Genomic DNA, 144179 nt, shown 5'->3' with positions numbered 1-144179 from the left:
TTACGTTTGTTTATTTATTTTGATGGTGGGAGGGGGAGAGAATGGTGGGCGGGGGGGAGGGCAGAGGGAGGAGAGAGAGAATCCCAAGCAGGCTCTGCACGGTAAGCACAGAGCCGGATGCGGGGCTCAAACTCACGAACCATGGTATCATGACCCGAGTCAAAGTCAAGACTTGGATGTTTAGTTGACACAGCCACCCAAGTGCCCCAATATACTGAGATTTTTATATTTAATTCTTTCTTTCCCTTTCTGGTCTTACAAGATACTGTGCACAAAGCATCTAAATAGTGTCCTATATGTACTCACTGAGCAACAAACGTTAGCGATTATGGCATTCTGCATTGCCGTTTAGACAGCAAAGCAGGGACGCAAAGTGGAGGAATGGCCCCTTTCTCGTGTTCGCTTTGTTCCTAGAAGAAACTAAACGTGTGCCCAAGACACCTTAGCAGGCATGAGTAAATATGATACGTTGTTGGTTGTTTTATTTGGGGGGATCGTTATGCTCGGGAAGCAACGTGGAGAGGGGTCCCCTCCCCTGGGTTAGCCATGCACCCTGTCTGCCATGAAAGGACACACAATTCAGCTCTATGACCCTCCATGGCCAATGACGAGGAACTTGGGACAAAGGCCAGAAATTCTAATACCAGGGCTTAAAGAGCGCTTCCCGTCGATGTCCATCTTGTGAACTCCTGGCCAGTGGCCATCTAACCGTCAAAGAGGACCCACCCGCACGCCGTGAATCCCATTTTGGGGGGTCTGACCCTGCCAGCCCTTTTGAAGGTGAGAAAGTGACTCACTGCAGAATTCAGGCAAGATACTGTTACTTCTCTTCAGTGAGATTATTTGCACCCATATTTTGCAGAGGATCTGGTCACAGGGCTGCATTTCTTCACTTAGAAGCCTGTCATCCCCACTGCCCCGTCTTTTCCTTACCCTTAGTGAGTGAAAAGAGAAGCATTTGGGCATGTATCCCACAAGCAAGTGAGTCCTGCTTAGCAAACAGAGACCATTTGGAAGCACTGGGCCAGACATTGGAATTTGCCTGGTTAGAAAAAAAAACATAATAAATCCGTGGTAGACGTTTAAGATCATACCAGTGTCCATTTTCTTCTGTTTTTGTGGTTATAAAGATGGACTAGAGGTGGGGGGCGTGGGGGTAGATTTCCCTTCTCTGCTCTGGTGCAGAATTGCTGTGTATAGTCTGACTCCCTGGGTACCTACTGGTTTCCTCCCTGGGCAGACCTGTCATCCCAGACTACGGTGCGTGTGCCTCCCTAAAGACGGAAACTTCCCGTAAGTCTAGAGTGTTCCAGGAGATGCTACAGGAAGCAGGCAGGAGTTTCTTCTCCCCTTCACCCCTAAGACGTGCCCAGGAAGAGGGCTCGAGCAGCCCACATTCTCTGAAGTTCTAATGCCAGCAAATTAAACATCATCGGGGAGAAAGGATCGCCAGTCACCTCAGCTCTGGCCCAGCTATTTTGGTACTTTGCCACTGTCAAGGTCTGAAATGCTGCATTTCCAGCCCTGGCCCAGAGTGATTTTAGCTCAGTTTCACAATCTCTGTTAGAGGAAGAAGAAGAAGAAGAAGAAGAAGAAGAAGAAGAAGAAGAAGAAGAAGAAGAAAGGAAGAGAAAGAGAAAGAGAGAGAGAAAGAGAGAGATGGAAAGAAAGAAAGAAAGAAAGAAAGAAAGAAAGAAAGAAAGAAAGAAAGAAAAGGGGAAAACCCTACTATTATGCCCCCACCCCTTCTTCCTTTTGGACTCAAGACTTCCCCCTCCTTTGGCTGCTGCTGCACCGAGATAAGATTGTGGTATTTCCCCGCGTCATCCACCAATCATACATTATCATAAGAAAGTGCCAGGCAGCCATCAGCCACAGCCCCTGATTTATGCTCAAAGTTCGGATTATCTATTCTGCTCCAAATCCCTTCAAACGGCCAACCTGATCAAAGAGAATCACATCCACCAGATAAAATTCGACTCTAGCTCCGTGCAATAGAATGACAGGCAGGATTTTTTTTTTTTTTAATCTCCAAACTGCTTCAGCCCCCTCATTTTATCAAGAATCGTTCTTTATCCACAGCCAGCGCAGGACCCACTGAGCAACCTTATTGTCATTCTTGCATATTTCCTGCTGGGTTCCGCGTGGGGGGCCGTTTAAGGGAGTTTGCTCCTGGGAAGAAGTCTTTGTCCATCCGCAGTTGCCTGCGTGGGGCAGGTGGTGATGTAGCCTCCTACCGTATGTGTGCTCCGGGGCCAGGTAGATGAGAAACATTACAGGACTTGGATTTAGTCTCACTGAACAACCAGTTGCTAACTTGGACAGTGTGTAACCGAGAGAAAGCCAAGAGTGAAAAGTAGGGTCTTGCATCCGGGGGGCCATCGCGGTGACGAAGTTAAAGTGAATCCCCTTTTAATGCAGCCATTCACTTCGTTCGCTCGGCAAATATTTATTGAATGTCTTACGGGCCAGGCTCCGGTGAGCCAAAGAAGTGTGTCAGGGAGGAGCTTCGTATCTAAGAAGGAACGATGTAACTGGGGAATTGAACAAAAACAGAGATGTCTGGTCCCACAGTGGAATCTGAGCCCAGCGAATGCAAGGACCCCCAAACTCCTGGGGAGTAGACCAAACAATGTAGCATAGATCTTAGGGCAAAATGCCCATTGCTCCCGGAAACTAAGGAAGAATTGTATCCGGTGCCAGAGACTTTGTGGGATTCCTGGAAAATATAGAGCAGGCAAAGGTAGGTGGAGGTAAGGGGTTACTAACATGCAAGTCGCCGCTCTTGGAGGGAAAATGTACTGAGAGAGGAAGGAGAGGAAACCTCACTATTTTGAATCAGTGGGGACCGCGGGCAAAAATAAACCACAGAGAAATTGCCTGCTGGCGGACGGGAATGCGGGACCCTCTGGAGGCCTCCGACAGCACACTGAGATCAGATACATGCGGGGGGCTGGGATCCCACCTGAGGAATGTTGGCTATTCTGGGCACGGTGGCATAGTCACTGAAGACAATGTGGTTGGTGAGTCCGGCTCCCTCCCTTTCGGGAAACGTGCAGGATTTCAAAAACCCAGTAGGGCGCTGAAGGCACAGAAGCCAGTGTTTCACTCGCGCTGGATTTCCTGAAAGCCCCAAAGTAAAGCTTTACGATATAAAAAACAAAAAGCCTCCTTCCAACGGCATCGTAGGAGACATTGTACGTCGGAGACAGAACTAAGCATAGAGCTTGTCTTGTCTCATGTCCTCTAATTACATATCTCATCAGAAGAGAGATCACAGAGCGTTACTTTATTCTCTACCCTGGCACAGAAATGTAAGTTCAGGGGTTGTTGGGTTGAGTTGAGTTGGGTTCAGTTCTTTGCTTTGAACGGCTCCCAGTGCCAGGATAAAAGCATGCGCTAACGATCTGGTGTCTTAAGGTTGTTCAATTCTAAGATGCCGCATTCTGAATCGCCAGCTTTGGTTAGAAGGGCAAAGTCGACCTACTTGACCCCCGGCTCCTCCCTCACGATTTCCACCGATGCTGAGCAAGCCCACGGCGTGAGGAAAACTATATCTCACCGCGACAGCCTAAGAAATGGCTCTCCCGTTAGCTGGAATTTCACGGGGGTTCCGCAGGGGAAAAAAAAGCAAAGGCGAGAGATCACGGAATGGAAAAGCCAAACCCCTCTCCGAGAAAAGTGGAAGGAAGGGGAAGCCGGAGGGAGAAAGTGAGGATCTATTTCTCACCAGTAACATCCACTGATTCCAAATCTAGGACTGACGAGCAGTGTTTGCAGCTCCAGCCCGTGAGATCACAGGGGTGCTGAGGTACCAAAGCTCGGGTCGCTAAGAGACAGCGATGGGGCCAGACCGAAGGTCGATCACTGGGTCACATGGGTTCCCCTGGAGGTGGGGGCCCAGGCCCTGCCAGAGCGGACTTTGTCCCAGCCCACTTGGGGCTCCCGATGGGACAGGTGGCTCCCAAAGAGTTGTGTAGAGTCTGTGAGGGAACCTATCTCTGCCCCCCCCCAGAGCGAAGAAAACCTCCCAGGCTACAAATGTCACTCAAGAATTTGTCAAATAGAAGCTGTTTCCTTAAAGCTGTCATTCAAATGTCACCACATCAGATAGTCCTTCCCTGATTACCACATCTAAAATGGCACCCCCCTCCCCCGTAGCACTTTTGAGCCCCTTGCCCTGTTTTATTACTTTTCTGCATACCAAATAGACACAAAAATCCACTCCTGTTTTCTCGATTATATAGCCCAACAACACTATTCTACCACCATTTCAAAACACATCAGAGGCTAAGCTTTACAAGGATAGTAAATGAGCCCTGACACAAGCCAGAGGTGAGAAGGAAAGGTAATTGGAATGTTTCCCTGAACTTTTGGAGCAAATATCTCCTACCTTCCCTCCCTGTCCCTGATGAGATCGTTCTGTAAGAAACAAACGAAAGACACTCTCATAACTCTTTTAATTGGGAATAATTTTAAAGTCAATTTATTTATTTTAAGAGAGAGAGAGAGCACGGGTGTGCCCGTGCGTGCACGCACACACACACACACACACACACACACGCACACACACGCTCGCGGACGAGGGGCAGAGAGTGAGGGAGAGAGAGAATCCCAAGCAGGCTCCACACTGTCAGGGCAGAGCCTGACACGGGGCTCGATCTCACGCACTGGGAGATCATGACCTAAGCTGAAATCAAGAGGGGGACGCTTAACCGACTGAGCCACCGAGGCACCCGTACTGACGCATAATTTCAAGTTTACAGAAAAGTTGTGAAGATAATGCAGTGTTCCTGCACACTACTCCTTTGGTTTCCCTTAATGTTAGCACCTGACGTAATCATGGCACGTTTATCAAAATTAAGAACGTGAGTAAGTTATTAGTAACCAAACCCCATGCGTTATTTGGTCGTCACCAGTTTTTTGACTAAAGACCCTTTTTTGCTCCAAGCCCATTCATTGTTCAGTCACTGTGTCTCCTTAGTTTCCTCTGGTCAGTGACAGTTTCTCAGTCTTCTAAAACCTTGATGTGTTCGTACTTGGTATTTTATGGAATGACTCTCAATTCGAGCTTGTCTGTTTTTCTTATGATTAAACTGGGCGTGTGGGTTGGGGGAGAAAATACCACATAGGTAGAGCGCCCTTCTCGTCAGACCCTCTCAGGGGCACATGTTATCAACACGGCTTCCCACTGGTGATGTTAACCTTGACCCTCTTGTTAAAGTAGTGGTCACCAGGTTTCTTCACTATAAAGCGACTAGTGTTTGTCTTCCATATTCTGTCCGTTGGAAATGAGTCTCGAAGTCCAACGTATACTCAAGAAGTGGGGGTAAATAAGTTCCACTCCTGCCGTTGGTGTATCTACATACATTACCTGGGATTTTTCTTTTCTTTTTTTAAGTTTATTTATTTTTCACAGAGAGAGACAGAGACAGAGCATGGGTAGGGGAGGGGCAGAGAAAGGGAGACACAGAATCGGAAGCAGGCTCCAGGCTCGGAGCTGTCAGCACAGAGCCCGATACGGGGCTTGAACTCATGGAGCCCAAGATCATGACCTGAGCCAAAGTCGGACGCCCAACCGACTGAGCCACCCAGGCGCCCCACCTGAGATTTTTCTTTAAAGAAGATTTGTCTTTCCTCCCATTTCTTTATTTGTTCCCTTATTTATATCATGTATATGTATACTTTGGGTTATAATTCAATACTATTTTCTCTATTTGTTGCTTAAGTTACTTCAGCTCTAACCATTTGGGGTTCTTTCAAAGGGCCGAATTCTGCGTCCCATGCCTCCATCCTTCGTTCCCCCCTCAACACTTCTTCTTTCTATCGCTAGAAGATACTCCAGCCCTACCTTGTATTTTCCTGTCTAAGCCCAAGAAAAATCTACTTCTTGAGGGCTCTCTCGTCCCTCTTATTAGAGAATGGTTTTTAGAAACCAAGATCCATCCTGAAGAGTTCAATGACTCTAAAACCCCCTAACGATTGCCTTTGCAGTTCCCTAGTCCCTGGCCACCGATGATCTGTTTTCCATTGTTATAGTCTTGCCTTTTCTAAAAAATTATGTGAGTGGGATCATATACTATATAGACTTTGAGGTCTGGATTCTTTCACTTAGCAAGATGCATTTATGATTTCGCATGCTGCTGTGTGAATCGATCGCTAGTCCTTTTTATTGCTGGCTAGTATTCTGTTGTGTGGATGTACCACAGTTTATTGACTGATCTTTAGAAGATTATATTGATCGCTTCCAGTTTTTGTTGATTATGGATTATGGGTTGTGTCGATGCTGGTGGCTAGAAATACTTGTATGCAAGTCTTTGTGTGAACATAAGCTTTTCATTCACTTAGGTAAATATTGAAGAGTGGTCTTACTGGGTTGTAGGGTAACTTTATAAAGAGCTGTCAAACTCTCTCCCAGAGTGGCTGTATCATTTTGCAGGAGAGTCTTTTCTTTTTACTTTCTGCTCTCAGCAAAATTCCATGTTGATCAAGCAGAATCAGGCCAACGTGAATAAATGAACAATCGGAAAGTAGAACAAAGTATAAAAACTCAAATTAGTGAGCTAGGCTATCAATGCATGAAGTCTCTCCAGAGTATAGATGAAGACTATAAAAGATAAATATTATGAGAGAAAATTTATCAGCTTCATGAAGAGATCAAGTTAATCTGATAAATACTCCTCCATAAAATATTCTTTCCCAAAGGTAAGGGCAGACACATGCTACACAAATAGTCACAAAGTTTCTTAACCGAATTAGAGAACAGAAGACCTGGAGAATTCATTAATTGAATCAAGAACTGTTTCCAAAAGCAATTAAACGGTAGAAGTAGTCATTTTATCCTAATCAAGAATAAAGAAGATACAAATACATGAAGTTCAGAAGTGGATACAGAGGAAATTCAATAAAATAGTAAATAGTTTATACAACTGTATCTGATATATTTTAAAAAATGGATGAGGGGCGCCTGGGTGGCTCAGTCGGTTGAGCGTCCGACTTCAGCTCAGGTCACGATCTCGCGGTCCGTGAGTTCGAGCCCCACGTCGGGCTCTGGGCTGATGGCTCAGGGCCTGGAGCCTGCTTCCGATTCTGTGTCTCCCTCTCTCTCTGCCCCTCCCCTGTTCATGCTCTGTCTCTCTCTGTCCCAAAAATAAATAAACGTTAAAAAAAAATTTTTTTAAATGGATGAAATAGGTAGTTTTAGCACAAAATAGAATTTTTTTAAATGTTCTCAAAAATGAAATTAGAGCTCTGAATGTGGCCATAGCCATGAAAGAAAATGGAAAATGCAAGAAAGTGCTGCCTTTCAGAACAACACCAACTCGAAAGGACGCATGAGTCATTTTTTTTCCCCAAAGCTTTAAGCACCACGTACGACATACGCTATTTAAACTGTGCCGGGACGTACGAGAAAAGGAGCTTTTTGATTCTTTTGTGGATCTCAGAGAGCTCTGATTCAACACTTTGTCAAAGCAAAGAAAGGAGCTTTTCATCACTCTTGCTTGTGAGTGTAAATATACACATTCTAAGTTACACAAACAGACTCCGGGAGTGTACTAACAGAAATACACATCACCATCAAGCAGAACCAACTCTAGGATCATAAGGACCCTCGGAATTGGGATCATGGAATCACCTCACCATTAGATAAAGAAAGGCATGTTTTATCTTGCGGAGGCTCGAGCGCATGTGATAAAATGCAACACCTTTTTGCAGTAGGACAAGACAAAACTCTTAGTAAACTTGATATAATTGAGAAGATACGAAACTATACACCAGGATCCATCTGAAAGCCATCTGAAAGAAGATGTGAGCCATCTGAAATAAGATGGTCACATCTTGAAGGAAATAGCAAGTGAAAGTCCCCGAGGAGGGCCAACACCCTCAGTGATTGAGAAACAGCCTAGGGAGCGGTGTTGCCTAGAGTAGAGCCAGGGAGAGATGTGTGGGACATGAGGTTCCAGACGTAGCCAGCAGCAAATGTATGTAGGACCTTGTAACCCGTGGTGAGAAACCTAGATCGTAATCTAACTAAGATGGGAAGCTTCCCCCCACCCCCACCCCAAGCACAGAAGGGATAGCTAGCGAGTGTTAACTCTCTGTCTTCTCTGCAAAGAATAGGCTATAAAGAGAAGAGATGTTTAGAAAATTATTGAAATAGTTCAGGGTGAGACCCTTGTGGTATCGGTGGAGGTGGTGAGAGGTGGCCAAACTTCCGATATACTCTCAAAACAGAGCTGATAGAATTTGCCGATGGGTTGGATTCTGAGTATCAAAAAGAAAGATGTCAAGGATGACTGAGGTTTTGTGCTCGAGCTACTGAAAGAATCCTATTGACGTTGCTGAGATCCTAAAGACGAGGAGAGGAGCGCCTTGGGTGTATTCATTTGCTTTTGGTTTCATTTGAGGAGAGGTAGGCAGAAATCAAGGGTGCAGTTGTGGGCATGTTGAGTTTGAGATGTCTATGATACATACATATGGAGATATACAAGAAACCACTGGGTACCCCAAGTTCAAGTTGAAGGAAGATGTTAGGATTGAGATATAAATGTAGGAGTTATCAGTCCATTAATATAAAGCCGTGGGAATGGGGGCGCTTTGGTGGCTCAGTTGGTTAAGCGTTCGACTTCAGCGCAGGTCATGACCTCGGGGTCATGACCGCGAGCCCCGCATCGGGCTCTGCGCTGACAGCTCAGAGCCTGGAGCCTGCTTCGGATTCTGTGTCTCCCTCTCGCTGCCCCTCCCAGCTCACCCTATGTCTCTGCCTCTCTCCCCCTGTCTCTCAAAAGTAAATAAACATTAAAACAAAATTAAAACAAAAAGCCATGGGAATGGATAAAGTCGCCCAGGCACGAGTGAGACTGGAGAAGAGGTCCAAGGACAAAGCCTGGAGAACTGCCCCACTTAGATGGGGAAGAGGAGGGGACATCATCAAAAAAAAAAAAAAAAAAAAAAAAAAGACTGAAAAGGAGGGAATCCAGGAGCCCTTGGTGCCCTAGAAGCCAAGTGAAGGAAGTGTCTCGGAAGAGGGAGCCATTAACTGCATCGATTGCTGCCGTTACATCTCGTAAGATGAAGACAGAAAAATGACCACCGAATTCTTGCAACATAAAGGTGACCTGAAAAAAGAACTTTCCGCGGAGTGGTCTGATTGGAGTGGATTGGAGGAGGACAAAGGAGTAGCTATGGATGCAGCAAGTATAGAAAACATCCCGGAGCAGCTCCACAGTAGGGGCTCGTAGAGAAACAGGACGGGGACCGGAGAAGTCGATGTGGTCCAGGGAGGCTTTTATGAGATGGGAGATGTAGCATTTTTATATGCTGAGTGGAATGAGCCGGGAGATGGGGGAAACGGATGACAAAGGAAAAGGAGACCAGTTACACGAGCCACACTCTTAACGAGGCAAGAGAATCGGAGGCTCAGTAGACAAATGGAGGGAAAGACCTTTGATCAGAAAACGGTTCCTCCTTAACATCAGGAAGGAAGGTGGCGCATATGGGTAGAGGTGCAGGTAGGTGGGTCCTCTCCTTTGGTCGCATCTCTTCTCTGACATAAAGGAGGAGACGTTGGAGGTGTGGTAGTCGTGTTGGAAACTGGGGGCCGGCATTGACTACAGAAATGTAGGGTCATCTATGCATTTGACGTTATGGTCCTACATTACGCTCACATGAAATGAAATGAGTCAGCATTGTTCTTGCATCTAACCTTGTGAGTTTGCATAGGGACAGCCTCTGTATTGTGCCATCGTCAAGAGGAATTGAATTGGTTTGCCCAAGTCCCATGTGTATGTGGTGGTAGAAACTGGGTTTTCTAATTCCTGTTTAGGCTCTGCTCTATATAAACATTCAAAACCATAGGAATGCTGTTCAGATATTCCTTTCATTTTGGTTTTCTTTCTTTTACTGTTTTTACACTACCCCATTTTCTCATCCAGGGAATAGAGAATAGTCTGACCGCTCAGAATAATGACACTCTCTGTATTATCACCATGATTTTCAACTTTCTTTGGGGTTACTTTCTGCAGGGCAACTATAATATACAGCACAAGCAGAAAGAGCCTAAGAACTATTTATAACATTACTCTAAATTCCAAGTTCCAAATCACTGGCTTTGAAATAACCTGTTGGCATTAAATCCGTGGATAAGAGATCTCTATATATGGAAATCCAGTGAAACCCAAGTGCCCACTACATCATGATTCTGGCTCCTTCCCAGCATATCATCTTTATCCATTCCAGCTAGAATGTCTCTTTCCACATCTCCAAATAGTCCAGACTAGTCTGGGACCCGTATACCTGAGGCTGTACCTTAGGCTGTGTAAGATTCCTCGGCACGGATCCTTCATGGTCAGAAAAAAAAAATTCCACTTACTAACTGGTGTTGAACAGTCAGTATTCATCAAAAAAATCATTGGGCATATTTGCGTGAAACTTCATTCTTTTACTTCGAAAGAATCTCTCATATACGTCGTATTTTTTCTATGGCTTAAATGCAAAACAAGGGGGCTCCTGGGTGGCTCAGTTGGTTGAGCACCCAGTCTCGGTTTTGGCTCAGGTCACCGTCTCACGGTTTTGTGAGTTCGAGCCCCGTGTCGGGCTCTGCTCTGGCAGCGTGGAGCCTGCTTGAGATTCTCTCTCTCTCCCTCTTTCTCTGGCCTTCTTCCACTCATGCTGTCTCTGTCTCTCTCACAATAAATAAATAAGCTTCAAAAACACATGCAAAATAAGATACCTGCACTTCTGACTAGGTACTGTTTGCATTATTGAACGATGGTGGGTTCAGTTATGGTTTATGATGAAGATAATGATGATGTTCCTAAGCACTAGAATTGATTTTTTAAGATTATGTGAAAAGCATGGACATCAGGATAAATCTCAGGCTTCTCAGTAAAAACAGGCAGGGTAACGCGTAGGCTTTAGGATAAAATGTACAGGGTAACGGAACATTTACGGGCGACAGTGTGCACGCCTTACCTCCGTGGCTTTGCCAGAAAGTTCTGCCAACTAACCAATGCACTGTCAGAAATGCCCTTTTCATAACTGTTCGCTGTGGCGTGTCTCACGGAGCCTCAACAGAAGCAGAGTCAGAGGCCAGAGACTTCAGGAGGAGAGCTAGGGTGATTGAAAGTGAGATCAGCTGAAGGTCATGGCTACCTGGACTTTGACTCTGGATGGTGCTTCTCATCTCACGAAAAGGATTTCGCTTTACATACCCTGGCTTGTCTCTGCAGGGGTGCCCCATGAGCGAGCTTCAGAATTTTTTTTTTTTAGCAGCCAGAGCTCTTTAAAATTAAATTTTGCACAGATCTTCAATATCTAAAGGAGAAACAGGTCGTACTTAACTACTGTTGAATGCTAAAAATACCATTAACTGTTTATAAGATCAAATTCGTACCACTAATGAAAGAATGAGACTATATTCATAAAAGGAAATATCTCAGGGGCGTCTGGGTAGCTCAGTCAGTTGGGCGTCTGACTCTTGGTTTTGACTTGGGTCATGATTCCAGGGTTGGGGGATCGAGTCCCATGCTGGGCTCTGCACTGAGTGTGGATCCTGCTTAAGCTTCTCTCTCTCCCTCTGCCCCTCTCCCGTGCTCACGTGTGCTGACTCTCTCTCTAAAAAAAAAAAAAAAAAAAAAAAAAAAAAGAAAAGGAAATATTTCAAATCTGAAAGTCAAAAGCTGCAATCGTACATCAGCTTTAGCAACCACTTTGTCTCCATATTTTGGTTGGTTGTACAGGAGAATCCAAACTTACGTGATTAAGTCATCGCAAGTGATCAGTTTGATTGTTTATTTTGGAAATCTTGGGACAAAAGAAATCTCAAGGCCATTTTCAATGAGACTGTCCCAAAGGCTGAATGTGGAGCAGCAGGAAGTTGAATCACTAACAACACCTACAAGGTATCGCCCATATTCTTTATTTAAAAAAAAAAACAAAAAAAAGTCAGAGAGTTAGATGACAGGCACCCAATGCCTACACAAAGACATCAATGGTATGGTATTGTCATGACAAGACCTGTTATCAGGCAGCTAATTATAATGGAAGGATTTTCACATACACATGGCACAGGAATGTAGTACCTCTCGAGATCTTACCCAAGCGGGCATTCTGGGCTTGATGCTTTTTTTTTTTTAATTTTTTAAAAAATGTTTATTCATTTTCCAGAGACAGAGAGAGACAGAGACACAGGATCCGAAGCAGGCTCCAGGCTCCGAGTGGTCAGCACAGAGCCCGACCCGGGGCTCAGACTCACGAACTGCGAGATCACGACCTGAGCCGAAGTTGGACGCTCTGCCGACCGAGCCACCCGGGCGCCCCTTGATTCTCTCTTTATAGTTTAATTCCAAGACATGAGGTGCCTTATGAAAGGTACGTCTGCAAGTATGTTCCCGTATGAACAGAGAGATGGCAGGAACTACGTCATGCAGAATAACGAGGACACACAGGAGCACAAATTCACGCGCCGCTCTCCATTTTGCCGGATTTGGCACAGAGTCATTTTGAGCTTGCGAAGGGCTTTTTAAATCATTGGAAGTGATTCCAAATCATTAAACAATGTAAACCCACCTCACACGCTTGCAAAAGAGCCTCCGTAAAACACAAGTTGGAAGAGCGTCTGGCCAGAAGCCGTTGGTAATTGAGTGAAAAATCTTGAGGCCAGAATCATCTCGCGGGTTGCCTTGTCGGGGGCTGAAGGAGCTGTCTTCAGCTCTCACCATTTTGCGCAACTCACAGGAAAAGGTCTCAGGCAAGACCCACAGAGAAAAATGCATCAAGAAGTGAGGTGACTTTTTTTTTTTTAAAGGAGGGACTTCAAGGAGGTGGCCTTAAGTGCATTTGATTGACTGTCCCTCACCAGGAGTCCAAAGCACTGGCCCAACCAGTATGAGGAGCTCTGCTCTGACTCCCAATCTACCACTGTCATTTTGGATAAGCTGGCTTTCTTTCTCTCTTTTTTTCTAAAGTTATCCGAGCAGCCTCCACACTGTCAGCCTAGTGTCGGTTGCCGGGCTTGAACTCACGAACCGAGAGATCATGAATTGCGCCGAAATCAAGAGTTGGATGCGTAACCGACTGAGCCGGCCAGGCGCCCCAAGAGTGCTTTCTGAACTCATCATCGGGGTCATTCAAACACCTTACTGCTTCGGTTGGGGTCCCCACAAGCAAAGCCTGGGTTGAGGTAGTTTGTGGGGGAGGGGATTTCAGGAAGCACGAATGAGAAAGCAGGACGGGTCACATGAAGACCAATATGGGACAGGTAAGGGGAGAGACTAAGTCCACCAGGACCTTCCGGGACGCATACAAACATACAGGCAGGGACTGGAAACTTTACCCACCAGCTTCTACCCCCTCAGCACAGGAAGATTGTCTCCAAGATGTTTGCGTAGGTGTGATGTGGCCGCACCTGCCGATAATAATAAATAAATATAACGCACCAGAGAAGGATCCAGAGAAAGCCCTCCCTTAGTGCACTGGGGAGTGATGAAACTGAGTTTGGTCAGAAATCTGTGCATCAGAGCGTGGCTGGAATCAGTTGGGGGGGGGGGGGAAGGAGTTGTTCTGGGGGCAGGAGACAACTGCTGTCTGTTACATCACCCCATTCTACATGGGTTCTAGAGAATCCCATGAGCCGATCAGCTGGGAACACCCATTACAGTCACTCATCAGTCACCGAGCCTGTTTAGTTTTTGGTAGTTCCCGACAGAGGAACCCACTCACTCACGCAACCATTCATTCATTCCGTAGCTACGTTTTGTATGTCTGCGGCGAGCCTGGCACTGTTCTAGGCGCTAAGGATACGGCAGTTCATAAAACAGAAAAAAACCCTGCGTTGAGGACGAAGACCGGCAAAGAAACGAACGCATGAAATACATAGTTTGGCATAAGTCTGAGGGAGAAAAATAAAGCAGAGAGGAGTTCAGAGGATGCCAAAAGAGTGCTCCAGGAAAGCCGGAAGATGAACAGAAGAGACCCAGTAAATTCATCAAGCTCAAATCTGCCTCGCGTGGCACATTACCCTCCTCTGGCCGCCTCTCGGAAAACCAGGGAACAAGTGTATGGAAAGGTGTAACTCTTTCTGCGTTGTCTTATATAAGGACATTAGCTTATATTCAGGCAGATTCCGCCCACAGGAGTGGACGCGATCTTCCGTGCGAATCCAAGGTGCGGATTCTCCAGGGGGAAATGAGTCGAGAGATTCAACACATGCTTACTTGCAACTTCAGCCACCTGAATCGTTCCTGCTTTCTTCAAATAGCGGATTTCAGCTTCGTGGATGATATGCCCGCATCCTGCAGAAATAAAGATCTCATACATTAATCAATTATCAGTAAACACAGAGCTCTCGCTCTGTGCTCGGGTCAAGCCTGGCGCCCGGTCTCCCGGAAGTCACGGTTCCACTGTGGCTTTGGCTACGGCCAACGCTCGCAAAATAACAGCACACCGATGAGAGCACGGGGTTCGGCGCCGATTAAAAGTGCTAAAAGGTTTGAAGAAAGGCAGGTGCTATAACAAAGACTTCTCAAAGCAGCCGGATTGCGAAAAGGATCTTAAAGACAGGGCAATTTGGGGGCGCCTGGGTGGCTCAGTCTGTTAAGCATCCAACTTCGGCTCAGGTCATGATCTCATGATTCACGAGTTTGAGCCCCACGTTGGGGTCTGTGCTGACAGCTCGGAGCCCGGAGCCTGCTTCAAATGCTGCATCTCCCTCTCTCTCTGCCCCTCTCCGGCTTGCACGCTCTCTCTCTTCTCTAAAAAATAATGAATAAACATTGAAAGAAAATTTTTTAAGTGGGTTATTTTCTGATTATAAAAGCCATTTCGTTTAGCCAGTAATTGTGAACTGTTAAGTATTTGCAATTTACTTGCCTCTTACAACAGTCACACATGTCACTGGCAACAATATTCAAATATCAAAGATGTAAAAGACTCCAATAACTTCAAATCTCCCCCCACAAAGGCAGTGTATGGTATTTTTATATATTATTATAGGTTGAATTCTCTATTAAATCTGGTATTTATTTCGTTAGTTATTTTTATTTTTATTTTATTTTATTTTTTTAGTTTTTAGAGAGAGAGGGCGAGCGGGGTAGGGGCAGAGAAAGTGGGGGACAGAGGATCCGAAGCGGGCTCCGTGCTGACATCAGCGAGCCCGACGCGGGGCTAGAACTCATGAACCGTGAGATCGTGACCCGCGCTGAAGTCAGGTTGAGCCACCCAGGCCGCCCTTAATTCTGGTTTTTAAGTAAGTCTTATTATCTTGCCGTTGCACCTTGTTTCTTTTCCTTTTTTTCTTTTTTGCGATTTTTATTTAAATTCTAGTTAGTTGACACACAGTGCGATATTGGTAGTGGAAACATACCAGCCTCTATCCCCAGACTTCCAACCTTAGAGAAAGTGATTCGGGTTTAAATGACCACGCGGGAGGAACGCGTTGACATTCGTAAAAGGAACGTCAGTAGGGAGAATACAGGGTTGTTTTCTCAGACGGAAACACGCTATGATGAAGGACAAAACATGGGTCGGGCGAAAGAGATTCGTAGGCTTTACTGACACCTCCTTTGTGCCACTCACCTCCCTGAGCACTGTGGCTGCAGAAGCGAACACAATAGACAATCCCATGAAGGTGAAGTTTAATTTCTATGGGGAGACAAGTAAACCGATGAACAAGCATGAGAACGACAGGTTGTGATCACATAATGAAGGAAACAATCAGCAGAGGAAACAGAGGGTGTGAAGGCGGCCTCTTGAGAACACGCGCTCAGAAATAGTTCCTTGGAGCTGAGCCCCGAAGGATAGGAACCAGTCTGGAACCCCTAAAAGGGTGCTCTTTCACACAAACGAGTCAAAATCCCAGCAGATAATAGGGTCCAACGCAGATGGCTCCAAGGACTTCAGTAAAACGACCTCTCCCAGAAGTGGGGGCAGATTTAAGAAAAGCCCTGAAGGGTGCCCTTAATATCCTCACTCAGAGATGAGCGAAAGCGGGGAGCTGTTACCTCCTAAAGTGTGAAGGGACAAGAGGAGAGGGGAGCGATATTACCAAATCGTGGAGGGGGCCGGAGCCACAGAGAAGAGGCCGTGTGGCAGGAGCGCTGATTTTGGAGGGGGCAGGGGGAACACAGGTAGAGGTTCTTCTCTCCTGACGTCAATCTCCTGCCCCTGCCTTCCACTGGCAGATCCAACCAGGAGCCAGCTGGCAGGAATGTTAAGAGGACAGAGTCAGGGGAGGGCAGGCTCCCAGGCTGCAGAGCAGAGCATACAGAATAAGGAATATACCCCTCTCCCAGATGCCGAGGTCATGCTTTCCCCCTTTACCTCAAAAGCCCCTTATCTGGGGTACAGTTGCTTTGGAAATGAGCTCAGCCGTTTCCTACAAATTTAAACACACGTTTACCACATGACCCGTTGATCCTATGCCCAAGTAGTTACCCAAGAAAGGTGAAAAGTCACGCAAAACCCGTGCACGAAGGTTTAGAGTGCCTTTCCTCGGAATTCTCCCAAACTGGAAGTGACCCAAATCCATACAATGGCATTCTACTCAGTAATTAAAAAAAAAAAAAAAAAAAAAAGAATGAGTCGCTGATACATGTAAAACATAGAAAACGTAGATGAATTTTAGATGTGTTCTGTTAAATGCGAAAAGCCAGACTTAAAAGGCTGGCTACATTATTTTTGTTTATGGCTGAATAATATTCTATCATATATATATGATATATTCTATCACATAGAATATATATAGATAGATATAGATAGATAATATAGATATACAGATAGATAAGATAGATAGATAGATAGATAGATAGATAGATAGATAGATAGATAGATAGATGTGTGTGTTTTTGATTTTAGCCATTCTGACGGGTGTGAAGTGATCTCTCATTGTGGTTCGGATTCGCTCGTCCCTGATGATGAGGGCTATTGAGCGTCTTTTCATGTGTCTGTTGGCCGTCTGGCTGTCTTCTTTGCAGAAATGGAATAGTATTCAGCCATAAAAAAGAATGGAATCTTGCCATTTGCAGCAGCTTGGACGGAGCGAGAGAGTGTAAGCCTCAGGGAAATACGTCGATCAGAGAGAAATAAACACCATATGATTTCACTCGTGTGTGGAATTTAAGAAACAAAACAAAGGAGAAAGGAAAAGAAAGAGACAAGCCCAAACACAGACTCTTAACCGTAGGCTCTTAACGCACAGATGGTTACCAGAAGGAAGGAGGGTGGCCAGATGGGTGAAATATGTGAAGGGGATTAGAGTACACTTGTCTTGATGAGCACTGAGTACTGCACACAATTCTTGAATCAACCTGAAGCTCATATAACGTTGTATGTTATATCGTATGCTAGTATAATACAGTGGCAATATACTAGTAATATACTAATATAGTAGTATATAGTAATACACTATACCATAATATAGTATGCTATACTAGAATTAAAATTGAAAACACCACTAAACCACATGCTCTATAAAACAATACGACATTCTGGAAAAGGCAAAACTGTATGTACAGAAATCACATCAGTGGCTGGCAGGGCCTGGGGCGGGGAGAAGGGTTGGCTATAAAGGATGCAACAGAATTGGGGCGGGGGGAATGACAAAGCTTCTTATATATCAGTTGTAGCGGTGACAATTGGCTACGTGCTCGTCAAAATGCATGGAACTCTATGCTGAAAGGGGCGACTCTTACCATTATATAAATAATCAGTCCCTCAAGGAACCTGATTTAGCAACAGAAACAGCCGTCCCCACATCCCCGGTTTCGATGCAGAGACCACTACTAAAATAGAATACATCTTGGGAGAAGTGCTTTATATTTTCACCAGGAGGTTCTCGAAACCCACCTGTGTCCATAATTTCACCTCTGTCGTCCCTCCTGGTGTTCAAAGGGAAGAAATAACTTCCGGCTGCTTTGACAGAGAAATGTTTCCTCGGGGGTTCAACATTCTTCCCGTCTCCACTCCCCCCATTAGCCCTTCTTGTCCTCCTCAGCTCAGTATTCCTTTCACCAGCTGATTTCCTTCCACATGCGGAAATCCGGGCTCTCCCTTCATGCCACAACCCGCTCCAATTTCCGCCCCGCCCCTCTGCCCCTTCACGACAAAATACCCTAAGAGGTGACCTACACAAGCCTTCTCCACGGCCTCGCTTCGAATTCACTCTTTAAAATGATTCTGAAGGTTTTCACACGTGAAGAAAATGCCAAACAATAACCCAACAAGCCCCATGGTTTCCAAACCCAAACTCAACAGATGTTAGCACTTTGCTATATCTGCTCAAGAGGATCTTTAAAAACCACCACCACCCCCAAAAACAACAACAGAAAACACACCGCCTGCAGAATGGAACTTCCCAGTTCTGTTACTCTCCTGCCGCCGAGGAAACCTCTACTCTAAGTATGGTAAGTATCATTTCCTCGATGGTTTTATATTTTACGGCATCTACATGTGTCCATAAATGATATGTAGCGTTGTACAGTGTATATTTCAACTTTACACAACTGATATCATACTGTACACCCCCTTGTTATTTACATCTTTAATGGCTTCTGCCTCGCTTCCTCCCTTGCGTTTTGTTTTGTTTTTACCTTTTATTGTCGGACGACGTTCTTTCCTAATTCTTTCAAAATAATCTGTGGCCAAAAACTTTATAATTTCTGGCATGTCAGAAACATTCCATATTGTCTACGCACTTAAATTATAGTGTTCCTGGACACCGAATTATGTTAGGAAGCTATTTATCCCACACGATTGAATGTATGGCCCAACTCCCTCTCTGCCTCCGGGCGGCCAAATCTCCTCAGCATCCGGTTCTGGTTTTGTTACAACAGCGCCCCATCGGGCCTTTCTCGGGATTAGAGATTTTCCTCTCTGCCCTTGCCATTCTGAAGTTCCACTTGCCCAGGTGATAGCCTTTTCCCACGTTATCCTGCTCTTTACATCTGAAGACGTGCCCTTCTTTAATTTGGGAAAAGGTACCCCCTCTCGTTGCCTGAGGATTTCTTCCCCCCGCATTCTCACTGTTCACTTCTTCTGAAACTCCTATTAGGTCCACCCTGGACCTTCTCCATCTGTCCTCCATGTTCTACTGTTCTACCGGAGGTTTGATCCTCTCCACGTTGTGTGTTGTGAGACTTGTTTGATGCCAGTGTCTGTTTTCGCTGATTTTGCTTTCCAGCCCATCTATTATGCTGAGGGTCTATGTTTTGTGGTGTTGTGGGTTTTGGGGTTTTTTTTTTAAGTTTTTATTTAAATTCCGGTTAGTTAACATGCGGTGTGATATTAGTCTCAGGTGTATAATTTTAGTGATTCAACACTTCCATACCTGGTGCTTTTGGTTTTGCTTTTTCGTTTTGACAATCAGGCTCGATTCCGAGATCTTCATGAGCAGAATGTTCTCCTGCACTTCGCTGGGGACTGTTGTTCTCTTCCTTTTGGGTTAACCCTGTTTTCTCCGCACTAGGTAGCTGGCTCTCCCTCTCGGGATATGAGCGTTCCGTAAGTGTGTGATTGTCCCCAGGTTTCTATGCAAATGCCCAAGCTCAGCCTTCTTTGTGAGGGGAAATGATGGGACCCACTGCCCCCTGGAAGGTTCCAGGGATGGTTCTTCCCCATGCAGATGCTCTCTGTCGGTTCTGGGTGTTACCACCATCTAGGCACCGGGCACTCTCTCTCCTTGGCACTCCGGGACATATCTTCCTGTCCTCACTCCCTCACCCGAAGTTCTGTGTGTTGGCGGAGGTGGTGATGCCCGATGCGGAAGGGATACCCCCTTGGCTCTTTCATTCTATCCCCCACAGTCCTGGTACTCTTGATGTCCAAACCTCCGGATTGCCCCTTCCGCGTATCACTGTTCTACCATGTTTAGAAATGTGACTCTCCAGGGGCACCTGGGTGGCTCGGTCAGTTACACGTCCGGCTTCAGCTCAGGTCACGATCTTGAATTTCAAGAGTTCGAGCCCCGGCATCGGGCTCTGCGCTGACAGCTCGGAGCTTGGAGCCTGCTTTGGGTTCTGTGCCTCCCTCTCTCTCTCTGCCTCTCCCCCACTCATGCCCTCTTTCTCTCTCTCTCTCTGTCTCTCTCGAAAATAAATAAACATTTTTTAAAAATATGGCTCTCCTGTCCGAACTGAACTCACCTGCTTTTTTTTTTTTTTTTTCACCTTTCAGGGATTCAACATAACTTATGCCAAAAAGCTCACCGCTTTTGTTTCACTTTCCAAACTATTAGGGATTGGGCATCCTTTTGCTCTAATGCCTAGAGACTGGGACAAGAGGGAAAGGCCTGAAGCATGTGCTCATTCTATCATCTTGAATCATAATTCTGTATATTAATTTTATAAGTGACACCTCCACAACTTGCTCTATTAAAGTTAAAGGATTTTTTTTTTCTCTTGAATCATTTTAGCATACCCTCGTGAGGAATGTGTGTGTGTGTGCATGTGTGTGTATGCCTATGTGTGCATGTGTGTGTGTATCTTGTCTTATCTTTCACATTTCTTGGTTAGCACTTCCAGAACTATTTAGCATTGCAGTGCTCACAGTGGGTGGCCTGCCCAACCCCCTCATGTTACTAGCAACTCTGTTCCCCCTCCTCATTCTCCAAAATGGAAACCCCAGGCGTCTTCACCCCTGAACACAGTTGGTCAGACTACTGAAGGACCCGAACAAGTGGCATGAATCAGAGCCTCTGTTCCAGAAATTTGAAAAAACAATCACACAGACACACAATCAAAGCTCCCATAAGTGAAATGAAGATCAATGTCAAGGAGCTGGAAGAGGCTGAGTTCTGAAGGATGATACCTTGCTGAAAAATGGAGTCGTGGTCTAGGTTGGAAGGAGACACGTGAGGGCCTTGAGAAGGAGACAACCTACCACAGTGGAGGGGCTGGCTGAGGGTCAGAGGTCTGGAGGGTAGAGCCCCAGGGAGAATGCTTTCCTTCTCCTCCTTTTCCTTTCCCTCCTCATCTCCATTGCTATGTCTGTACCCTACGTGACTCCAAGTAACTTACAGATGCCAACCCACTGAGGTGAGGAAGAAAACGGCAGAGAATAGGAAGAAGTTCAGTGGGAGAACATGTTTACGGTAAGTCAGGAATGTGAATGAATCCTACAAGAATGTCTTTTGGGACCTAACTGAGATGATTTTTTTGTCCCCTTTGGTTAGTAACATATTAAAAATACATACATATTTCGGAAATCTAGAGGAACACCTACTTGGTCATGTGGCATATTTTATTTACTGAAAGAACCTCCTTCTCCAGTTTCACACTGAAGGTTAACCTAACTTTTGAAGCAGATTAGGTTAGCTTTCCTTCTTTACCTCTGCCCAGAAGCAGTTTAGCAGAAATTTCATAAAGTCTTGCAAAGAGTTTATCCATGAAACTGCCTAGGACTAGATATTTTGGGGAAAATAGTTCTTGGAAAACCTTGCTAATTTTTCTCTTCATTATCTTGTTTTCTCCCCCATGGACAAGTGTACATTCTTTGTAAATGGCTCATTTAATCCGGATTATAAGCACAGAGCAAAATATACATTTCTCCCATTTCTTAATCTCCCCCTCTCTATGTACATGAATGTCTTCTCTCATCTTTAATTTGCATGCATTCTTTTTTCCCCCTTCACTAATCTTCCCCTGTTTATCTTGTTAATGTTTTCAAAGAAACCGGCTCTTAGAATTGTTTATTAACTATGCAGATTTTTTCCTGTCTTCAGTGTAGTAATTTCTGCTTACCTTCCTCTTCCTTCCTTATTTTAAGTTATATTTCACCACCTTGAGTTGAATACATATTCACATCCGTTTCCCTTATCTAATTAACTGATTTAAAGCTATGCATTTTCCTGGGGTTACAGCCTTGACCGTGACTCATATTTTGAAATGCACTGCACTTAAGTGCCTTTTAAAATACAAAAGTGCCTGCTGCTTGTTTTGTTCTGTTTGTAATGTGGTGGGCCACCTCAATTTTATTACTCTGCTTTAGTTCTTGATTTTGTTAGTCCCCACATTTTGTTCCAGGCTTAAAAATGTCCTAAATTATGAAGCCCTTAGCTCTTCTGCCGTAGGAGTAAAGCAGAAATCTGAGTTCTTGTCTTCGTTTTCTACTTTTCCTCGTCTTCATCACATTATGCAGATCATGTCTTGGTGTCCACTTAATAAGACATCACTTGGGAGTCATTGTGCCCCCATCCTCCTAGCTCAGAGGTAAAACATCCTCTGCAGAGTAATATCCAGAAACACACCTTTTTCTCATCAGTTGCTCTTAAAGTGTGCTGAAACTCATGATTAAAATAGGTACCTTTTTTTTTTTTTTTTTTTAGGTTTCAATACTCAATATTCTAAGAATGAAGTGACATCAGAGAAGTAATTGCTAGAGTGCAAGATGTTGAAAAGGTGAATAATAAAAATCAGATGGAGTTCTTGGACGGGAAATCAGTTTACAGTTCAAACACAGGGCCTGGGTGGAGACACAGAACCAGGGAGAGAAATTGAAACATGTGAGAGTCAAGGGTAATGGTCCGAACAGCTTCAGAAAATGAGACTGAGGAAACAAGCAAGGATGAGGGTCCAGCAAGAAAGAAAGGCCAGAAGGACAGAGTCCTACTTTGTGGTTGGCCCACTGAAAGTCTTTGGCCCACCTGAAGCTTTTAAAGAATTGGGATTGCGTGATGCATCCAGTTGAGCCTGTTTGTTTCTGATGTGTCTTCTCATATTGGAACCTATACACCATGTTGTAAGAAGCCTGTGCCATATGGAAAAGCCACATGGAGGTGTGCCTGTTGTCAACCTCAGCAGCACGCCCAGCCAGCCTTTGAAGGTGTCTTCTTGGCCATTCAGTGCAACTGGACCTTTAGTTGACCTCAGCCTCGTCGGATATCTGTCTGCACCTACATAAATCTCCCCAAATGAGAAACCGGCTGAGTTCGGTCAAGCCAACGAACGAGGAGAAATAATAATAAATTGCTCAACACCACTATGTTTTGGGGTAGTTTTTACGTAGCGATGGATAACCGGAATGATCGTCGATATTTCAATGACCCAAATAAATACCCTACTGAGGGATAAGTGTGTTCCCTACTTCTTTAGACTTATAATACCTTCTTTCAAGCTGTAAGTATACCTTGAATATTTCTGCTTCGATCCACGTTATGCTATTTATTGGTCAAGCAGCAATATCATTTCTACGTTCTTACTGAAGATAGAGACACCTCATTTTTATCCCCTTGGATCACCTAATGGTAATTTGGGTAAATTTCCAGACTCTGATTTTAGTAAACTGCTGAGTTTACTATTCAGGTGAGTTACCATTGATATTTATCAGCCGCATTTTACATACTGTGATAGAGACTGTGGGGTCACAAAATAAGTGGGTTTCCTGCCCTCACAGACCCTTTAGCTTAAGAGTTTAGTTACAATATAAAGACGTTATAATTCAAGGAAGCACGTGATGGGTACCCAACGCAAGAGGCACAAACAAAGTTACATTAAGGCTCAAAAGAGGGAGAAGGCTAGTATCATTCAGAAGACAGTAGAGAACAGGATTAAGCAGAGGCAGACCTGTTTCGGCTCCTAGATCTGCCACTAACCCGGACAAGTTACGTAACCTTCTGCATTTATAATAGAGGGATAAACACGCTTTATTAACCAATATTCTTTTAATAACTATTTTAGCAACTAGATTTATAGGATTATGAGAATAAGATAAAAATGAGGAAAAGAAACTCATGCTTCTCTCATAGAAGATGCTCTATCGGTGGTAGCTGGTGTTTTAATGATCATCACCCTCTAATTAGTGAACTCATAAATGACTTAAGGCAAACAGCGTATTTGAGTTGGGGCTTTTAAAAATGATGCTCTCGGGGCTTCTGGGTGGCTCAGTTGGTTGAGCCTCCAACTCTTGATTTCGGCTCTGGTCAAGATCTCACGATTCATGAGACGGAGCCCCATGCTGGGCTCCGTGCTGGGCATTGAGCCTGTTTAAGATTCTTCCTCTCCCTCTCCCTCTGCCCCTCCTCTGCTCTCATGCATGCATTCTCTTTACCTAAAACAATTAAGAAATAAAGATAAAATAAAAAAATAAAAATGATGTTCTTACCTCACATCATGTGCAAAAATTAACTCATCACCCATCAAAGTGGATCCAAGCTCTAAATGTAAGAGCCAAAACTGTAAAGTTCCAAGAAAAAAATGCGGGTGTAAATCGATTGATTGATTGATTGATTTGGCAATCAATGGATTCTTCAATGTGAAGGCAAAAAAGCACAAGCAACAAAAGAAAAAAACTTCTAGGTTGAACTTCATCCAAATGAAAGACTTTTGCGCTTCAAAACTAAAGAACACTATCAAGAAACGGAAAACCACAACCCAAAGAATGGGAGAAAATATTAGCAAACTATATACAGGATAAGGGGCTTGTATTTGAATATATACAAAAACAATCATAAAAAGAAAAAGAAATCAATTAAAATGGACAGAGCATATGAGTAGACATTCCTCCGAAGAAGATATAAAAATAACCGAGAAGCGTAAGAAAAGATGCTTGACATCATTAGCCCTCAAGGAAATGCAAATCGGTGAGATAACACTTCACACACACTAGGATGATTATAATCAAGGAGTCAGATGATAACAGGTATTGGTGGGAATGTGAAGAAATTAGGACCCTTACACGCTGCCAGAAGAGACGTAAAATGGTGCAGACATTTCCGAAAACAGAGTGTCAGGTTCTCAAACGGTTAACACCTGCTGGAATATTATGCAGCCCTGAAAAACAACGACGTACCGAGACATGCTACACTATGAATGAATGACCCATGCATTACGTGAGTTATATCTCAGCAAAGATTTAGCCAAAAAAATGATGTTCAATGTTCCAGCATATGGCGGTGAAGATGGGTGGGAGAAAGGGGGGAACGCAGAGAACCCGGGCAGAGAACAGGGTGTGTGACGATGCAGAGGGTGCGACATTATCAAAGCATGACGTGACATCGATTGTAGGCCAGATCATTGGAAATTAGCTTCAGGCCAGGCAATACGATGGAGGGTTAGAAGGGCCAAAACAGTCACTGAAGATTGTGCCCACAAATGATCCAGCAACAACGGGTCGGGGAAGGAACCAGTGTAGTGGCAATGGAGAGGATCGGACACACCCAAGAAACGTTGTGGTTGAGTTAATAGGCCATGAGCTTTGTCTGCTGAACGGGATTTTCAGTGTATGAGGGACTCAAATCTGACTGTGTAGCTTTGAGTCTATGAGTAGAAACACTGACATTGAGCTGGTAAGAATCAAAAGTCAGGAAAAGAAGCTGCTTTGGTAGAGCATGTGGCAATTGAGGTTTGGACACACAGACTCCAGAGGAGGAAGTACAGAGAGGTGGGCGGAGACAGAACCCCGGAAGACACTTTTCGTGCTCTAGCTGTGAAATGGGCCAGTGATGCTCACCTAATTCTAGTCGGGTTTTGGTATTTGGTTTTGCTATGGTTATGTGGTTTTGTGGGTGGTTTGGGGGGCAGGGGATGGGAGATGGGGGAGACTGCCATTTATCATTTACTATGCATCAGACACTCTAAGTTTTTCTTTTTAATGTCAGTTTATTTAAGAGAGAGACAGAGAGCGAGTGGAGAGAGAGGGAGACAGAGAATCACGAGCAGGCTCCCCGCTGCCCGCACGGAGCCCAATGCAGGACTCGAACTCACCACGAGATCATGACCTGAACCAAAACTAAGAGTCAGAGGCTTAACCAACTGAACATCCCAGGGACCCCTAAGTTTTTTTTGTTTGTTTGTTTTTCTTTTTTGTTTTAGTATGCATCGTCTTCTTTGCTTACCGCAACCCCTCGGAGTGCATACAACTTTTATTATTGTCAGAATTCGAAACCAGATCAATGTGGCTAATGATCAGGTCTACTTCCCTTGGCTGTAAGGCCCAAAGAGGCGATGTAGCTGGGATTCTAGCCCAGGGTCTGGCATGCACAGGTGCTCAGCAAACCCCAGATGCGCAGCAACCTGCCGTCCACGGTTACTGACCTTGCCTCAAAGCCAGGATTTGAATTTATCAACTAGCCTCCCTTCTGCTCTTACCCGGCTTCTTTGGTATTGGCTGCATTAGCAGCTGGTACCTTAAAGCCTCATTTCTCTGCCGTGGGTAACTGCCATATCCGATGACTCCATTCCTTATACATCTGCACTGCCCTTTGTTTTTTTCTCCTTCCCTCCAACCCCACCAATATCCCTTTAGGCCTTTGCTGAACCAGTGGGGTTGAATAATGATAAATGTGCGTCGGATTTGAGGCTACGGTTAAATGCTTGTTGGGAATTTGGTGGAGGCCCACACACCCATCTCATTTATAACTTACGTCACTGGAGTCAAGACTGCTAAAAACAGAACGATTACGATTCCCCGCCGTCCTTTCCAGCTAATCTCAAACACAGGAGGGGAACACTAAAGAAGGCTCATCTCTGCGAGCTTTTACAACAGTAAATTGTAGCTCATCAGAGCCAATTCTTCAAGCCATTTGCTTTAATCTAAACCAGGATTTCTCATCTCCCCTTTTATGATCCCATTCTGGGGCTCTGGAAAGAGATATAGCCGCACGCCCATCTGCTATCACTCTAATGAAAACAATCAGAGCCTGGTGATTATTAATCACCTAGCCTTATCATCCATTAAAGGAAAATCGTATTAACCAAAAGGCACATGTTTTGTTCCTGAATTCCAGAGATAAAAACCGAAAGGAGACGAAGGAAGCGAACTGAAACTCCAGTTGTGCTGGAATTCTGGAAACGAATTCTATCTCGGCAGTAGCTTCTTTAATTAAGTGCTCATAAGGAGTTGGGAATAAAATAGCCCCAGATGCGGTTGCCGGGGTATGGTTCTCTTTTTGCTGGGGTAATTCTCATAGTTGAACATGAGTTTTGGAATTCCAAGAAAACCAGAGTAGCTCTAACCGGCTTTTAAACTGGTGTTCTGAAATCATTAGGCCCCCTACGTGGTACTCAGTTTGAACGGGACTCTATGAGGACATCATGGCATAGCACCATTAAAATGCCTAGTTGGACCGAGTTTGAAGCTGTCCACGAAAGGAAAACACTGTATAAACCATTTAAGGATCATGGTTGGATGAGAAGGTGGGGAGATGAGTTACAGAGTCATTTTAGCAGGGTCTTTGACCATGACCTCAGGAATGTGGGCACTCGACTTTCAGGTTCAACGTGCATTGTGGAAGTAGCGGTTTCTGTGGGACAGGCATTGTCTCAAGGTGGTTCTAACATTACAAGAGTCACCGACCCCAGACAGGAAACCCATGGTTGTTTGTGGCCAGCTGCCATGCTTTCTTCACCCCATGATTTGCGCAAACCAAGCCCCTGCTTAAAACCTGAGAATGTTTAAAATCCCTTCCACGCAGATTTCATTCAGGAAAGCTGGCAATGAGACCCAGTGAGACCCAATGGGACTCCATTTTTAGAAGGGCTTCCCTAGGGAATACAGTACACCTCCAGGCACAGAGATGTAGGTCCACACCCTATGCTCAGCTCTGCGTGAATTCCAGAAGGATTGTCTCTAGCCTGACACCAGCTTACCACTTGACATTATCATCCGTGTCTCACCCTTCAGTGAAAGGTTTTGACCTTAGGTATGGGAGAATTTAATATATTCTGGAAGAGCCAAAGATTTTTTGTTTTGTTTTGTTTTTTTCATTTCTTTGGCTCTAAATAACTCCCCTAAGTAAGATATCCAAATATTGCCTCTTCCTGTGGCTCACCCTTTACGTTTTAATTCACAACCTCTCTCGGCAGCCCTTGTTTAATATTTGGGTGACAAGACGTTCCTCAACACTTAGAAATAAGTCCTCCAATGGCCATGACGATGACAAAGTATGGCTGCCAATACTGTGCAGGGTAGGATTTTCAGGCCCTCAAAAGACATCACAATTTTCCATTTCCAGAAACTGTGGGTAGAAAGTAGTGTGAAAGAGAGCCTCCTGATCCAACGTGTGAGCTGAGGACCGGTTCGTGGCTTGGATTTATGAACTGTGAGCTGCCGTCCTTGAATGTCTGCATGGCCAGGGGTGAGGTCATCAGGAAGCAGGTGTGTGGCTCACTAACAGGTGTTTCCAAAGGAGTCTTTCAGCCCTGGCTCCAGCACTACCCAGAGTCAAGGGGCAAGGGATGTCGGACAGAGGAATCCTCAGTTCTGGTGTTAGATCAACACAAACGTTCCCCTAAAGGAAACGGCTAAGACCAAAAATCACCATCACGTGACTGGAAAAGTGATGTCAGAAAACTGACGTGGCTTTCAGGGTCGCAGGGTCTGAAGTCTGAGGATTGTATGGAAATTGGGAGACTTTAAACTCCAAAGAATGAATTCCTAAAAATGGGTAATTGCGTGGCTCTTCCTTCTGGGGGGGGGGGGGTTGGATGGGAATGTAGGAGAGAAGATAAAAGCTAAGAAGTAATGGGTGGGCCACCCAAGAAGAGAGCTGCAAGGCACATATGGTTCTGTCTGCGAGCCTGTCTCTCTCCCATCCTCCGGTCCGTGGGGATGAAAGGGGCAGAGCCCACACCCCAGCTCCAGGCTTGGGCAGGTGACCTGTTGTCCAACCAGAATCCCCCCTGTCTTTTGCAGACTTAATGGAAAAGCGGTCCTCTTTCTGCCCGGTTGGTGGGCCACTTGGAAGTAAAACTCTATATACCTGGGTCCATTTTGGGCCACGTGAGGCCCTACCACGTGAGGAAGGCCAACTTGATGGCAAAGGCAAAGAACTTAGAGCTGACAGAGAAAGGTCCTGAAGGCGTGGTTTGAGTTCATGGTCCCAGCCATGCCTATAGTCACCCTGGTTTAATTTCCATGAGCCCACAGAGGCCCTTCTTTGCATAATTCAATGTTTGTGAATAGAAGATGAAGACTTCGCCATGTCTCCAACAGGAGAAAATGTCTTGGTAACTCATTAAAAATAACACATCCGGGGGTTATAGAAAGAAGGCAGGGGATCTGGGAATGGAACCCTGGCTATTTGGCCCCCCGTGGCATACTGGGTGAATATTATCGCTTTTCTTTTGAATGTATCAGATTTTCTCACTTATAAACTCATAGGGTGGACCAAGGTCAACTCTTCAATGCCGTTATCTTATTATGAAACTTGACGATCTTACAACCTACCACGTTAACTCGATCTAGGTGTAAGCTCTTCTCTACATTTATTGCCTGATTATATCGCCCACTTTAAATGTGCTCATCTGTAGAAGAAGGAGTAAAAAAAAAAAAGAAATGACCTTGTAAGGTTAGCAGGGCATCACCTTTTATCCGTGACTGATTCCGCCTTGTGATGGTCAACAGGAGAAAAACAAGTCGGGGCCAGAATTCTCTGCAGACAAATACGGTCATTCCAGGGAGCTTTCCTGGCTGTCTCTCACTGGGCTTCTGTGTTCAGAGGAAAAAGACACGTTGTCTGTCTGAAGCTTACAGAGAATTAATGTCTGCGTGTCTCCCCAACTGCTGCCTCAAACCCTAGAATCCTGGAAATACTTCCTTATTGGATTAGTGGCAACTAAATGCCTCAAAATGAATAAAGTGACCCTAATAGGAAGTGTTCAAATGTAATTTGTGAAATGAAGATGCCCTGACTTCCTATCCCTCATAATTAGACATCTAGGGAGACAGAGCCTGGCTTTTGTTTTAATAACAAATAAAGCTCTGCTCAATTCCTCTTAACACCCTCGCGGGAGGAACCAAGTGAGCCTGTAGACCGGCAATCAGTGTGGACTCTCCTCCCCAAATATGTCTTTTCCCACCCCTAAATCAGAGATAACGAAATTTGCCATGTCTCTGCTTTAAGCTCGGAATGGGAGTAGAATTGCCGGTCAAAGACTGCTGTTAAACGCCTCGATTCGTGAGCCCTTCAGATTTGGTTTGGAGGGGGGGAGGGGGGGAAGGTTAATTCAATTTTCTGCTAAGTGTTTTCTTTCTCCTCCGGGTTGGGCCTTGGAAATTCTGGCAGTCGGCTGTTGGTTGTTTTCAAGAATCCACCGGAACTTAAGGTAAGGAATCACTGAATCCAACATGGAGCTATGTCTGACAACCGGATGCGACGAGAACACTTGAGCTCAAGAGCATTTATTTCCCCCGATCCCCGCTGCCAGGCCGTGGTTTGGCAAGGGCTGCCTGCCTCTACCTATGGCCATAAATCCTAAGGAGTGTCCCCTTCCCATGGATGCCACCGTCTAGGGGTGTGAGTGGCTTTGTCTTGCGAATAGTTACTGGTGGTTGGTTCACCATGCTCACACGGGCCCTTCATAAACTCTTACTGGACGTTTGGACCTCCACGTCAACACCCGTTAGTGACGCAGAAAGCGGTTGTGATAGAAACTGAGGTGTGAGAAGTCCAGAGAGCAATCAATAGTATTTTCCCCGCCGCCAAAGCAAATCATACACGTAGCCCTTCCCTTTTGGTCTCCTGTATCTGTACTCGGCATCATCAAAGATAGTTTTTCCTGATCCCGTGTGGTTTCATTCCCAACACACCTGTGAACACACATGTGCACACCTGATTGAAAGCTGATTCCCCGCACCAGGATTTTCCACGACTCTGCCCACCTCTCCTGTTCCCCATAACACCACTGACGTCAAAGGTCAAAGCCCTGTCTATCCTTGCTCTTCCCAAACTTAACTTCAGGTATTCTTCCTGTGGACGCACCCAAGTTGCTCCAAGATCCTGCCTTTGCCTAGAAAGCAAGCCTGCAGGTCTCAGGACCCGAAGGCCACAGGCAACCGACACAGTGGACTGTGGAACGGTGATGTGGCTGTACCAGGGAGCACGAATAGCACAGTGCCAGGGCAAGGAGGGAAGTAAGTGAGGCAGGAGCCATAGAGACATGTCAGATCAGTGGCCCAAGGAAGGGGTTCTATGAGAAGTGCCTCTGGGACTCTTGAATGCCATCTAGAAGCCATCCTGAGCAAAAGGGCAAAGACAGTGTCTTATTATGAAAAGGGATGTCCAAATAGGCTTACTTTGGGGGGCCAGGAAATCAGATGCCCCCCAGAAGTTGTGGTCTGCAAAAAAATAAAATGAGAAGGGGGGAGGAAAGGCACCTGAAGAGATGCTCCAAGAACATGGTTTAGGATTGGGAATGGAGATGAGCCCTATTCTCCATCCCCTGAAATTGTTAGCCATGGAATCTTACTCTTAAAAAGCTTGCCTGCATTTACAACGATGGTCCTCTGTTGGATTCCCTTGGCCTCATCAGCACGTTCCTTTTAGAGCCAACTCGGGCTGCACATTGGAATCATCCCAGTGGGCAGGTTTAGAAATAGTGATACCCAGTCCTTATCCCTCCTACTTCCAGATTTTAATTTAATTGGTCTAGCTTATAGCCTCAGGCATCTGGATTGTTAAAAGCTTCTCCCGAGATGATTCTAACATGCAGCCAAAGTTGAGAATCACTGCTTTAGAAAATGTCCACCAGACTTCACCTGGGCCGTTAAGGAAAAGGGTTTCTTAGCCATCTTCGGGTCGGTGAGAATGAGAACAGGCGCTACCATAACCCTGGAGCTGGACATAGTGGCAAAAGGATCAAAATGAGCTGCACCACAGAGGAAATACAGAGAACGATAATATCTGAAGGACGTTTGGTGATGCTCTTTCCCATCTGGCCAGCCTGTGTTCCTTCTGAGCAGTGGTCCTCAAACCTTAACAGCCTCAGAATCATCTGGAGGGGTTAGAGCTTGTTAAAACACAGACTGCTGGGGCCCTCCCCAGGAGTTTCCAATTTGGTAGTTTGGCTGGGTCCCTGGAACTTGCATTTTTGACACACTCCCAGATGGTACTGATGTTGTCAGTCCAGCGACTCCACTTTGAGAAGGGTTGCCCTAGAGAGAGTTCTTCTCCATTCATCCCTTAGTCATTCTAGTTTTCATGTGAAGAAGACAGCAGTGCCTTTAGAGCCCCCACGACAGCCTTCCCATTCTGCGACCACACGCAGGGAAACATCAATCATCCTGGGTCAGAAAGGGCAGTACAATGTTATCTATTCCCCACCAGGTGCTTGCCCGAGGCCAGGGCAAACACTCATGGGGAACTTGAGTTTTAGCTGCTGTCATTAAAAAGTTTGGAACCTACACAGCAAGGAACGCCCATGTGTCAGCAAGAGCATTTCCCCCTATGATCACAAATGGTTTCCAGTTGTGAAGAAAGCTCGGGGGACATATGGAAACAAAAATTGCCAAGTCCATGGCTACAGTCTCAGTCCATTCCAAAATCGAACTGAAAAGAAAACTAGAGAAACACTTTGGCCTCTCTCTACCCACTCTTGCGCTCCTCTTTGGAATAAGTGGACTTTTCCTGTCTTTCCTATTGCCAACATTTGCAAAGAAACCGTCCCTTGAGACGTAAGTGCAATATCTAGAGAGGTTTCAGGCACTTTTACTAATATATGACGAATCAATTTCTTCTTTCTTTTCTCACAAACACAAGCATCGCACCATTTGTTTTCTTAATTACTGCCTTTTCATTGTCTTGCATCGAAACACATTTTGGAAATGGAAAACCGGGCATTGCCCCAGCCTCTGCAGAAGAAAATGTTAACAGTGGAGCCAAAGACCTGACTTCTGTTGGGTTCTTCTACAGTCACCTCATTACAAAGGCTCAGCTTGGCCAAACAGATCCCTCAGTCCAGGTAAGGACCATGAGCTTTGGTTTGTTTCCACCCCCCACCCATGCCAAAGCTTTGGGACCATGGCGGACTGACTCTACGGCCATGACTTGCAAATGGCAGGTTACATCTCTGGTTCCCTGGGGCATACAGTTCCCTGGTGCATGTGCAAACATACTCTGACCTCCTAGATCAGAGATAATGGACATAGGACCATAGAGGACAGGGATCTTTTCTCTCACAGCCCGGACTGACACCAGTAGGCATGATGGACTAACCCAGTGTATCCTGAAATCTACTACACGAGACACTAATTCCACAAATGCTAGCTATTGCTGGATATCACGGACACATAACTTTGGGAAACACTGAGTTTAAAGAAAGGTAGTCATATGGGTCTGTTTATTTCAGGACCCTTCGGTACTCTTAATACTCTAATGTGCACGGTGAATTTTCAAGAAGGGGGTTTATTGGACCATAGGAGACATATTTGATCTTAGGGAAAAAGTAAAGGAGCTTCTCTTGAGACACTTCTGAGGAATTGTTCTGGGAAACAATAGTTAGACAATGTCTAGTCTCTTCTCACATAAATTCCACATTCCAAGTCTCAAGTCTCCACTACGTGGGAATGAGTCTTAACTACCCAACAAGACTCCGAGGTGGGGTTTGAGCCAACCATAACCATGTACCTATGACCTAAGGAGCAAAGCATTGGGAAGCCATTCAAATGTCCCTCCCACTCTGTCTCTGCCACCTTGCTGGGGTAAGAAAGTGATTCTGGTGAAGAAGAAAAACCAAGAGAGGACTTTAAAACACTGTTTCAACTTTTACAGGCATATTTTAAATATTTTCTTTCACTACCTTACATATAAAATATTTGAATCAGAGTATTCTTGCCAAGAGAGCTCTGTGTTGGCTAGAGACCCCCTTGTAAAGGGGCCAATGCATCTTGGTAGAAATCACTTTTTCTGAAAGAACACCAGCCATTAATTGTGTACGTGGATATTCAACAAGTAAGCCCAGAATCAGAGACTGTGTTATCTCTCCTACTAACTTCCCTCACTTGCTTCTTGTGCTATAATACGTCATCTAGTTTGACATCAGAGCAAATCCATCAGTGTGGTATGTTTTTGTTATTAGTGACATTGTTCTCTAACATTTTACATGCTTGAGTGTTCCAAAACTTTACTGTGTAATCATACTGTTACATTAATTATAGATCACCATGCATTATATGATTTAATTATATATTCTATAACTTACAATTAGAAAGTAAACGTTGTCAATGTTTGCCTATTATAGGGGAGAAACCAAGTCTGCATAAAGTTAAGTGATTATTGTAGGTCTCACGATTACTTATCAGCGGGAGCCAGGATTTGAACAAAAATCTATCTGAAGCAAAAATCTACAAGCAAAAAAAGAGGGTCAAAGAAAAAGGGTGAAACCTGGAGTTGCCCTCCATAATTAATGGAATAAGATTGAGGAAGAGAAAAAAATCAAATGCGTAAGATAACTTCTTAAGCGGTGCCTGGATGGCTCAGTTGGTTAAATGTCCGACTCTTGACTTCGGCTCAGGTCACGATCTCACGATTCACGGGTTCGAGCCCTGCATTGGGCTCTGCATTGTCAGTGCGCAGCCTGCTTGGGGTTCTCTCTCTCTCTCTCTCTCTCTCTCTCTCTCTCACAAAATAAATAAACAAACTTTTTAAAAGAAGATCACTTCTTAAACGGTACCTCAAAATGCTTTTAACTTAACCCATCCTCAAAACCTGGAAAGAAATGGATTCTTGTAACCCCAAACACACAGTTAACGCACAAGAGGGGATGGAAAAAATCCACAGTGTTCATGACTTGCAAATAATCACATCTGAAGGATAACAGCTTTTACAGCAAATAAATAAACAGCCCTGTAGATAAAAATCTCACGCCACGGGGCTGGAACTCCTCAAATGTACACTTTTAAAAGATACACTCTAAACTCTTAGAATCAGGGGATTTGTTAAAACACACACACACACACACACACACACACACACACGCAGGATCTTTTGCAATGTTTATTTCTGGGCAGCCAACTTACTGAAAAAGAGAGAACTTTCCAGTTAGCGGAATGTAGTTCATCTTCAGGTATGGTTTGCAAAGCACCCTCATTTGTACCAATTAACTTCATTATTCTATTTGGAAGATTTCGCTCCCTCTCTGCACTCCAACCTTCTCTTAAGTTTTAAGTCTGAGTGATCTTTACTGCCTTCTTTCTACTTAAGATTGCAATAATTTGTCATTGGTGTGCAGACACTTTCTTAACTATTCCTGTGTTACAAATAAAAGGGCCAGTATTGCTCGGAGGTTATCTCTGGGGTCCCGCAAAGCCAAGCACTATAAAATGGTTAGACATTAAAGATACGAAGAAACCCCCATAAAACAACACATAAAAATGTGTCTTGCCTCACCATTTATATGGAAAGATGGTATACTTCAATCTTTCAAGCCAAAGACTATTTTAGAATTAAAGTTTCAATCAGAACAGGAATGGGGTGGGTGGGGGGAGTTTCACCCTTTCTCTTTGACCCTCTTTTTCTTTTTGCTTGTAAGCTCCTGACGTAAAAATCGTGTGCTGCGTCGGCTTTCCCATTGGCCTTTTGATATCTCTCCTCTCTCTCTCTCTCTCTCTCTCTCTCTCTCTCTGTCACACACACACACACACACACACACACACACACACACACACTACCAGCCAAATCTGCTTTTTCTAGCTCATGTTCTTTTACTAAAAATAAAATAAAATAAAAACTTCGTCAGACATCTCTCTCTCGGAGAAACCACCTTTATTTGTTCGTTTAGGCAGACTTATAACTAGAAAAAACCCGAGCCAGGCAGCTCTGTTCACACTCAGTAAAAGAGCTGTTGACTTAACCATCCAAGGGAGAGGATCCTTTTCTAAAAGACCGCATTTCACTCCAGGCATAAAAGGTGGTCATGCAATCATTCCGGCCAAGGGCATGAGTTGAGCTCTGCCGAGCAGCACCTGGGGTGACCACCAAAAGAACAGTGAAGAATGACATCCCCAGCTACGTAAGAAACCAAAGTCCAGGTGTCACGGTTTTGCTTTTTCTAAAAAAAAATTCTTTTTAAAGTTTTATTTTAGCCGAGGGAGACGAATGCTGATGGTTCTTGGGATCACCACCCAGATAAACTTCTCGCATTTGAATCCTTGTATCCCCAGAAACCCAGACAAAGACAGGTGCCCACACTGACATAAAAAAAAAAAAGGCAGACATCAGAAATTCTAGATTCATCACAAAGATCCTAAAAGTGCTCCATTGCCAATGATCCCATTTTGGGGGGCCCAAACTTGTCAGGACAGGTGCCACGAAACACGAAACTCTGCAGGAGCTAGATGCTACTCTGCGGATTCCCAAGACCAATCTTCTGAGCCATGCTTCATCCAGACAGTCAGACGGGAAGAGCGCGTCTCTCCGTCCGTTAGGAAAAACCTAAATGACACTGATCCGTGAAAGCCAGCTCGGTCTTCGCAAGTGATCGAGATCCTGGCCAGGATGACCTCATTTGTGCCAGGTAAATGTTCTGACAGTGGGGCTCTGTGAAGGGTTTTATGTGGGGATGTGTAGAGTGCATTCAGGTATGAAAACTGTCAGGTATTCAGAAGGGGGTGACTGGTAGAGCTCTGCGAAATGTTCTCCGGGAGCCCTTGGAGAGTCAGGAACCAGAACTTCTCCGCCTACCTCTGGTTTGCCTTTCAGTCTGAGCAAAACCAGTCATAAGCAGCTGGACAAGGTAAGTGCCCTAAGAGACCCAGGAGACTCAGAATCCAGGACGCGAATGGAGGTAAATGGTGTCAGAGGAGACCCTGTAGAATGCTTCGAGAAGGAAAAATGTGGTCTGACAGGAATGAACTGGTGGAGGCTGGGGTAGATTCAACCAGCTCCCAAAACGACAGGTGATGGAGGAAGGCAGATTAAGACTCTGTGTGACAGTCTTGGGACATTCGCGTGGCTTCAGAAATCCTTTGGATATTTGCAGAGTGGAAAGAAAGTCAACGTGGCAGGGAAAGGGGAAAGGGAGGGAAACTGATAGCAAATGAGGTGACAAAGTAAGACAAGAGCCAGACCGTTTAAGGACTTGTAAGCCACGGGCAAGGAGTTTTAACCCCTTTCTAATCACAATGGAAGGGCATGGAATGGTTTTAGATAGAAGAGGAATATGCTGAGATTCGAATTTCGGGACACCATTGTGGCAACTGGAAGGAGCGTGGGATCATTTCTCGAATATACTAGAAACTATGCTGAATGCTCTCCATGCATTATTTCATATCATCGCCATGAGACCCTTCTTTGATTACCCCTGTGGTGCAGAGAGGGTGTGTCTAGACCCGGGTCAGTTACTGGTAAGTAACGGAGGTAGGATGTGAATCTAGATATAGCTAATCTCCAAGTCTGAGCTCTAACTCAGGATATACTTGAGAAGCTCTACATAAATTCTCTCTCCCGACTCATCACCCCATGCTTGTCAATGTCTTCGTGGGCCCAGTAAGTTATATCATAGGACACCCCATCTGCTCCATGGTTGCCCAGTGTAAATTTGGGGTACTTCTGACATGGAGCTTTGTTTTGGGGCCCCAGCTGCCTAGAGCTGAGATGTGCCTTCTACCCGTGACTCTATTATACCTGTTTATAAGTTGTACTATATTCTTACAGTGCTTTGGGGGCAGGTTGGACAGACAACAGAACATAGCCTAAAGCCAATGTAACCTGGGGTCCTCGAGCTTCTGGAATCTCTTTTCACAGACGCAGGCTGCTGCTAGGCTTTTGACTGAGACCTTAGCAATGTCCTTGCAAAATTCTCTCAGGGTCTTAAGTGGTTCCTTAAATGGACATTGGCCTGCACAAAACTTCCTTTGGGGAAAAAAAAAAAAATGAAGGATTGAAGTGCATCTTGGGACGTCTATCCCTGCTTCCTACCACCTTGATTTTTCTCGTCTGTTACCGTCAAGGATGAATCTGTCCTCGCATCTCTGGAAGTGATTCAGGACTTTTGTGTTATAGGGCAGGATCTTCTTCTTCTTTTATGTTTATTCTTGAGAGAGAGATAGCGACAGAGCGTGAGCAGGGAGGGGGAGGCAGAGAGAGAGAGGGAGACCCAGAATCCGAAGCAGGCTCCAGGCTCTGAGCTGTCGGCACAGAGCCCGATCCGGGGCTCAAACTCACAAAACACGAGATCACCACCCGAGCCAAAGTCAGACGTTTAACCGACTGAGCCACCCACGCGCCCTATATTTTCATTTTGTATTTACAGAAACACTCCTCTTACCCAGGGCCACCGGAAATAAGCAAGCCCCAGCTCCAAGCTCTAAGACCCTGCGCATAGCCCACCACATCCCGGATGCCCTCATTTACTGTCTTGTTGATTTTTCCTCATAGCCCTCACAAGTTTCATTACCTGCAAGAATCTACACAAACGGAGACAGCTTCCTGGCTCACGAAAGTTCCCCCAGTGGTGAACCATTACATTGTTCCTACCGAGTTCTCCCTTCATCCCGTAAAAGGGTCTGCCCCCTGCTCACAAGTGATAAACCTGTGACCGGAACAGAGCCATTCAGTGTCCCACCCCCCACCCCTTGCTACAGTTGAAGGCATGAATGGCTGATTCAAGCTTGGCCAATCCAAGTTCCTTCTGGGATTTTTTTCTTTTTCTTTTTCTTTTTTTTTTCCAGGGAAACCAGAAGAAAGAAGTCTGTTCCTTCTCCAGACATGGAGGTGTTAAAATATACACTGGGATCTGCTGGACGCCCTATAACCCGCCATGCAGTTTTGTGGCATTTTGACCAGCGTAGCCGCGGGCAGAAGGAAGCAGAGAGGTAGAACAGACAGGCTTGTGAGTGGTGGTTACTACCCCTTCTCTGGGTTTGTTCACGGGAGATCCTAGACTTCTCTCGCTTCTTTTAACTACTTTAATGCTGGGGACAAAATAAATACGTCCATAAATAAAGAGAGAGTAGGAAGAAACATCTCTCTATGATGAGGCACCATGGCCCATAGAAGTGACCATTTATAATCTGACCCCAGGGGAGACCCAGGAAGGGAACAGGAGAGCTGAGGTAATTCTATAGTCCAGTCCTGGATGTTTATAACACCCACCCTGAATCTCGGCCGAAAGTTTTCTGTTCAACGGATTCTGTCGAAGTAAGGGGCGGAATAATACGTTTTAGAAATATTGCAATTCAAATGGTGACGTGTTTTTTGTTTTTTGTTTTTTTTTTTGGCTCAGGTTATGAAGAACCACGTGGTGAATTCTCGATAAATAGAGTGTTTGTTAAAAGGGCCAACCGTATCAAATTTGCAATTTCTGCCGACATTCTAAAGTTATTTTCTGCGGCGGATACAGGTTTCAATTCTAAATGCAGATACTTGAGTCAACAGAGACTTCCATTTTTTGCTTTCTCTTTCCCATTTTTCTCCGGCTGCCGCCTCATTTCGCCTTCGTTCTCTTGTTTGAATTAGTTGTCCCCCACTTGCCATATCTTCAGGACTGGTCATTCATATCCCCAATCCTCAGAAAGGAGGGCTCCAGCCCTCAAGCTTGCATGCCAGGAACTGGAAAGGCAGATCTGTGAGTTAATGGGCTCCCTCCTGACCCATGAGTCTACCCAAAGCTTGGTCCTCCCGGAATGGGGGCTCTGCCCCGCCCTTGTCAATCTCCCCACAGGAAAGGAGTCGCTTTGGTAAATTGCAGTCCGGCAGCCGGACCCTTGCTACCGGCCTCCCCTCGCTACCTCCAGAGCTCTCCAATATTGCCTTCTCTGGATGGGCTCCCTCCCACCGGACAGATCACGTGAGCACACCTTGCTGGAACCCACTCGCCGCCTGTCTTCTCCCACTGTGCTGTGCAATCCTTGCTTGCTCGTGTCGGACGTCTTCTCCCCTGTCCACCCTCAGCTGACCCCTCTCTGTCTCATCCAGGCCCATACTGTGGCCCCTCTTCCTGTAGCTAATATTTCCCTGACTTTATGTATGGTAAAACCTTGGTCTGTGAGCATAATTCATCCCAGAAACATGCCTGTCATCCAAGGCACTCGCATATCGAAGCGAATTTCCCCCCAAGAAATCATGGAAAGTCAGATGATTCGTTCCACAACCCCCCCCAATATTCATGTAAAATGATTACATGATTTTTGTAAATGTTTACAATACTGTAGTATGATGCAAAGTCATAAAATATGAACTATACAGAAAAATAGACAAATTCACCTGCACTCACCTTCGAAAGCCTTCGTGGCTGCTGTGTGGGAGACAAGAGAGAGGAGGGTTACTGTGTAGGATGACATTCACTATCACTAATGTAATCACTGCTATCCGTTGACTAAATGGAACCTTTTTCTGCATGGGGGTCCATTGTATATACTCGCAGAGATGTTGACTACAGTATTGTATTAATAAATTCTTGTCGTATACTGTATTTAATGTAACTGGCATTAAGGCAGCAGAGGGAAGGGTCTATCTCTGTAGGCAGCCTGACCTAGAATGGAGCAAAGCACTCCTAAGCTCACTCTTGGATGGAAAAGCAAAGGACTGTCCAGAGGTGCTTGGAAGTGACAAAAAAGTATACCAGTGCCAGTGTGGGCACCTTCCAACGTTCCGAAAAATCACTGATTTCTGCCAAACACCATGCCCTGAGACCAAGCATCCAAGCCTGGGAGACAATCACCCACAATCTCACAGCAAAAGAGAGAAAAAGAGAGAGAGAGAAAGAGAAGAACCATTGGCTCAGTTGTGATCATGTGACGTTCAACATCACGTACTACTCAGATTATAAGACATCGCTCATATATCAAGTTCAAATTTATTAGAAATGTTTGCTCCTCTTGTGGAACATTCGGAGAACAAGTTATTCACAATCCAAGGTTTTACTGTATTTTGTTCTCTCAATCCCATCGCCCAAGTTTTTTGGACCTGTGTACATTTCTACCATCCCCCTGATCCCAAAATAGCAACATCCCTCGGGTATTTCTAATCTAGTATCCAGCTCCTTGTCTCCATATAGAACGGATGTTTTACGCTCCTTTTTTTATTAGTATAATTTCCTGAGTATATGATTCCCATATACTTTGGCATGTCAATATCCAAGGTTTTTTTTCTTCTAATTCTTCTAAACTTTATATTGAACTTTGCCAAGAACTTGTAATTCATATTGTAGGATATATATCAACCCTATGTCACCCCTTTAAGACCTTTTTATAGCTTCTGTGCTATACTTGTGTTTTTCACGTAATCTCTCCGTACATAACTTTATTTTCCCCCTCTTTAAGGGTTTTCATTTTTCAGTATTCTTCCATTCTTGCCAAATTTTCCATTTCATAAATTCCACCTCCTTTTGCAAAGGACTCCTATGCATCAGCGTTTCATTTTAGATCAATAGAATTTAAATTTTCTTGGAATTTTAAAATTCACAGAGAAGGGGCGCCTGGGTGGCTCAGTCAGTTAAGCGTCCGACTTCGGCTCAGGTCACGATCTCGCGGTCCGTGAGTTCGAGCCCCACGTCGGGCTCTGGGCTGATGGCTCAGAGCCTGGAGCCTGCTTCCGATTCTGTGTCTCCCTCTCTCTCTGCCCCTCCCCCGTTCATGCTCTGTCTCTCTCTGTCTCAAAAATAAATAAACGTTAAAAAAATTTTTTTAAATAAATAAAATTCACAGAGAATCGTGTCCTTTCCTTTCTTTCTTTTTAAAAAAATGTTTATTCATTTTGAGAGAGAGAGAGAGAGTGAGTGGAGAGGGGCAGAGAGAGAAGGAGAAAGAGAATCTCAAGCAGGCTCTGCACTGTCAGCATGGAGCCCGATTTGGGGCTTGAACTCACAAACCGTGAGATCATGACCTGAGCCTAAATTAAGAGTTGGATGCTGAACCAACTGAGCCACCCAGGCACCCCTCCCTCAGGCCATGATCTCACAATCTGTGGGTTTGAGCCCCACATCGATCTCTGCTGACAGCTCAGAGCCTGGAGCCTGCTTCAGATTCTGTTTCTCCCTCTCTCTCTGCCCCTCCCCCACTCACACACACACACACACACACACACACACACACACTCTCTCTCTCTCTCTCTCTCAAAAATAAATGAACATTAAAATTTTTTTTAAAAAAATAGCCTTCATTGGGGCATCTGGCTGGCTCAGCCAGTAGAACATACAACTCTAGATCTCAGGGTCTGAGTTCGAGCCCCATGTTAGGCATAGAGTTTATTTAATATTACATATATATATATAATATATATTATATATAATATAATATAGAATATAGAATATATAGAATAGAATATATAATATATAGTATATATAATATATAATATATTATACATAATATATAATATATTTAAATATTTTTACATTTAACTTAATATTTTAATTAAATAATTTTTATTATATGTATATATTTTAAATAGCCTTCATTAAGGAGACTATCTAACTGGCCCGCAGAAAGTCAGCAGAATTGCTTGATTCCGTTCGTCTGAGTCTTTCAAAACCTTGTACATTTATTCTCCCTCTTTCTCTTTTCATTTCCCAATTGTTTTCCACACTTATAACGATTCAACTCTTATGCCCCATCCAGCCTCCAGGAAACGTGCCTGATTCCTCTCTGTCCAGCTCACCTGCTCTCCCCCTCGCCATTTAGTCCAACAGTGGCTGGGGTGAACAGTGTCGAAGCTGCTTCTACTCACTGCCCAGTAGCATTTTCTCATCGGCAGCACACCCTATTATAAACTTCAAGGTTGCTAACAGACTAGATCTTGGTTACTCCCATCACAAAAAAGAAATAGATAAACATTAAAAAAATTTTTTAAATAAAATTAAAAAATAAAATAAAGCATACCGTGCAAATTTTTTTACATTCTAAATACATGGTTATATGGTATGAATACAAAGGAAAAATGGTTTTCCTTAACGAAAACAGAAAAAAAACAAAACAAAGCAAAAAGAAATTGAAAGATGAACAGCAAGGAGCAGTGATGGCCAAAGACTGTGAAAGAAATTGGCAACAGAAATTCAAATTGACCACAAACATAAGAAAAGTGTTCACTATCAGGTTCAAAAAATGAAAGTCGAAATCCCCAAATGCCCCTTTTCATCTCTCAGCTTGGCAACATTAAATACATTCTCAACATTTAGGGAAATTTCTAGGAAATTGCATTCTCTTTGCTAGAAAAAGGTGAATCAGAACATTCACTCTAGGGCTCCTGAGTGGCTCAGTTGGCTAAGCGTCTGACTTTGGCTCAAGTCATGCTCTGCTTTCTACTCAGGTAATGATCTCATGTTTCGAGCCCTGCATCGGGCTCCCTGCTGTCAGCGCGGAGCCTGCCTGGGATCCTTTATCCCCCTCTCTCTCTGCCCCTCTCCCGCTCGCACGCACTTCCTCTCTCTCCCTCTCTCTCTCTCACTCTGTCTCTCTCAAAAATCAATAAACATTTAAAAAATTTAAGAAAAGAACATTCTGTCTAGAGTCAGTTCAGCAAAATGTGTCATAAGCCTTCAAATATGAGTAGTAGAATCTGTACAGAAGTTTCTCGAAATTTCGTCTCTTGATTAAAGAAAATAAACAGCAGCATCCATCTGTGTAATTGTCACAACGTTATTTAGAACAGTGGGAAACAGACGAAATGCTCCCCAACTGTCAGCTTTAGTATTCTCATGTGACGAGAGCACAATGCCGTGAGAAATCACATAGTCTAAGAATACAAGAGAAATTTGCATAGTATGTTGCTAAGTGAATAAACCTGATATGAAAATAATACGGATGGTTTAATTATAGTTATTTTTTGATTTTTGACACTTGTGTACATGCACGGGACAGAATAGCGCTGGCGACAAAAGTTAGTAGCGGCCTTTTCTGGGTGGCCAGATTTGGAGAGATTTTCATGTTCCCTCTTTGTGCTTTTCTATTTTCCAAACTATACTAAGTAAGCCTAACTTTTTTTTTAAGCCAGTCGTTAGACTCATTGAAAATCTCCCGGCATTCAACCTCAGTGTATATCTATTTCCTTTTTGCCTCTAACGTACCTTATTTTACCCACACAGTAATAATCATGGGGGAATGGAGGGAGGGCACATCCCATCTGCTTTTTTTTCCGGTGTGTTTTGTTATTAATATTCCACTAATGTTACTTTTTTGTTCGGCGAAATACGAATCCGCGATTGAAGACCAACCAGCATCCCACCAGTTGCTAGAACCAAGAATAAGGACAGCAAATGACCCGTGGTGTTTCCAGAGTTCAAGGAACTGTTGTAAGGTGTGTGTGTGTGTGTGTGTGCGTGTGTGTGTGCGTAACTCGCCCAATAGCTCTAACGCCATGAAATAAATCTTAATAGCATCTGCCTTTTATGGATGAGGACCCTGAGAAGACAGGTTAAGTGACCTGCCCAAAGTCAACACAGCTAGTATATATCCTAGTATATGTCCAAGTCTGGGTTCAAGTACAGTCAGCCAGCCTGGGTACCATTGTCCATCATCACCATGAGATTCTATTTCTACAGGGATATCCTAGAGATAAGCAAAGAACACTGTGCGGTCCTTGTTTTCTGCTATTCCTTCTTGCATAATTCGGGTAAGGTATGGGTTAAATAAGAATTTGGGGGCTAGCCTGGGTCCTTCACTACCACTTACAATATTATTTATATGAAAAAAAATCACTGTGCATTCCAAACGACTGACCTACAAATGAAATTTCTGAATAGTCTATTTGCAAGTTGGGGGTTGCCTGTATATCTCACAAGGAAATTATTACCAAGGGAAAGACATGTGTTTCCATCCAAAATAAATGTCTGGAAATTATTTGGCCTTTGAATAAACTCAGGCCATCCGTTAGGCTCAGGCTCCTCTTTAGCCAGGAGTTTATCATGAGGACTCTTCATCAAGTGCTTACCACGTGAATAAAGAGTTTTCAGAACGCGAACGTCAAGTCCCAGACGTGGTTCTGGAAGCCTTAGAGTTCTCACATGGGCACAGACACGCTGCCGGCTGAAAGTCCTTCGGGACTGCCTGGCCTTCTAGAAGGGGAGGCAGAAAAGCATGAATATGGTGCATTTCCCGATCCTTTCAGAAGTGGAGGAGTGTTGTGCTGGGTACTTCAGTCAAGTGAGATATCTAGGAGGGAGAAGAGGCTGAAGGAGTCAGGAGCGCTTTAAATCTGCATAACATTTATGGTTTTCAAACGAATTCTAATATATGCTTGGATTAGCCCCCTGGGAGCGGACCTCATGTTCAACAGGTGTAACAATGGCGTATTGAGCTATCCCAATCCAGCTTCTAATTGCAGTAGACAGATTCTGATTTTGCGTAATGTCACTTTTTCTTAGGTCGGTTTATTTTGAGAGAGACAGAGACAGTTTGAGCAGGGGAGGGGCAGAGAGAGAGAGAGAGAGAGAGAATCCCAAGCAGGCTCCACACTGTCAGCGCAGAGCCCAATGTGGGGCTCAAGCTCACGGAGCCTTGAGATCATGACCACCATGAGATCATGACCAAAACCGAGAGCCAAACCCTTAACCGACTGAGCCACCCAGGCACCCCTGCTTAATTTCCCTTTCCAAAAGGTAAAAGCTGTCATGGAGTTTTATAATTGTGTAAAAGCAATAAAACAATGGTATACCGTATCCTTAGATATCTATTCTGTCAGCACAGAGCCCGACGTGGGGCTCGAACTCACGAACCCTGAGATCGTGACCTGAGCCGAAGTCAGACGCTCAACCGACTGAGCCACCCAGGCGCTCCTGGTCACATATTTTTTTAACGACCTCCCCTAGCAACACCCGAAATCCCAGAACATGGGTTTGGGCCTCTTGAAGACTCTGATGGCATATCCTCATACAATTATTTTACACGAAGGTATAATGTATTGAATTAATGATTTTTTTTTTTGGTTTCAGTTTTTAAGTCCAGTGATACTGACAACAGGTAGAACTACACTCTCCAGTGGGACAGCCACTGGCCCCAGATGGCTAAAGAACCCAGGATATGTGGCTGGTTGGAATTGGAATGCACTAGAGATGTAAAAACACATACTGGACTTGAAGGCTGAGCACCCAAGAATGGAAAATATCGTAACAGTAACACTTACATTGCTCACATGTTGAAATGACACTGTTTGGGGTATAGGGCACTACATAAAATACACTTCTAAAAATGTTTGTTTATTTTCAGACAGAGCACGCGTACACAAGTTAGGGAGAGGCAGAGAGAGAAGCAGAAAGAGAACCCCAAGCAGGCTCCGTGCTGTCAGCACAGAGCCCAGCGTGGGACTCGATTTCACGAACCACGAGATCGTGACCTGGGCCAAAATCGAGAGCGAGACCCTTACCGACTGAGCCACTCAGGTGCTCCTAAAATACACTTTTAAACTGAGTTGCATCCATTCTCTGCCCCGCCAGGTGCTCCAGAAGGATGATCTCTGAGCGCCGAGTCAGCCAGGTTTCCATGCTGGTGGGTTTCTGGTCCAAGAATGATCTGAGGTTAAGGGGAAGGAGAGGTTGGGACAGTCTCTCCTCTTCTCCTCTCCCCACTTGAGGGCCATGTTTCCTGAAGACGCTGGGTGCCTCCATGACCTCAGCTCCCATCTGGTGGCTCCTCCCCCAAGGCTTGACCTTTCCCCGGGATCCGGCAATGCATTTTCCTCCCTTTGTCACTTTGGTCCTAAGGAGGTACTCGTCCTTGGGGACTTCACCATCCCACGTTGGTCCCCTTACCCCTGCCCTCTCACTAAGTCAGCCCTTCATTAGTGCCTACTCACTTGAAGAACCTGGGGTGAGTTCTGTTTCCTGCCAAGACCTACTCGTACAATAATCCATTCTTCCCCCACCCCCCCCCACATACCAACAGGAAAAAGCCCAAATCCAGGGCCAACTGACAAGATGTCTTCCCTTAGGTTAAGATAGGCTTGATGCGCCGAACCAGCTTACTCTTCTTGGCAATCCGAGTGCCACAGAGTTGCAAGTATAGTGTTTGAGAGTCCGGAGGAGGAAGAGACGTGTGAGTGTGGCCCGGGTTTCTTACACAGACTTGTAATCATTTCTCTGGCAAACAGAGAGAGATGTAACAACAGCCTGGAATATAAAACCTGGATAGAAGAGTGGGAACCGATCAAAACAAGCATGGCTGGTGCTTCTCGAGTATTCTGTGTGTGCCTAACCTTCTGTAACTACTCTACGTAATAATTACAGCTATCACCATCGTGTAGTGCTTGCAGGGTTTCAGGTAATTTCCCAGCACTTTATGTACATTGACTCATTTAATGGTCACAAAAGACCTCATGGGGTGGGTGGTATTTAAAGATCAACTGAGGCATATTAAAAACGTTAAGAGTTTATCTGTGCAAAAATTTATTCAGGACACAAAAGGAAAGCAAGGAAATACTTTGGCCACAGCTTAAGCATTTGCCCTATTGCGGAAGGCTTGCTGACTGTTGGTGACTGTCTTTAGGTTTGGATTTCTTAACCTTCAGGGTTTTACAAGCACAGGTTTGTAGGCTGCCAAAGCATTAGAACCACGTGTATCCAATGGCCGCCTTGTTTAACGAATTTAAAATAAGACTGGCCCTCCCACTTCTCAGATTCGAAAACTGGGACGCAGATTGGTTTCATCAACTTGCCCGGGGTCCCGTGGCTAATGACAGAACTGAGACGCAAGCGAAGCATCCCAGCTTTGGAAACTGTGTTCATAGCCACGGTGCCCCACGCCCTCCTGGGATGAATCTCTGAAAACCAGTTAAATCTCTGAGCTGATTCTCAGAATTAAAATTCTCATCCTGTGAGGTTCTGAGGAAGATAGAGACTCAGAATAGCTACCATAACTTGCCAAGATGTTGACCATTCACCACTATACTGTAGTGCCTCCCAGAAAGTTCTGGAAAATAAAGTGGGACCAGCCTGTAGAGAGCTTTCAGTACAAGGATAAATATTTCAGTAGATCTGTAATGATTCCCCCATTTAACTCCTCTGCATTTTCCCCCACGTCTCCTGTTCATACCACCCATTCATGATCCTGGACTCCTTTTCTACACCCAGCCCCATATTTGTCTTCTTTTCTCCACTTACCTTGTTTTCCTCATGTTCTTCCTGCATGAATTTCAATAGTACTAGATATTCAATAGCTGTCCTATCCCTATCCATTTTCCCACTCCTACTTTACACGTGGATGGATGGAATGACCCCAGCAGCTTCACAGACCACCATTATGGATTATCAACTTACAATGAATGGTTCAGGTTTAGACATAGTAGGGTGCTGGAACCAGCCTTCATGGGCTTCAGAGAGTCAATAGTGTGGACCTCTTCCCAACTTCGGGTTCAGCGAGATCACCTGGTAGTTTGGAATCAACCAGGGTGACAGTATTTGTGCCATGGAATTCAAACATAATCGGGGCTTTCTCTCTCTGTGTGTCTCGCTCTGTCTCTCTGTCTCTCTCTCTCTCTTTTTTGAGAGAAAGTGCATACTCCAGTTGTAAAGCAGTCAGCTACACACTACTGGATATGCATAGCCTAATTTTTGCAGGTGAGACCTGAAGAGATATTTAATCAGGGCTCTGGGGAAATCATGAAGAAAATGCTGTTCCTCACACAGAGGGTAGTAAAGAAACGAGATCTTGGACCACCGAAACAATTTTGTTCACCATGAGAGGACCTGACCAGGGGATAAAGTTGACACACGTGAAAAGATTGAAGAAATCCAGAGTCAGAGCCTTGACTGTGTGGACTTCTGAATCCATTTCCCTGAAGCTCATTTACCTCTTTGCTCTTCAGTTCAATGAGCCAGTAGAGTGCCTATTTTTAAAACCAGCTCAAATTGGGATTTATTTTTGTCATCATCAATGGAGAGATCTTGAGTTGATGCACAGCTGTGACTTATGAGCAAGGCTCCCCATATTGCACAACCCCGAGGGGATCATTCACACTGAAGTCACGGTAAAGAACAGTCCTTGGAGTCGGGAGGAGCCTGGCTTGTGCAGCCATGTGTGGGGTATGTGATGGGTGTGCCTAAAAACAAGTTTACCTATTCCCTATCATTCAGCAAGAGTCACCACCCCCCGCTAGTCCCCACTGGTTTATTCCGTCATTCCATTTTCATCAATCTCTTCTTATGACCCTGCCATAAGTAAGACACCCACTGCCCCATTTTTAATCCCCACTTCCTCCAACAGTCAGCCTTTACTGCCATCTATCCTTATTTCATGTTTTCTGAGGCCACTGGGAATTCCTAAAAAGAAGGAATAGACTCTTTGATGCTGGCCAGCTCCTTTGACTAGTCAAAGTTTTTCCGCCAGTCTCCCAAACGTTCATCCTGTGATTTTGCTTTCCATTTCCTCCATATTGGCCAAACTGGACCATTCATCATCCTTCAAAAATGTCCAACGAATATGTGTTTCAGCACCTCTGTGTGCAAATTCCCCATGGTGCCTTCATCTTCCCCTATTGAAATCTTAATGTTTCCTACAACTCCCAATTCAAATCCCTTCCCTTATCATGGTCTTAGTCCAATATTATTACAAGAAACAGACCCTGGTAGTTAAAAGAGCTCATCTGTTGGATAAAAATACGGGGCTAACTCACAGTACCTAGGGCACCAAAGGCAGCCAGGTATTGCATAAAAGTGGAGTCAGAGAAAATCAGGAACGCAAGTTGTTCTCTCCCTCTCTGGGGCCTCCAGTCTCCATTTGTCTGCCTCTCTTCGTGTCTTCTTCATTTTTTCTCATTCTTATTATACCAGCTGTCCGTATGGTTGATATCTGATAGCTTTCTTGTCCCATCAATTCCAGAGACCAGTGGGAACTGAGTACATTCTCACCGTATCCCAATTTCCCAATCCCTTGGAGAGAGAAGCTCATAGATCCAGCTGAGCCAATAGGTTGACTGTCCCGGGTCTGATGTCCACCCTTTAACCAGTCACCTGTGGAGGCAAGTAGAAGGTAGATAATGACAGGATGACTTTGGTTATTCCTTCCAGGGGTGTGGGAAGATCTAACTCTCTAAAGAGGACGGTGAAGTGTTCAGGCAAGGAAGAAGGGATTGGTAACTCTAGTAACTAATCATCCCCCCCTAGAGGGGTCTGAATTCTCACACCCCCTACTTCTCATTACATTTCTCTTATACTGTGCTAATTTTATTTACGTCTCACCTCCCCCCACTAGGGACACAAGGGACACGCTTCACATTATATTACATGCATCTTGTGTGAGAACCCACCCTCGCAGCTGGGTTCTCCAGAAAGCAGATTCTGAAATACAGTTTACGTGAAGGATGTTTATTCAGGGATGCGTTTGGTTTTGAGACTTGTGGAAAGGAGGAAGGAGGCATGATTGGGCAGAGGGAGACAATGAGCTGCAATGAAGGCCAAGTGACAGCCTTGACCTCTTCTACAGGGAGCCCTACAGCTAGAATGCGACCTCAGCATTGTCCTAGTTCGGCTGAGATAACCAGGCCTCTGCACGCTGCCTGCGTCAGCCATTGGAGGCCCAGGGAGGCATCTGTATTTGTGCAAGGAGGGTCTCTACAGCTGAAATAATCAGCAACAAGTCCTCTCCTGAAGGGGGATCTGGATGGCACCACACAACGACCACGTGGCAGCTGAAGTCCCCATGATGCATTACACGGTGCATGTGTATTCACATCTGTAAGCTACTTCAGAGCAGAGAGACAGAGGGGATGGGAGGGGAGGAAGGAAGAGGGGAGAGAATGAGAATACGTGTCGAATAAGAGAATAGATGAATGGAAAAATACAAATAAGTCATTGTTTTCTACAGATCCTATTGGGAAAAAAAATAACAGGAGGGGGGAAAAAATCCCAAGGTTTAAAGTTAAAGATGTATGTATGCAAATTCCAGATCTCTACCTATTAGGACTTTCGGCAAGTTACTACACCTCTCTGTTACTTCCCCTCTCTCCCCTCTGATTATAGCACTCCACGCAGGTCTGTCTCTATATTTGTGTGACCCAGAGAAGGTATGCAAGTGGAGGTCCCCATCCCAGGTGTACGAGTCAACACCTCAACCCACAACCAAGTCCCGCCCACACTCCTTGTCCAACACTGTTGTTAGCAAATCCTCGGACACCCACGGACCCAGACGTGTATACCGTGGTGGTGTGGTCCACCCTCAGATGCCATGACCCAGAAAAGAGAGTCTCGATGCTCTGCGTGGTTCTCCCTGAGCCCCGCCATCTCCTTGCTTCCTGGGGAGGAGACTGGAATGACCAAAGGAGTGCAAGACCCTCTACATTATTAACTGGTTTCATTCTTGTAGATAGTCATTCATCAGCAGCTTTGCCTGATGCCCACAATTCTGCGTTGGCTTCACAAAGTCCTTGATATTTTGCAAGATTGGCAACTTTGCTTTCTAATACGTCTGTAGTCCATATGACTACCTTCTAATTGCCTTAAAGTCAAATGGGGAGGGATGTTGAGATAGGGATTAATTTTATCCTTGGTTAGTAATGGTGAATATTCTCGTATTGTGATGCATTTCACTTCCATCTGAGCCATTTACCTGTGGGAACTTAAATGCTATATCCCCAGACAATGAGCGCCTTTTATATTAGAGGCCATCTTAATATGGATGGACTGGCTGCTGGAAATACGTCTTGCTGTCTCTCAAGGCAAGTTTCTCTTTGTAAATTCTCCTTAAAAGATAACTTACTCTTTGCCATTTTTAGAAGATTTTTGGTTTTGATTTTGATAGAATTTGCCTACTAATTCAATACTTTACAGATTATAGATATATTCAGTCTTTCTAAAATTTTCTTGGGAAAATAACAATTCTATGTAGTTTTGTAGTACGTGTTAAATATGTACGACTATATAATTATATGTAATTATATATTTATATGTCATATATGTCATTAACTAATGCTATGTTATCACTTATATACAATTAATGTGTTACATATTAATATTATTAGAAAGTACTTTGTATATCATTTCCATATTATATTCTCTACATATTATAATTATGTTATATTTATAATCACATATAACTATTATATGTAGTATATGTTTTTATTAAATATAACATATAAATATATTTATAATATGCAAATGATATAATACTAATAATACATTAATTATTAACAATATTGATAAATAATACATTAGTATATTGATTGCACATGATGTAATTTTAAATAATATACAGGTATATAAATATTTTATGAAATATATAAATTTTATATATGTAATATGTAAAATTTATATAAGATATAAATATACTATATACAATATAATTATATAGAATTACATGTTATATAATTGTATGTAATTTTATATAATATATATTTTACATAATATATAAATTTACCATATATTTTATATAATGTATACATGTACCATATGCAATATAAATATGTAGAACTTTATATGTTATATAATATAAAAGTATATGTATATAAAGTTATTTTATCTAGAATGTGGTCAAGTTTGTCTACATTTTCATATTATTAACACCATTCATTTTTGCTTTTATCTATCCTACTGCTTTTCTTTCACTTTGAAAGGGTTTTGCTATTATTGTTTTTTCAAGTTCTTGAGCTAAATGCTTAATTCATTAATTCTTAGTCTCTTGTTTTCCTCAATACATGCATTGAGGGTATCAGGGTTACCAATGTCCCTACGAGTGTCACTTTAACTGTGTACCACAGTTATGATGGAAATGCTTTCAATTACTATTTTTATTAATATTTCATGATTATAATTTGGTTTCCTTTTTGGTCCATTAATTATTTGCAAGTGTTTTGGATTTCTCAAGGAATAGAATTCTTAAAATTCCATTTTGGTCACTTACCTATAGCCTTACTTCATATTTATTAGAGGGTATGGAGTGTGGCATATTGTTTAGACTTCTGTTTAGACTTCTGTGACCGAGGATATAGACCATGTTTATAATTGTCCTAAACACACTCGAAAATATGTGCATTCTTTCTTTTTCGGTGCATGCTTCTAAATATGTTCATTTTACTACACTTTGTAAATACACTGTGTAAAATATCTACATGCTTGGGAAATTTCAGTCTCTACCTGTCAATAACTCCTAGAAATGCATGAAAACTTCCACTATTATAATGGTGACTTCTCCTTCTATTCAGGCCATTTTTGTGTTATTATTTCTGGGGCTTTGTAATTCAAATCACTTAGATTCCCCCAAGTGATTCATGCTTAGCTCTAAGACCCTTTATCCCTAATAAAGTTGATTTTGTCTGATATTAAGGTAGCTACACCAGCTTTCTTCTCATGAATGTTTGCTGACTGTATCTTTTCCCGTCCTTTTCCCTTCCCATCCCATCAATATCAACATCAACATCAACATCAACTTTCAACCTTTTGACGTCATGAGTTTTTAGACTATCTCTTGGAAATAGCTTATAATGAACCTTATATATTTGGTTGTTTATTCTAATCAGTGAATGTCTGTCTTTTAACGAGGAAGTTTAGTACATCTGCCTTTATTGGAGTTACTAGTATTTCTGAACTGTCTTCTGCCTTTAGCTTTTTAATTATCGTTCTCTATTTTTCTCCTTTATTGTCTTCTATTGAATGATTTCGGCTTTTTCTTGCTTTTCCTCAATTTGCTTCAAAGTTTTACATTTTCCCCCCTTATTTTGTAGCCAAGAAACTCAGTATAATTCACTAAACTCTCTACCTTTGCCCAACCAATTCAAGGATCTTAGATCTTACTCGATAATCTCTTTCGGCCGGTTTTGTTTCTGTGTTTCTATTCTTGGGGTGCTAGTTCTCCTGTATACTATCTTTATAATTCTCCTTCATGGTTCTTTTTTTTTTTCTTGTCTGAGTTGTAATTATTTCTTTCATTGTGAGTTCTTCCTCAGTGGGGCGGTCTTTGCTGAGGGTGTTTTAGTCTGGGTGGTCCTAGAGAACAGTGTTTTATTCTTCTCCCAAGAGCACAATGAATCCTGGACCACTCTGTATTAATTTCTCAGCTTGGGGTTATCACACTGTGCATATAACTTGAGAACCTACCCCCGTGTTTGGTGTAGATGCAGTGTTTAGGTTTCTCAGATATATTCTTCTGATTTTTAAAACTCCCCTTCGAGCCTGAGACAGACCCTGTGTTTTCTTGCCTCTGAGCCAGGAGGCGGCCTTTTTCCTTTTCATGAACTCAGAAACCCTTGGGAGGATTCCAAAGGGTCCCCAATTTCAGTTAGGGCTCTCCACCTCCAGCCGGGCCAAAGACACATCTCCTTCCCTCCATCCCCATTGGGGCAGTAGAACCTTAGCCCCAGCACAACCTCAGCCCCGTGCCTAGGCTTGACGGCCTCAGTGGCCAGCAAAGCTGTCACAACATCTGATAAGGCTGGGGGCAGGTGGCACTGACCGGCCTGCTCCTGCTTCGTCCTGCCATCAGGGGATTCCCACTTATTTCTCTTATGAAGCTTTATTTGTAGATTTCATCATGCGACTCCACACGCCTAACAAGGGCGGAGGAGAAGCCACCTCGGCCCGACTGCCACCTGCCGAGATCCAGATTCCAAGCGCACTTCTCCACATTCCCTGTGTCCTCCTCATCTTCTGTCCTGCCCCCACCCCCACTCCGACCTCCCCTTACACTGCTGTATTCTCTCAATTCCGGGTTTCCTCTTACAGGCTAGGGGGAGCAGCCGCTCTGTGAAGGTTCACTTTACCAACTCCATCTGGCTGAGCCGTGTAGCTCTGAGTCGGGAGGTGGGGTGAGGGAAAGACGCAGGAGAAAAAGAGGATGACGGACGGCAATGTTTCAGGGAAACTTGGTGCTATCACACTGGAGCGACACTTCTCGGCTACGCGTCTCGGTAACCTTCCAGAAATGAAGAAAGGGTCATCCTTGATGGATCCCGTGAGAGTGGTGAGGAACTCAGCTTTGCTTGCTTTGGGGTAGAGGAAAAATAACACACGAAGCTTGAGGCCACCCCACAGCAAGAGAAAAGAAGCGGAAAGCCTTACTGGTGACGCACAGAATTCCCCCACATCTTCCTAAGGTTCCTAGCCAGGTGCTTCTTTTAATGTTTTCCCGGACTTCCCAGGTAAGCATTGTTGGATATTTCCCCCTGCGGAGACAGTTTCCTTTCCCTTACGCTCACACAGGAATTTTCAGAAGCAGTTTCCAGAAGGCTTACCCGGCCAGGGGCTTTGCTTCCTGGGATGTTGCATCGTCGGCCAACGGCATCCCAAATGCCACCAGGGATCCGCTGGTCGGGCCCCGGGCCCCCTAGACGAAACACTCAAAACTCTGCCCTGGGGGCAGGTTTTCGTTCATTTTTGAGTTTGAAGTCCCTTGACCCAGCTCTGTGACTCTGGACCGTCAAGTCAAGGTGAGACTGACAGATGCTGATGATTTGTTACAACGGCTCCCCGCTGAGCCCTGGTTCCTTTAGAAACGGAGAGAAAACAAACAGGAATTTCAAGGAGCTATGTGGGGGCACCCCTCACCGCTAGGCTTCTGGAAACCAGGAAAAGCGTAGGCATCTGAAGCCCTGCCCGCATCTATCAGGCTGACAGTGGGGCTGCATAGGCAAGAAGACAAGAAGAGTAAGGGAGACAGTAGCTGGAGGGGGTGGGGGGGAAGGGGGGGAAAGGGGAGGGGAGGAGGGACAAAAGTTGGTTGTTACCCACAGTTCCCAGGCAGAGAGCTCTGTGCTTCTTGTAAGCAGTTTGATTTATAGCTTGCGATGTTCTGGGCAAGAGCACCCACAGCCTAAAGTGTTTTGTGTCTTGACCTGTAAAAATAAGTCTATTGACCCTAATCAATCTCCCATTACGCAGAGATGCCTGACACGTGGCCAGCAAAGGGGTGCCGGAGGTCTTGGAGCTCAGGAGCTAACTAACCATCGTCTTGGGCAATCAGCCTGATCTCTGCAGCAGTGAAATTATTCCCGCATCCCCGGTGGGGGAGGGGATTTCCATCTTTTAATGAGAAAACGGAGGGTTGTTTTCATTTTTTAATGGCTGGGGCTAATTAAGGCCTGGGGCTCCTGTGCGGACCTGGGCCCTTGTGGGTGCGGGTTCCCAGACACCTCTGCAAGAGCCTCGCCCCAGCTGTGGGTAACCCGCCTGTCCCGACTTCCCGCTGTAGTTAGCAAGGGCTTCTGTTCTGATTAAGTACTTTATTACTGCAGCTAATTATGAAGTGCGTAGCCGGTGCCCTGTGCCTTAGGAAGGATTTCCTTCTGCTTTGTGAGGGGCATTCTAAGGGCAGGTGTTGTTTCAACCCTTGCAAGACAAAATCAGAACTGGCAAATCGCCCGGATGGTCAAATGGTAACATATCCCTGGAAAATAGAAATAGTTTAAAGCCACACCAGGAACACCAAATAGACAAAGCTTCGTTTTAAGCTGAGATTTGGAGAGGGTGTCGAACAGGAAAGAGACACCATGGTCTACCAGCACCTACAAACCCTCGTAACAAAGACCCAGCTCGGAGGCCCACCCAAGCCCCGCGGAGGGGAAGGGTGCTTTGTCTAACACATTAATCGGGGACAAAATAACACAGTGAAAGGGTCTCAGCAGCGACTGCCTATTTCTCCCCACGGTACTCTGTTCATTAAACACTTCCGGAGAATTCACTGGAGTATTTGGAGAAGACACATCCTTTGGGTGAAAGGATGAAACTGGGAACGATTAGGAATGCTTAATGGTCTTTAGGTACTATTTCGTCGCAATCGGAAAGCTTTTTTTCTACGAAGAATTAAGAAAAGAAGACACGTTCTTTCTTCGTGATATATGTCTTTATAATTCTATATGGATTATTTATAGATCTATATAGATGTAGATAGAGAGAAGTATCTATGTAGACCTTTATAGAGGTAGAGCCATAGATCAACAGAGAGATGATAGATAGATAGGTAGATAGATAGATAGATAGATATTAAAGTTTTTGCCTGTTGAGGTTTTGTGAGGTGTGTGTGTGTATGTGTGTGTGTTTTAATGGGCGTTGAGTTTTTCCAGCTCCAAAAAAAATTGCATAGGAGTATGTTTGGGGTGTTGAGGTGGGGAGAGTGAATGACCGACATAACCCTTCCTGTCCTGACTTGAAGCCAGAGTGAAAGGGAGACTGGTAGACCATCCCTCCCTATTCTTTCCACCTCCATCTTGCCCAGCAGCCACTCCTTGGCCACCTCTTGGACTTAAGGATGGGCACAGCTATGGCACAATATACCTTCATGAGGAGCATCCAGGGAACAGGTGGATGTAGGTCTTAAAGCAAGTTCAAGACTGTTTGGGCATCTCATTTCCCAGTCTCAGTTTCCTAGAACTGGGGGTGGGGAGGTAGAGACACTGCTCTGGATGGACACGAGCCTTTGAGGCTGGGGATACCTCAATCCATGAGGAGGATTTAAAGGAGAGGGGATACAGACTAAGCCCTCTAAATCTCAGGTTCAAGGCAAGGCCCTGGATGCCCAGGTCTAAGGGTGGCACTAGATGTTAAAAATTCTGTGATGGGGCACCTGGGTGGCTCAGTCGGTTAAGCGCCCAACTTCTGCTCAGGTCATGATCTCGCGGTCCGTGAGTTCAAGCCCCACGTCAGGCTCTGTGCTGACGGCTCAGAGCCTGGAGCCCGTTTCGGATTCTGCGTCTCCCTCTCTCTGTGCCCCTCCCCCACTCTCTCTCTCTCTCTCTCTCTCTCTCAAAAATAAATAAACATTAATTTAAAAAAGTTCCGTGACATATTTTTGTTCATTTATACAAAAGCATATTTCTGCAATGTCTCACGAACTATGCCGTGTATCAAGGCCACGCTCGTGGCCGATCAAGCAAGATGAAGTGATTGCTTCTCATTTTATTTTTTTTTTAATTGTCTTCAGTGGGCCTGATTTCACGAAGCACCTTTGGTTGAATCATGACCCCTTTCCCATCCAAACGTAGAGTGGTCTGCAAAGTGAAGAAGAAGAGACCCCGGCGAAACTTTGCTCACACTCCCTACCCCGGAGCGGGAAGGTCAGACAGTGGGGCCAGGGGCCTCAGCGTGTGAAGTGCACTCGATCGCTCCCACCCCACCTTGGCCTGATTCATCATGGCTGTGTACATTAGCTTCAGCCAACGCAAACACAGAGGGACCCTTTTCAGCAATGGGGAATTTCCCGCCTGGGGGCGTCTACACTGCATCGCCCAACCCCCACTCCCACCCCATGCTGCTGAACTCTGAATCAAGATGCTCACTAAGGCATACATTTCCTGTTTTCTCCACCTATAGAACTGCAGCCTTGAGGTAGGAACCCCAACCCGTTTTGGACAGAATGTTGCCATTCTCATGGTTGAAACCAGCGAGAAGTCTCTCTACAAGAATAGACCTAAAATAGAAACTTCTCAGGATCTGGAAAAGATACTGCAATGCAAAAAAAAAGAAAAAAAAGGGGAGGGGAACCCCACTGAAAATTAGGGAAAGCATCGCCCTATTCAATAAATTTGCTACAAGAAATAACATATTTTTAGAAAGCAGGATATCTATGAAATCAATCACTATGAAATTAATCTACAAAATTAACAACTTCCAAGGGGGCATTGAATTGATTAATTCTCAGTAAGCCCTTCTGAGGAGAAAGTCATCTAAGAAAGAGAGGTGGGCATTTAAAAAAAAGAAAGAAAGAAACATGGTTACTGAATTAAAAATCACTGTGGTCACTACAAACAGAAGATTGGATTCCGGGGAAAATTAAATTAAGTACATGACTGTAGCCTAAAAACGTATCTAAGTTGTATGAGGGAAAAACTGGAGAGACCAAAGGGAAAAAGGAGGAGGTAAGAGAGATGGAGAGAGGTCTGTAAGATCCTACTGGCAGTCTTTTCTGTCCAGAACAGACTGAGAAAAATGGATGTAGATAGGATACTTGGAGATGCCTGGATGCAAACTCCAAGTTTTACTGAACCCCTCCCTTCCCACCCTTTCTGCTACCGTCCTCATACTTTTTTATGTGTTTCCTTTGTCTGTTGGCTCAAGTCTTCCTCTAGTAATATGTGGATATGTCAAAACATATTCCCATTTCAGCAGAAACTACTGTAACCTGAATTCACCTTTCGGCCAATGCAACATGTCAGGTACAGGCATCTGGAACTAAAAGCCAAACAGTTGGCCATTCCTGGGCATCCGTTTCAAAACGTGACTTCGAATCCCTGGTTTTAACTCCCTCCTCTCCTCCATCCTGAACACCCACTGATATCTCAAAAGAAAAATGCAGGCAAATAAGAAAATACGGACGTGAGCGAGAGTGTGTTGGAATAAATAGAAGATGCACGTCATGAAGAAGTCAGGAAATGTAGGAAACATTGGTCCATTGTCGGTGATGACGGAATCAGACTCAGGCAGGTGCCTAACTGGTCCTCACCCCAGCGATGCCCAAAACAAATAAAGGAGGGACTTCAGTAGCTGAGAGTGAGTAAGTCAAACAAAATAAATTGTTCCCAAGAATTAAGGCCAATTTTCTCTCTGTATTCACCCACTCTGAGACACAGACATAGACTGAATATAGAAAACGGAAACCACCCGGGACCAGAGAAAACTACAGAATACTAAACTTAAGCACAGCCAGAGATCGTCACCACATTACATACAACAACAACAAAAAAAACCTACCCTGATTAATTAAACCGTGGCAATACCTACAACATTTGACACTGGCTCCCACAATATGACAAAATTATTTTCCTAAATAATCGTGAAATAATAATAATCAGAAAGTAAATGATGACAACGAAATTATTCTCTTACTGATATCATAGTATCCCAGCATAAATAAATAAATAAATAAATAAATAAATGTGAGAGTACAAGAAGGGAAAAATAGATTATATACTTTTAGATTACGTGAATGCATTTTTAAAAAGAAGGATGAAAATTCATGATGATTAAAAATTTGATATTGCTGGGGTGCCTGGGGGGTTCGGTCGGTTAAGGGTCTGACTTTGGCTCAGATCATGATCTCGCGGTCAGTGAGTTAGAGCCCCATGTCAGGCTCTGTGTTGATAGCTCAGGGCCTGGAGCCTACTTTGGATCTGTGTGTCCCTCTCTCTGTCCCTTCCCTGCTCTCTCTCTCTCTCTCTCTCTCTCAAAACTAAATAAAAATTCAAAAAAGAATATCTAATTTAATTAGACAGAAAAGTAATAATGCACAATAAGCAAGTAGAATCCATTTCATGAATGCTAAGATGCCTCAGAATTAGGAAATTTATCAGCAGAAAAATATTTGAAGGAATAGTGGGAGAAAAATATCCCAAGTTTTTGCAATAGAAAACAAAAACCTTGCCAGTTCAAGAGGCTCACCTTGCAAAAGGATGCATTCAGAGAAAACCACACACCCCTGGGCACATCACCGTCAAAACACTGAAAGCCAAAGACCAAGAGAAACTCTCAAAAGCACTGAGATACAGGTATATGGCACAGAGCGGGACAACAGGGATGACTGCCGATGTCTCATCAGAAAAAAATGGAGGCCATTTTGAAGTGCAGAAGGGAAAAAGGAAAGTCAACCCCAAATACTCTTCAAAACTGACTGTGAAATACACAGTTGGGGTATATGAAAGCTGAGAGGACTTCAGTGTCAACAAACCAGAACAAGAAATGCAAAATAACGTTATTTAGCTTGAAGGGAAATGACACTGGATAGGAATCCAATACGAAGAAGGAAGGAAGACACCACCAATTGTAGATAAGTAGGCAAATCTATAAAAGACAATGACTTGTGTTCTTGTCATGATTTCCTAACCAGACTAGGGTCTATTCCGATAGAAAGTAATGGTGTTGTAAAGCAGCATTTATGACACGTGTAGATTTAACGATGGGACTGAAGAAAAGCACAGGGGTGTTGGGTAGGTAAATAGAATGATGCTGGGTTAGAGAAGTGGGTTGGTGAAGTGACAACTAAAAAGCGGAAAGCGTGAAGTTTCCAGTGAGAAGCGAGAAGTGGAAAAGGAAATGGCGAAGTTTCAGGTGCGCAGGGAAAATAAGGAAGTAAGCAGGGGCCAGTGTGAAATGTGAAGTACTCTGATGTGGTAATGACATATATTTTTAATTCTTAAAAAGAAAAAAACAAACACTAAACATCTTTGAAATGTATGGTTAAGAAGCCCATGGAAAAAATTAAAATAAAAATTGAAATAAAACAAAATACATTAATAAAATTAAAATAAAAAATTAAAATAATTTGAGTAAAAGAAACTCAAATAACCCAAAAAGAACATAAGAAAAAGGCAGCAGGATGCCAAAACATGAAAGGATAATGGGAAGCAAAGCAAAAGACAGGCTTATAACTACATCGATATTACTGGGCTGAGTTAAAGATTCATGTTATAAATCCTATGTTAATACCGAAAGAAAAAAAAGTATCGCTAATAATCCAACAGCAAAAAATACTGAATCCAAAGGAAAGCAGAAAGAAATAAGAAAAAAGAACAAAGAATAGATAGAAGAAAGCAAAAAGTGAGAAGGCAGGTTTAAAACCAAACATACCAATAATCAAATACTCCAATTAAAAGACAGGTTATTGGACGGCATACAAAGCCGTCCCCAACTACAGACTGGCCAGGAGAAACCCGCTTTAAATATAATGACAGGAATGAGTAGAAAGCTAGACAGACTATACCAACATCAGATGAAGTAGACTTCAGAACAAAGATTGTTACCAGGGTTAAGAAGAAACATTTGGTAATAATGCATTAATGAATTCGCCAAGAAGACATACGGTCCTAAATTAGTATGCCTCCGATAACAAAGCTTTGAAATCCATAAACAAAAAGTGGTAGGAACTGAAAAGAGAAGTAAATCCATAATTTCTTTTGGAGGTTCATCCGTTCTCATTCAGGAACCAAGTAAGAACTAAAGTAGAGTGAACCAAGTCGACTGAAAATCAGGAAGACTACAGAACACTGGAAAAACACAAGCAATCAGCTATAACTGACATTCATACACTACTTGATCCAATAGCCGCAGAATACATGTTTGTTTCAACTGTACATGAATATTCACCAACGTGGAGCATTTTCTGAGCCATATAACCAGTCTCAATAAATTTAAGAGGATTAAAATCAGGCATACTATGTTCTCTGACCACCGCAAAATTAACACAAGACATCAAAAACGTGAAAACCTTTCTGGAAAATCCTCAAATATTTGGAAATTACACAACATGCAACTAAATAACCTGCAGATTAAAGAAGAAATTGAATTTTTAAAAAAATGTCTTAAGCTGAATGATAATGAAAACAGCACATCAAAATTTGTAGGAAACAGATAAAGAAAAGACAAGAGAAAACTTTAGGTCCGCAAACGTGAATATCAGTGAAATAGAAACTTCTAATATCAATATCCCAAGCTTCACCTTAAAGAGATACAAACAATAAATTCAACTCCAAGTTAGCAGAGAAAAATAGTAACAAAGACGAGGGCAGATGTCAATGAAACAGAAGCGTTTTTTCAATTTTTTTATCTTATTTTTTAAGTTTATTTATTTATTTTGAGAGAGAGAACATGCGCACACAATAGGGGAGGGGCAGAGGGAGAGGGAGACAGAGGATCTAAAGCAGGCTCCGTGCTGATAGCAGAGAGCCCGATATGAAGGTCAAACTCATGACCTGTAAGACCATGACCTGAGCTGAAGTCGGACACTTAACCAACTGAGCCACCCAGGCACCCCAGAAAAAAAAATTTTTTTTTTAATTTTTTTTTTTAACGTTTTATTTTTGAGACAGAGAGAGACAGAGCATGAACGGGGGAGGGGCAGAGAGAGAGGGAGACACAGAACCGGAAGCAGGCTCCAGGCTCTGAGCCATCAGCCCAGAGCCCGACGAGGGGCTCGAACTCACAGAGCATGAGATCGTGACCTGAGCTGAAGTCGGACGCCTAACTGACTGAGCAACCCAGGCGCCCCCAAAAAATTTTTAACATGAAATCAAAACTTGTTTTCTGAAGAGATAAAAGAAATTGATAAATCCCTAGCAAATTGATGAACAGAGATATGACATCAACCTTATTTCAATATCAGAAATTAAAGAGACAACATCACTACAGATTTGCAAATCTTAAAAAAGTAATAAGGACATATCAAAAACTTCATGACAATAATAAATTCAACCACCTAAGTGAAATGGGAAAATTTCTTGAAAGATACAAATTTCCAAAACCAACTCAAAGAGAAACCGACTATGTGAATAGCCCTATATCAATTAAAGGAATCAAATTCATATTAAAATCCTTCCAAACATACTGGGGAGTCTGAGTGGCTCAGTTGGTTAAGCATCCAACTTGGGCTCAGGTCATGATCTCCCAGTTTGTGGGTTCAACCCACGCGTGGGGCTCTGTGCTGACAGCTCAGAGTCTGGAACCTATTTCGGATTCTGGGTCTCCCTCTCTCCCTGGCCCTCCCCTGTTCGCATTCTGTCTCTCTCTCTCTCTCTCTCTATCTCAAAGATAAACATTAAAAAAATTTTTTTAGGTTTTATGAAACTTGGTTATCCTTATTTTACAGGTGAGAAAATCAGTTCTGAGAGTTTAAGGGTCCTATTCAAAGGCACACAATTAGGGATGCCTGGGTGGCTCAGTTGGTTAAGTTGGTTAATCCTGATTTGGGATCAGGTCGTCATCTCCCCATCTTGAGATCGAGCCCTGCTTTGGATTCTCTCTCTCCCTCTCCCTCTGCCCACCGTCCATCTCTCTTTCAACAAACAACAACAACAGCAAAAGACACACAATTAGAGTTTGTCAAAGTGGGAATTCATGCTCAAACCATGGCGGTTCTCAAACCCAATCTGTACAATTGCTCCTGGAACCCAGTATATATCAGTACTTATCTGTGGTAGGAATAGCTAACATTTATTGAGCAATTTCTATGACAAGGCACATTTGGAAGCAATCTACTTTGAATGATTTATTTACTAGTCCGCACAACACCGTGAGGTTGGTGCTATACCTATTGCCGTCTAAGAAAGGAGGCTCAGAGAGGGTAAGTACCTTGTCTAGACAATTCATCAAGGTAGACCCGTGACTGATTCCAGAATTTGCTTAACCGATATACCATATCGCTTTCAAATTGTGAGTGGGAGGAGACCAATTTGGCTTTAATGGAACTAGGATATTACATGTCAAAACAAACTAAATACACGTGAATTTAAAATCTCAAAATGACATGACTTTAAAAATGTATAAATTTAAAAGTTTAAATACATGTGAATATTTGTCTGATGGGGAAAAGAGGTCTATTTATAAAAAGGCATTTTAAAAGTCAATACTATGGAGGCGCCCCTGTGTGGCTCAGGTGTCAGATTCTTGATTTCGGCTCTGGTCATGATCCCATGGTTGGGGGATTGAGCCCCGAGTCGGGTTTCACACTAGGTGAGAAGTCTGCTTGAGATTCTCTCTCTCTCTCTCTCTCTCTCTCTCTCCCTCTACCCCTTCCCAGGTCACTCTCTCTCTCTCAAAAAAAAAAAAAAAATTATGGAATCACACTAACATTTAAGCTTTTCTACCTGAAGAAATAAAAGATATTTTTAATTAACATATAAATACACTTTATAAAACAATAAGAAGACATTTATTCTAATATAAAATAGACCATGGATATAAACAGATGAAAATGACAGAAGAATTAGATAAGGCCACCAAACATAAACTAACAAAAAAGAAGAAGAAACCTGATAGTAAAGAAAAAATGCTAATTTTAAAAGAATTTTTTAATGTTTATTCTTGACAGAGAAAGAGAGACAGGGCATGAGTGGGGGAGGGGCAGAGAGAGAGAGAGAGAGGAAGAGAGAGAGAGAGAGAGAAACAGAATCCGAAGCAGGTTCCAGGCTCCGAGTTGTCAGCACAGAGCCCGACCGGGGGGCTCGAACTCATGAATCATGAGATCATGACCTGAGCTGAAGTTGGATGCTCAACCGACTGAGCCACCCAGGCGCCCCTTAAAACAATTTTTTTTTAATTTTATTGAGACAGAGTTTATGCTTGTGCACAAGCAGGGGAGGGGCAGAGGGAGAGGGAGAGAGAGAATCCTAAGCAAGCTCCATGCTCGGCTGGAGCCCAATGTAAGGTTCAACCCCGCGACCCTGGGATCTTGACCAGAGCTGAAATCAAGAGTCAGGTGCTTAAACGGCGGAGCCACCCAGGCACCCCAAATTTTAAAACAATGTTTAAAAATTTTCCTATGGCACAGAATTTTTTACAATTTTGAATTTAAAAAAATTTTCAGTCCTTTTGCTTCTGCTGTTGCGTTCAAATACTTCTTTGATGAGCCAGGGAATGGCTTTACTCATATGTTGTGGAACTGACAATAACATAATTTTTCTTTTCTTTCTTTGTAAATGATGTCATTTTTCTGGGGTTAATTTGGCCAACATGTGTCTTGAGAGCCTGACAGATGTTTATACTCTTAATTCCAGGAATCATAATTTTATGACTTTATTATGAAGGAATAAGAAAAGATGCACACCAAGATTTACATGGAAAGACATCCCTGGTATAATTTATGATACAAAAATAGGAAGTGATGTGTACGTCCATTAGAAGTTTGGTTAAACATGATTGAATATGTGCAAGCATCACAAACTATATTTGAAAGACGTTTTATGAAATTAAAAAATTTTTGACATTTTCATTTATTTTTGAGAGACAGAGCATGAGCGGGGGAGGGGCAGAGAGAGAGGGAGACATAGAATCCGAAGCAGGCTCCAGGCTCCGAGCTGTCAGCACAGAGCCCCACGCGGGGCTCGAACTTTCGAACTGTGAGATCACGACCTGAGCCGAAGTCAGATGCTTAACCAACTGAGCCACCCAGGTGCCCTGAATTTTTATGAAATTTTAAAGAATGGGAAAATGCTAAAGATATCTTGCATAAAATCTTAATTCACAGACAGCATGACAGAATTGTGTATAAATAAAGCAAAAATGAAACACGTTTATAAAAGGAAACAAAGAGGGGCGCCTGGGTGGCTCAGTCAGTTAAGCGTCCGACTTCAGCTCAGGTCACGATCTCGTGGTCCGTGAGTTCGAGCCCCCCGTCGGGCTCTGGGCTGATGGCTCGGAGCCTGGAGCCTGCTTCTGGTTCTGTGTCTCCCTCTCTCTCTGTCCCTCCCCCGTTCATGCTCTGTCTCTCTCTGTCTCAAAAATAAATAAACGTTAAAAAAAATTTTTTTAAATAAAAATAAAAATAAAAGGAAACAAAGATAAAACTACAATTGTAACGATGCTTATTTCTGGGTTCTGATATTATGGAGTATTATTATTATTATTATTTCTTATTTTCCGCAATAAACATTTATTACTATTATAATCAGAAAAAAAATCCTTTTTAAAATCCTCATTCAACCCACTTTTCCCAGCTGGGAATGATTTGTATTTCCCCTGTAATGTTAGCTTAGAAAAAGAAAACATCTGCAACTCAGTGATTTGGCTCTTCTTGTCTCCAGCCAGACCAAACCTGACCCCAAATTGCCAATGATCTTGTAGGAATAAAATATTACCGATGTCCCTTGCCAAGGGACCAGAGCTTTTTCGAAGAATCGCTAAGAAATTGAAACAGAAGAGATTGAATGACTTCTTTCGGCTCAGGCATCCATCCCTTTGAGAGGGTTTGAGAGGAACGTTAGGGGCACGGTCCTCCCAGGAATTGATTGCTAGTCAGAGGCAGTGTGCCCAGAGCAGTTCTGATGCCACAGTAGGGATGACACAATGATAAAAGATGGTTACATCTGCCTGCTGTCCCCGCGTCAATATAGGCAGGAATTTCCAACAGAGGTCTGCGTAAGTCAAAGAAAGAAACGCATCATCACTACGGATTTTTCTAAGCAGATAAGCCTTCCACCCACGTTTGAAAAAATGTAGGTAGGCTTTGGACAGTTCCTTTATGAATGAAATGAAAACAGAAGTGTCAGATGGGTCCAGCTTGATCTCAGAGGGCAAAGCGTTGCAACAAGATCGCCATCGATTTGCTAAGCTATGTTTAGTGACAGGCCCTCCAGCAACCAATCAGGATGAGAAATGGAATCTATTAGTGAAGTTGTTAAGTGTCCCTGGTCTCTGCAGGTGACAGCTGAGTATCTGCCTTTCTCTACAAACATTAAATCATCCTCACAAGAGAGGGAAAGGGGGGGGGGGATATACACCCAATCCTAGAAAAATCTGGACAGTGATCGCTTTATTTTGGAGATGACATCGAGAACACCAGAAGTTCCAGTTAGAAACAGAGGGAGATTTATTTTCACGAGTTTTAAGCCTCAGGAATTATTTATAGGGCAACTCCTGAGACAAAGTAATAATTCACCACGGACCATGGGCTGTGTCTCTGTTCTGAAGCCTTGAGAATAAAATATTCATCTTTTATTATGTCGACGGCTGTGAAAGCGCACGCTAAATGTTAGTAAGCCCTAGGAAGGGTGTCATAGCTTTCTATAGGCTTGCTACTTCCAAAATTAATACTCCCCCCGTGTGCCCAGGTTCCCGGATTCACCTGTCTTAACTTCCCAGCATGGCGACTCCTTGGGCCATGCATGCGTCACGTCTGATTGAGAACAAAATTTTGTGTCCGGTGAAAAAGAAGAATGTTGTCCCTCCAGTAATTAACTTAGTGCCACTGATCCTTGTGGCAAACCAGAGTGCTGAAGCGTTGCCCCCTCAGTAAATCAGGCTCACAGGCAGTCAGTTATCTGCAGAGTTAGGCTGAGATGCTTTTTGACTATGACTGAGAAACGTCTACTGTGGACAAAGACAAACGCATTTATCACTTGTCCGTGCACTTAGTCCCCATCCCCTTGCCGTCTCCAGCGTGTGCACTCGAGATCCGTGTCTCTTAAAATAAATACGACGGTGATGCCTGGCGATTTCATTTATCCCCTAGCCCTCGGATCATTCAGGTTTTCGAGACGGAAAAAAAATAAATACACAAGTTATACCATTTCGGTGGCAGAAATTCCCCACGCATTTCCCAAATCGTTGGATTACGATTTCCTCCAAATCCTTGCACGCTCCCAGTAATCATGAGTTTCATAAAGGTTTCATAGTGACTGCATCGTCTGGTCAGTGCCTCCTGGCTAACATTCCAGGAGCTCTGTCACTGGCATGCAATTATTGGTTTTTGTCAAATGTGCATTGCTAGCTCTTATAATTGGGTCGCGGCATATTCCCAGTCTCCCCCCCCCCAAAATGGAAGGAAGTCCATCATCAATCATCAAAGCAATGATGAAAATTGTACCGCCCACGGAAAGTACCACCAACCCGCGTTTTTTGATTACGTGGGTCACACGAAAGAAGTCTTTCTACTACCAGCTCTGGATCCGCATTTCTTCTCGGATCACGAGTCTTGCTTTCCTGACCTCACTTGACACGGGCAGCTACACGTACTGTTTGAGATTCCAAATACACCTGTCCCCAGAGCTTTCAGGAAGTAGGCTCACAGCTTGAATCATCGTAGATTTCTGCTTGCATTTTCAGATTCTACCCTAGGAGTCCTCATTCAGTGCAAAAGCTGTGTGCTCCCCGCCCTGGGGAGGACAAAAATGTGTGCATGGGTGGCTTGGAGATTGTTTTGTAAATGTAGGGTAAAACATTTGGATGGGTAGGCTCTAAATCGAACTGTTCCCAACAGTTAACCTTGAGGAGTGGTTCTGGGAGAGAGTGGCCTGAAAGAGAAAGGAGCTCCCGTTTCACTGTGTGTTTTCGTACAGTTGTTCCAGGTCATTCATTCAGTAGACCTTTTCTGAGCCCCCTGCTGTGTGTTGCCCCGAATATTGTTAGACGCAGACAGGACATGCAGGGGCCCCTGCCCTCAGGGAGTTTATCTTCTAGCAGGAAAGACCACAGAAACAGACAAATCAATTAGATAAATATTCATTGGAGGAAGCCTGGGGAGGAACATAAACAGTCATGGGCACCTGCTTTGGAGGCGACCATGGCTCCATGGAGGAGATCCCGTTTAAGCTGATTTTGTTTGATGAGGAAGTGTCATGGCTTCAGGGGAGGGTTGATCCAAAGAGAAGGAAGAACACATTCAGAGCCTGGAGGGGAAGATTGGTGGGGCGGTGGGGGGGAGGGGGTGCTGGGATCCCACAGGGGGACAGAGTCTCAGAGGCTGGGGGTGAAGGAGGAGAGCTGCAGAAGTGCGTTCACACACACCCTCCTGGGACACGTAAACCGCTTCAATTGTGTTCCAAGAATATGCTTTAAAGAAACGTTTTTGAAATTAAAAAAAAAAGAAAGAGCAAGCCTCACTGCCCTCAGTGTGACCTTGGACTTGAAGTACTTTGATGGCCGCCCTCTCCCTTGGGAGCGGGCTTGACAGGGAAGGAAGCTTAAGGTATTAATGAAAGCCCCCCATGAAGCATAAACAGAACTCCGTCGAAGGCACCCACCGCAACAGAGGAGACATCCAGGCTTCCATTCATTTTCTGAAACCCGGGGTCCGAGGCTTCAGCTGACAATGGCCACACGGATTCTTCCAGCACCAGGGATTGGCTCCACCAACCAAGCATGCCTTGGTCAGCACCCCCCGTTCCCACTGGCAGTAGGTGCTTCATAAATGTTGCCTGAGAGAAACGCAAATATTCAACGGAACTGGCTGACACATTCGATGATATGAAGAAACCCGTTACGCTGTAAACCTCCAGTTGCAAGGTGAGCCCTTTCACCCATTTTTGCAAAGCTTTCTTGAGCATCTGGGGTTCTGTAATCGTCCAGTTGATTGCAACCCTCCTCCCCGTGGATATCCTTAGAGCCACCAAGCATCTAGACTGATTTGCTGTTTATTTATGCCTTGGGGGACCAGAGAGCTGCTCAGGGAAACAAAATGCCTCCCTCAATTAAGGAGATTGAAAGGGTACTGGGGCTGGATTGACCCGCTGGCCATTGGGGGAAAGTTTGGTACTCCGGTCTTGCATGACCTGGTTCCCCATTGGGTTCAGAAGGTTAGAACGAACTTAATCATCTCTGCCCCATGGCACCCCTTCCACACGAAGGCAGAAGTGGCCCCCGCTGGCTGCAGCTGCCCCCACAAATGAGCCCTGGATGCAAGCCAAGAGAGGTTTCCTTCTCACAAAAGGGAGATTTCCAACCCACTGAGCCCAATGGAGCCAGCCAGGAGCTATAGCCATCCAAGTCGACGAAAACATCTCATTCTCTCCGCTCAGGGTAAAATTCAAAAGGCAAAGCCGACTCTTCCAGATGAGTCGGAGAGAGTTAGGGACGTGGTGCCACCGTCCCGGCGTGTTGGCTTGCTTGGCTAAGGTTTCGGGTTATCGTAGGAATTTCTGTCTTGGGTGAATGTACGCGAGTCGCTGAAACACTGGGAGCTTCGGATTCGTTGGTGGGAAAACAGCAGAAGAAGTGCTCATCTCTCTCTGTCTCACTGGGAGAGCTCCAACTTCAGCTGCAAAATGACAGAGGACAGCTCAACCCCGGGTTATCTCTCAGGTGGAAAAAGGAGTCTCGGTCTGCCAAGAAGCCAACCACCATGGCACCCCTTGCGCCTCAGGGAATGAAGTCGGGGAAGGGGCAGCGGAAGGTAGTGTCCTCGTTTGAGCACCCGCGGAGACTACGGCGTCTGCATTCACAAATGTTTATTATTATGCACCCACTGATTCTGCTCTAGGCAAAGAGGTAGATCCCCTAGCTTTTGGGCATTTGCTGGGTGCTCGGGGCCCAGGAACTGCACACAGAGGGGTGAATGACCACACAGGATTACCTTTTCCAAGGGACACAGCTACGTAGACAAGGAACGGCATCGGTGCTGGCCTGGGTGGGGGAGCAGACCGTGGGTAGGGGCTCGAAGAAAGGCTGGGAGGGAGACAGGGCACCCGAGGAGACACGTCTCAGGGAAACAGTAGCTCCCTAGAAGCAGTTGTGAGAGGTAAGAATGGAGATGTGGGCCAAAGGACTTGGAAGGCCGAGGTGAGATATCTCCGTGGTAGCCTGGGCACAACAGAAATGACTGAAGGATCTTTTTGACTGGGGAGGGTGGTTACAGAAAGTCAGGTTTCCGTGTTTGGGAGAGAAGAGTTCTGAGGGCGTGGAGTCCCCATAAGGAGAACTTTAACATAATCCAGCCCGGAAGGGGATAGAGAACCCTGACACAGCAAGCCTGGGTGACTAACAGTTGGTGACACCATTGGGCAGGAACTGGGGAAGCGTGGCGGCAAGGGGAGGCAGGGGGTGAGGGGGGAGAAAGACTCCCAAGGAGAAGCGTCTGAAGTAAGGAACACATACATCAGTTACCAGATCGAAGACAAGCATGAGATGGGGCCTCTCTTCCCGAAGAGCGGGGAAGACCGGAGACCATCTTACCGCATGTTGAACATTGGACGCCATACAGATGCAGACCGGTCCCAGCCCTCTGGAGAAAACACGAGGTACGAAAGGTAAGGAGTTGCAAAGAGGCAGGACGTCAAGTGCCCCGTGGTCATGCTCTCTCCACGAGGATGAAAGCCCCATGAACACAGGGACCTGGGTCTGCTCACCGCTGCCCCACTGGGGCTCCGAACAGTCCTGGCACCATGATGGTGTCCCATAAACCATGGCGAGTGAATTGGATGTACAAGACGCTAGAAACTTAGGCAAAAGGATTGAAGGGAGAAGCGTCTTTCAGCTTAGAGTCTCCCTAAATACAAAGATTCCAGCGCAGAGAGAAAAGTTGCACTTGCTGAGTGTGAAAATATCCTCCACCTCATCCATTCCGTCCTGCGTGTACAGGATGTTGTTGTCTCATCTTGATCAACCTTGACCGACAGAAGGACTCCTGAAATCCTGAGACGGGAGACCTCAGGAAAGTCCTTCTGCCTCTGGTTCCCTCAGAAGCCTCCTGTGCAAAGACAATATTGGCTCAGATGATCCCCAAGGCTCCCTCCAGCTCTGCCTTCAACGGAAGAACCCAGAATTGCCTTTGTCCTCTTTTTAGGCGAGCTCCCGGGCTCCTAGCAGGGCATGAAACCCAGCATCTGGGAGGTCCCCGGGAGCAGGGGCTCTCACTGCTGCTCTTCTGACATTGTTATGTTTGGAAAAGAGAGTCTGTGAAAATGATACCATTGATTTGCCCTATTTATTTTTTTTCTCAAAGGCTTTCGTATCAAATTCGCTCCCTCCTCAGATAAAATGTGTCCGTGGGAAGCAAAGCTTAGAAAAAGAAGCTACAAAAGTCTGCCTCTCTGAAGAGGGGTGTTCTGAAAAGGAGGGCGGATGGTCACCCTGCCAATGTGCGGATCTTGCCCCAGAACCCCCCAGAACCCAGCAGGAGGCCAGCTTCATGCTCAAAGTGTTTCAAGTCAGAGCAAAATGGCTTTTGGTGGCAATTGAGTTACTTTATGAAATAGAGCTTCTGTCCCCCTCGTGCATCAGAACCTCATCCCTGTACCGTAACCACGCAGAGGGGTGACTCTACCCTCTCCCTTCCCACGTACAATGTGCCTCTCAATTTCCTGTAATATCCTGAGTCTCCAGAGCGAGGAAAAATTATAACCATCCAAAAGTATGGCAGGAAACAGAACATTACTGTTCCTACATCTGTCATGTGGATGGTGAAGCGTCAGCCGTGGTTCTATTTATTCCGTGGAAGGTTGGTTAGTTGAGATTTGTTTTGTTTCATTAAAACAGGAATTAGAAACAACACGAGACCACACACACACCGTATCTTCCGCCGACCTTGGACCAGCCACACGCTGCCCCTGCCATATTGGCCTCTTCGTCTCTGACCTTGCCTCGTCTTGCAACATGTGACAGAAGGGGATTTGGGAGCCCCGGGATTTACACCTGGCTCACCCTTGGTTCCACTCAAGGTGCTTCTGAGCTGTGAGGGTCCCCGATCACCCGTTCTGGCTGGCCGGTATTTTTCCCAGGAAGTCACGGGATCACTGGGGTATTACAAGATTAAAGTTTCCAGGCATGGCTTTCAGGTTGCTGGGTAAATGCGAGGGTTGGCCACGCAGCCGAGCCAGGGGAGCTTCTGGAATTGGCCTCCTGCTACGGCCAGCAGCGGGTGCCCAGCCTAGAGATATACCTTAGAAAATGGGTACAAGGCCTTGGCTGGGGATTTTGATGGGGATCCATGACACCAGGGGATTGAGACACAACACTGCAAATCTACAGCTGTCTGAATATCGGCCAAAAAAAAAAAAAAAAACCCCAGGGAATGTGTCTCACCCTTACGGTGACAGAGCACTTTCCTCTTCTCTGTATGGGTGTGTGAGGTGCGGTAGATATGAGCCGGTACCGTGAGAAAGTGAAGACAAAGTAGCACCCCTCAGCCCCCCCGTCACACGTGCCCCCCATCAATTCTAGTGTTTAACCACAGGCGTGTGTGCGCCCCGTGAATGGGTGAATGTCACACGTCCGGGGCAGTCTCCAAGGAAGTCGTATTTGGTAGAAATGGAACAGGAGCCACAAACGCGACTGATGTCGGTTCTTCTGAGTTTTCATGTGAATTCTAGCGAGCTCACACATACGGCACGATGGGTTTCAGGTGTCGAATTTAGTGATTCATTGCTTCCATATAATACCCAGGGCTCCTCACGACAAATGCTAAGGTCACTTAGCATTTCTAGTAGCCACCTTAGAAAGAGTAAAAAGAAACCGGTGGAATTCGTTTCCAAACGATTATCGGTTCGGCAGGTAAACCACAACGAGTGGTTATTAAAATAGTTTACTTTTTTTGTATTAAATGTTCAGACCCACTGTGTCTTTTACAGTTGCAGCACACGTAAACTTGGGCCAGCCCTAATTCAAGGTCTCCCTAGCTATACGTGGCCAGTGGCTAGAACACTGGACGACGTGGTTCTAATCTGTCACGGACATCACTGAACTTAAAAACTAACCCCCCCCCCCCAAAAAAAATTGTCAATATGATAAAATGATGTTCATGTACGAGGCTCCATCATCAGAGTCTCCAGAAAGATCCAAACTCCAATTCTGGGGTGCAGTGTTTATCACTATAGCGGATAAATGACGAGAGACCCTTTCCTTATTCTGGAAAAAGGCACTCTTTCTCTCCTGCATGCAGAATAAAGATGAACCAACCGGCCACCATTCGCTAAAGTACTTCGACACGCAGGCTATCCCCTGGACCTCTGCACTCTAAGGCCCAGATCTAACCGCAAGCCTGTGTTACATGTAAAAACTAAGTCAGGGGCAAGCGCTCGTAACAAAAATCGTGTGCCCATTGTACCGATCTACTTCCAAACACATCTTGAACGTGTTCGGCATGTAACGCATGAGTGTCTTTGCCAGCCTGGGTAAAGGTCACTAATTTCTAATTCAGGACTAAGAAAACGACTCCCCAAGTGCCCCTTAGGGAGAAGAAGATAAAAACAAGAAGTTCCCTGGAGCCCAGTAATCACGGCCAGAGACTCAGGAAGAACCGAAAGACGTTATTCCATTCCCATCCGGCTCATTGTGGATGTGGAGACAGGAGGAGTCGAGTCCAATGGGAGGGACACAGATGGACGAGAGGAGATTGTACAAGGCCGCCGAAAGGTAGCACCAAGCGTGACTAGACCGTAGCAAACACGGGGTCAAAACGCTGCCGATGCAACATTTACAGCTATTGTAACAACTCATTTGTGCTAATGCAACCAACGAATGGCTAATCTTGTGTGGAAGAAACGTCATTTCATTGCATGGGGGGGGAAGCATGGTTCAACTAAATAAGCGATTGATTGGTGGGGGTGGGGGCAAAGAAATACGGTCTAGCGGCGTATTAAATATTTTTTTTAACGTAAGGTAAATGAAATGGAGTGGGTTAAACCTGGCTGCATAGCTCAACTGTGATTCCGGAGCCCTCTGGCCAACGGTTTTCCCAGTGTGGACTGACTTAACACCCTCTGGTCTCACGGAAAATTTTCCTCTCCAGGTGACCCTCATTTCATCTTCCTTAATCCTAACACAAGTCTCTAGCAAGTTCCAAGGCACGGTTCCTCCTGTGGGAGGTAGAATGTATCATTAGTGTTCCGCGTTTCCAGTTGCTTCTGAGAAGAATACTGAACCCTGAAAGAAAGAAAAAATGCAGTTCGAAAGAGACAGGGGAGTGAAAGAACATGAAGTCTTGTGGAAACCTCCAAATCCACTGGTTTAAAACGGGATGTGCTTTCTGAGCAAAAGCGCCACCTCGCTCGGGACGTTAAGGAGCCGAAATATGCTTCGTATGACACTGCTGTGTAGACTTTCAGGGGAAGAACCCGAAACCAGCTATGATGGAGATGGGGATATTCGGGAAGAGGGAGCCTAGGCAGGAATACGGCTCATTTACACTAAGACACCAATTCACAGACGTAGCTGAGGTGGGGGAACCTACGGGACAGTAAGATCAATTCACACCCAAATAAAATTTAAACAGAAACGCGGAGACTGAAAAGTGGGTCTCGAACAAGAGTAACACTTAGGGCCAAAGCGCTTTAGAGCCCGGATGCTGAGAATGCTGAGACGCGAACATTCTGGTGGCTTTTTGCCCAAGTCGCCAGAATCCAAAATGCCCTCGTAGAAGCACATGATTATCACCACCCCTCCCCCCCCCCCCCCCCCCCCCGCCTGGATGCAGAGCTTACGTAGAGCACGGTCCGCAGACGCCCCTCTGTTCCAGGGAGTGGGATTTGTAGAGCTCACTATGGTCACTAACTGCCAAGTTCTTTCATCTGTGAATGGAAGTGCTTAGAATGGAGGCCTTGACATCTGTGGGTTCTCGGACTCCCCAGACGACGCTGGCACAGAGGGTCTCCTCCTTGTGCGAACTTGACCCTGGGGTTACTAACACCGTCTCCATTCACTCACTCAGCAGCTATGCGTTGAACCCCTTCCCGGAGGCGTGCACGGTACAAGGCACCGTGGGTAAAGAAGCAACCTGGTCCTCGCGGTCCGTGAGGAAGCCAGACGTTCATTAACTCAGCAAAATGTAAAAGCGCGACGATGATAAAAGTTGCCGAAGGGAAGCACTCGGTGCTGGGAGAGAGTTTATGGGAAGAGCCCGCTTTAATCGGGGATAATCAGGAATTCAGCCGAGAGGTGTGAAAGATGAGTACCATTAACCAAAGAGCGGGGCGAGGAGCATTCCGGGTAGAAGGAACAGCATGTGCAAAGGCACAGGGGTGGGGGAAGCACGCCAAATGCCCGGAGCATTTAAAAAAAAAAAAAAAAAAAAAAAAAAAAAGGCAGTGTGCACGTGTGCCCTCTCTCTAAAAAACAAATAAATAAATAAGATAAGATAAATTTAAAAACTTAAAAAAATAAGGATCCTCAGATCACAAGCGATAGCAAACCCACACAGTGGGTATCGACTGCAGTGGGAGATGGCCTGCAGGTACGGTTTGATCCAGGCGCTCACGAGGATGCTCCTAGCGTTCTGGCTCCTTTTTTGACCGCATTTTCTCTACTTGGCCCTTCCCTTTGACCATTTCAGCCCCAGGCCAGGTTCTCTTATGGAAGTAAAACAGCTGCAGCCATTCCGAGCCCCACATCGGCCCGAGGCACTGCCGAGAGAAAGCAGAGGGGTTTTTGTTGCGGTGGCCCAAGGGGAAGCCCCAAGCTTCACTCTGGTCGCTCCAGCTGGGTAACTTGTCCAGCTATGACCAAGTCGCTGCGACAGGGGGAGCGTTGGGGGATGGAATGTGTCTTTGTTGCAAGTTTTGAGAGAGAGGCACACACTGTTTCCTCCTGGAGTCGAGGTAGGAAGGACAGTAGGAACCTCAACAACAGCGGACCGAGGACAAGAGGTGCCCGGAGTCTGCACGTGCTCTTCGTGGATTATCTGGTGCGTAACCCTCACAGCCACCCGAGGAGCCCTTTCCACACGTGAGGCTTGCCGCTGAAAGGTACCTTGGGCCACGTCGCCCAGGTAGTACAATTGGGATCCAGAGCCCCGACCCGGTGCCCCCGGCCACGCTGCTTGTCCACACCGCCTCCTCCGTGAGCGCTTCTGAGGCTGTCCCGTCACCGGGAGGGGAGAGCCTGCCTGAGAAGAGAAAAATCAACCCCTGCCGGAGCCAGAAAGCAAGAAAGGCGAGAAATCGGGTCCCGGACGCATCATTTGAATCCTTGGATGAAACCGGACGTCAAGCTAACAGCACCTCCACGTGAAGCTAAAACCATCCATGAGGCTCAAACCACCGGTGGGGTAAGAGAGGCATGGCAGCAAATTCCCTGCCTCCCCACCTCTCTTTTTCTCTGGCTCCTGCAAAGGCGATCTTTCTGTTAGTTGCGACAGAAGAAAATTTAACGAACACCGGAGAGAAATACAACCCTTTCAGGCCAGAACTTGGGAAAGCCCACGCCCTAATAAACCGCAGGGTTAGGAATCGATATTGCACGCGGATCCATGCAGGGCCCACCGCTAATCCACGTATGTGAACTTGCCGAACGTTATCTGAGCTGTGCTGGAATCCAAGGACCCGGTCTGGAAAAGAGCAAAAATATGATAAATAACAATCGCCCGGACTATCGATCAGTGTGTCCGAGTTATCGAGTGAACCTTCATTTTCTTTGCCCGAGGGTGCCACTCCTGTTTTGTTTTGTTTTCTTTGGTGAAGGACATCTTAGCAACCTGGTCTGTGAGGCAATGGGGTTCCTTCACGCTTGTAAAGGAGAGCAGAGATTGTGCTTCCTTAATAGACTATAAAACGTTTCTAAAGAGGGACGATCTCCTTGAAAGGACTCTTGCCTTGAATGGTAACACCCTTAAGAAACAGGAGAGCCTAGACATCATCGCTCTCACAAACAGATTCTGACCCCGAGATGATATGGGGGTCCCTGGCTGGGGCACTATTTACACAGCAGACAGGGAAAACAAAATAATTAGTGATGAAGCCAGTCGCTGAAACACAAATCTCTTTCTTTTAAGCCAAGTTGTAGTTTTCTAACGACGCGGCTCTTGTGATAAATTGCGGACCGACTGTCTACACACATCACAGACGTCCTAACCAGCCATCCAAACCCTCCAGGATCTTCCCAGCTCCCATCCCCCTGACAGGGACGCGAACACTCCCAGAGACACCAGAAAAGGCAAAGAAACCCGACTCCTGATCGCATTGGGTCCCGGGGTCTTAAAAATCCTGCTGGAGCCCAGCCCTAGGGGTGAATTACCGTTCTGGGGCAGGAGAATTATGCATGCAGAAGCTAGAGTAATTATGCTAATTAAGGAGACCTCTTTTGTTGTGAGACTTCCAGAGCCTGAAGCAGCTTGAGTCCCAGATTTACAGAAGGTGCTAAAAATAGGACCCTGGGGTGTGCCCCAGGGGGTGATGGCAGAGGTAGCTGGGAGGTTAATCTGGGAACAAAGAACCAATAATCTGGGAGCAAATGTTGACAAGCACCCACAGGAGGTCTAAGACTGGGAACCTCCTAATTTAGGGGGAGCCGGGGAGAGTGTTGAGGGTGGAAGGGGCAAGAGGGCAAAAAGCTTGGCTAAAGGGCATCCTTTCTGGAAACCGGCAAGTGGAAAAACAGTGGGGCCCCAAACGGGCTTTAAATAGCCAGGACGATCAAGATTTCTCCGTTGCCGATGGGAAGGGAGGCCAATGTGCATCCAGGTGAGTGGCGGGGCAGCGGGTTGGGGGGGCAGGAAGTGGACAGACGAGGGCCCCTCTCTCAGCGGCACCCTGGAAGGGCCCACACGGGGCACCCTTGGGAAGGTGCCATTAAGCCAAGGGACCCAGGCCTACCTAAAACACTTCTGATTTGTTTTCTCTCAAGTCTGTTGAGAGAGAGAGAGAGAGAGAGAGAGAGAGAGAGAGAATCCCAAGCAGCCTCTGCATGGGCTCCGATGTGGGGCTCGAACCTGCGAAGCTGTGGTCTTTCTGCAAAAGGTCAATGCCAAAACCAGACACAAATGGACTAGTGGTTTACCCAAACTAACCTTGAGTGGAGAGGACATGTTTTGACCCAGAAAATAAGGAATCACTTTTTTTTTTTTTTTAATTTCTAAAACCCACCCCTCTCTCTGTGCAGGAAATCTCCATGACCAAACCTACGGTTTTCCCCAAAACAACACAAACACAGATCCTCTTTTCCGTGAGCTTGATTGTGCCCCTGGCTTCACCTCCGGTTTTCTTCTTCCTTCCCTAGTTGTGGGTCTGCAGCAAAGAGGCCACACCCCCCTTCCACCTCTCTCGCGATCATTTCCCTCTCAACTCTGAGGATCGTGACTCCCCCCCCCCCCCACTGCCCCCCACTCCTCACTCACTGTTTTGGGATGCCTCTGATCCCCTCATCAATGGCAGTCAACATCTTGCCTGGAATCCACGCGATTCTTGTCCGTAGTGGGGCAATCAGAATGTTATCTCAGGGTCGTAGGATCAAGCCCCACACTGGACTCCAAGCTGAGCATGGAACCTGTTTAGGATTCTCTCTTTCCCTCTGCCCCTCTCCCCCAGTCATGTTCTTTCTCTCTCTCTCTCTAAAAAATAATAAATAAATAAATAAATAAATAAATAAGAATGGTCTTTCTTTTGGTGGCAGTGGCCCATTAAGGGTGTGGTTCTCTAACGACTCCAAGACTGTGGGAGTGGTTCTCACCAATATCCGGGTTCCCTGGCAATCCCACTACAATGCAGATTGTTGGGCTCCACCCCCAGATTCAGCGGGTCCGGCTGGGGCCCAGAATTGCCGTGACAAGTTTCCAAGGGATGCTGATATAACTTGTCCAGGTACCACTCTTGAAGAACCACTGCTCAAATATTGTCAACTCAAGGGGCGCCCGGGGGGCTCAGTCAAGCATCCGACTCTTGGTTTCGGCCCAGGTCATGACCTCACAGCTTCGCGGGTTCGAGCCCCATGTGGGAGCCAGGGCAGAGCCTGCTTGGGATTCTCTCTCTCTCTCCCTCTCTCTCTCTCTCTCTGTCAGTCCCTCACTTGCATTGTCTCTGTCTCTCTCAAAATAAATAAATAAACTTAAATATATATATATATCTTGTCAACTCAGGCTGTGCATTAAAATGGCCCTGGGGCTGAGGCACTTACGAACACATAAAAATGTGGAGGCCCAACCCTAGACCAGTTTAGTGAGATTATCTGGGCTGGGGCCTGGGCTATCCCTGTGATTCTAACATTCAGTCAGGATTAGCCGTCTCTGCATTGCCTCCTTCCCTAGTTTCACTTGGTCATGCTAAGCCCTATGGTGACCAGGTGTCAGGCTCAGTCCCTTGGACCTTTGTCCTTCAAGCTTGGTATTCTATCCCTCCGCGTGGGAAATTATGAGCCCTGTCCTAGAGCGGTGGCTCTGGGGAAAGAGATAAGGTCAGCTTTGAGAGATATTTGGGATCTAGAAATAAATAGCTGTACTTAATGACCCATTAAATACAGGCACTGGAAGAGACACTTCACTTCTCTGGTAGTAAGTATAGAAGTCATATTTGTAGCCCTTTCCAAATACTAGGAAGACCACAGTCAACATTCCTCCCCTGCCGTGGTTTTACACAAACATTGTGCCCAAACCTGGATCCACCAGATGGAGAAAAATTTCACTCGTATACTCAGAGATCAGAAGGCGACCTCCTTCCGGTATCTTGCCAGAAAGGTAATTAGGCCTATCTGGATACAAGATTTTGTTTTTGTTTTGTTTGTTTTACACCCTTGGAGATTTCTTTTCCTTTCTTTTCTTTTGTCCCCTAATAAGTGCAAACATCAGTGATAATGCCACACTGGCTAGTTGCGTTTTGACACCTACTTTCTTTCTCTCTATGCACATTTCACACACAAAGAGCTTTTCTCATCCTTTTGTTTTACCATTTTTCCCTCTTTGCATTCAAAGCCGTCATTGGTTCCAGGAACAGGAGATAGATCAATATTAAAACATTTATCCGTAAAATTAATGATCACAACAGATTAGATCAATAGGCAGTGAAAGTCACTTGATAAATTTCAGCCATCACAACTATTGCTGAAATAAACAGAAATGCCCTGAGCACGATAAAGACTATTATCAAAGCCCAAAATCGAACATTATGGGGGAACGTCTTCAAGCATCTGCTGTATTCAGCACTGTTTTGGCGATTCTGGCTAATGCAATAATAAAAGAAAAGAAAATGAGTGGCCTCAGTTTGGAAATGAAAAGAGCAAATCATCTTTACTTGTAGATTATATAACCATAGGCCTGTGTGAAGAAACAAACTTCAACTGAGTCCATTTGAAGATCAAATTAGCTTTATTGAGTGATTCATGCATCAGGCAGCGTCCCAGCTAGCACACAGAAGGGAGCTCTGACGAGCTGTGCAAAATGGAAGGCTGTCAGAGGCAGAAAGAGGGGGAGAGCAAGAAAAGAGAAGATGGTTTCAGGCAAGGTCACCTTCCTGTGGGGACTGGAAGGGGTCTATTAGACAGATTGCCTCGCTAGTGCTGACCAGGTAATTCCAGAATGACTGCTGAAGGTCCCATTCCCTGGACAGGCTGACACGTCAATTACGTTAGGCAATCCCCGTGTGTTGATGTGGGGCTTAGCACAAGTGACTCCAGTGTGGGCCTGTTTCTTTTTTTAACACACAGAACACCAAGAAAATATAGTAATGTTTTTTAAATTATTACAGTCAAAGGGCAAAGTTCTTCTTAAGTTTAACAAGTACACAAAAATGCAAAAATCATCTTTTTTTTTTAAGGGTATTTATTTATTTTGAGAGAGGGAGAGAGAGCGTGGCAGAGAGAGAGAGGGAGAGAGAATCCCAAGCAGGCTCCACACTCAGCACGGAGCCCAGCACGGGGTTCGATCTCACAACAGTGACATCATGACCTGAGCCGAAATCAAGAGTTGGGTGCTCAACCGACTGAGCCACCCAGGTGCCCCCCAAAATCATCTTTGTACCAGCAGGCATTATTTATAGTTATTTATAGTTTTAAAAATTCCATTAATGGGGCGCCTGGGTGGCTCGGTCGGTTAAGCATCCGACTTCGGCTCAGGTCATGATCTCGCGGTCTGTGAGTTCGAGCCCTGCGTCGGGGTCTGTGCTGATGGCTCAGAGCCTGGAGCCTGCTTCTGATTCTGTGTCTCCCTCTCTCTCTCTCTCTCTCTGCCCCTCCCCTGCTTGTGCTCTGTCTCTCTCTCAAAAATAAATAAAACACTAAAAAAAAAAAAATTCCATTAACGATCACATTAGAAACTTTCTATTTCTAAGGAATCAACTTAAACAACGGTCTATGTGAAGAACACAGGAGCAACATAAAATGTCTAAATATGTGAACGGAAAAACATAATTCATGAACAAGTCAATCTTTCTCAATACAAATAAATTTAACCTCCCATAATCCTAAAGGATTCTTTAATAAAAATGGTGAAATGACTTTAAGTTTCATATTGAAAAATCAATGTGTAAGAATTGCTAAGATACTGCAGAAAAAAATGTAGACTAAGAAAGACTATATGTGAATTGGTGCCATCAAAATCATATGGTACTGGCATAAGACTGGTCAAAGAAATCAGTGGAAAGAGTTCAGAAATAAATCCAGGTATATATAGGAACTTAATATATGATGGTGGTGGTGTTTAAGTTCAGTCATGAAAGAATGGTTTATTTTATAAATGAGACAGGAATAAATGGTTATTCGCTGGCATGAAACAACGGTAGTCCCTTACTTTGGGCCACAAAAATAAACGTCAGCTAGATTAAAGAATTTGTGGAAATAATTTGAGGAATAAAGATTATTAGGGGAAATTTTAGGAGAATATTTATCTAGCCATTGGGCATGAACGTTCTCATTAAGCAAGAAAGGAACCCCAAAGCCATTTAAAAAACAAAATACATTTTATTTCAAAAATCAGCGATGTCTAAATGGCAAAGGACACCACAAATAAAGTCCAGAGGCCCTACGAGAGGCTGGAAAAAAAATACTTGCGGGGCGCCTGGGTGGCTCAGTCGGTTGTGCGTCCAACTTCAGCTCAGGTCCGGATCTCGCGGTTCGTGGGTTCGAGCCCCGCGTCGGGCTCTGTGCTGACAGCTCCGAGCCTGGAGCCTGTTTTGGATTCTGTGTCTCCCTCTCTCTGCCCCTTCCCTGCTCATGCTCTGTCTCTCTCTGTCTCTCAAAAATGAATAAGCATTAAAAAAAATTTTTTTAAATACTTGCTAATATTGGAGAGTCAGCGATACAATACAAAAATAGATTTTTGAAAATAAATAATAATAATAACAATAATACTAAAGAAATTTATCCAAGGAAAAATGCAAACAGCCAACAAACATATGAGAAGAAAATCTGGCTCACCCATGGACAGGCATATGCAAAGCCTAATGCCAATAAGATGCCTTTCTTCACCTTCCTGTTAGAAAAAATGTGAAGAATAGTGAGGAGGAGGAGAAGGAGGAGGTTGGTGGTGACAACTCTAGATTGTTCTAGATTGTTCTAGATTGTGTCAGCTGCTGTTCTAAGCCTTTTACATAGAAAAGCTCATTTGAGCCTATCAGCAACCCGAGTAGTAAGCACCATTATTATCCCCATTGTATAGATGAGGAAACCATACACATGCACCTGAGATAAAATTCTCAAGGAACAATACTCATCTTACCATTCAGAATTACTACTGTATCCTATGTTACTTTACTTAAAAATCGCCGATCAGGACCCAGTACATTGATTTTATGACACAGAAATGGTTAACCCCACAGTCTGCAGAACATCGACCAAGAGAGGTGTTCATAAAACATGAAGAACAAAATAGCAAGTTTCTGAGTGACGTGTGCACCGAGATCTCGTCTGCGGAAGAAAGGAAAGAACGGAGAATGCACTCTATAAATGAGGATGTACGTTGCAGAAATGGCTACTGTGTTGGTGAGTCTAGAAAAAGGTGTAGAAGGAGGCACATCTTCCTGTTAGTAACCCCAGGGGGGCCGGCGTAGTAGGACAGAGACTTTCACTGGGTGTCACTGTTTTGTTTCTTATTCTTTTTTCTTACGCAAAGAAGAATGCTTCGCTTTTGGATTTCATTAAGAACAATTCCACAAATTAGGACAAAGGAGTTTTGTGATCTTTTGTAAACTTCTGTGCTCTGGGATAAAATCTAGCTTGTTCCAACTTTACGGCGTCTCATGCTTGAACGTCCCCCGTTCAACACGTGGCTCCCATTTATGAAAAAACATAAATCTTTCAATTCTACCTCTAAAACCTACCGGGAGACAGGTAAACCTGATTATGGTGACTTCTTATCAAGCTAGGAGGGTAAATGATTATTCTCACCCACAATAATAATGCGATTGGATTGAAAGGCATGGGATCTCCACGGAAAAATATCCAAGAAAAGTCACAACAGATGTTTACAGGAGAGAGGTGTAATTCCGTTTTAAGACAGTTTCATTCATTCATTCATTCATTCACTCATTCATTCAACATGTACTTGATTTGATTTAGTTTCCCTTTTGACATACCCAAACTGCCACCTCTCTTTATGTTCTGCATTGTACATATAATAGCTCACTGAATTGCTAGAAGCTTCTCCTATAAACAGGTTTAGGATCTCCTTTAGGTATTCCTGCAACTGAATTGTTCAAGATTCTGGGGGCTTATTCAGCTCATACATCAGATAAGCCTGGATCCTTCCTCCAAAGGTTAAAAGAGAGGAAACAAGTAGAATGTTCAATCACCTTCCGGGGTTGTTGTGAGCACTGTTTTTCAGCTCCATCTTCCAGGCACAGGCTAGGATTGTCCAATCCCGCCCACTTGGGATCTGCTTTGGCCAATGAAACGAGAGCAGAAGTGATGTCTCATTTAAGAACCCGGGGTGTGCACCTGCCACATCCTTTTTTACCTCTGCCAAGGTAGAAACGGGCATCAAGAAACGATCTCCATCAGTCTGAGTCCTCCTGATGGACATACAGAGTGAGTGAGAGATAACCTTATGTCATGTGAAGCCACTGAAACTTCGGTACTGCTTGTTAGCACAGCATGCTTGAGCCTATCCTGACCGATACACTCCATGAGCACTTGGGTCTTACTCGCGAGCTCCTGGTGTCCATTACTGTTGTTCTTCCTACTTTGCCATGGAAAGTGGACACTTTGTCCACCACGGTGGTGACGTCTTTGCTGTCTGGAAACCTGCTGGAGCCCAAGTGGTGCACACAGTGGGCTTCGTGGCTGTAATATTTTTAGTTACGCTCTCGTTCTTAACCTTATTTTCTCTGAAGCACACCCCCCTTGCCTGCGTGGCTGAGTACATAGCAGCTTCTAGCTTCAGCCATCAGCTACATAGGAATTCTTAGAAACGCTTGGGGCCAATGCTACACCTGGGTCACCAAGGCACCTGCTGGTGCCATGTGGAGTTTCTCTTTGGAATCCTTGAGGTCCTTATGGGGCGCCTGGGGGGCTCAGTCAGTGAAGCATCCGATTGTGGCTCAGGTCATGATCTCGAGGTTCGTGAGTTCGAGCCCCACGTTGGGCTCTGTGCCAACAGCTCGAAGCTTGGCTTTGGATTCTGCGTCTCCCTCTCTCTCTGCACCTCCCCTGCTCATGCTCTGTCTCTCTCTTTCTCAAAAATAAATGAACATTAAAAAAAAATTTTTTTTTAAAGAATCTTATCAAAACCACTTTGAGTCACTTCATTATGATTAACTAATTTCATACACTGGGATAAGGGTTTTGGATTTCCATCTCTTGCCCCCAGAAAACCCCAGGTTTCACATACAATGAGGCAACCCCTTCCAAGGAGTTCGTACAAGGAGGCTCAGGGGAAACCAACCTTCCTCAAAGCATAGAAGGTTTGGTTATATCCCACGCTGGGCTACAGTCAGCGCACAGAGGCTCCTGACAACCAATCGTGTGCATCTCTTTCCAACTGTGCCTTCGGTGCTTCTAGTGGGTGACCTGAAATCAACCATGGACGGGAATATACACGCAGCAGAAATTAGCAATTGCTACCAATCAGGATGCTGGTTTTTCCCTGGAGATCCTGCTGTTAAACACTTACCAGCACACCACGGATTACATCCATCATCCTCTCCTTCCTCCTCGAGAGGGCTCCCTATTTGATTCTGACTGTGGTAAAGAAAATCCTCCCACCTCTGCTCCTGTGACTTGATAGTCCCCGGCTGATTATTTTACCTTTCGCTTCGCTCGACACTCTAATAACAAAGAAACTGTGTTCGACACCGACTATGCAGCAGGCTCTAGGAGTCCGACAACCGGCAAAACAAGTTCTCCCTTCTGTGTTAGAGCTTCACTTGAGATGCTCAAGGACATCTACCGCTAATTTAAGATCTTTTTACTATATCATATCCTTTTTTTGGTCACTTTTGTGTGCCTTAGTTTCCTCTGAGTTACTGAATTAGTTTGTGCGGTTATTTCAAGCTGTTACTGTTTTGTTTGGCTCGTAGCTCTTCCCTTGCGGAACTTCTCTGCTCCACATCGTGTAATTCCGGTCCAACTATCAATCAAGGTGCCCGTGTCCACTGCCCCCGTAAGAGATATACGGCTGAGGATACAAGAATATCCGACTTCCTTAGACACAGAGACAGTTCCAAGATAGGCACGTGGCCCCCCTGTGGTCAATCAGAATCCTTTTGCAGAGACTGATAGGGGATTCTGGAAGTCTGAAAGGTTATCAGTCCCTCTGAAGGTATGACATTTCAGCACCTTAGCAACCAGGGCCCCTGCCTGGGTGGGTCAGTCAGTGAAGCGTCCGTCTTCGGCTCAGGTCATGATCTCACAGTTCGTGGGTTTGAGCCCCACACTGGGCTCTTTGTTGTCTGAAGCCCAGAGACCGCTTCAGATCTTCTGTGCCCCCCTCTCTCTCTCTGCCCCTCCCCTGCTCTCTCTCTTTCAAAAATAAATAAACATAAAAAAAGGAAACTTATAAACCTAGAAAAGTCACAATAAAACATGGTGATATTGTCTATTTAAACATCCATCCATCCATGCCTGAAATAGAACTAACTCTTGGCATTTTCAGTTACATCAGCCAATCAATTCCTTTTGGCTAACTTGAGTTCTTACCAGGCGAAATTGATAGAGTCCTGCTCAATGTAGCAAAGTACTACTTTGGTAGGGAGTATTACTACTCAAATCTTTGCAAGCAAGTCTTTGACTCCCTTTCCACTCTTTTCTTGGGGACCATCCGTGGAAACAATGACAGCAAGCCAACTACGCTTGTGACATTGTCCTTGTCACCTTCTCCTTCCTCCTTAGTCTCTGCTTCTCTCTCTTCTTCCCGCTTCTCTGCCCTAGACACGGGTGTCTTCTCAAGTGAGGAAACTCACCATGAACATAGGTACCTGAGCTGCGTCCCGATGCCTTTTTAGCTGAAGAGTTCTTTTCTCCACTCGTTTCTAGTTTTTTAGTATGAAACTCAACTTTAGTTATTCAACATGGGGAAGAAATAGGAACATAGGTTATAGTAAAGGAGTTTGGAGGAAAGTAGTGGTGGGGTGGAAATAATTGCAAGAGAGTGAGAAGTAGCAAGGAGTTGAAAATAATGCAGCTATCGGCGATGTTTGGGAAAAAATTGAAAATGCTTATTCTCTTTATCTGGGGGAAAGCTCAACTTCCTCTAATTTGAACAATGGAAGGAGTCCAAGGGGCCGAATCTGGGGATTCTAAGTCATCACTGTCTTCCATTCTGGGGGAGTCAGTTCGAGATGATGTTCTCAGTAGAGCCAAAAGGTAGCCAGGAATCTGCCGAGATGAATGGTAGGTCTGATTACCTACAAAGAGTGTAAATCTCCTCCATGATTTATCTGCTGAATTATGAGCTGAATTGGAATGTTCTACTTTTAATTTGGGGTGGTCTTTTGAAAACAGAACTTCTGGCAGGAAAAAAAAAAAAAAAGAAAAGTAGAAACACAAATTACACCCAAGGTAAAATACATTACGGAGATGTCCCAGAGCCTTTGCGATCCCTCCACACGGGTTGCGGAGTTCTATGTGTGTCATGTGTGTGTACCTGTGTGTGCCTTTGAACTAGCCACGCCTCTGCTAGAAAAGATCTGCACTCAGAGAGAATGCAAAGCACACAGGGTCTTTATCTTGCCCGTGTTTCCAAACACAGTGCAATTTCCTTGTCTTGTCTGATTAGGCTGATCTTAAGCAGACTGTGATTTAGAGGGGAAAAAAAGTATTTCTAACAGTTTCCATCCATTTATCTTGATTAAAAGGATAGTCTTTATATCCAAACAAGCCTGTCTTATTTAGACCTGCAGAAAGAAAAGGCCTTCATCCCGAGTAATGGATGATCAGTATTTTCTATAATCCTTTATAAAATCTGAGTTAGGGGCACCCGGGGGGCTCAGTCGGTGAAGCGTCCGACTTCGGCTCAGATCATGATCTCGCGGTCTGTGAGTTCGAGCCCCGCGTTGGGCTCAGTGCTGACAGCTCGGAGCCTGGAGCCTGTTTCGGATTCTGTGTCTCCCTCTCTCTCTCTGACCCTCCCCTGTTCATGCTGTGTCTCTCTCTGTCTCAAAAATAAATAAATGTTAAAAAAATTTTTTAAAAATCTGAGTTAAAAGGATACCTTGGAAACACGCAAAGAGATCCAGAAATGGGCCTACTTCCGTGTTGAAACAAAACCAAAACCAACCGAGTAACAAAAATGTACGACCCTCCGGACCCTCAAGTTCCTACCCTCTTCCTCCCTTTCCTTCTCTTTATACTTGAAGGTCATGTTGGCTCCATTGGCCTCCAGTTCATTCAGCCCCTGTCACCCACCTGCAGCCAGATTCCACTCCCAGCAAAATTTCAAAACCACATCTTCCCGGGTCAACAGTCCCCCCTCGTTGCCAAATCCAGGGACGCTCCTCGTCCTCATGCCATAGATTAAGTTCCCGAGTCTGACACTGTTCTCTCTCCCCTGTGCCCCTGGGACACGAATCCCTCTGAGTCTTGCCCCTTTAAAATCATTACCTGTCTAGCGTGTGCCAAGAACTCTGCCAAGGATTTTACCTGTGTCCTCATGTACGTACCACCACATGCCCGTGGAATGTGCCAGGAACGTCCTTTCTCAGAAGAGAAACCAGTCGTGGAGAGCCTCAGCCAAGGTCACAAAGCTGGACCATGGCCGTGTCCACTGGGCTTCTTCCCAAGGCCAGGGTCTGCTCAGCTATGACCATGAGGACCAGAAGAGCAAGCCGGGACCTACCTCCTCGGCGAATGGTTGTCTTTATTGTCTTAGGCAGGACGTAGAATTTCTGCAAATGCTTCCTTTGTGTCGGGTACCAGGAAAGCTTTACGTATACTCTTCCTCGGGTGATCAACAAAAGAAGCCCGTGAGACTGTTAGTATTACCCCTGTTTCACAGTTTAGGAAACAATGGTTGAAAGAGGTGGCCCCAAATCGCAGAGCTCCTTGGTGGCAGGGCTGGGAACCGAAGTCCTTCTCCCCGGTGCCCCTGTGGGAGCCCCCGCCCCATGCCTTCACTGCCAATCCATCCCAGCTCTACCGAGGAAGACCTTGGCCACCCCCATGTATTCAACCCTACACTGGCAGCCCTGAGTCTGCATTTCCAGCCTCTTCCAAGTCCAAAGCCGTTCACCCATCTTACGACGACAGGCTCCATTTTTATACTCCTAAGTCATCTCAACCAAAGGTTGGGGAGGGGGGGTCGAAAGACAAAAAATTACATAGTTACCTTTCCACCAAAACTGAAATGTCTTCCCCCTTCCCTTCCTTATCCAGTGACAGCACCACCATCAGGCAAGAAAGGCGAGAGTCGTCTCTCCTCTGATTTTGTCCCCCTCACCCTCCTCATCAAGGTGGCCCGCAAGTTCTTCAAGCTACATCTTACCGTAAGTTGCATCAGCCTGCCTTCTCTTGACTCACATGGCCCCCCCAATGTCACCCCTGCCTTCATCTTTTCTTGTCGGGATTCCTTCGATCACCTCCGGACTGGTCTGTCTCCAACAGAGCAAGCCTCCAACATTCACATCTACAAGGCTACAGAGTAATCTTTCTGCATCGGAATTGTCACCCTGCTCCTTAAGCTCTGAAGTGACATGGCTGGTTGCCTTCCCTATCTCTATCTCTATCTCTATCTCTATCTCTATCTCTCTCTCTATCTCTATCTATCATCTCTATCTCTATCTCACTGGATGGCAGCTACACGTGTGCATGGATTTGGTTCTTCTTCCAGATGATGGATGGGCGATATTCCAGACCTGAGTATCATCAACACGTCGAGTTCCCCAACCGCGACTGAGGGTGAGCCTGGAACCCAGAGGGTCTGATGAGGATGACAGGGTGATCTCAGGGTGCTTGTTGGATCATTACCAGAGGAACTAAAATTTGCGCTTGTCTCTGGACATAAGCGAAAAGTTAAGTATTGGCAGCCACTTTGCAGCAATAAGGCAAGTCAGCCACAGGTTAAAGATGACATTTCACAAGGTTCTAAGGTCTAAGCAATTTTTTTAGAAAGTCATTCAGGAAAACATGCATATGTCAGGACTTCTGGGTCTTATGGACTCCCACAGATTTGCCAATCTCCCCATACACACACACACACACATTTACTACACTTCTGTTTCCTGTTCCATTTGCTCTCCCAAACTCGACAGAGAAACTTCCAACCTATGGAAATTTCCAACCTATGGATGTCGATAGAACATCCCATGGAGATGTCCTCTCTCTTTGGACCTCTTAAAATAGAACTCATCAGGTGTCTCTACCTTCTATGCAGATATCCCCTCCAGATCTGACCTTCTCCTTTTACAGCCCATCTGGGTTAATGCCACGTATCTTCCCCATGTCACGGGCTCAAAACCTTGTCATTAATCTTAGACTAAATCATTGTCAATTGCCCTTGTCATCGTCTAAACCACTTCTCTGGCATCTCCTCTTTGTTACACCCCAGTTCACTATCAATCCTTATTCCCCTTCAGTGTATCCCCTATCCTCTGGCAAGAACAATATTTCTGAAATGTAAATCATATCCTACATCTTCCCTTCCTAGAAACTTTAATGGTTTTTCCATTGATATCACACAAATGTACAATGTAGATATGAACAGAGGGCTGTTTAAGGTAGAAGAGAGAGAAAATGGGGAAGACTTTCTCGGGCTAGACTGCCCACAGGAAGGTGAACTTTGAGTCGGATTTTGTAGGAAGAGATGGGATTAATCTTACCTAAACCGGGGAGGGCGGGGGGCAGAGACGTTGTGAAGAATAGAATTGACAGAAATTCCTTTCTGATCCCAGTGCCTCATAAATTACTGCATCGAAATCAGAAAAATGGTATTTGTCAGACTTTCCATATCAGATGACAACGCTATAGAAATTATTTTTGACAGTCTAAGTGTTTCCACTGAAAAATTGAGAAGCAAAGCAGAAAAAAACTGTACGGGCTCTGTTGTCAGCATTTTATGCTGTTGCGATACTCTCGCATCAATGATTTGAAGGGAAAGGAAGTGTGGACAGTTTTGCTACCGAGAAACAGGCCAAATACTTAGGATTTGAATTGAAGAGTTACTTTTGACTGTTGCAGACTTAAGAACATATTGGAGTATTTGTTCCAGGAACACATTTTGAGATTCTGCCAAGCAGAATCATGATCTGCCAGGATCAAGGTGGCAAAGAATTACTTCAAATGTTTTATAAGTAGGTGTACATCAATCCATCGACAAAAATCCTTGGACTCATTTTGTTTCAATTCCTGCATTATTTATTTTGTGTGTGTGAGGCACGTCTAAAGGAACAATCTGTTTTTCAAAATATTCATGCCAAAATAATGGAACACCCATGTCAGCTCAATGTTACATCAACCTCTGAAGTAATCAGTACATAGACTATAAATTAGGATTTATTTTTTCCAGCACTCTCAGGAATATATGAAATACAGAGCAAGTGTTATTATCAGATTTATATACTTTTTTAATGTTTTATTTATTTTTTGAGAGAGAGAGAGAAAGAGAGATGGAGTATGAGCGGGGGAGGGACACAGAGAGAGAGAGACACAGAACCCATGAAGCAGGCTCCAGGCTCCGAGCTGTCAGCACAGAGCCAGACGTGGGGCTCAAACCCGTGAACCACAAGATCATGACCTGAGCCAAAGTTGGACGCTTCGTCAGGCGTCCCCTTCATCAGATTTATATTAATACGTTTAAACCTGAAGCTATTTAAGCAATAATCTTATTCTTTTCCACAAGCTATCAAATTCCCAGCCTTTTTTTTTTTTTTTAGGGTTATGGTGGCATTTTAATATTAGATAGTATTATAGCAAGGGATCAAGAATGAAGGTGTAACTAAATGGAAATGACATCAGTAATAATAATAATAATTCATCCAGCTCATTAACTCCTTATTTAAGGCAGAGGCCTTAATAACCAATGTGGAAGCCATCTTGGTCATTTGCTAAGGAGACCTCAAAACCAATGTGGGATTTCCAGTCTCCGCGCTGAATTTAGCTTCTACGTGGGAGAAGGAGAGGTGTATTACAGCACCTTCACATGCTCGTTCCGTACACACACGTCGAATCTTTCAATGGCTATGAATCCCTCTGAATTCCTTCACCTACACAGTCCCATGGACTCTGCCACTGGGAGAAGAAGTATTAGAAATATATGGGGAGGAAAGTGCCAGAAAACACTGGCAGGTACAGCTTTTTAATGTAGTTTAACTCTGCCCACTAGAGAACGCACCCCAGTGATTGGGTGGGGACAGCCAGGGAGGGAGCAGAGGTGGATGTGACATGAGGGAAGGTGGCCATCCGTAGCATTTCTTGCCCCACCATTCTGGGGTCTGTCACTGCACGGGTCTGACCGCGTGAGGCCGCCGGCCCCTGGGCACTTTCCTATATCTCTCACTCATCTGACCTTTGAGCCACGTTCCTCCAAAGGTCTGTCCCCAGCAGGTTGAGACAGATGGTTTCAAGGACTTCAGCACTGCGCCCACCTGACTATTCACCCACCCAGTTGATGTTGCTGCTGAACACTGCCCAGTATCCAAAGGGTGGGGACTTTAGTCTTCTCTTTGTCCCTTCCACAATTCTGGAGGCTAAAAGTCCAAGAGTAAGCTGCCACGTGGTTGGGTTCTGGTGAGACCTCTCTTCCTGGCTTGTAGATGGCCATCTTCTGTGTCCTCACATGGGAGGACAGAGTGATGATGCAAGCTTCCCAGTGTCCCTTCCTTCTGGTGTCTCTTCTTATGAGGGCACTAACCCCATCATGGAAACCTCACCTTCATGAAATTCTTTGGCCCCAATCATTACCAAAGGTCCCACTCCGAATACCATCACTTTGAGGGTTAGGGCCTCAACTTCTGAACGGGCGGCAGGGGGCGTGGGGGACAATTCAGTCCCCACAATATTACTAAATATTTGGTGTGCTTTCTCTAAACCGAGAGAGGAGAGGAGACCAGAAAGAGAGAGAGAGAGAGAGAGAGGTTGTTACTCTTTATCATACACCTAATATTCTGTAACAACTTTCATTGACAGATTTTTTTTTCATAATTAGCTTACCATGTGAGTGCATAGAGATCCTTTTTACTGCGTTTTCATATCTTCTTATGGTAAATGGTACGGAATGTATCCTTAAACAATAAAATAAGATTTTAGTTCAAAAGACAGTTTGAACAAGCACATATGTATGTATCCCCTTTTGAATGTCCTGTTAAAATTACAGATATATATATATATATTTGAATAATATATTACATATAATTGAATATATACTTGAACTATAAACGCATATAAGTTGAAATCATATATATTATACATATAACATACGTATGATTTGAAGATACGAATGGTCTTTGACTTACGGCTCAACTTAATGATTTTTGGACTTTACAATGGTGTAAAGGGAATATGCGTTCAGGAGAAATCACACTCTGAACTTTGAGTCTGGATCTTTTCCCTGGCTTAGCAATATGTAGTTGGTCCTCCCTCAGGATGCTGGTCAAGGGCAGCGAGATGCACCCCCAATCAGCCACACGACCGTGATGGCAAGCAACTGATACATTTACAACTATTCAGTGCCGATACAACATTCTTTTTTTTTTCAGTACCATATCCAACAAACCATATGAGACATTCAACCCTTTATTATAAAAAAAAAAAGGGGCTGGGCGCCTGGGGAGTTCAGGCAGGTAAGCGTCCAACTCTTGATCTCAGCTCAGGTCTCGATCTCAGGGTCATGAGTTCAAGCCCCGCATTGGGCTCTGTAGTGGGTGTGAAACCTACTTTAAAAAAAAAAAAAAAAAAGATGATAAAAATAAAAGAGGTTTTATGTCAGATGATTTTGCCCAACAGGAAGCTAATGTAAATATTCTGAGCATATTTAAGGTAGTCTAGGCTGAGCTATGATGTTCAGGAGGTTGGGTGTATTAAATGCATTTTCAATTGACAAAAGTTTTCCAACTTACAATGGGTTTCTCTGGATGTAACCCCAATGTAAGTGAAGGAAGATAGAGAGACAGATAGATATAGATGGGTAGATATTTGAAATCATAATAGCCTTAAGCCCCTGAAAAAGAAAAAAGTGTATCAATAACAGAATAGAAACGGTAAATTCTTAGTAAAAGGAAAGCATAACAATTGATGAAGAATTCCAAAATACCAGGTTTTCCCAACACAACGACTACAACAAGAGGACTTCCCCAGGAAGTCACGGGATATTTTACTTACAAAATCCACCTTCAAAAGCTGTGATCATCAGGACTCTCCTAGCCCTCCTCCCCTCCACCCTCAACAGGGAGGTTGGCATTAACAGCTAGACTTTTGCCTCCCAGATGAAACCAGAGAATGGACCCCCTAAGGGGGACATCTGCTGGGGGAGAGCTCGCATTGGCAACATTGTGTCCTACGAGGGGCCTACAGCAGCCTGAGGTACTTCCAGATCTCCGCAACAGACATGGCGATGTCTGGGGTTGGAAGGGGAAGACAGGTGGTTCTGCCCCGGGATGAATTAAACGACAGACTCCCACCTCCAGAAGGCAGGTCACCTTCTTATGGCGGTTACCTGCAGACACCCCGGCTCTCTGTCCACACACCTCAAGAGCATGCTGCCTCCCAGCGAGCCCAAGTCAGGTTCTGAACTTGCAACAAGCTCTTCCATTCAAGGAGCCTACAAGGCAGAAGGGAAAGCAAAATGGCGCCTCGTTGACAGACAAGCCGGGCTCAATACTAGAACCGGGGAAGGGGAACTATGAGCCAGGTGTAGCAGATGCTCTTGGTGTCCTGCCCCTAGCCCTCCTGCCGGCATTCGCCTTTCTGAGTCGGCCTGACGCCTCCCTACCGCGAGTTCGTGCAACACCTGGCTTTCTCGGGCTGCAGGAATGTTCTCAGCTTGTGCACCGGCTGGGAGGGCCAGAAGCAGCCCTCCCCCCGTCGTTCATCGCCACGGGTATTAGTGAGGGAAGGGGCAGCTTCCTCACCTGCCAGGTGTCAAGTACATTCTGCATACTTTTGCAGAGATCCCCAGTTGCCCTTGGAAGGAGCCTGCTCGGTGAACACACCTGTACTGGCTTCCTGTTCTTTCCTGCGCCGCCCAACGCCCTCCGCCCCCGAGTGGCGCTTCCTGGAATCACCGCCAAAGTAAACGCTTTTGAATCTCTCCTCTCAGGGTCTCCTCGGGGGGAACGTGACCCAAGACTCTAGGCCTGGAGAGATTCCCTCCTCTGTGAAACGTTTATGTTTTTTGCAAGTGTATGCAGTCAGAGCACCTCGCATTAATCCGAGAAAGGCTCTCATTTTCAGAAATCTTTAGAAATACTAAAAAATAAACAAAAATTGGGCACCCGGGTGGCTATAAATAAATATTAACCGAAATACGTTGATTATTATGTTGTTTTCGATCCGCCTGTAAAGATGAACCACTTAATCTTTTCAGGAGATGAACTGGTAACAAAGCATTGCTTCGGAATTGACCGGTGGAGACCCCAGGACTCACATCATCAAGGAGTCCGGGATCTCTCCTTCTCGAGGCCTCATCCCCCTCCCCGCACACCTCACATGTAATCCCAAAAACCCCGGGCAGAGAGAGAAAGGGCAAGTGAGGCCAGTTCCCTAAGAGGATCTAGGCCTGATTTGCCATATGTCCCACTGCTGCCACCAAAACTGGTCTTTGAGCTTTGCTCTGCCTCAGGGGAAGCATCCCTGCCCTAGGCCACTGCCATCAGCTGGTTCCCAGAGCCAGCTCAGGAGTGTTCCATGCCCAAGCTCTGAGGCTGAGATTCCCAGGCTGGGCCTTGGGACCAATGTGCATGGCCACGTGGAGCCACTCGGGTGCTGAGTAAAGAGTCGCAAGCATTTGCTCCATAGAGATTGTCAGATTTGCCCAGGCCGAGGGGACCCTGGAAGCATCTCTTAATAAAACTTGTAATGTGCAACCTCACGAAGCCCCTGCTACGTAAGTCAATGAAGGCTTTGGAAAACGTCTGAAAAACTATATGGGAAAATGTGTATGTTTCCATATCCACGTGGTGAAATTGGGGTCAGCTTTTACTTTTCTTTTAGTTTCTGTACTCTCTAAATATCTTTCATTGGGGCACCTGGGTGGCTCAGTCGGTTGAGCATCTGACTTTGGCTCAGGTCATGATGCCGCGGTCTGTGAGTTTGAGCCCCGAGTTGGGCTCTGTGCTGACGGCTCAGAGCCTGGAGCTTGCTTCAGATTCTGTGTCTCACTCTCTCTCTGCCCCTCCGCTGCTCATACTCTGTCTCTGTCTCAAAAATAAATAAAACATTAAAAAAAATTTTTTAAATAAATAAATATCTTTCATTTAATGGGGCACCTGGGTGGCTCAGTCGATTGAGCGTCCGACTTTGGCTCAGGTCATGATCTCACTGCTGGTGGGTTCAAGCCCCACATGGCTCTGTGCTGACAGCTCAGAGCCTGGAGCCTGCTTCTGATTCTCTCTCTCTCTCTCTCTGCCCCTCCCCAGCTCATGCTCTGTCTCTCTTGGTCTCTTAAAAATAAATAAATGTTTAAAAAAATTATTTTTAAAAATTGGATTGATGTAGCTGTTAGAAATAACCTTAAAAATGTGCTTTTTCCAATTATATTCAGGTTTTCTATTGTCACTTTTTCTAATTATTCTATTTGATTCTATTATTCTTCTTCTTATTATTATTCTAATTATTCTATTCTATTCTTTTAATAATTTTTTAATTATTCAGCTGTCAGTGATGCTCCAGGGAAAGCACAAAGGAGGGCAGGCTCAGATGGGAAGCCAAGGAGAGGGACCTGCCTGTCGGAGATTCTCTTAATGAGACACCAGAGGAGACTCTAAGTGTTAGTGTATAAAAAAAAAGGGGGGGGGCGCCTGGGTGGCTCAGTCAGTTAAGCGTCCGACTTCAGCTCAGGTCATGATCTCACAGTTCGTGGGTTCGAGCCCCGCGTCAGGCTCTGTGCTGACAGCTCAGAGCCTGGAGCCCATTTCGGATTCTGTGTCTCCTTCTCTTTCTGACCCTCCCTCGTTCATGCTTGTCTCTCTCTGTCTCAAAAATAAATAAACGTTAAAAAAAAAAAAAAGCAGGTGGTTGAGCCTAAAGAGTTGCTATAAAATAATTGCTTCGAAATTCTTTTTAATTTTTTAAGCCTATTTATTTACTTTGAGGGAGAGAGAGAGAGAGAGCAGGGGAGGGGCAAAGAGAGAGGGAGACAGAGGATCCTAAGCAGGCTCTGTGCTGTCAGCTCAGGGCCGGATGTGGGGCTCGAACCCACCAACCGCGAGATCATAACCTGAGCTGAAACCGAGAGTCAGACGCTTAACCCACTGAGACACCCAGGCGCCTCAGTTGTTTCAAAATTCTTAAAGAACACACTGATATAATTGGACTAAAGGTGTCCACATTCTGCAGCGGAAAACTCTAAACACGGCATGAATAAAATCTCTGTCATTCAGCCTTGGGAAGTAGAAAGTGGCCCCCCAGCCTGGCGCTCCGGTTCCACTAAGACCATCAAGGACACAGGCTTCTGCTTCCTCTCTGTGGGTCAAAGTGGGGCTGAGGACGCTGGGCTTCAGATATGCAAAGCTGAGAGCAGGGAAGATCAACAGATATTTGAACAGGGACATCACACCAAATCTCTAAATCTGGACCAATTGGTTCACCAGAAAGCCCTTTTTGCTTCTGTTTTAAGCAATTCTAATGATATTGATGCTCTGGTTTCATAACCCATCACAGATTTCAAGGGGCCAACAAGGAAATGAGCAGGGATGCTGCTAGAAACCAGAAGACTGATTTAAAAACAAGAAAAGGATGGGGCGCCTGGGTGGCTCAGACGGTTGAGCATCCGACTTCAGCTCAGGTCATGACCTCACGGTTCATGGGTTCGAGCCCCGCGTTAGGCTCTGTGCTGACGGCTCGGAGCCCGGAGCCTGCTTCGGATTCTGTGTCTCCCTCTCTCTCTGCCCCTCCCTTACTCACACTCTCTCTCTCTCTCTCTCTCTCAAACATAAACATTAAAAAAATTTTTTTTTAAACAGCAAGAAAATGACACATGGGTTAAAAGTAACAGGTATTGATTAGAGAAGACATTGTAAAACTTTTCAAAAGCAAACAAAATCCTTCAGGTGAAAGCAGTTTAGGCTCACTTAGGAAAGAGGCAAAACAGTTTAATCTCTTCACCCACTTTTAAAGATACCCCAATAACTGGTTTTCATAATGAAGCCTTCGGGTAGTCAACAGCATACACGTTCAATATCCTCATGGCGTGAAACGGAGGGAGCGTGTATTAGACGACTTCCCATCAAAAATGATCATGTGGGGGGGTTCTGACCCCTGCCCCATCCTGCATGACCCCTGCCCCCCCCAGAACCCCTGCCCTGTCCCTTCTCCCCCACCCGTGGCCCCCCGGGCAGGACCCCTGTCCCCATCCGGCAGGACCCCTGCCCAGCCCCTTCCGATCCCTGCCCACCGCTTGCAAGACCCCACCACCCACATGGCCCTGCCACCCGCAGGAGCCCTGCCCTCCCCCCACACAACCCCTGCCCCCCGTAGGACCCCTGCCCTCACAAAGGAATTTTTGGGGTGGGAGAGATGGTCCATACCTTGATTAGGAATGGGGTGACACAAATGGATACATTCACCCATGCACCAGACCCCACACTGAAAGGGTGCAATTTATTGCATGTAAATTATACCTCAGTGAAATTGATTTAAAAAAGCAAAAATAAGGTCCAAGTTAAAACTTGGCGCTTAGGCACAAGAGTCGGCCATCTGGGAATTAACTGATCTTCACAAAGCCGGCTTCCCTAGTGATCCGGGCTACTTGACATTAATTCAAGATACATCTATTGCACCAGCCACTGTGTTGGGTCCTAAGGACATGGAAACGTTGGAAATATCTTCCCTGCTCTGGAAAGTTTCCAAGCTTGATGAATGTGGCTAAAAAAGATGATTCCACTTGAAGATTCTATGCATAGTTGAATATGCTGTCGGGGGAGTGAAGCCAGAGTGAATCTCTGACACGGGCTGCACTTGTCCCTCACCTCTCCTTGAAGGATTTGCTGACCTACACAGCTTCCTACCTTTGGAACAAAACCCTTTGTTGAGCAGCCTTTTAAATGGGAATCATTACCATACCCCCACCAAGCGAACACCCAAGGGAGTGGCTGGCAGGGTAGAATTTCCTCTAGATTTGCAGCAAAACACAGGACTTGTCACGAGCTGTGGGATTCCAGTAGCTTTGCCACCACCTAGTTGGTGAGAGAGGGTGCAGGGCATTGAAAAAGGGTGCTGTAGTCCCGAGACCCAGCCAGGAGGAACTAGCTGAACGCTGAAGAGTCTGAGACCGTCCAGGAAAATGTACCGAAAGTGACAAAGTAAGAAGAGATTAGATTTTTTAAAAAAAAGCATCTTGGCCATAGCCTGGCGCATAGCAGGGTTTCTTCCGTGTTTGTTGAATGAATAAAGAAAATACACGCATTAGCTGTCAGGGCTACCTTGGCATAGAAAGGGGCTATAAAGCTAAGACTCGAGCCCAAGGGACAAAGGGAAGCAATTCAGTCTCTGAGATCAGCAGCCCAGCGTGCTTTCCCTCAATCCCCTTCTGCCGCCCCCCCCCCAATTCATCCTGATTCCAGAAGGCTTCCTCTCTCATGCAGAGGGCACCTGGAAGTTTCGGTTTATCTTAGGACTCGAGCCCTAAAAGCAGCTGACTTTGCCCAGTGCTGACCTTGGCTGGCTGTGTACGGGCATTGGGTCCCAGAAGGAAACAGACCCGGTCAGGTTTCCAGAAGGAAACGGAGGCGAGGCCAGATTGTAATTATCTCCATGCAGGGAATGTTTGCAGAGTTGTGAGCGCATTTCAGGGAACTAACTGGAAGGGCACTGGAGTCTAGCAATGAGGGTGGCTGTTCCCACCCACAGGCCTACGGTCACCAGATTCAAATAAAAATACAAAGGGCTCGGTTACATTTGGATTACAGAAAAAAGCAATGGATGTTTTTTTAGGATACATGTCCCAAATATCACACGTACTTATACAGTGACACCTTGGGCCACGAGTAACTCGCTCTGTGAGTGTTCCATGAGATGAGCAAACATTTCTAATAAATTTTACCTCGATAAACGAGCGACGTCTGGCAATACGAGTCGTATGTGACACTGAAGGTCATGTGGTCACAACTGAGCCAATGTTTATTCTCTTTCTCTCTCTGTCTTTCTCTCCCTGCAGGATTGTGGGTGATCATTGCCCATGCTTGGATGCTGGGTCTCAGGCAGTATATGACAAGAATTTATTAATAGTATACTGTAGTCAACATCCCTGTGGGCGTATACAATGGCCCCCCATGCAGAAAAAGGTTCCTTTTAGCCAACAGATAGCAGTGTTTCCATTAGTGATAGTGAAAGCCATCCCACACAGTAACCCTCCTCTCTCTCGTCTCCCGCACGTCAGCCACGAAGGTTTTCGAAGGTGAGCGCAAGGGAATTTGTTTATTTTTCTTTATATTTTATATTTTCCTTAGTATTTTGTATTCTATTACAGAATTGTAACCATTTTTATGTGAATATTTTGGGGTTGTGGACCGAATCATCTGAGTTTCCCTTATTTCTTAGGGGGAAATTCGCTCTGATAGACAGGTGCTTTGGGCGACAAGCGCGTTTCGGGAACGAATTGCGCTCGCAAAGCAAGGTTTTACTGTACTTCAAAAGTATTAATTGCTTACCTGAAATTGAAATGTAGCTGGCTCTCCTGTGTTTTATCTGGTAACTGGACCAGACCTGCAGGGAGTCACGGTATCAGAGCGGGAGCCCAGGTGAAGGGTCGCCTGAGCCAGGAAAAAAAAAAAAAAAAAGATGAGACGTTTCTTTCCTCTTGCCCTCCGATCACCCGCCGGCACCTGCCATGGGCTGAACATAATCAAAAACCAGCTTCTGAGGGCCTGGTTGCTACAGCCCTCGGGTGTGGGTCTCCTTCAGCAACGAGGTAGACAGGAAAGGTGGAAAACGGATACGGAGGCGGGAAATGAACAGACAATAACCACCAGAGGTGGAAACCGTATTTTACTAGAAGCATTTTCCATATCCATTGAGAAGCATTGGGGGATTTTGTGTGTGTGCTTTTTGCTTAAAATCACGAGTAAAACCAGATTGATAAAAAACAAATAAATATTTAAATTTTTTAGAGTTTATTTATTTTTGAGAGAGAGAGACAGACAGAGCTTGAGAGGGGGAGGGGCAGAGAGAAAGGGAGACACAGAATCCGAAGCAGGCTCCAGGCTCTGAGCTGTCAGCAGAGAGCCCGACGCGGGGCTCGAACCCACGAACCGCAAGACCATGACCTGAGCGGAAGTTGGATGCTCAACCAACTGAGCCACCCAGGCGCCCCTAAAAAACGAATGTTTAAAACAGTGGCCTCCAAACAATTAAACCATAATGATAGAGTCCATATATGTGGACATATTTACACATATACAGGAAGATACCTCTTTATTTTGTGAGGTATAATTGGACAACATTATATTAATTTGGGGTGTACAGCATAATGATTGGGTATTTGCACCTATCGTGAACCAATCGCCACAGCAAGTCTGGTGAACATCTGTGGCCACACGTAGCCAAAGAATTTTTGTCTCGTGATAAGAGCTTGTAAGATCCACTCTCGACGATTTTCAAATACACGACACCTAATCGTTACCCGTAGGCGCCGTGCTCTATGTTCCAACTCCATGATTTTGTAACTGGAAATTTGTACCTTTGACCACATTCGCTCACTCCCCTCACCCCCCCGGCCCCCCTGATTCTGGCACCCGTCAGCGTCTCCTCGGTATCTACAAGGTCGGGTCGGATTTTGCGTTAGATTTCACATCTACGTGAGATAGTGTGGGATCTGCTTTTTCTGCCTGTCTTCTTTCACTGAGCAGAAAGCGCTCAAAAGATCCATGCTTGTTGTCGCAAATGGTAAGATCTCGTTCTTTTTTTTGTGGCTAAAAATACTCCACAGTGCCATACTGGTTTAAGGACCACAGTTTTATAATCAGGGAATGTTTGAAATCAGGGACTGGGATGTCCCCAGGCATCTGTCTCAGGGACACCTGTTTCTTTTTGTAGTTATTTATTTTTAAGTTTATTTATTTTTGAGAGAGAGAGAGAGAGAGGGAGAAAGCACGAATTGGGGGAGCGGAGAAAGAAAGAGAGAGAATACCAAGCTGACTCTGCACCCTCGAGCCCGGCGAGGGGCTCGAACCCACGAACTGTGAGGTCATGACCTGAGCTGAAGTCAGATGCTTAACCGACTGAGCCACCCAGGCGTCCCTCAAGGACACCTTTGTTTAAAGGTGGACGTGTTCAGTTCACAGGAAGCCGGAGAAAGGACGATAATGAGCAAGGATGCTAAACTGCCCCTTGGACACGTGGAAAGTGCTTGTTTTACACCAGAGAAGTATCTCGAGAGAAAAGCAGTTCCATTGGTCATGATCTTTGCCAGAAGTTCAAAACCAAGCACTATGCTGGATTCAATTTGCAACCCTAGCTGCAAGATTCAGGCATGTTTGGCATTTCTGATTTTTTTCAGCAGTGATAATTATCAACAAATTATGTTATCATCTCTGCATCTTTGCCCCACGCGAAACCAAGTTATAAATTATAGACAGAGAACCCGAAGTCGGGGGCGGGCTCAAAGCGAAGCCACAGAGAGACGGCTGACTTTAAGGAAGAGGGCGGGGGACAGGAGGGTTAGGAAATGGTGGGAAAGCCCTAGGCGGGCACCTCATGTTATTTCTAGTTCTGCCTCTTGATCTCAGTCCCATTGTGCAAGCCACTTAGCCTCTCCAGGCTTCAGATTTCTTTTCATCTCTATGTTGAGGAGGGTGGTTTTGAACCCCTTGTCGTGATCTAAGCGTCTCTGTTTCAGAAACTCAATTTTTTTTTTTTTAGTAATATTTATTTTGAGAGAGAGATACAGAGCATGAGCAGGAAAAGGGGCAGACAGAGAGGGAGACACGGAATCCGAGGCAGGCTCCTGGCCCAGCACAGCGCCCGAGGCGGGGCTCAAACCCGCAAACCTTGAGATCACGACCTGAGCCAAAACCAAGAGTCAGACGCTTAACCGACTGAGCCCCCCGGCCGCCCCCATGAAAGCCTGTATTCTTATTCCACTCATGCGTTTATTACTGTTCTGTCTTTTCATATCCTGGCTTCACCCGTTGACTTTTAACCTCTCACGTCCCGTGGTCCCAAGCACAGAGCAAGACATCTTCGATGATTTCCAGAGTTATGAATTCTTACAAAGAATGTTAAGACTCGATACCCCTCCGGGAGCAGCAAAAGAAAACGTTCGGTTTCTCTGAAATTTGAAGGAGCAGCCTTGCGTTCCGCACAGCCCGAAAGAGCAAAGGAGGAGCGAGTGCCTAGGCCCGTGGTCCTCCACGGGAACTGCAAAATCTCACAGTGCAGATCTGATCCTTGTTCTGTCCCAGCTGAGGAGTTCTACATGCCTGCGCTGTCCCCCTAGATCTCAGATTGCACAGCCTGGAAAACGATCCCACGGAGATCATGGGGTAGCCTCACACGAATCCCTCCTCAGGAAAGAGCGAGCAGCATAGACTCTCCTGCATATAGACTGGGTTTCAGACGACCCCACGGAAGGACCACATTTCACGAGAAAGCGTTCCAAACGATAATGAGCCACCAACGTCCCAGGGCGAGGGTAACGTTCTCCAGCTTTTGAAGTCTGCGAGGAATTCGAGAATCCAACTGGAAGGTCTACGGGCGACCTCAGGCGACGACCAGGGTCCCGCAGGCCTCTGTCCTTGGTTCCCGACTATCAAATCACCAAATTGAAACAGACCGCTGCTGGTCAGGCTTCCTAAAACCGTATCTGGAGGGAGACGTGGGGCTCGCCTCGAGCTGCCCGCCCAGCGGTGAGTCTGATGGGAAACGCAGCCGAAAGAACAGCCTGGAAAGCCAACTATCTGTCAGGCACTTTCACACTCCAGTGTTGCCAGAAGGTCTATAAAAATGTCATTGTCTCTCAGCGGCCCGTGATTATATTACCCTTTACGTTGGCTGTTGGTAATAAAGAAAAGAAAAGAAGCAAGTATCATTTTTGCACGGCTCTGGCCTTCCTCTGGCCTTTCTCAAACAATAATAGACTAAATACAAAGAGACAGAAGTCATTACTTGCCTCTTTAACTAACGCCAAGGAAAATGAATAATTAAGGCAACGTTACTTGAAAGAAATTTACACCGTTGCTTTTAAGTTAGAACCAAATAAGAGGTCTTTAAAAATACATCATTTCCCCTTTCTCTTAACATAGCGTTTGCGCGCTGGCATAATATACCACGGCTGCTACTGTTTAGATCTTACCAGCACTTTTTTAAAAAATGCTTTTAGTTTCCATTATCCTATTATAGGTCCCAGAGACGCAGGGGAGAGATTGACAAGGTGGGGAGGCAGGGACCGCTGTTTACACAGCTTCCTTCCCCTCTGGCCCAGCGGCTGCGTGTTTGAGCAAATCCCAAACACCTCTCTCTGACTCCCCTTGAGCAACCACCTCAATCGCCAGGAGCCTAGCTAACATTTCTAGCAGGCGCTCGATTTGTTCTTTAAAGTCGCCAAGAAGAGGCACGTCCCGGTCCCCTTGCCCGGCACCGGTTCCGAATCGGCGCCGGGCAGGGCTGGAGCGTCCGAGTCTCCTTGCTCTCTCTGGTTCTCTTTCCCTTTCTCTCTCCCTCCTTCTCCCTTCCTTCTCCCCAGTGGGGTCTTCAGGCCGGAGGGATGGGACAGAGCCGACACTGGACCCAACCCGACACCGGCCTCCCGGCTTCTGCCCAGGTAATGATCTTGACCGGTCGGAGCCAGCAGGGCAGGAAGCCCGGGGCTCCAGGCACCTCGGCTCAGCCCGGCGTGACCTCAGCAGGCCATCCTGAGGCCACGGGCACCCACCGCCTGTCCAGAGCTGCAGTGCCAGACCCAGAAAGAACACGAAGCCTGAGTGAACCCAGGCTTGTTCCCATGAGGCTGTCATCAGACAGGGATCCTGGGTCCTTGCTGCTGACCCAGACGACGGTACCCACAAGGCCGGAGGCGTCGGTCCTCAGGAATGGTTTGACCTGCTTAGTCCAATAGATGGCCTGTGTCCTCTCTTCTTACACGCCCCGGTCTTCCACTCCTAGCCACGTCACATGGCCCCTTTCCTCAACGTCACAGGCCAACTTGGGTCCCCCAATCCCTGGGGCTTCAGAACGTGACCGTATTGGGAGACAATAGTCATTATGGAGGTGATGTAATAAGATGAGGCCATCAGAGTGAGCCCTCATCCAGTGATGACGGGTGTCCCTGTAAGAAGAGGAGGGGACACCAGGGACACAGAGAGAGAAAGGGATGACCACGTGTAGAGGCAGCAAGCATTTGCGAGCCCAGGAGACAGATCGCAGAGGAAACCAGCCCTGGGACCCCTCATCTTGGACTTCTCCGGAAGTGGGAGAAAGTGATATTCTGAGGGCGAAGCCATCTGGTCTGTGGTGTTCGGTTATGACAGGCCAAACACAAATAGGCTTTACAAAGGTCAACCTTCGCTGCTTCCAGAAAAATCACTCTATCGGCCTCTGAGGGCCACAAACTGGGTGGCTTAGGATGACAGAAATCTAACGCCTGCAGGTTCCAGAGGCCAGAAATCTGAGTTCACGGGGAGGCAGGGTGGGTTCCTTCTGAGGACTGGGAGGCAGAACCCGGTCCACACCTCTCACCGAGCTCCTGGGGGTTTGCTGGAAAAATAGTAGTTGCTTCTTGGATTATAAAACCATCCTGCCGACCTCGGCCTTCATTCTACGTGAAGTTCTCCAGGCAGGTACGCCTGCCTCTGGGTCCCCATTTCCTCTCTGCATAAGGACACCTGTTGTCCTGAATCAGGGCCACCCTAATGATGTCAGCTTAAGCCAATCCTCTGCAAAGATGCTATTTCCAAACGAGGTCCCATTCACGGATACGTGCGGTTAGGACTTCAACGTCTTTTGGGCGGGTGCCATTCAACCCCCAGCGGCTACGTATGAAAACTTACATCCCGGGCTGTCGACCCCCAGCGGCTACGTATGAAAACTTACATCCCGGGCTGTCAATGGCCAGATGGCAATTTCTGAGCGAACACATAGGTTGCACCCACTCCATTCTGCCCCTAAATCGTCCCAATCTGCGCGTCGATGTGGTTTTTTTTTTTTCTTAGTGTATTTTTTAATGTTATTTTTTTTGAGAGAGAGAGCACAAGTGGGGGAGGGGCGGGGGGAGGGGCAGAGAGGAAGGGGACGGAGGATCTGAAGCAGGCTCTGTGCCCACAGCAGACAGCCCGACGTGAGGCTCGAACTCACGAACCGCGAGATCATGACCTGAGCTGGTCAGACGCTTCACCGGCTGAGCCACCCGGGGTCCCCCCCCCCCGCTATGTCATCACAGAACGGAACGTTTCTGGGCCCGAGCCAGGGGGGTCCCACTGCAGCTGTCTTCTGAGGATCCCTACCGCACGACGCACATCCAAGACCCGAATTTTTCCCCTGGCAGAAGGAGGTGCCTTGGTTAGCAGGCAGCACAAGACGAACCAATGGGCTTTGCATTAAGGAGCCTCCAGGTTGGGCACAGGGCGAAGGGGAAGGAGAAAGGGCCCTGCCGAGATCCCCGTGCGCGTTGATTCAGGCTTTTTCTCATCTGGGTGTCCGTCCCCACGGAGGCTCGGACTTGGCCTCCAGAGAAGACAGCCGGCGGTCCGGTGGTTCGAAGCCGCCTCTGATGACGGTCCTGCGGCCACACGAGGCTCAAGCCAGAGAAACATCAGGGGACAGCACAGCCCCTTCCGACAGGCCCAAGACAGGAAGAGAAGGGGGAAGGCCGGCGGAGGCTCTGAGAGCCACCTTGAGTCCTTTGCCTTGCCTGCCGGGGATTAATCACACGTCATCACAGGAAAAGCACGCGTTTCGGAAGTGCCCTTCAGTGAACTACACCCATCTGTGCTTTCACGGAGTGAATCCAGGTGATTAAGGCAGGAGGGAGAACGTGCACGAAGAGAAAACCCACAAAAGTGGTCTCATTCCACACGTGTTTGCTCTTTCAAAGCAAATTCGGCAGGAAATCCGAATCACTGAGGCCAACCCTGGCGGGTAATTTGTTCCCGGGGGGTGGATTTGGGGCCGTTAGCCCCACAGCCCGTCCGTGAAAATCCCATCGTTTGAAATACATTCCCTGTATTCCTGCTTAACGCTAGGCTGTGCATCCAGAAGTTATCGGTAACAGGGACGCGAGCGGGGAAGGACAGGAGGTAACTTTGGGGCGTTTGAGGCCACCAGGAAGGAAATCAGCTTAGCGGCACCCCGAGATTATCGCTCGGAGAGTTTGTTTAAAACGCACACGTAGCAGCAAGCTGTGGGGCCGTGGTGTGCAAGCGTGCGTGTGTGTGTGTTGGGGGGGGGGGGGTGGCGAGAATCCGTTGTTCACAACACCACCAAACTTCTGAAGTGTCCATCGCAAGGCACCTCGCTGCACGTTACTACTTTGCGGGTAAAAGGGATAAAATATCAACAAGGTAAATCATTTAAAAAAAAAATTTTTTTTTAATGTTTAGTTATTTTTTTTAATGTTTTTATTTCTTTTTGAGACAGAGAGAGGCAGAACATGCGCAGGGGAGGGGCAGAGAGAGAGAGGGAGACACAGAATCCAAAGCGGGCTCCGGGCTCCGAGCTGTCAGCACAGAGCCCGACGCGGGGCTCGAACCCACCGACTGTGAGATCATGACCTGGGCCGAGGTGGGATGCTTCACCGACGGAGCCACCCAGCCGCCCCTGATTTGTGCAGTCTTAAAAAAATCAAATAAGAGGAGAAAGTCTGCCCCTGGAGGAGCTCCCGTCGATGAGGGAAGGCAAGACTGACACGCAGGACATGTTTTGAAATAGGGGTTCACCTGTGCGACACAAGCTATTTAACTACGAGATCCCTGGAGGGAGAGCCAGGAGTTGTCCTGGAGACGTCCCCACAGAGGTCAGGACTTGCGGGGGGCTTTGAGGAATGGGTAAGATAGCGACAGAGAGAAGGAGAGGCGGTTAGGTGACGTGTCTTGCCCCTGCGTTCGTCCCCACCACAAGGGGGCGTATGCATTTTCTCAGGGTCATAAGGTCGCTGGGAGGTTTGCTCCCAGGCAGTTAATAAAATCCGAGGAAGAAACCGAAATCTGCATTCCGCTTCCAAAACCAGGTAAACATTGCACTTCCTGTAACATAAATACCAATCGATACAGAGCAAAGAAAAAGACAAAAAAAAAAGCAAGCAGCCTCCGTACAGGTGGGTATTTCAGCTCTTCATCGGCTTGTGATCATTTTCTGGTATTCTATGCTCTCATCCTCAAATTACAACCAATTTAAACAGAAGCCCATTAATTCTGTAGGAATAGTGTTTTTCTAATGAAAAACGGATTAAAAACTGCCTTTCTAATGGCCCTAGACTGATCCCTCCTTTTAGTTCTAACAAGCTGCCGAAAGCCTCCGGCTTAAGGGCGCTTCCTGATGGGCAAGAACGTTCAAGTGCTTCTGGGCAGCTTCCCTGTTTCAATCAAGGTGCGTGACACCCTCAGCACCCTCCCCCTGCACACAACGAATCCGCGACCAGGATGCCGCTGGATGAGTGATGCAGCCACCTGTCAAAGGACCTGGCTGATCTCCGCACACAGACCACTTATGCCACAACATGGCTCACCCAACACGTAGCGTCGAGAAAGTAAACGGATCTATTCCCAGCGGGGCGAGACTGCCTGAGCAAATACACGAAGGCAGGGAGGGGGGCAAGGCACATTTGGAAAGAGCAGGAAATCTGCCTTGCCGAGATCGAAATGTTCTCCCCCCACCAGGGTCAGGCAATTCCTCCTGAATCAAACCCGCGTTTCCACGCACCATCAAAAGCTGTTGCTTTGGACGTGAATATTATTTTAAGAACAACAACAACAACAACAACAACAACAAAGGTTCGTGGCTGCATACATTTGAGGAACAGTTGGAGGAAAGTTAAACAGGTCTTTTCCTTAGCGAGGGACTTATCAGGACCTTTAGACCGTGACTGTGCCCAGTGAGTCTCCTGGAGGGCTGAGGGCAATCAGCATTTCTCAAAATCCTCTCAGCTAAAGGTTTTTTGGTTTTGGGGTTTTTTTTTGTTTTTGTTTGTTTTTGTTTTTTTTGGGGGGGGGGGGTGGTGGTCCTCAGGACACGGTTTAGGAAAGAGACTTAGACAACTGAGTATCTTCCTTGGGTAAACGTAGTTCCTGGAAAAGTGTATGATGCCCCCCCCTCCCCAACAATTCTGAGAACAACCGAGGTTAGTTCCTTGGAGTTTTGGCACCTTGGTGGGCAAAACTCAACGTAGCAGTTGTATTTCTTTACGGCTCAAATTCGATCCTTCCTTTCCGTTGTAAGGGTCAGGCTGCCTCCATCCTTTATGCCTCCAAGTTAAGTGCATGGACCAGCTGTGTGGACGTCCCTGGGAATTTGCCAGAAACGCATTATTATTGCACGCCTCGGCCCAGACCTCCTGGAGTCGACTCTGGTCTTGGACAAGTCCCCAGGGGAGGTGCATGCACGCACTACAGTTTGGGAAGCTCTGGTCCCCACTGTGGCACGGGTTCTCAACATCAGCATGCGTTGAGAGCGACTAGAAGAAAGGAAACACGGAAGGTAGGTGTGACTTTTGGGTGCCACCTCTTTGACCGTGAGTTTGACCAATCCTGAACACGAGCCGTCTTTAAGGACCCCACCCGCCTTCAGCTTCCCCTCACCTGTCGGCCTCGGGCTGGTTGGGAGGTTCACGCCATCCCTTAGGCTCAGCTGCCCCGTGCAAGGAGACAGCGTGCGGGATCCAGAGAGACGTGACTGTTTTCATGCGGTGGCTGCGACCCGCGGTCCCCCAAATCGCCCGAATCGGCGTTTCCTGACGCGCCTCCCCTGGTGCGCGTGACCAGTGCGAAGTGTTCTTCGCGCTTCGCCAGTGGAGGAAGCAGATTATGGGGAATCGCACGTTTGCTGTGCCCAGTGGGTTCAAGGCACGTGTGCGCTACCCGATGACGAGTGCTGGATTGAGCTGGCGTCTGGGATTAGGTTGCAAAGCTCTTGTCCAGGATTAAGAGTTCAAGCGACGGTCGTGACGCACTTTTCATCAGGGCGAGCTAACCGGGGAGCAAGCTGTGGCCTTGGCTCTAATGAGCCTGTCCAACTAGGAAGAGGCAAGATGACTGGGAGAGGAGGAATACGTATACTGGCTAAACAGAGAGAGGGAGTTTGCTCTCCTAGAAAAGAAAAAGAAAGAGGGGCGCCTGGGTGGCTCAGTCGGTGAAGCGTCCGACTTCAGCTCAGGTCACGATCTCACGGTCCGTGAGTTCGAGCCCCGCGTCGGGCTCTGGGCTGACGGCTCAGAGCCTGGAGCCTGTTTCAGATTCTGTGTCTCCCTCTCTCTCTGCCCCTCCCCCGTTCATGCTCTGTCTCTCTCTGTCTCAAAAATAAATAAACGTTAAAAAAAAAATTAAAAAAAAAAAAAAGAAAGACACAGTGCTCTGGTAGGGACAGAAACCAAAGTCCACGTTTTTTCTTGCCCACCCCATCTGGATCATTAGGACACGGTGAGCAGGGAGGGCAGAAAACATGTAAAACATTATTGTTTGAAGTGAGACCCTGAAGTTTTTCAAAGCGATTTTTTCCAGAAGCCTAACTGATTGGCACAGTCTCAAACCTCTGTCGGTCATTGAAAAGCCCCGAGTTAAATCTGTTCTCTTGCCAAGGAGCTGCACACGCACATCTTAGTATTATTATTAATGACAGACTTGGAACCCTTTCCGCCAATTGGAACTCCCGTAAAGTTCTTGGAGAAGCATCGGTGTGGCGGGAAAGATTCCTCGTCTCTCTGGAGGACGGTCTCCCTTCCTGCTTCCATGAAAGCCCCCCCGGTTTCTTGCATCCCCTTGGTCTGTGGTAGTTGCCCTCAAAAGAAGGATTCTGCGGGTTAGCGCTGCCCACGAGGGTGGCGACTGTCTAGGAATCCGGAGATCCAGCTGACTCAAATGTCAGCGTGTCCACACCAGGAGAGCAGCCCCCTTTCTTGATGAACCGAGGAACTTTCTGGAGAGGCTGCCTCTGTGTGTGTGTGCGTGTGTGTGTGAGACCCCCCGGAGGGAAGGGGACCTCTTATCTGATCCCTTAGTAACACCCGTGGAACTGAAGACGACGACCCTTGAGCTCTGTCCTTAATTTCTCTACAGGGTCCCTTCATTGTAGTGACTCACCTGATTCCCCAGTGCACCCGGCCAGCAACTCACATGGCTTATTTTACTATCGTTTAAAAAAAAAAAAAATCTCAGGATACAAACCGTCTGCACTGGTTGGGTCACGTGCACACAGGACGGCCACGGACTCTGGTCACCGGCACAGACCAAGAAGTTGCCGGATGATCAAAGACAGTGGCGTGGGTGCCAAGATTTGATGCTGGGGAAGCACGGAGGTGTGCACCTGGTCCGCGGTAATCCTGGAAACAGTTTTAGAGGAGATGCGTTAGGTTCAGGCTTAAAAATAATAATGAGTCACCTAGGAAGCCGAGGAGAAAGGATATCTAGATCAAGGCCGGGGAGGGAGGGCGGAGTATGGGAAGATGAGAAGAGGAAGGCTTAGCACCCTCGCAGAGAACAGCTCAGCAAGCCTGGAGGAAACTCTGTGTGGGCGAGGCAACAGAAGCAGTCACTCCAGTGGGGGGCTTGGAGCCCCAGCGCCTTGCAAGTCAAGACGGGGAGTTTGGATCCCATCGTGGGGTCGCTGAAGGACTGAGAACATTTGACACGGCCAGCTTCACTCCTCGGACGCATCCCTCCCCCAGCCCTTTGGAGGATGTACTGGAAGGCGGTGAGACCGTCGAGAAGGAGAACAGTAAGAGAGCCATTGCAACCGTCCCGAAGCCAGGGTGGTGGGTAGGGAGAGAGGGGAGGAAGGGCTAAGGAGTGTGACTCCCTGAGAAGTTCCGCAGAAAGTTTAGGGATGGGGCATCCCCTCGGTGGGCCAAGTGACCCAAGCTCTTACTTCCAGGGAGTGGGCTTGGTGCAGATGGGAACCCCCCGGGGGCGGGGGGTGCCGGCCCCAGGGAGAGCAGCTGTCACTCAGATGGGCCCCATCCTGCAGAGGTTCACGTCTATGGGATGCCATAGCCCTGTCTCCTTGGGGCATCGGGCCACAGTGCCGGCCACGGGGTCAAGTTCCCTGTCAATCCAAGAAAACCTCCACGAACCTTTCGGATCGTGATGTTAACCCCCACAGCTCTTGCTTCCGCTGGTGGAAGAGACTCAAAGAAGCACATTTCACGTTCCCCAGAACCTCCCCGATGTTGGAGATCTCCCCTCAAAGGGCTTCGAACTGAATCTCTTTGCCCCTGTGTCCACAGAGGCCCTGAGGACTGGTCTCTCGGGCCCGCAATCCTAACCACCCCAAGCAAGGAGCTTTGGGGTCCACAAACTGCAGAACAGCTGATCACGGTGAAGTCCTATCAGCTAGTGGAGACATGTGTTGCTCATCAGCCAGAGGCCGTGGTGTTTCCAAGACGGCCACATCGAACCCCGCTCCCTGCCCCCCACATCACCACCAGCACCACCCCTGCGTAGACAAGCATTCTCGGATCAGTGGGAGAGTGTTAAAAAAAAAAAAAAAAATGAAAAAGACACAGCCCTCATCCTAACAAAAGCTTATCGTCTAGCTGGGAGAAGCAGAACATTCACATAGGCACAAAATGACTTAAAAACACATTTACAGAGAGATGTAATCAAAAGCAGACGTGGGAAAAAAAAAAAAGAAAACAAAACCCACTTCCTGAACAGAAACATAGACCCAGGATGTGCACTGCGTAAAGGGCAAAGAAAGCCTCCCTTTCAAACTTCCTCATCTTTTTTTATGCTTACAGCTCATCTTGTTTCTGGAAAGGTCTTGGTAATGCACAGAAGAATCAGTTTGCTGAAATCAAAGTAGGAAGTGAGAACACAAATGCCCAACGTAGGTCTCCCTGTCCGTTCTGTATCCTTCAAATCTACGTCTTTCGTTTCCTGGAGAAAAGAAAGGCGTGGTTTGTTCTGTAGTTCCTGGGATCAGGCATCAGGAGGACACTGATTCCTATGATTTCATTACTGAAAGCATCAGCTCCAAAGGCAAGCTGGTTAGCAATGAACAACCTCAAACTGATCCCAGACCTACCCGATCAGAATCTGCATGGGAAGAAGATCCCAGGTGACTCACATGCACGATAAAGTTTGAGGAACGCTGTTCCGGAAGCCATCCTTCCGCTGGAATTTCACAGGCGGGATCCCGACTGAGGAAACGGGCCATCCACCCACCGGATTTTTCCAGCAGAAGTATCAAGTAACTGAATGTCTGTGCCTTATGGCAACCCTTGAAAGGCCAAAGGATACAGCCGAGCTAAGCCTAAGGCAAAGGGCTCTTAGACAGGACACCAAAAGCACAATTTCCAAAAGAAACATTTGGGAAATTGGACTTGGTCAAAATTTAAAACCTCTGCCCTGAAAAAGACCCTGCCTGGGGCACCCGGGTGGCTCAGTCGGTTAATTAAGCGTCTGACTCGATTTTCAACTCCGGTCAAAATGAGTTCGAGCCCCACCTCGGGCTCTGCGCTGATAGCCTGGAACCTGCTTGGGAATTCTCTCTCTCTCCCTCTCTCTGCCCCTCCCCCCGCTCGCTCACATGCACGCACGCACCCATCCTCCCTCTCTCTCAAAATAAATCAATGAACTTTAAAAAAGAAAAAGAGAGTGGTTCAGTCGGTTAAGCGTCTGACTTCGGCTCAGGTCATGATCTCACGGTCCGTGAGTTCGAGCCCCGCGTCGGGCTCTGTGCTGACAGCTCGGAGCCTGCTTCAGATTCTGTGTCTCCCTCTCTCTCTGCCCCTCCCCTGCTCATGCTCTGTCTCTCTCTGTCTCAAAAATAAATAAAAACATTTAAAAAAAATACCAAATGCTCGCGAGGACGCAGAGAAACGGGCTCTCTCGCACGCTGCCGGTGGGAACGTAAAATGGTACAGCCTCTTAGAAAATGTTTTTTGCAGAGTCTTGCCAAAGTAGAGCCCTACAACCCAGCCATCGCACTCCTGGACATTTATCCCAGAGAGACGAAAACTCCCGTTCACGCAGGACCTTGTACAGGAATGTTCCCAGCAGCTTTACCCACAGCCCCAACGAGGAAACAACGCAAATGTCTTTCGCCGGATGAATGGAGACGTCAGCTTGGGTACTTGGTACTTGGTAAGAAATAATGCTACTCGGCTGTAAAAAAGGAAGGCGCGATTGACGCATGCCACAGCTAAGAAGAGTCTCAAGGTCATGTTTAGCAAGAAAAGCGAATCTCAAAAGGTTACGTACTGTATGATTCCATTTATAGAAAGTGCTCAGAAGGACAAAACTATAAAGAGGAAGAACGGATTTGTGGTTTCCGAGGGAAACACACACACACACACACACACACACACACACACAGCCTGTGTAAGGACTGGTGGAAAGGTTGTTAGTTTAGGTAACATTATCGTGCCGGTGTGAATCTCCTGGCTTTGACGGTATTACACTTATAAAAGATGTCACCAGTGAGAGAAGCTGGGTGATGGCTTCCTGGGCCTCTCTGTAAGATGTTTGCAACTTCCTGTGAATCTGCAGGTCTTTCAAAATAAAAAGATAAAAAAATAAATAAGTAAAAGTGAAATCAAACGGCAAGTAGGCCAGAAACCAAGAAAATGTGATTTCAGGCCACTGATCTGTTGGTAAACCAGCTCTTGAAAAGAAAAACGGAAACAAAAACACGCTCATTCTTAGTGTTTGTTAATTTCCGTGCTGCAGATACCCTCACTAATTGATGGGTAGCTCATTTCAAGATGCCAGTAGGTTAACAACCGGTTTGCAAAATTCCCGAATGTGTTAACAATCGACTCTCAAAAGCCAGTACAGGACAGCTCAGACTCACCTGCCGAAAAGGATTAAAAATCCATATTCCTGGGGCGCCTGGGTGGCTCAGTCCATTAAGCATCCGACTCTTGATTTCCGCTCAGGTCATGATATCCCGGTTCATGAGCTCGAGTCCCACACCGGGCTCTGTGCTGACATCGCAGAACCTGCTTGGGATTCTCTCTCTCTCTCTCTCTCTCTCTCTCTCTCTCTGCTCTTCCCTTGCTCCCACTCTCTCTCTCTCTCTCTGTGTCTCTCCAAATTAATACATAAATAAATATTTTTTAAAAAGTTTCTGTCTCTCCCCCTCTGACCCTCCCCCTGTTTATGCATGCTCTCTCTCTCTCTAAAAAAAATTCATATTCCTGTACCCCAAGCCAGAACTATTGAATCAGAATCCTGAAGGTTCGATAGGGAATGTGCATGCACGGTAAGTTCCTTTGATTATCTTTATGTTCCCTGAAAGCTGAGCGCACTAGTAAATGGTAAAGCACAGCTCTTTGATGACCGAGAAAAGCCAGGGTTCGATTCAAGTATTATTGGTAAAATCTTTTTATCTTATTTTTTTTTTTGAGTCTATTTATTAATTTAGAGGGGGGAGGGGCAGAGAGAGAGAGGGAGACAGAGAATCCCAAGCAGGCTCAGCACTGTCAGCACAGAACCGGACACGGGCCCCGAACCCACGAACCCGTGAGAGCAAGACCTGAGCTGAAATCGAGAGTCCGACGTTCAACCGGCTGAGCCACCCAGGCGCCCCGAGATCTTTTCCTTTTAAAGCAACATTCGTGGTTTTTTTTTTTTTAACATTTGGACTAATTCAGCGGTTCCCAGCTTTGAGCGCCTGTTGGAATCGTTTGAGGAGCTTTGAAAAATACCGATGGCTGGTCCTTCCCCAGAGATTCTGATTCCGTTCGTTAGGGATGTGGCTCTGGCATCAGAAGTTTTAAAAACTCCCCGGGGTGATCCCAGCGTGCAGGCCAAACACGGCTGGAATCTGATTCACAGTAAGTCATGAATTTGGTTAACTGCTCCACTTTATTTCAGATGAAAATGTCATTCTTTTTGAATCGGTAATATAATTACAAGTTTCATAAATCAAAACAACGTTCAAAATACATAGTGAGGGGCGCCTGGGTGGCTCAGTCGGTTAAGCGTCCGACTTCGGCTCAGGTCATGATCTCACGGTCCGTGAGTTCGAGCCCCGCGTCGGGCTCTGTCCTGACAGCTCGGAGCCTGGAGCCTGCTTCGGATTCTGTGTCTCCCTCTCTCTCTGCCCCTCCCCTGCTCGTACTCTGTCTCCCTCTTTCTCAAAAATAAATAGACATTTAAAAAATTTAAAAATGTATATATATAGTGAGAAGTCTTGATCCCATCTGTTTACCCTGTCTGCCCACACACCCCTACACACACTTATACTGGTATTTCCTCCCATAATTTTTTTTTTTTTTAGAGACAGAGAGAGAGTGAGAGAGCACTCGTGGGGTTGGGGGGCAGAGGGAAAGAGAGAATCTCACACAGTCTCCACATTTGGCATGGAGCCCAACACGGGGCTCGATCCCAGGACCCTGCGATTATGACCTGAGCCGAAATCAAGAGTGGGACGCTCAACAGGCTGAACCACCCAGGCTCCCCCTCCCAGGATTTCTTTCTGCAGACTCTTTATAGGCAAATATAGGTGCCTGCAATACATTCATATTTATATAAATAATAGAAGGCTATAAATATATACGCAGATATATAACACATATATATATTACAATGTGTGTTTCATATCATTAGATATGTAATATTATTACTTTATGTATGTAACTACCTATATATGCAATCTGTTCATATTTACATAAATCACTTCCAAGGGGACAATGCAAGGCTCTAAATATACATATAGGTATCTAGTATACGGGATAGTTGACCCTTGAGCATGAGGGTCAGCAGTGCTGACCCCACTACCCGCACAGTCAAAAATCCACATATGACTTTTGACTTTCCCTTCCCCCAATTAACTGCTAGTAGCCTACAGCGGATCAGAAGCTTTACCGATAAACACATATTTCGTACGTTATGTGTATTATATACTGCATTGTTACCAGAAAGTAAGCTAGAGAGAAAAGGCTATTAAGAAAATCCTAAGGAAGATAAGAATCCGAAGCAGGCTCCAGGCTCCGAGCTGTCTGCACAGAGCCCGACGCGGGGCTCGAACCCACGAACCGTGAGATCATGACCCGAGCAGAAGTCGGACGCTTAACCCGACTGAGCCCCCCCCAGGCGCCCCGTGGAGTTTATTTTTTTATGATTACCTGAAGAATGTGTTTACGTTTGCTCTCACACCAATTCAGTTAACCCAGGCACCAACACGCACACAGCCCTACTTGTTTTGTTGCCTTCAATCATATGTCATATTAGTGTGTGCAAATGCGTGTGCATAAGGGGTGGGAGCATCTGTACGTGTGGAGTTGCGTTACCCGAGCTCCTGAATAAACCGATCTGTTTTCTGAGCCTGAAAATCAGAGCAGTCAAGCCTGCCCTCATTCACTCATCTGAACAGACCCTTAGAACCGTGCTACCAGCCCAGGTCCCTACCTACGACAGCCCACACTGGCTTTAGTCACCTCTTGATCCCATCCCTAAAGAGAAGTTCGAAAGAACTTTCCTCTGAGTCAAAAGCTATTCCTCCGGAACTCGACGCAAGCGACGTCAGAGGTCGCAAGTCAAGCCAATTGTCCCCCAACAGGTTTTTTTCACGTCTACCAGACCTTGGGTTGAAACCAACCAGCATGTTCAACGTCGAGAGGTGGCTTATAAAAAATGCAGGTTCCAAGTTCCTGCTTGGACCGCTGAGCTCACACACACTCCCTTGTGGCAACGACCTGCTGTTCTCCGCGGGTTTGCTGTGCCTTTCAGACAGGCGACCTGGCCTCTGCGTTTCCCCCTTTCTTCAGGAAACTTCTCGCTGTAGAATTCGCCCTTCTCACTGCCCCGTCAAAGCCAGTGGGTCAGCAAGTACCGGGCTGAGGACATTTTCCCCAGTGCTGCCCCTTTCCAAAGCTTTGCCTGACCCCCACCAGCCTGTCCCGGGTTCCACCATGTTTCCAACACCCGAAGGGTCAAGTCTCAGTGGTAGTGACATACGCCAAGGGCTGAAGCAGTTCTTAAAATTTACTTGGAGGATGCTTACACGTGCCACTCCGGGGCTGATTTAACACCGGGCCTTGGCATCTAATGGCCCTTTGTGATTAATACCAGTCATTTGTTCAAAGTTAACAGCCCCGGAGTGACAGCCATAGATAAATTAACAACATTAGAAAAACACTAAAGCAAGCATTTATAGAGTGGGTCATTGAAGAATATGATAGTAATATAGATCGGCTGACGCTCCGCTATTAATAAATTTAATATGTTGAAGCCATTTTTACCCGGTACCTTTTTAATTGTCTCGAAGTTGTCTATATTTATCTTGATTAAAAAACAAGCCAACTCCTAGAGACATTAATGGGTTTTATGTGCTCAGAAGTGACTATTATAAGCAGATGTGGGAAGCGGGTGGGGGTGAGGCGGGAAGGGGCCCGCGTTGTGTTTCTATCAGGGCAGTTTGTTACAATGAGTCCAAGGTGTTGAGTAATGGGCTGCGATAAATTAGGGGGCTGTTTACCACCTAACTCTGCCAAAGAAATGGAGCCAAATTTGGGCTCTGCCTTCCTCTGCTCAGGCCTGTGCCTCGTTAAAGAGTCGCTTTGTGGAGAAGGAAACAGGGCCCCAGACTGTTGTCGCAGCCCCGGGACCCGGTGTTGCGAGGCCATTTGTAAGGGCACCAAACTGGACTTTGTCACCTTAGCATGAATATTTCAGCTTCTCCTGTGAGGGAAAACAGGGACTTGAGGTCCCATTTCCTTTTTTTTTTTTTTTTTTATTTTGCTTAATGTTTGTTTATTTCTGGGAGAGAAAGAGTGAGTGGGGGATGGGAGAGGGAGACAGAGGATCCGAAGCGGGCTCTGCACTGAGAGCAGCGAGCCTGATAGGGGGCTCGAACTCACGAACGGCGAGATCATGACCTGAGCCGCAGTCAGACGCTCAACCGACTGAGCCCCGCGGGCGCCCCGAGGTCTCATTTCTGACGAGCGATCTCCAGTCTCTTGCATTTAGTTGGCAAAAGCAATAACATCACCTAGAAGTTACAGGACTGCAAAGGACCTCACGCCCACGTCCTCTGGAGGAGACACTGTGACCTTGCGGGTTAAACACACGGAACCTGAGAGGTGGGGTGTCGGGGCCACGGTGGAGGGTCTGACCCCCGGCCCCTAGAGGGTCTCTCCTTTCTTGTCTCCCACGACAGGGGAAGGAGGAATCAGACTTCACCTCACAGCAACCATTTGGGAATAACCTGATCCCGCACGAGGGGACAATAAAACACACAATTTATGAGCAATTGTGGGGGGCTCAGCACCTTCTCCCCGCTAATGCCTCTCTTTCCCCCAAAACAGCAACCAAGTCATGTGGATGAATTACAGCGGTGTATTTGTGTGACTTTCTTTTTTCTTTCTAATTTTTTTTTAACTTTTATTTATTTTTGAGAGAGACAGAGTGTGAGCGGGGCAGGGGCAGAGAGAGAGGGAGACGCAGAATCCGAAGCGGGCTCCGGGCTCCGAGCCGTCAGCACAGAGCCCGACGCGGGGCTCGAACTCACAAAGCTCGAGATCATGACCTGAGCCGAGGTAGGACGCTCAACCGACTGAGCCACCCAGGCGCCCCTATTTGCGTGACCTCCCGAGTCCCTTGTTTTGAGAGCCACCAAGTCCCGGGAACCCCATGCTTTCCCCCTTTCCCAACAGACACCGTGGTCTGAGGCCAAGGCCAAGGGCGGAACGTCTACCACACAGAAGGCTCCTCCTCTGTCTTGTTTCTCGGATTTCAAATGCACGTCTTCTGTTCCTTACGGGCTCTGGGACTCTGAGATGTAAATTCTCGGGGTCCACTTCTCCACCTGCAGCCACAGCGTGATGGATTTACTTCAGATCTCGCTGCTGACTGAGGTCTTCCAGGCGGGGGGCCACCTGGGAACCGTGGTGTCAGCTGTCACGGGAAGGGGGCAGTGGAAGCAGGTCACCTGGCCAGCGGAGGAGGAGAATCTTCTAAAGAAAACCCTGACCAAGGCCACCCGTTGTGTTAGCAGCAGGGTGGAGATGATCAGGCCACCGGGGCCCTTCCCACGGGCCCTGACGGTCGTCCCCACTCTCTGCGCGAGCGGCACAGATTCACGGAACAAAACAGGGAGAGAAAGTCAGAAGGTTCGCTTCCCGCTCTGAGCCGTGGCCCTGCGCCGCGGGACTTGGGACACATCTCCCCACGCCCGTGTGAGACGAGCGGACGAGCCACCCGGACCCACAGGAGGAGGAAATGGACCAGAGCCGGCGTGTGGCTGCAACCAGCAGGGGCCACAGCCCCTGAGACATGTGCCAACGACCCAACCAGGCAGACCGGCCCCAGAGTGACCAGAGCAAGAAAGAGACACCAGACTCACCTCTTACCACCCGACGTGAGAACTGAGACCCAGCCGCAATCTCCCAAAGACCTAAGTGCGAACTGACCCCCAGAAAGTATAAATTGGGCGAGGGTGGCATGGGGGAGGGGGAGGGGGTAGGCAAAGCAAAAGGAAACAGGACAAAAATAAAAGCCAAACGCAAGAGGTTAAAAAATAATAATAAATGAACGGACTTCCACGGAATGATTCATCAGAGCTAAGAAATGCCCGCGTGCAATGCACACGGGGCCCCCCCAAGCCTCTGGGTGCAGGAGAAGTCCTATCTACATACTTAGGCCAGATTTGGGGCGCTGACGCCCCACTTTCTGTGCCAGAGGGAATTTTTCGTCCCCAAATAGGTTAAGCGCCCCCTAGCGGTGCTGGTGTTAAAAATCGCCCTCTGATCTTGTAATGACCTCATTTGCTCATATGTTTCTTGCCGCCTCTGACTGCCCCCCACCAACACACTAAATGCTATGGGCGTTTGGACCTTGTCTGTCTGTCCCCTGCCCGTGGACCTGCGGAGACAGCTCTGGTCCTTCATAAGCATTTGCGGAATGAAGGAATGAACGAACAAAGGGTCATTGACACGCGGCTGCCCGAGGCCCTCGCCCTGCACCCATACACCCACCTGAGCTCGGCCTCCCCAGCTGGCTCTGGGGACCTGACAGGACCTGGGTCACAGGAGAATAGGCCACACCACTTTTCAGTACAAAATTAAAAAAAATCAGAATGAGAATACGTGCCATGATTGGAATTCGGCTTACGATCAAAACAGTGCCATGGAAGGGTGGGTTGTCCTGCTTTGGGGGTTCTTAAAGGGATCCCCAATATACGAATCCCCTCTGCCCACCTCGGGACTCAGGGGGTGAATGTGAGAACCTAAATATCACCGTTAGGACTGGCAGGGACCAGACTGGAGCACATCTCTTGGTGCGAAAGCCTGGCCTTCTTCTGAAAGCCTGCGATGAGGCGGGCTGGCCCCCGCCGTGGTGGACGGGGCCGGCCTCCTCGCTCCCCATCCTGCGCGTTGGGAATGGCACATGCTCGGATAAGACTGAGCCCCGAAGAACCCCAGCCCTCTGCAGGTGTTCTGATGGTTGTTACCGATTTCAGATTTAGTAATCACGTACAGTCGCTTCATCTCTCCAAAGGCAAAGGAGTCAAGGATCAAGAGAAGCCAGGCACCTCCGAAGAATCCCCTTGCCCAGAATTGAGGGGGAGAAATCTCTCCCACGACCCCTGCCCCATCCGACAGCCTGGGTAAGCTATCTTATGGACTGGCTTCCACAGAGAAGAGCGGTGGCCTTGAGGTCTCCCTCTGCACTCGCTTCGTGACCTTGGGCACATAAAGTCTCCGGGCCTTGGTTTCATCATCTACAGAGCCAACACGATGGGTTCGGGGGATATGGCCTCCGTGCTTCTTTCCGCTGTAATGCTACAGCTGGCATAGACTTCTCTCGCCTTTGAGACATTCCCACTGAGGCAGCAGAGAACAACCATGTGGAGGGATGTGGATTTTACCTTACGTCCTCCACTGGACCATACTAAGGGTACTTTATTCCACCCAGGGCTTTGTTCTAGGCAAGGAACACACTCAGCTCACTCTACTGAGTGAGCATTCTTATTACCCCGCATTACGGGAGAAGGAGAAATCCTGCTCCATCAGTAGGATGGGAGGACACTGGCAGGACACTGGATGATATGTCTGCTTCCCCTAGCCTCCTGGCCTGACCTACCCCAGTGACGTGAGTCTTACACCGCCCACTATGGGTCAAGGCACCAGGCTTTCCGCCCATTGCCTTTAGGAGTTATACAGGGTTACACTTGGACCATGGAGACCCTTGTCAATGACAGCCAATGGGCTTCCAAACAGCAGGACTTCACTTTCTCATTCAAACTAAGACCCTTCCTTATCCAGGGCTCAGTTTTAAGAATTGAAGTCATAAGGGGGCGCCTGGGTGGCTCAGTTAGTTGAGCGTCCGACTTCAGCTCAGGTCATGATCTCGCAGTGGGTGAGTTCGACTCCCGCATCGGGCTCTGTGCTGATGGCTCGGAGCCTGGAGCCTGCTTTGGATTCTGTGTCGCCCTCTCTCTCTGCCCCTTGGCCACTCACGCTCTGTCTCTCTCTGTCTCAAAAATAAACATTAAAAAAAAATAAAAAAGAATTGAAGTCACAAGCAACTGGCCACTCAGTCTTGTCCTATTGGTGGTCCCTCATAAAATGCCATGTGGTAGCCATTAACAATTATATGTAACACGATATTAAAAGAACAATGTCTCAGCTTCTATCTCGAATGGATGACTGTGCACATGTGTGGATGTTCATGCATACACATTCAGGTCGATTCACTTTTTTTTTTTTAATATTTATTTATTTTTGAGACAGAGCATGAGTAAGGGAAGGGCAGAGAGAAAGAGAGACACAGAATCCGGAGCAGGCTCCAGGCTCCGAGCTGTCAGCACGGAGCCCGATGCGGGGCTCGAACTCACAAACTATGAAATCAAGACCTGAGCCGAGGTCAGACACTCAACTGACAGAGTCCCCCCAGGCGCCCCTGGGTGGCTTCACTTTTGAGCAGAGGTAGATTTACTTTTCAAATTACTTATCATTTGAAAATGATTTATAGCTGAAAATGCATATTGACTTTGTCTTACAAGCTGCAGAAAGTGAAATTCAACCGAATATTATCCTTCGGTAGAACCATGAAGACATTCATCTGCCTCTGACTGATTTTAAGATGCAACGATTTGTCAGACTCTGGGAAGTGCGGTTGGCCAAAATCATACATCTGTCAAACGGGGACAGGAGATTCACATGGTTGAGAAATAACTCCATCATCTGACACGGCTAAGTAAACACGTTAAGGAAATTGACTTTTTTCGTGACATAAACGGGAATATGTCTCAAATCTCTGACAAGGCTTCACAGAATGTTCCAGCTGTCTGAGGAATGTCTCACCGCCTCCACCCCTATCCATTCCCACGCCAGTTCAGGTGCCGGGTTCTGCCTTCTAAACCTCCATCGCTGTTCAGCTCGGCGCTCAGGACGCGTCCTCCCTGTTGCAGGAGATATGACCGGTATCCTGGGCCGTTAAAAGGCACAGCCGGAAGGAAGTTGGCCACGTGGGGCAATGTGAATGGGCTTGACGAAGCCTGGAGGCCCAGGCTGGCATCCTCCACTAGACGATGCAGTGTAGATACTCAGGCAGATGTAGAAGGGAGGATCTCACCACAGGGCACCAACACAAACAGCATGTTGGCTCTCTAATAGGACCGTCACACGGTGCCCTACTCACATGGTTCCCCTCCTCCGTGCTTTGGGCAGCGCTCACAGATGCTGGGCCGCCGTGTAGATATGGACCCTGACCCTCCAGCCGCGACAGCCCGAGCCAGGCACTCTGGTCCAAGCTTCCCCAATTTCCTTGAGGGCCAAGCCCTGTATCCCTCACCCTGCTCTGTCCTACACAGGACCACCTTCTAGCGTCCCCAGGCAGCCTGACTCCTCCCAGAGTAACGGACAACCTCGGTTTGCGAGGGTAACTTGTGGCCAAAACAGGCTTGTAATGCAACGCACTCGTACATCAAGGCGAATTTCAAGGACCACTGGCTCAGTTGTGATCACGTGACGTTCAGCGTCACACTCGCCTTGGGAGGCATCGCCTTGCGAGGCGTCTATCAGGTTAAAACCTTATTAGAAATGTCTGCTCGTCTTGCGGAACGCTCGCAGAACAAGTTACGCTCGATCCAAGGTTTGACTGTATTTTTCTCGTCTGTTGTTCAAGCTTCAACTTCACTCTCTGGTTTCCTCCGGGCTTGTCTTTTGTTTCTCAACGTGTGAGTCAAAAACTTTTTTTTGGTCTTCCTTTCCTTTTACAACTGCATCTGTGTTCAAGGTGATATTGATGTGCCCCACTGATTGAAGGGCAGCTCACCCACGGGAAAACGAGGCAAAGCAATGCAAAAAGACTAAAATCTCAAGAGTATTGCGAGACAGACTCGTTTGCCATCACGTGTCTGAAATACGCTTTACCCATTCACCATCTAGTCTCTGTGCGTAATGGCAAATTTTGGTTTCTTTTTATGACCCAAGCTTTCCTTTTTCATTGTTTTCTTTAAAAGGGTAAAGTGTTTAATATCTTTGGCATCAGGTCTATTTTGTTGTTGTTGTTAAGTTTCTTACTGTCCTCTTCAGAGGTGTGTTTTCCCTGTTTTTAAAAAGGCAAGAGCGGATTTTTAAAATTCACCACGTCGGTAGCGAAAGAGTCAATTCTCAGTCACTGCCACCCTAGAGTTAACCCCTCACGTTCCCAGCTGCCCTTGAGAAGATACAGAGTGTCGTGGGGGCTTCTGGGAAAGACTTTCTTATAAAGAGAGAGGAAGAAAACTATACCAAGGGGTTCCTTCCCGCCATCCATGCTGCCTCACTCTTTCTCGGTTTTGGAAGCAATTCTGCATAAATGCGATGCTTGGAGCTGTGGCAGCTGTGTTGCTTCCACGATAGGATACGGCTGAAGTCAAAACATCAACCCAGTGGGGACCGCAGAGTCAAAGGTTGGAAAAAGCCTGACGGTGTTGTTGGTCCCCAGAGTCAACCTGCAAGCCCCTGCCTGCAGAATTCTCGCAATATGACCCAAGCGAGCACCTTCTTGTCGTAAGCAACCCTGACTTGTGACTGGTGACTTGCAAAAAAAAAAAACTTGCAACCTAACTGATGGTGTCACTCAAATCGTCTAGTTTGGGGGCGCCTGGGTGGCGCAGTCGGTTAAGCGTCCGACTTCAGCCAGGTCACGATCTCGCGGTCCGTGAGTTCGAGCCCCGCGTCAGGCTCTGGGCTGATGGCTCGGAGCCTGGAGCCTGTTTCCGATTCTGTGTCTCCCTCTCTCTCTGCCCCTCCCCCGTTCATGCTCTGTCTCTCTCTGTCCCAAAAATAAATAAAAAATGTTGAAAAAAAAAAATTTAAAAAAAAAAAAAATCGTCTAGTTTGTGTGTGTGTGCATTCTGCTTAACCCAAATCCACTGAAGATTCATTTTGTTTTCTGTTCTGAAGTTTGTTCATACATGATTAATGAATTTTCCCTTGAACTTTTATTCGGTGATTCATACTTTGCTTAATGTTTCCAAGTGTCGCCTTTACCGTATATTAAATTCTTAGCTATGCTAGCATTTCTTTTCTTTTTAATTTTTTTTTAACATTTATTTATTTTCAAGAGACAGAGAGAGACACAGTGTGAGGGGGGAGGGGCAGAGAGAGAGGGAGACACAGAATCGGAAGCAGGCAGGCTCCAGGCTCCGAGCTGTCGGCACAGAGCCCGATGCGGGAGTCGAACTCACCAACTGCGAGATCGTGACCCGAGCCGAAGTCGGACACTCAACCGACTGAGCCACCCAGGTGCCCTTACTAGCATCTCTTGAAGCCTCAAATTCCTCATTAACAAAATAGTAATAATAATAAGAAGAATACAATATAAAGTTGAGAGATAATTCTGGTAAACTTCCAAGCCTGGGTCCCTGACACATCATAAATTACCATATATGATAGCTATTATTATTACTTATTACCATTGCTATTATTACGTGATTTCTGGTCATAAACTTCTTCATTGGTTTTGTTTTCTTTGTCTTCTGTCTTTGGCCACATATTTTCATCGTATACTGTTTTTCATACTATGTATAGTTAGCTATATACTTGGCAAAGTTATGTTTAATCTCTTTTTTTCTTTAACTACGGAGTCAAGAACGGAGTGGTATTTTTGAGTCTTTCCTATTTCAGACAAGCACTTTTTAAAAATTTTCAGCGGCACCTGGGTGACTCAGTCGGCTGAGCGTCCGGCTTCGGCTTGGGTCATGATCCCGCAGTCCGTGAGTTCAGGCCCCACGTCGGGCTCTGTGCCGACAGCTCAGAGCCTGGAGCCTGCTTTGGATTCTGTGTCTCCCTCTCTCTCTGCCCTTCCCCTACTCATGCTCTGTCTCAAAAATAAATAAACATTAAAAAGAAAAAGGGGGCGCCTGGGTGGCTCAGTCGGTTAAGCGTCTGACTTCAGCTCAGGTCATGATCTCTCGGTTTGTGAGTTCGAGCCCCACATCGGGCTCTGTGCTGACAGCTCGGAGCCTGGAGCCTGCTTCGGATTCTGTGTCTCCCTCTCTCTCTGCCCCTCTGCTGCTAACGGTCTGTCTCTCTCTCTGTCTCTCAAAAATAAATAAACACTAAAAAAAATTTTTAATTTCACACCTACCTATTACCTACTCCCTCTTTTAACTTGCTGTATTTAGTCAGTAAAGTGTAGAATTTCAGTCCCATATCATTATAATTAAATATTGCTTTTATAGTAAATACTTCTCCATTAAGAACAATTTTTGACATTTTTATTTAGTTTGGAAGCCAGATTAAACAATTTATTCGAACTGGAATTCAGGTTTATGTGATGTATATGCTTATTACCTCCACTCCTAATTTCTATCAAGATTTTATACAATCTCAAGGTTTCTTTTCCTATCTTCTCAGAGATGGTTGCAGTACATTTTAAATAACCTTTTTAAAGAAAGATACATGAGCAGGGGCGCCTGGGTGGCTCAGTCAGTTGAACATCTGCCTTCAGCTCAGGTCACAATCTGGAGGTTTGCGAGTTCAAGCCCTGCATCAGGCTCTGTGCTGACAGCTCAGAGCCTGGACCCTGCTTCGGATTCTGTGTCTCCCTCTCTGTGTCTGTCTCTCGAAAATAAATATTAAAAAGACTTTTTAATAAAAAAAAGATGCATGGGCAAATATTACTGACCGTTTCTCTTGCAGAGAATGTCTTCATGTTGCCTTCATATTAAAAAAGAAGAAAATTCTGAAATCACAAGAAGAAAGGAAAAAGTATAAGATAAGGCCCGAGAGAAAATGCAGGAGAAGGGAAGGGTCCTGATCATGTAAGGTCCTCATAAGCCTTTGAAAAGATTTGGGCTTTTTCTGTAAATACCCAGAGGGGTCATCGAAGGGTTTTGAGCTGAAAAACAGAATGCTATCATTTCAGTTTGGGTTTTGTTTTTTAATTTTTTAAAGATTTTATTTTTTTAAGTTTTATTTATTTATTTTGAGAGAGAGAGAGAGAGAGAGCACAAGCAAGGGAGGGGCAGAGAGAGAGGGAGGGAGATTCCCAAGCAGGCTCTGCACTGGCAGCACAGAGCCTAACCTTGGACTTGACCCCATATACTGTGTGAGATTACAATCTGAGCTGAAACCAGGAGTTGGCTGCTTAATGGACTGAGCCATCCAAGTGCCCCAACTTTTATTTATTTTATTATTTATTTATTTATTTATTTTTAAAACTTTTTTTGTTTATTTTATTTTATTTTATTTTATTTTATTTTATTTTATTTTTGAGAGAGACAGAACGCAAGCAGGGGAGGGACAGAGAGAACTCGTGAAACTCGTGAACTGGAAAAACACGACCTCAGCTGAAGTTGGTAGCCGAACCCACTGAGCCACCCAGGTGCCCCCCCAACCCCAGCTTCAGTTTTCAAAGGATCATTCTGGCCAGTGGGATTAAAATGGGTGGGAGGCACCATAATAATCCTGTTATAATCGGGGCAAGAGACAAAGACGCTGGCCCCAGGGTGGGCACAGTAGAGTTTCTGGATCTGCTTCGAGGGTAAAGGCAACTGCATTTCCTAAGGGATCTCATGGCACATGTGAGAGAGGAGAAGACTGTAGCTCTGAGATCTGGGACCTGAACAGCCCAAAGAATGGACCTCTCGTCAACAGCGGTGAGGAAGGCTGTATGGAGAGCAGGTTTTCTGAAAGGGAGACATGTGGAGCTCGGTTTTAGACATGAGGAGCCCAGCACGTCCATTAGATATTTACGTGGAGACGCTGAATGGGCCGTTGGATACAGAAGCCTGGAGTTTGGGAGAAACACTTGGCTAAGACATACCAGTTTGGGAGTCATCAACATCTAGATGGGATCTAAAGCCATGAGCCTTCGTTGACTCCAACAGTTTTTTATAGCTCCCTACATGGGATTCTTATTTTCTTTGCATACATATTTGAATGGGAATATGGGGTTTGTTTTTTTTCCAAGACTCTGGGTCTATAAGGGAGGAGAATTTTTCATGGGTCTTGGTCCCACTCATTGCCTACTGTAGTCTGTTGAACTTCTCACATCCTCAGCTGGAGAGCGGGCTTACACATATATCTCCTGCCCCAACCTACCCAGAAGTGCAAGGTAGGTAGCACAGTCCCGGTGACTGAAGTGGAGTTATCTCCCACCCCTCCTGCCTGATACTCTGAGACTTCAAGGTAACAAGTGCTTAGACCCCCCCCCCCCCAATTCAGCATGCACCTTCCGGGGCCCCTCCTCGTTGCACTCGGAATCTCGTCACCCACCACAGGCAGACCCTCCCACCTGCTTTCTTCTTTCCTTTGTCCCTTCCTGATACTTTCCTTTTTTTCTGGAAGTTACATCCTTAAGAACTGCAAAAGGCTGAACCTGTAGAGTCAACAGATGCCTCCCCAGGCTCGGAGTATGTAGTGAGATATGAAATATCTCCCCGCCTCTGTTTCAGTGGGAATATTACTCATGACGAGGTAAGGTCTGAGCTAGCCAGGAGGGAAAACCCGCTTGGTTTTTCTCCCTCAGGCCCCATCCACCTTGCTCCACGTTCGGGCTTTAGGTTGTACACGAGGCTTAGTTTTAATCTCACTCTGCCTTCAGAAATAGTTTAGTGGCGAGCTGAAAGAGATCCATGGAGATCTGCTAGTCGGACCGCCATTTTAAGCCATTTCCACTGCAAAAGAAAGTCATGGGGCATATAGTTCCCGTTAACGTTGTCAATTTCTCAGCTCTCATCACCAAAGCCAGCTTGCTCAAGTCAACAGAGACATTCCAAAGGGTTGATAGCAAGTCTCCTCTCCCAGATCCCTGAACATTTTATAACAGATCTCATTTATCTCTCCAGTCATAAATAACAGAAGCAGTTCCCTCTTGGGATTTCGCTCACACCGTGGGGGGCAGGGGGAGGGGGATCTGTATACATTTTCCCAACAAGGTATAAATTCCACAGCCAGAAAGAAAAACATTTCTTCCAGTCTGTCAATACATGCATAAATATCCGATGTAGGCTACCTAAAATTAGAATATGCAAATAGTGAAGCAGATTTGGCCTAGGCCCCATTATTCCTCTTTCCTCAACCAACCCCTCCATCTCAGTAATTAACATTTCCTGGGCACGTTACCCATATTTGAAACGTTCACAGCACCCCACCCCCTCTCCCCCCCACTCTTTTCAACCTCAAAGGCGGGAGAAAGCAAGATACCCCTCTGTCACCTCTCTCTTTCTGGGCTGTGGCGACTGAAAGGAAAAAAGTAAAATGTCACATTCACACTTTATGGTTTAATATGTTGCTCATAGAGTATAATTTTCTCTGCAGGATGCAAACTAGGCCCAATAAATAACCGAGTAATGGATAAGGAACCCATGATTAGAGTTCACCCTCCATCAGAGGCTTGCCAGAGGTGTTGAGGAATTGTGTTGCAAAGAGGCAGCTGGGAGCCAAAATTACCATTCTCAAGGATTTATAGTTGAAATATATAGTAACAAAGCAAAATGAAAACAAGGTCAAGGCAGCAGCAAAGGTCGGGGGTAAAACACAGAGCACAGATGTAAATTTGTCTTTCTCTGAGTTACTGGAGTTTTGCTTCATTTGAAAGCCCTCTTTTGTTTTTCTGACAATGCTTTTTCTCCTGCACGAACTTCAAAATACCTCCCAGAAGCCTGTAACGATGCCCTGCACACAGCAGTCCTTCTATAACGCTTATTGAACAGAATGGATGCGTAATGTTCTAGATTAGCACATATGTGGGTACACGTGTGGTCTGATTCTTTTCCACAATGGCTACAACCCAAAAACAAGAGGGGTGCCTGGGTGGCTCAGTCAGTTAAGGGTCCAACTCTTGGTTTCGGCTCAACTCATGATCTTGTGGTTCATGAGTTGGAGCCCCGGGTCGGGCTCTGTACTGACCGTTCGGAGCCTGCTTGGGATTCTCTCTCCCTGCCCCTCCCCTGCCTCTGCTCTCATTCTCTCTCTCTCTCTCTGTCTGTCTCTCTCTCTCTGTCTCTGTCTCTCTCTCAAAGTAAATAAGTAAACTTAAAAAAAAAAACAGCTAGTTTCTAAAGACTTTTTCACAAGAACTTGCAACAAAAAGGCTGTACTTTCTAGTGGAACTGGCCCATCGTGATGGTGCCCTACAACCTCCCATTCTGCCCATGATCCCCTGCGGGAAAGAGAACACTCTTCTGACCTAGTGTTGAGACTCCTAGTTTCCAGTCTTGGCGAGACGTGAAAATTGGCTCTTTGGCTACAGCCTTTGGAAGAAGGCTTTGCCTTTGTGGATTGTCCTCACACAACTGATTTTTGGCCACTGGTTTCTGCGGAGAATCTCTTTTCGCACCTAGATGTTTGCTCCAGCTTTCGCTTGGGATCATGTGTCAGGGGAGAAGTCACTGCTGGGGAGCTGGGACAGTCAGGCACTGGGAACTCAGGCTTCCTCTCCAGCCAGGCAAGTCTCTTAGGCTGGGAATTGCAGAGGGGGACATCGTGTCCCACCTGAGCTCTGCCAGGACCATTAGGGATTGAGACTCATAGGTGCAGAGACGCCAGTGAGAGCAACCACATTGGTCAGTCAGCAAAAACAAGCGACACATGTCCCCTGACCCAGTGGAGAGTCAGTGAACAGAGCCAGGGAAGCCAGCCTGTTCCTGCCGAGGTCCACACTCTCTCCAGTGACTTCTCTGGGGAGGGGCGAATGGCTGAAGATTGGGTTAATCACCAACAGCCAATGATTTAGGCAACCACGCCTATGTAACTAAACCTCCGCAAAAATCCCTAAGCAATGTGATTCGGAGCGATTCTGAGTCGGTGAACACAGAGAGGTGCTGGGAGGGTGGTGCACCCGGAGGGGGCATGGAAGCTCTGTGCCCCTTCCGCCATGGCTGTTCTTGAGTTGCATCCTTTTCAATCAACCAGTAGCAGAAAGTAAAGCATTTTCCTGAGCTCTGTGAGCCAGTCTCCAGATTATGAAACCTGAGGAAGGGGTTGTGGGAACCCCGGATTTACAGTCCGTTGGCCCAAAGTACAGGTGGTGACCTGGACTTGCAACTGGCTTCAGAAGTGAGGGCAGTCTTGTGGGGCGGAGCCTTTACACCTATGCAGTTTGGCACTAACTAGGGTAGCTAGTGTCCAGATGGGACTGGATTGCCAGACACCCAACTGGTGTTCAAAGAGCTGAGGAACTGATTGCCGGTGTGGAAAAATCCCACACGCATTCGGTGTCAGAAGTGTTGTGGGTTAATGGCCCTCTCCATTAAAATCCCCTTCAGTCCCCTGTTCCAGCTGGAAAGTCTCAGTTATGGTGAAAACCTTCCTCACCCTATCGGGACTTGGTCTCAGCCTAGAAACCCATATCCTTTCCTGTGTTCCCGACTCTGATTTGGGAAATCACCCGGCTCACTGGAGAGCTCGACTTCGATTTCTGACTGCCCTACCCTCAAATTTCGATCTCGCTGTTTCTCATCATTTCTGATTAGCCCCGATGTCATAGAACAATCAGAAGTAAGTGATGCTTTTGACACGACATCAGGTGACGCGCCAGGGATGACAAGCTTTTCATAAGTCACGTGCCTGTTATGGAATGTTCATTCTCTCTGAAAAGACCTCATCCCCCAACCCCCACCTCACCTCTTTCTTCTAGTCCAGTTGCCTGTGTTCATCCTCTGGCCCAATCCCTCCCAATACCAATCACCCTTCAAAGAGAGACCACTGCGGGGCGCCTGGGTGGCTTCATCAGTTAAGCGTCCGACTTCAGCTCGGGTCATGATCTCATGGTTCGTGGGTTCGAGCCCCGTGTGGGGTTCTGTGCTGACAGCTCAGAGCCTGGAGCCTGCTTCAGATTCTCTGTCTCTCTCCCTTTTTGCCCCTCCCCTGCTCATGCTCTGTCTGTCTCTCTCTCTCTCAAAAATAAATAAACTTAAAAAAATCTTTTTAATTAAAAAGATGTAGCAGGAGTGACTCTCTGTGTTCCAACGCTGACATGCAGGAGATCCTCCTTTCTGCATTTTGCTGAAGTTCAGTAAAATCCAACTTTGAGTCCTCTTACCACTAGACAGGTGGAAAATTCAGTCATGTCAGAATTCCTCTTCCAAGAATTGCGACAGAATGGGGAAGGTTTGTGCAATATTGCATTGATCAAAAGGGCTTCGAGTCCCCAGTTCATCACAATCCTACTGTCCAAGTCTCTGTCTCAGACTCGCTGTCTGAGTCTACACGGATTTGTTGAAATTTGGAAGCTTTCAGCTTCCATGCCACCTCTGGATGAAGTTTAGGGATCAGTGCTTGGGCTGGAAGCCTCAGAACCTAGGGTCCAGCCTCTCCAAGTGTCCTAAAAAGCGCCCCCCTTACTCCCTGCTGGGTCTTGACACTTTAGGAGGAGGCCTGTGACTTTGTGCCCCTGCCGTGTCTTGACTTCTGCCCTCCCCTTTTGTTGCAACAACAAATTGATAATCTCACTCCCTCTCTCCTGGTATTCTTCAAAGAGGATTCCTTAAGTGGAATTTCGTCAATAAACTCAGGATTTTGCAAAACAGTAGCTGGGAAGGAAAGCGGTTTACAGGCAACTTCTGCTACAGTTGAAATCCTTTTCCAAAGCAAAGAAGCAGAGAAAAGTTGTTTCCTTTGGCGGAATGGATGTACGGGAGGGAAAAACAGGAAGGAAACAAAAACCACCTGTATTTCTTAAAAAGCGTGCTGTTACGACAGTATCTTTTCATGGAAACTCACGGCAACCTTGTGGCTCAACGACTGTAGCCTCCAATTTTCAGATGAAAACTCAAAAACTAAGTAGCCTTAAATAACTTGTCCCCGTGTAACCAAGTGGTTGGTGGCCAAGAAAAGATTCAAATTCAAAATCTGACCCACCTCAAGCCTACGCGCTCTTCTCTCTTTTCCGTACCAGTAGCTTTGGAGAAACGCAGAGAAAGCGGAGGCCAGCCTGAGGTACGATGTCATCACAAACTAATGGCATGAGACGGGAATGGAGAGTCTAAATTGGAATTTCCCTGGTGTGGAGAAAAGGACAGTAGAAGGAGGTTTATTTGAGGAACAGAAACAAGAAAATCTGAATTCTCAAACGGGGAAATTTAGGAAACAAGGTGCCCTTAGACTTCATGCTCGGGGTCTAGGACTGCCCATCAAGGAGCCATTCAACTTGTTCCAAAAGGTAAGACATATTTCACAGCAGGACTTTTGGGCTGGGATGTCTTTTTTTTTTTTTAATGGATTCCAAATGAGAATCCTGTCTTCTTCGTGGGACAATCTCTTGTTTGAATGCCAAAGCTTTGCTGTTTGATGGAGGAAATGTTGTCAAAGTATGGTTCCCATTCCATACTCATCAGAAAACACATGGGAGAGATATATAGACTTCCTGAGTGCACACACACACACACACACACACGAATAACTTTCTTAAATAATTTGATGATGACATTTGGAATTGATCTCATACATATTAAACCCTCTGAAAAGTCCACGTCCATGAAGAGAGGGTTTAAATAATTAGGCTCCATTGCCTACAAAGGTCAAATACACCCTCTTGTGGTAAAATGGCATATTTTATTTCCACATGATTTCTATATGGAACTCACCAGATGATAGTCTGAAGAATAATGAGTATTTGAGAAGAAACCACGAGAGTTACAGTGCATTTTTTTAAATTATCGTGATATTCCTCTTACGGTCCCTCATAATCTCCGATTTTCAGAGGGAAAACGGAGACTCTGAGGACGCACACAACTTGACCAAGGTAACCCAACTAAGGAACAGAAAAGCAAAGTGAAGCAAAGACTTTGAATATCCTGCCTCTCTATTACAGCAGCTACATCCCTAAGAAAAATGATCCTTAATAATTATGGCCATTAAGGCTGGGGAATGGATGACGTTGCCTAAAGGTTAATGCAGTCATGCGATGAGTGAGCTGTCGTAACCCAGAAAGCGGCCAATGACCCAGCATGGAAGGACCCCCTTTTCATTACTTGGCCTTCCAGCTCATATTTGCCATGTGTCTGTCAATCACTTATGGTGCCAACCTATCAACATGTTGTTGTTGTTGTTTTTTAGTGTTTATTTTTGAGAGAGAGAGAGACTGTGTGAGTGGGGGAGAGACAGAGAGAGAAGGGGACAGAGGATACGAAGCAGGCTCCAGGCCCTGCACTGACAGCAGAGAGCCTGCTGCAGGGATCAAACTCATGAACCTCGAGATCATGACCTGAGCTGAAGTCAGATCCTTTAACCGACTGAGCCACCCGGGTGCCCCTCAACAAGTTTTGGGTGCCTGTCGTCTGCTAGCTGTCCTTGGAGCTGGTGATACAGCGGTGACCAAGGAGCCCAAGATCCCTGGCCCCACAAAGCTTACATCCCGCATGGTGTGTGGGTTTTCTGTCACTGTGCAATAAATTACCACAAACCTAGAGGTGTAAACACTCATTTGGAGAATACGTGTCTTGAGACCAGAAGTCTGGATAGAATCAGCTGGAGTCCCTGATAAGGACAAAATCAAGGGGTCAGCGATCTGTGCTCTTATCTGGAGAAAGAATTTACTTCCAAGTTCCTTCAAGCCATTGGCAGAATTTGGCCCCACAGACTTGTAGGACTGAGGTCCCGAGTCCCCTGTTGGTTGTCTGACCTCTATCAGTTCCTGAAGGGTTCTCCCGTCTCTTCACAAAAGGTCCCCTCCGTCTTCAAGGCAGCAATGGCACACCCAGTCCTGCTCGTGCCGTGACTTCCTCTGACTCCCCTTCTGCCACCAGCCAGAGGACACTCTTGGCTTTTAAAGGGCACATGTGATTAGAGTAGGCCAACTTGGATAATCTCCCTTCTGCTCTATGACATGATGCAGTCACAGAAATGTATCTCTTCATATTCCCAGCCTGCCCCACTATCAAAAGAGGAGCCCATCACACAAAGATGAGTCACTGAGAGTCATTCTTAGAAATATGGCCTCCCCAATGGGTAAGACAGCAAGGAAGACCAGAGACTGATTCTTGGCTATGAAGTCTACAGAAGGAGATAAACGGAATTAAATGCAACAGGGAGACCTGAATATTGAGAACAAGTTGTCGCGAAGCAAGCTACAAAGAAGAATGTTCTAGCCCATGAGGAGTTTTCAGAAAGGCCCCGAGGCAGGATAAAATAGTGTATTCTAAGAGTGGAAAGAATGGGGCGCCCAGGTGGCTCAGTCGGTTAAGCGTCCAACCTGAGCTCAGGTCACGACGTCACGGTTCATGGGTTCATGGGTGCATGGGTTCGAGCCCCACGTTGGGCTCTGTGTTGACAGCTCGGAGCCTGGAGCCTGCTTCGGATTCTGTGTCTCTGTCTCTCTCTGCCCCTCCCCAATCTCTCTCTCTCTCTCTCTCAAAAATAAATAAACATTAAAAAAAATTTTTTTTAAGAGTGGAAAGAAGCCAGCAAGGGTACAAGATAAAGAAGCGAAGCAAATTAAGGAATCCAAGCAAATTACATCATTCCAATCAGACTCGATATTATATATGCAAGTAAACATTAACCAATACATACACATAAAGGAGGGCATTTCTATCTTTTCTGCAGCCTGGAAGCATTCCAATAAATATAGGCGTCATGTGTCCTGTTCTATCGATCTCAGCTGTAAGACCACCTGAGCTTGGTTTCTTTTCTTCGATAGTGGCACCGTAGTTATCTTTTCTGTCTCTCCTGTGTTTGTTCGAGTTTTATAGCTTGTCTTGGGTCCATTTCAGAAGTGTATATTTCAATAAGAGATGTTCCGCGTTCTCTAGATTTTAAAATGCATCGCCATATCGTTGTACATAACAATCTCTAGTATTTTCTTTAATCTCTTCCATATTGGTATCTCTGTTCCTGTTGCTGTCGTGGCAGGATGTTGCTCTCTTTCTTTTCATGTAACCAGAATCAGCAGGGAAATATCTATCCCATGAGTCGTTTCAGACCAACTTTTCCTTTCGTTTCATCTCGTCCTTTGTTTTCTAGTCAATCGGTATAAGCTTTTATCGTTACCAATACCCACCTCTTGCTTTCATTTGGTTTATTCTGTTTTTCTTTTCGTGACCTCGGAGTTTATATTAGTTTCATTGGATGATGATCAAAGAATGTGGCCTACTTTCTCTACTCTTGGTGACTTACTAAAGTTTTCTTCTGGTCAGGTACCTCATTGAGCTTTCATACGTTTTCCACAGATGTGAAAAGAAGAATCACGTTTTCTCCTCAAAAAATGTCCCATCCTCCCCGTATCAGTGTAGGTGTGCGTGTGTGTGTACCAAAGAATGTATACGTTTTGATCACGCATTACTTGATAGCTTGTGTTGTTCAAACACGATGTACATCTGCTTCTATCTCATTGTTCGATTTGCCGATTTTTAAAATGTCCCATTATAACTGCATTTTTTTTATAAATCTCCTTTTGTACTTTTAGTTCTTCAGGCATTATACTGTTTGATAAATGGTGCTAACACAGTCAGTTCTCCGTCTAGACAAAAACAAAGCCAGACTCATTCCATGAGCAGTCATTTACTGCACATGAATTAAAGACTTAAGTGCAAAAATAAAAATCCTTGGTGGAAAAGCCAGGAGAATATAGCTCTAGAGAGCTTTCCAAGGATAGCTACAGAAATCCAGAATCCATAAAGATGCTTTGGCTACATAACATTTTTAATGTTTTGTTTGACAATAGAAAAAGAAAGAAAGAAAAGAGAAAAACCCCTATCCATAAAGACCACAGACAAATGAGGACAGGTGTAATGGCAGATGTCCTGGGAAAATCCCTTTGGCGAGGTAGGTCCGTCCATGGGCAGGCCAGCCTCTGAATGCCTGTCAGGATCAAAGAATCACATGCCATTTGCAATCAGGAAACCCCCTAAAGGTGACCCATTCTCAAGCACAGACCACCTCAGGAGCTGGGTGGCTCGGTCATTTAAGCGTCCAACTCTGGATTCTGGCTCAGATCATGGTCTCACAGTTCATGGGTTCAAGCCCCGCGTCGGGTCCTGCACTCTCTCCCTCCTCTCTGCCCCTCCCTGCTCACCTGCTCATGCTCTCTCTCTCTCTCTCTCTCAAAATAAATTTTTAAGAATGTAAAAAAAAACACAAAACGAACAGACAACCTCATCCACACCAAGTTCTTGCTTATAATCTTTGTACCAGCTGGAAATTGCTGGCAGAAGCAATGAGGGAAAAAATCCGTTGCTTGAGATAGGCTGATTCAGAAACATGTCTGAGACCCTCTCCTCTGCGGGCATGGTGAGAGGTAGGAACCCTTTACACCTGTCGAGTTAGGGATCATCCCCTTTCTGCCCCACTGGGACTAGGAAGAAGCAATATGGCATTGAAGCTTATTGTTTTTGCACTCACGCGTGTGAGTCTAATTTCTCTGAGACTTTTTTGCTCACAGGAAAAAAGATCTGCTCGCGGACATGAGAACGAGACCACGCATCTCTCACCCAACGAACAGAACCAGTAAAACGCGTTGACAACTCAAACGACAGGCAAAGGGTTAATATCCCCAAGATGGAAAGAGCACCTATAAATCAAAAGAGGAGAAAACAGGGGCGCCTGGGTGGCTCGGTCGCTTGGGTGTCCGACTTCAGCCCAGGTCATGATCTCACGGTCCGTGAGTTCGAGCCCCACGTCAGGCTCTGTGCTGACAGCTCAGAGCCTGGAGCCTGCTTCAGATTCTGTGTCTCCCTCTCTCTCTGCCCCTCCCCTGCTCGTGCTCTGTCTCTCTCTGTCTCAAAAATAAATAAAAACATTTAAAAAAATTAAAAAAAAAAAGAGAAAACAAACAAGTTGGTAGAAAAAATGTGGAAGGTCTACTAACAGGCAGTTACCCAAGAGGAAGTGCAAATGGACAAGAAAAGGACAAGAAAGGAGAAAGAACAATTTATAGGAAAAATAATAAATGTATGCGACTAAATTATGAGGATGTACGTGCACTTGCACCACGGTCGTCTCCGTGGTGGAGAACCTGAACAGAGAGATGTGTTCGCAAGTGTCTTAAAAAGTTATCCAATCCGACCCCCAAAGCGTGCTGAATCAGACAGAATAATGGCAGAATTTTAACGTTCTCGGAAAAAGAGCTCTGTAAATTGCTACGTAAATTGATGTGGAGCGGAAGGAAGAAATCTCATCTGGGGAAGCCAGCACGACTGGGATACACAAACAAGTCTAGCAAAAAAAGCACAAAACGGGAAAACTAGGTAATCTGCCTGGATACCAGTAAGGCAAGATCATAAAAGCCTTAGAGCTACCAAATTTGGTTACGTAACATAAAATCAAAGTACGCGTCAACATACCGTAACTTTGTGTGTGAAGGTAATTCCGTGCATACTTCAGTTCTTAAATAACTTCACGTTAATGCACTATCCGTTAAAATCCAGGAGGTTTAGCGTTTGTTTTCTCTTGGTGTGGGTTTGTGTGGGGGGGAGAGGGAGCGAGAGAGGAATCTGTACCAAAATTCTGACACTCATGCCAAGAATAAACATGTAGGAAATATATATAAGAGAACATTTTTAAATGATTGCTACTGCAGGAGATTTATTTCACCCGAAAGCAAACTATATTTAAAATAATGAAGACCAAAGTGCAAGAATAGACAGGCAGATAAAGAAGGAGATTGAAAATACACAATGCATGGGGCGCCTGGGGGGGCTCAGTCTGCTAAGCCTCCGATTTCAGCTCAGGTCACGATCTCACGGTTGGTGAGTTCGAGCCCCGCGACGGGCTCTGTGCTGACAGCTCAGAGCCTGGAGCCTGCTTCCGGTTCTGTGTTCTGTGTCTCCCTCTTCCCTCCGCCCCTCCCCTATGCGTGCTCTGTCTCTCTCAAAAATAAATAAACCTAAAAAAAAAAAAAAGAAAAAAGCAAACCCACAATGCACAGGAGAAACAAACGAAGTGACACATGTAAATTTTCCGTTCAGAAAAGAAAGCCTAAATTTTCCGAAACGGTATGTAAAAATTTGGTTAACGATTTGGACAAAGACTCTGTTCAACCCAGACCTCAAACTTAATTTATTGGTGATCAAAGAAATGCCACGTCAGGCATTATACACTCTTTGCCTATCCTATCAGGGAGGATACAAATACTGTGGTCCCTCTGTTGGTGGGATTTTCTGTTTTGATCCTTGACCACACGTCTCATGGCTTAAAAACTGACATAGTAACTCTCTTTCGACAAAGTCTATGAAGGACTAGGTAAGTGGGTACAGCCAGTGACAACACTCATTAAAAAACTAAAGGAAACAAGTTTTCCTGTTAAAATACAAATTTATAAAATGCACCCAAGAGTGAGGAAGCAAGACACTGGGGAGGTAATCACAGAGCCACTATGGAAAAAGGAAGGCATCAGTTTCAGGGGATTTTACAGCTCGGTTCAGTATAACCTGAAGGAACAGCTAATGCCTATGAATATTTGAACAATCCCAGACGACCAGAAGGAGAGAGAGAGAGCCCCTCCAGTGAATTGTAGGGAGATGGCCAATTCCTTAAGGGCGATCAGCAAGGACTTCCCTCTCCTACGCTGAGTGGGAGGCTCCCTGGGCCCTGCAGGGTTCCCCCACCCCTCCCAGAGTCCTTCCTTGGGAAAACAAAAAACCCCTGCAAGAACCCTCAGCTGCCTGGGGGTTTAGTCAAGGCCTCAAAGCACCTTCCAGCTCTCGGAGCGAAGGAAAGGCCTCAGACCAAGAAGGCATGCAGATTAGCTGGCCTATCCTGCTCAATTACGTATGCGTAAATTTCAAAAGCCTTTTCCAACACGTATTTTCAGAAGCACTCTGCGGTTGCTGGGGACCTCATCTCTCCGAATTGCGCTCTCTTCAGATCCGTGCTCCGGATGATTTGCAGCTCGGACCAATAAACACGCTCTTTGGGAACCGAAAAGAAACTACTTTCACGCCAAAGAAAACGTCTGCGTGACTTCATAGATCAGCCGAGGGGCCCGCCGCCGTCCTGACGATACCGAGGCCCTTCTGCGGAGGATGACAGGTGCGAGTTAACGCCACGTATGTGACGCCCTGCTTCGGACATCCCGGGTCAGGGATGTAGGTTTCTTCCCGCCCTCCTAGATGTTTCGCGCGTTTTGTTGCTATGGGTAATTACCTCCTGTTTTTCCACGTTTACCTCCAACCAGCCGTTGGCTGGTGTACAGGAGGGAGGCTGAACTCACGTCTGTCTGTGGGCTGCCGTCCGGAGGAAAACGAACATCTTGGTGGTGTGATTAGCACGGGTGCCCGTGTCTTCCGCGTCCTGCCCTCGACAATGGTGTTTGTGGTTTATTTCACCAATAGGTTCTGGGTCTTGGTCAGGAAGTATCTCGTGGTTGTTAATGCACCGTGACCTTTTTGTTGTCGTTGTTAGCAATCTTGCAAAAATATTTTAGTAAATGGGAAGCTTTTCTTGTGGTCTTTTCCTCCAAACTATTCATAAAGGTTATTATTATTATTATCATTATTATTATTCTATTTTAGAAAGAAAGAGAGAGAGAGAGCAAGGGAGAGGGGCAGAGGGAGAGAGAGAGAATCCCAAGCAGACTCCACCACGCACAGTGCAGAACCCGACTCGAGGCTTGATCCCTCGACCCTGGGATGGTGACCTGAGCCAGAATCGAGAGTCGGACAGACCCTCAACCGACTGAGACACCCAGGTGCCCCAATAGGGTGGTTATTGTTCATCTGTTGCTAAGGCTGAACCATCTTTGGGTTTCTGGAGGAAAAAAACATCCTATATCAGTATCCTTTTATCATACTGATTCTCCTAATGAGATTTTTCTTAGGATTTTGCTTTCATGTTTGTTTATAAATGACATTTGCGCGTAACTTTCTGTTTTTATGTGCTACCTTTGTCCAGCTTTTTAGCTAAGCTCCGGTAACTTCATAGAATGAAATGGAAAGTTTCCCATTATTTTCTAGGCTTATAAGTGCATGTGGTCTAGAGACTGTTTCTAAAAGGGCTGTTAGACCCTTGCCTCTGTCTTAACCAAACATTCTAAATGAATACTGTTGATTATTTTTACAATCTGACGGGATGCATACTTGATTATCCAAACTATGCTGAAGAATGCCTAGACAAGATGAAATGTAATGACAAATTAAATGAAAACTGAGTTTGCGAAATCATCTGTGTGGAATACTCCCAGATAACTATAAACACGTCAGTGAAATGAGCTGGAAAGAAATACCCCAAAAGGTTAACAGAAGTTATTTCTGAATGACAGAATGGCCGGTGAGATTTATTTTCTCTTCCGACTTTTCCTGCATTACTCTACTCTTTCCACCACCAGCCTGGAACCTGTTTGCAATTAGAAATCAATTAATTAATGATTTGTTAAAGATGCTGATGTCCTGGAAGTGAGAGCTGAAGCTCACGAACATCAGTGATACTTACAAATACTTTTGTGGGGGCGCCTGGGTGGCTCAGTTGATTAAGCATCCGACTCTTGGTTTCAGCTCAGGTCACGATCTCCCGGTCCGTGGGTTCGAGCCCCGCGTCGGGCTCTGTGCTGATGGCTCAGAGCCTGGAGCCTGCTTCAGATTCTGTGTCTCCCTCTCTCTCTGCCCCTCCCCTGCTCACGCTCTGTCTCTCTCTCCCCAAAATAAATAATAAACATTAAAGAAATGTTATAAAAAAAACTCTTGTGCAGAGCAGCACATTAACGAGGACACCGATTTGTGTTCATTGTCTCAGAAACCACCCTCTAAGGTGGGGTAACGAAGGTTTGCCCGGAGAGGTTCAACCACGCCTTTCGTCTGGAGCATCAACGGTATCTGACAGGAAATTGACAGGGGAGGGTGCAAGGACTGAACATACCCCAAAAACCACAGGCAGTTTGGGGAGGAGAAGCATCTCCCTGGGCACAGTGAGGGCAGTGACCACCCTCACCCATTCCAGGACCACTGACTCATTTTGCAGACGTTGCAAAGAAAAAGCCAGCAATTTAGCGGCCAAGCCCTACGGTACCACGATGCTGATCGTGTGGTGGCAGTCACTCCATGCAGAAGCAAAATGCACTTTTTTCAAAGCGACCTTGACAGCAGATTTCCTCACTTCGTGGTTTGATCTGGCCCAGGCATCCTCAGTCCTCTCGGCTTTAGTTACAGGGTAGCCAATGAGTCCCCCCGGCGTCGCTCTCCACACCACAACGTGGGGAGCTTCCCAGCCCCAACCGAGGACCTCGTCCGTCTCGACCTCGTCCTCTTTTCCATCCCAGGTGTCGCTGCAGCCTCTAGGCGGTGGCCCCGGGGCTCCCGAGATAACGCGGAAGAGAGAAACGGCCCATCCATCCCTTACAGGTTGTTTCTCTGGGATATCCAGACATCATTAACCCGGCGAAAAATTCAGGAAAACCAGCTGCATGCCTTCACGTTCCCACAGAAGTCAACTCACCCTCCTGAGAGCCAGAGCGGGTGGCGTTCGTCCATGCCTGGCACCCTCCAGCTCGGCCCGCCTCTGCCCGCAGGTGCCTGGAAAGGCTGGACCCGGTGCGGTGCCCTGGTGCTGAGCTCCCCGCAAGCCTGCGTGTGCAGGGAAACCCGAGGGTCTTCCCCTAGTAACCTTGGCTTTGCCATTCAAGTCTCCTCCACCAGGAAGGACAGATCCCTCCCCTCCCACACACCCCCCCCCCATCTTCTTTACTTCATTTTCCCTCTTTCCTTTCTCCCTCCCTTTTTCTCTTTTCTTTTCTCTTCCTTCCCCCTCCCTCCCCTTTTCTTTTCTCTTCTCTTTTCTTTTCTTTTCCTTCCTTCTTCCTTCCTTTCCATTTTCTTTTCCTTTCTTTTTTCTTTTCTTTTCCTTCCTTCTTCCCTCCTCCCCCCCCTTTTCTTTTCTTTTCTCTTTTTTTCCCTTCCTTCTTCGTTCCCTTTCCTCCCCTCCCCTTTCCTTTTCTTTTCCCTTTTCTTTTCCTTCCTTCTTCCTCCCCTCCCTTTCTTTTCTCTTTTCCTTCCTTCTTCCTCCCCTCCCCTTTTCTTTTCTCTTTTCTTTTCCTTCCTTCTTCCCTCCCTCCCCTTTTCTTTCCTTTTCTCTTTTTTTTCCTTTCCTTCTTCCTTCCCTTTTCTCCCCTCCCCTTTCCTTTTCTTTTCCCTTTTCTTTTCCTTCCTTCTTCCCTCCCTCCCCTTTTCTTTCCTTTTCTCTTTTTTTCCCCTTCCTTCTTCCTTCCCTTTCCTCCCCTCCCCTTTCCTTTTCTTTTCCTTCTTGGCAGAAAGAGGCACCTAACAAATTCCTAGACTGTACATTGAATTCTAGCGCAGCTGTTTGATCCTTTGGCTCCCATCTCTCCAGCAGTTTCTACTAGTAGGCAGTTCTCAGTCTGCCCTCCCTATAGCTGGACAGCTCCTGAAAGACAATTACAACAATTGACAACATTTAGTGCTTTCTCTGGCACTAATCCCTGTGCTAAGCACTTAATATTTATTACACTTATTATAATATGTAGATGATTTATATTTACATAAATATGCATGCTTTGATATATGCATGCGTTATACTTAATATTTATATCATTTCTTACAATCGTTCATAGGTAGAGTCTATTACTTTTCCCATTATACAGATGCATACACTGAGATTTTTTTTTTAATGTTTATTTTGGAGAGAGAGAGAGCGTGCACGCACACATGAGCAGGGGAGGGGCAGAGAGAGAGGGAGTCACAGAATCCAAAACAGGTTCCAGGCTCTGAGCTGTCAGCACAGAGCCCAACGTGGGGCTCGAACCCGCGGAC

The sequence above is a fragment of the Panthera pardus genome, unplaced genomic scaffold (genome assembly GCF_024362965.1).
Source record: "Panthera pardus isolate Hobbes unplaced genomic scaffold, ASM2436296v1 HiC_scaffold_3, whole genome shotgun sequence".
Taxonomy (NCBI): domain Eukaryota; kingdom Metazoa; phylum Chordata; class Mammalia; order Carnivora; family Felidae; genus Panthera; species Panthera pardus.
Note: the sequence above shows the minus strand (reverse complement) of the source record.